This window comes from Bombina bombina, chromosome 6 (genome assembly GCF_027579735.1).
Source record: "Bombina bombina isolate aBomBom1 chromosome 6, aBomBom1.pri, whole genome shotgun sequence".
NCBI classification, from domain to species: domain Eukaryota; kingdom Metazoa; phylum Chordata; class Amphibia; order Anura; family Bombinatoridae; genus Bombina; species Bombina bombina.
The window spans coordinates 846,333,003-846,477,181 of NC_069504.1; the positions used below are offsets into that span (position 1 = coordinate 846,333,003).

The window sequence follows — 144,179 nt, forward strand, 5'->3', positions numbered from 1 at the left end:
AGTGTCGATATCTGCAGTTAAGTCGAGGTAGTCTGCTACCTGTCGGTCGAGTCGTTCTCTGAGGGTGGACCCCGAAGGGCTGTGGCGATGCGTAGGACATAAAAGGCTCTGCATATCCTCCATCAATAACACGTCTGTAAAGCGTCCTGTCCTTGCTGGCGTGGTTGTGGGAGGAGGAGGAATACTTTCACCTCTTCCCCTGTTAGATTCCCGTTGTGCTGTGACATCACCCTTATACGCTGTATAAAGCATACTTTTTAATTTATTTTGGAACTGCTGCATCCATTCCAACTTGCGGTAATTCAGTAACATTTCAGGCACTTTATGCTTATACCGGGGGTCTAGTAGCGTGGACACCCAGTACAGGTCGTTCTCCTTCAGCCTTTTTATACAAGGGTCCCTCAACAGGCACGACAGCATGAAAGACCCCATTTGCACAAGGTTGGATGCCGAGCTACTCATGTCCCGTTCCTCATCCTCAGTGATCTCACTGAAGGTATGTTCTTCCCCTTCAGCCACGTACAACACCACGGGTACCAGATAGGTGACAACGAGCACCCTGGGATGCCTGTTGTGGTTGGTCTTCCTTCTCCTCCTCAAAGCCACATTCCTCCTCTGACTCCTCCTCCTCACAATCCTCTTCCAGCGTTGCCGCAGGTCCAGCAAGCGATGCTGATAAGGCTGTTTCTGGTGGTGATGGTGACCACAATTCTTCCTCTTCATGCTCATCTACAGGGCACGCTCCAGGAAGAAAAGAAATGGTATGATGTTGCTGATGGTGCCTTCGGTGCGACTGACTAGGTTTGTCACCTCCTCAAAAGGACGCATGAGCCTACAGGCATTGCGCATGAGGGTCCAGTAACGTGGCAAAAAAATTCCCAGCTCCGCAGAAGCTGTCCTATCACCCCGGTCATACAAATAGTCGTTAATGGCTTTTTATTGTTGGAGCAGGCGGTCGAACATTAGGAGTGTGGAATTCCAACGTGTCGGGCTGTCGCAAATCAAGCGCCTCACTAGCATGTTGTTTCGCCGCTGGATATCTGAAAAGTGCGCCATGGCCGTGTAGGAACGCCTGAAATGGCCACACACCTTCCTGGCCTGCTTCAGGACATCCTGTAAGCCTGGGTACTTATGCACAAAGCGTTGTACGATCAGATTACACACATGTGCCATGCACGGCACGTGTCAACTTGCCCAAATTCAATGCCGCCACCAAATTACTTCTGTTGTCAGAAACCACTTTGCCGATCTCCAGTTGGTGTGGAGTCAGCCACTGATCCACCTGTGCATTCAGGGCAGACAGGAGTGCTGGTCCGATGTGACTCTCTGCTTTCAGGCAAGTCAACCCCAAGATGGCGTGACTTCCGTATCCAGGATGTGGAATAGTACCTGAGGAGCTGGGGGGGTGCCGTTGATGTGGAGCAAGACGCAGCAGCAGAAGAGGACTCAGCCGAGGAGGTTATGGAAGAGGATGGAGTAGGAGGAGTAGAGGAGGTAGCAGCAGGCCTGCCTGCAAGTCTAGGCGGTGTCACAAACTCCTCTGCAGAGCCACGGATTCCATGCTTGGCAGCCGTCAGCAGGTTTACCCAATGCGCAGTGTAGGTGATATACCTGCCCTGACCATGCTTTGCAGACCAGGTATCAGTGGTCAGATGGACCCTTGCCCCAACACTGTGTGCCAGACATGCCATTACTTCCTTTTGCACAATTGAGTACAGGTTGGGGATTGCCTTTTGTGCAAAGAAATTTCGTCCGGGTACCTTCCACTGCGGTGTCCCAATAGCTACAAATATTTTGAACGCCTCGGACTCCACCAGCTTGTATGGTAAAAGCTGGCGGGCTAAGAGTTCAGACAAGCCAGCTGTCAGATGCCGGGCAAGGGGGTGACTTTGTGACATTGGCTTCTTACGCTCAAACATGTCCTTGACAGACACCTGACTGTGGGCAGATGAGCAAGAACTGCTCAAGGCGAGAGACGGAGTGGCGGATGGTTGAGAGGGGGCAAGGAGGACAGTAGTGGTTGACGTGGCTGAAGATGCTGGACCAGGAGGAGGATGGCGGCTTTGAGTTTGTGTGCTGCTTGTACTTATGTGTTGATCCCATAAGCGTTTGTGATGTGCGATCATGTGCCTTCGCAAAGCAGTTGTACCTAGGTGGGTGTTGGACTTCCCACGACTCAGTTTCTTTTGGCACAGGTTGCAAATGGCATCGCTGTTGTCAGAGGCAGACACACAAAAAATGCCACACTGCTGAGCTCTGCAATGATGGCATTCTGGTGGTGGCAACAGCATGCGTTGATTGGCGTGCTGTCTGGCTGACCCCGGGTGCCGATGCATGCTGTCTGACTGTGCCACTAGCTCCTTGCGACGACCTCCCCATCTGAACTTTCCCCCTGTTCTTCTTCTCTTCTAGCGGGCACCCACGTGACATCCCCGGACTCATCGTCATCATCAACCACTTCACTTGTATCTGACAACTCAGCAAAGGAAGCAGCAGCGGGTACAACATCATCATCATCACACCGTACGTCCATGTCTGTAATGCTGCCTGACTGAGACATATCCCTGTTATCTACATCCTCTGGCAATAATGGTTGCGCATCACTATCACTCATTTCTTCCAACTGATGTGTAAATAACTCCTCTGACAGATCAAGTGAAGCGGCTGTGGTGCTAGTGTTAGTAGTGGCGGCAGGCGGGCGAGTGGTAACTTGAGAGGTGCCCGAAGCTAAGCTGGAGGAGGATGGTGCGTCAAGGTTCCGAGCGGAAGCTGTAGAAGATTGGGTGTCCTGTGTTAGCCAGTCAACTATGTCCTCAGAACTTTTCGAGTTCGGGGTTTGTGACCTCTGAACACTGGGCATTATTCTAGGGCCAAAGGGAATCACAGCACCATGACCACGATGGCCCCTGCGGGGTGGCCTGCCTCTGCCTGTCATTTTTTTTTCGATTAGTGGTACTATGCATGCAAGCTACTTTGACAACAGATATGAGTGGGACTGTGCACTGGCAGAAGTTGGCAGAGTAGACGCTGTAGGCCTGACACACACGCTTGCAGACAACTAACTGCTATTCAATCTATTACAGTCAAAATTGTATTTTTTTTTTAAAATGTACACTACTGTTACACCAGATATGAGTTGCACTGAGGTGACACTGTGCCCTGGCAGGCACTGAAACGCACACGTGTGAAGGAAACTGACTGCTATTATTTCACAGTCAAAAAAGTGTTTTTTTTTTTTAAATGTACACTACTGTTACACCAGATATGAGTTGCACTGGGGTGACACTGTGCCCTGGCAGGCACTGAAACGCACACGTGTGAAGGAAACTGACTGCTATTATTTCACAGTCAAAAAAGTGTTATTTTTTTGTTTGTTTTTTTTTATATATTTTATTGAAAAGTTAAACAAGTACAATAATGTAGAGAAAAGAACATAAATATCAGTCTGCTCGATGTTACATATTTCATGATTCATCAAGTAAAAACCATAATGTCCAGTTACAACTTTACATTGTTGTTATCGCCAGAAACTGTAATAAAAGGACTGAGTCTATGTTGTTCCTCTGGCTTAATGCTATATATGAATCATTTTCTGTATCTCTACTTTAAACATCAATAGTACTAAGGACAAGGTTAATATACTTAACTGTAAATAAAATAAACATAGTCAATAAACATAAAGGTATAAAAATATACGAGAAAAAAAAATTAAAAGAAAGAGTTAGAGTAAAGAAATTAAGTTAGTGAGTGTTCCATACTGTTAGTGGTCGTTGTACTTTATGTCAATTAGTCATATGAGTCAGAATAATAAAATAAGCGTGTCTCTTAACTACGTATACTATACTATTGTCTTGCTGCCTATATTTCTATTCCTAACATTTCTGCTATACTGTAATATTGATCCAGTTGGTCTCTTATCTGGTAATGCATTTTTTCTAGTGAAAATGTGGATCTGATTTGTCTGTTCCACTGAACTATTGAAGGGATTTCTTTAGATTTCCAATGTCTGGGAATGATCTGTTTAGCACTGTTTAGCAGTATTAGTAGTGTCTCCTGTTGTGTTTTAGTGAGCTTGCGAACGGGTTTATGTAGCAGTATCACAGCTGGGTCGTGTGGTATTTCTATGGCCAGTAGCCTGTTAATTTGTTTTGTCACCTGCGTCCAAAATGTAGTTAGTAGCGGGCATGCCCACCATATGTGTATTAAGCTACCTCTCTCCCCACAACCCCTCCAGCATCTGTCTGAAGTCTTGGGATATATGGACCCCAGTCTTTGCGGGGTTAAATACCATCTCATAAGTAGCTTGTAATTTGTTTCTAAGATGTTAGATGAGATAGAAGCCTTAGCTGTTTTCTGGAATATTGTTTCCCAATCTTTGATAGAAGGGGGATTAAGAGGTCTTTTCCCCAACTTTCAGCATAGTGGGGTAGTTGGTTGGGTGCGTGTGTGTTTAATATTTTATAAATCAGGGAGAGGGACCCCTTGGTATGGGATAGGTCCGTGCATAGTGTTTCAAAAGCCGTACGTTGTCTAGTTAAATTTTTCTTTTGAGGATGTGTGGAGAGGACGTGGTGTAGCTGTGAGTAATTGAACCATTTTGAGAATATTCCTTGACCATATTCAAGTATATCAGTTCTATCTTTTAAGGAGTTGTCATTTGTAATCCGGAAGTATGGTACTGTGTCCCTGAGATTCGTTATTGCCAAGTTTTTAATTCCGTCTCTAAAGGGCAATGTTGTGTCTAGTATGGCTGAGGTGAGTGGGGAGGGTAATGTAGTGATTTCTTCCTTAAGCTTGATCGTTTCTAACCATGTCTGGAATACCAAGTCTATTATAGGGTATGAGTTTTTCGTTTGGGCCAGAGATTTCTGGGTAACCAACACAGTGCTCCCAGTTGGGGTTTATTTAAAAGCTCATGTTCCAGCTGAACCCATTCACTCATACAGCTCCAATATTTGATTCTGTGTAGAATCACTGCCTTTCTATATTTAGCCAGGCATGGTACTCCCAGACCTCCTTTATCTTTTGAGCGGTACATCATTGATTTTGCCACTCTTGGATGTTTCCCAGCCCATATATAGTTATTTAGTGCTTTTTGTAGGTTTTTGATATAGATTGGAGATAGGGGAATCGGTAACGTATTAAGGATATATAATATCCTAGGGAGAACGGTCATTTTTATTGCTGAAATCCTTCCTAACCATGAAAGTGACTTGTGTTTCCACCTAGTTAATTCATTGTTTGTCTCTGATAGTAGTCTATCATAGTTATGCTTCAAAAGGGTATTACGGTCGAAAGATAAATAAGTACCCAAATTTTTGATGGACTTTGTTTGAATAGCTAAAGTGTATTTATTATGTAGATCTGTTAAGGTCTGTTGATCTATTCCTGACCCCAGAATTTCAGATTTAGACTGATTAACGGAAAAATGGGAGTATAGGCCATATTTCCCCAATGCCTGCATAATGATAGGGATTGATTTAGCGGGGGAGGTGATAGTAAACAGTACGTCGTCTGCATATAACGATATTTTATATTATTTTTTATTAACATGTATGCCTTCTATCAGAGGGTTTAGTCGAATGTGGGCAGCCAGTACTTCTATTGCCAAGACAAATAACAAGGGTGATAGGGGACAACCTTGTCTTGTGCCATTATTAATAAAAAATTGGGGGGAAATCGTGGCGTTAAATTTGATGGTTGCTGAGGGGCAGGAATAAAGTGCAAATATATGTTGGATATAAAGCTGACTAAAGCCGAACGCATGTAGTGTGTCTTTCAAAAAGTGCCAGTCTAGCCTATCAAAGGCCTTTTCTGCGTTCATGGCCATAATAATGGCCTTAATGTTGGTGTGTTTCGTATATTCCATCAGTTGTATGACTTTGTTGGTATTATCCCGTGTCTCCCTCCCTGGTATGAATCCCGTTTGATTTAAGTGTATTAATTGTGGTAAATATCTATTCAATCTTGTGGCTAAAATTTTTGCATAAAGCTTGATGTCCAAATTTAAGAGAGATATTGGGCGATAGCTTGCAGGGTCTTCTGGGTTTTTGCCTTGTTTAGGGAGAACTGTAATTCGTGCCTCTAACATGGTGGAGGGGAATGTGTGGCCTCCATCTATGTGTGCAAAAAGTGTCAGGAGTTGGGGGGTTAATATATCCTCGAATATTCTATAGTATTTTGCAGTGAAACCATCTGGGCCCGGGCTTTTCCCATTTTTTAATTGTTTAATAGCTTCTGCTAACTCCTCTCTGGTCACTGGTAAGTCTAATTAGTTGGAAGTTTTGCTTCCCGAATATAGTTTTTACGCAGTTCCCTGAAATCACTATCGGAGGAGTTACTAGGCAAATTGTACAGTTTTGTGTAATAAGTGGTCAGGGTATTTGCAATACTGTCAGTAGAACAAGCCACCTCCCCATTGGGGAGTTTCAGTTTTTGTATATATGCAGCAAGCGTTTTTTTTTTAAGAGCCCTGGCTAGCAATTTACCTGGTTTATTACTCTCTAGGAAGAACTTTCTATTTAAATTTAAATTTATGTGTTGTGCTTTTTGATTCAGGAGGTCCTGCAGGGACGTCCTAGCGTCTAAAAGTTGTGCTCGGAGTTTGTCATCTTTAGGATGTAGTTTGTGTAGATGTTCCAACCTAGAGAGGGCATCAGTTAATAATTTATATTTTTCTTTCCTTTGTTTGATCAATTGGGATTTCCACTTAATTAGGTGGCCTCTAGCAAAACATTTATGTGCTTCCCAAATGGAAGCCTGGCTAACGTCTGTCGTCTTATTGATAATAAAGAATTCGGTCAGCAATTTAGTCAGTGACTGTACCACTATAGGGTCAGTTAACAAAGTCTCATCCAACCTCCAGAGAAAAGGTGAGTTTGGTTTGGTTGGCCAGTTCAGGGTCAAGGTCACTGCAGAGTGGTCTGACCATGCTGTATGGGATATTGAGGATTTAGTAATGTATTGTAGCCCTGATTGGTCTGTGAGGAGATCGTCAAGTCGAGAGTATGACCTATTAGGGTTTGAGAAAAAAGAATAGTCCCTTTTATTGGGGTGTAGATGTCGCCATGTATCGTATAGGTGTAGGTCTGCTAGGTTTTTCCATATGAGTTTGAGGGTTTTGTGTGATATGTGGGATGAGGAGGAGGACGTGTCTACTACTGGGTTAAGAGGTAAATTAAAGTCACCCCCCAGAATGATCATACCTTTGGCAAAATCCAGTATCCTCTTATGGAGGTTCTTGAAAAAAGTGCCTGTGGGGGAGAAGGAGCGTATATGTTTATTATGGTAACCAAACTCCCGTATAACAAGCCTTGGACTGCCAGATATCTACCCTCTCTGTCTCTATCTATTCCTGTTTCATGAAATGGGATTCCTTTCTTAAATAAAATGCTCACCCCATTCCTTCTAGAATTAAGGGAGCTGTGAAAGTGCGTTGGGTATGTTGGTGAAAAATATCTGGGTTCTTTCTGTGACCTAAAATGGGTCTCTTGTAATAGCAGAATATCTGCTTTCTTAGCTGTCAGGTCTAGGAGGGCTGCCCTTCTTTTTTGAGGGGAGTTGAATCCCTTAACATTTTGGGTAACTACATTGATTGATTGTTCTTTGGGACTATGCATCATGTGTACAAGAAAGTGATATGTAACAAATTTGAATCTTAAGAACACTCACTGAAAGAATAAATATAGAAAAACAATAACTTCAAGGTAACCAAATTTCCGTTGATAATGTAACTTTCAAACAATTGTAGGTTAAAATTCTATTAATACAGAAATTATTCCTATCCTAGGAATTTTATCGCTCTCACAACAATAATGTATTGAAATAGCAATCCTATAGCAAATATAATACCATCAACAACAGGGGGAGAAAACATATTTAAACTTTTAAACTAATAAATGGCCTTCCTAGCCAGTTTGCTGAAGCATACTTTAGTCTATATGAGATTAGAACCTTACATCTCAGTTATCTAGTTTCTAAGTAGCTTCAGTTAAACCCCTATAGGGAAGAAGATAAATATATTAATCATATATTCTAAAACATACAAAATATGCAAAATACATATTCCGCTATTCCCATATAGGAGAGATAATAAACATCTTAACTATACAAACCAAAACCTAACTTCTCAATTATTAAGTTTCTAAGTGATCTCCGTTAAACCATTGTAGGAGAGATAATAAACATATTAGCCACATAAATCAGAGCCCTACTTCTCAGCAATCTGGTGTCTAAACATTTCCCACTAATCCCATATAGGAGAGAAAATAAACAAATTAACCATATAATCTAGTATAAGCAAAATATACATTTCAAGATGTCATATATATTTCACAGTCATCTGTAATACATCACCCATGAGTTCACTTTAATGTCCAAAGGTGATGGAATAATTTATGTTATTTGCTTCTGTGGTGTAGCAGTTTTACTCTGTATATTGTGGTCCGTTTTATCGGTTGTAGAAGATGTTTTCCCTTTTTTCCTTGGTGGGATTGATTCCCAGGTTTTTTTCGGCTTGTCTGTTTCTTTCCTGGATGTTATCTGTGTTTGTTCTGAAATTATTGGCAAGTCCGGTGTTTCTAATCCTAGGGCATCACACATGGAACTTATGTCCGTTGTATTTTCACATATATGGCATCTATCTTCATGGATGACTGCTAAGTGGAATGGGAAGCCCCATCTGTAAGGGATTTTTTTATTTCTCAATAATGTGGTCAGAGGTGACAGTTCCTTCCTTCTCTGCAAGGTGCGTACCGAGAGGTCAGCATAAAATTGTAAAATTGTGCCCCTGAATCTGACAGGTTGATTTTTTCTTGCAGCCGCCATAATTTCTTCTTTTTCAAGAAAATTTTTAAATTTGATTATTATGTCTCTCGGTGGGGCGCTTTCTGGGGGTTGTGGTCTTAATGCTCGGTGTGCTCGGTCCCACTTTATATTTTCAGCATTGGTGGAACCTGTCAGATGGACAAACAATGCAGGTAGGTATACAGGATATTCTTTAGGCAGTACCGTTTCAGGGACCCCACGGATCCTGACATTTCTTCTCTGGCTTCTGTTCTCCATATCCTCCATCTTGTCCTGAAGGGAGGATATGAGAACGTTTTGTTGATCTATGAGGTTATGCATAGTAGAAATGTCTTCAGTGATCAGGTCACCCTGATCCTCTAATGATTCTACCCTAAAACCTAGGGTATGTACATCTTGTTTAAGCTCAGCAAGCTCTTCTCTTAGGCATGTTCTGATAGTGTCTGTTATATCCTTAGTTGGGGCCAGTGCCGATAGTTTGTGAGAAGGTATCTGCATCACATCTGCAGGTTCATTTACTTTCTGTATTTGGGTATTTTTCCCCACTCCATTGGGGCTAGTAGAATTCCTTACTTGTGGTTCTGTGTTGTTAAAGTTTGAGCTCTCAGCCTTATTCAGTCTAATGTTCCTTTTGGACGCCATGTCGGCCGTCATTAGGATTTCCAAATGATGCTCTGTTTGAATGATGTTGTTTTACAATAAATGCAGTCTGTAATTATATTCCCAAAGTGTTTGCTTGCTTTATCTCATGGTCCCCTGTGTCATGGGATTAGCAAAAGAGTTGCGTGGCACGGTAAAGGCCTGTAGCGGCTTTATAATACGTTCTAGTATCTGAGCTGCACTCCTCACACTTACCCCTGTAGACTCGATCACGGTCCGCATGCTCCCTGTGTCTTCTGTGCGGTTACCGAGTGATCCGATCTGTTCTGTGTCTCCCAGGGCTGTTTGGGGAGTAATTAGCTAACAGCAGACTTGGTGATGAAAATGTGCTGCGTAGCGCGGTGTATCGCCTCAGGTGAGATGTAGGCCCGGATGTAGTATAGGGTAGTGTCGCGGTGTCCTCAATCTTCGTCACCGGTTCATCGGAGGCTGTAGATGTTGTAGAGTGATTCTGGTCTGTTTTTAGATAGCAAACTAGTGGCCAAAGTTGTAGATTTTACACATGTGTTGTTCCTCTACACGGAGCTCCGGGCTTAAGCTTCCATCTTGGTTGTTGTTTTTTTTTAAATGTACACTACTGTTACACCAGATATGAGTGGTGGCACTGGGCAAGTGGGCACAGTATACGCTGTGAGCCTGACACACACGCTGGCAGGCAGGCAACTGCAATTAGATTACACAGGAAAAAAAAAAAAGCATGAGTCTTCAGGACTGTAGTGGACACTGAATACACTAGCCTAGCTATCGATTTCCCTATTAAATCAGCAGCAGCTACACTGTCCCTCCTCTCACTAAGAATGCAGCTTCCGTATGAATCTAAAATGGATGCTGTCCAGGAGGTGGGAGGGTCTGGGAGGGAGGGTCTGCTGCTAATTGGCTGGAATGTGTCTGCTGACTGTGAGTTACAGGGTCAAAGTTTACTCAATGATGACGAATAGGGGGCGGACCGAACATCGCATATGTTCACCCGCTGCGGCGAACGCGAACATGCTATGTTCGCTGGGAACTATTCGCAGGAGAACTATTTGCGACATCACTACTGCTGAGAGCTAAAGCAGAGATGTACGCTGTAGCCAGCCCATGTAAGTGATGATTCCCTCAGGCCTGCAGCAGATAGAGCTGATACTCCCGCTACCTGAAGCGCTGGTTCTCCTGCTTGTCCTTTCTTGCTCGTTTTATTTCCCTCCCCTCTCCCCAGGAGCATCATGTGTGCGTTGCGAGCTGCTGAGTCTGTGTGTACCTCGCACTGCTTTTAACATTGACAGCAATTTAACAACTGCTGTGTGTCTTTCAGTGGGAGCAGCATTACCGTGTGCTGAGGCACCACTAGTAGGGATGGGCGAATGTGTTTATATCCGAATTTGAATGTTAGAACGAATGTTATTGTAGAAATTCGATTTACATAATAGAATGTTGATAAGAACGAATATTCTTAAAAGTTCGATTTTCGAATGTTATTTACAGTTTTCGAATGTCACATTCGAATTCGAATGTCACATTCAAATTCGAATGTTACATTCGAATATCACATTCAAATTTGAATATTACATTTATTAAACACAATTGTAGACTAGAAATACTATTTAGAATTTGAATGTCACATTCGATTCGAATATCACATTCAAATCGAATATCATATTTAAAACACAGTATTAGACTAGAAATACTATTTCAAATTTGAATGTGTCATTCGAATTCGAATGTAGCATTCAAATTCAAATATTACATTTATTAAACACAGTTGTAAACTAGAAATACTATTTCAAATTTGAATGTCACATTCAAATTCGAATGTCACATTCAAATTCGAATATTACATTTCGAAATTGAATGAATACATAGCTAAACATTCTATTATTCGAAAGAATATTTTCGAATTTTATTGAAAAATTCGAAAACAAAAATTCGAAAATAGAATTTTAGAATGTTATATAAACATTCGAAATTTGATTGGAACGAACGAAAGTATCAACATTCGTTTTAAATTTCAAGTTTTTAGAAACATTCGCCCATCCCTAACCACTAGTAACCACTTGTGGCATGAGCTCTTAGTCATATATATACACCTGAGTGTACACACATATTGCATGCAACTCAGGTACCTGTTAGTGTGTGTGTAATATATATATATAAATATATATATATGCACAAAACACGAAAGAGGACTGCACTCTCATACCAGACTGGGTACACATCCCATGACCCTGCAACATGCTCAGCCCTGGGTGCTCACCCACAGCTGTGCTGTCCCCAGAGTCACAGGCAGTTAACCCCAGACAGGTCTGGGTGCAAGAACCATAGGGAAAATTACAAAACAATGGCCTAGATTATGAGTTTTGCGTTAGAGGCTATGCGGTGCTAACTAGCAGTTTTCTCTCACCGCTCACTCACCTACAGCGCTGGTATTACGAGTTTTCAGAAACCCGTCGTTAAAAGACAAGAAGTGAGCGTTGAGCAAAATTTTGTTCATTACCGCACTCCAATACCAGCGCTGCTTAAGTCAGCGGTGAGCTGGACGTACGTGCTCGTGCACGATTTCCCCATAGGAATCAACGGGGAGAGCCGGCTGAGAAAAAGTCTAACACCTGCAAAAAAGCAGCGTAAAACTCAGTAACACAGCCCCATTGATTCCTATGGGGAAACACATTTTATGTTTACATCTAACACCCTAACATGAACCCGAGTCTAAACACCCCTAATCTTACACTTATTAACCCCTAATCTGCTGCCCCCAACATCGCCGACACCTACATACTATTTATTAACCCCTAATCTGCCCCCAATGTCGCCGCAACCTACCTACATTTATTAACCAGTAATCTGTCGCCCCCAACGTCGCCGCCACTTTATTAAAGTTATTAACCCTTAAATCTAAGTCTAACCCTAACCCTAACACCCCCTAACTTAAATATAATTACAATAAATCTAAATAAATATTACTATCATTAACTAAATTGTTCCTATTTAAAGCTAAATACTTACCTATAAAATAAACCCTAAGCTAGCTACAATATAACTAATAGTTACATTGTAGCTAGCTTAGGGTATATTTTTATTTTACAGGCACGTTTGTATTTATTTTAACTAGGTAGTAACTAACTAGTAGTTATTAACTATATACTAGAAGTACCTGTAAAATAAAACAGAACCTAAGTTACAATAACACCTAACACTACACTATAATTAAATAAATTAACTAAATTAAATATAATTACCAAAATTAAATTAAATTAGCTAAAGTACAAAAAAAACAAACACTAAATTACAGAAAATAATAAACAAATTACAGATATTTAAACTAATTACACCTAATCTAATAGCTCTATCAAAATAAAAAAGCCCCCCCAAAATTAAAAAACCCCTAGCCTAAACTAAACTACCAATAGCCCTTAAAAGGGCCTTTTGCGGGGCATTGCCCCAAAGTAATCAGCTCTTTTACCTGAAAAAAAAAATACAAACAACCACCCCAACAGTAAAACCCACCACCCACACAACCAACCCCCCAAATAAAATACTATCTAAATAAACCTAAGCTCCCCATTTCCCTGAAAGGGGCATTTGGTGGGCATTGCCCTTGAAAGGGCAGTTAGCTCTTTTGCAGGCCCAAAGTCCCTAACCTAAAAATAAAACCCACCCAATACACTTTTAAAAAACCAAACACTAGCCCCCTGAAGATCGACTTACCGGGAGAAGTCTTCATCCAAGCCGGGCAGAAGTCCTTAATGAAGCCGAGAGAAGTCTTCATCGAAGCCGGGCGAAGTGGTCCTCCAGACTGGCAGAAGTCTTCATCCAGACGGCATCTTCTATCTTCATCCATCCGGCACGGAGCGGGTCCATCTTCAAGACATCCGACGCGGATCATCCTCTTAATCCGACGACTAAAGCTTAATGAAGGTACCTTTAAGTAACGTCATCCAAGATGGCATCCCTTTGATTCCGATTGGCTGATAGAATTCTATCAGCCAATCGGAATTAAGGTAGAAAAAATCCTATTGGCTGATGCAATCAGCCAATAGGATTGAAGTTCAATCCTATTGGCTGATCCAAACAGCCAATAGGATTGAGCTCACATTCTATTGGCTGATTGGAACAGCCAATAGAATGTGAGCTCAGTCCTATTGGCTGATTGCATCAGCCAATAGGATTTTTTCTACCTTAATTCCGATTAACTGATAGAATTCTATCAGCCAATCGGAATCTAAGGGACGCCATCTTGGATGACGTCACTTAAAGGTACCTTCATTCAGCTTTAGTCGTCGGATGAAGAGGATGCTCTGCGTCAGATGTCTTGAAGATAGACCCGCTCCGCGCCGGATGGATGAAGATAGAAGATGCCGTCTGGATGAAGACTTCTGCCCGTCTGGAGGACCACTTCGCACGGCTTGGATGAAGACTTCTCCCGGCTTCGTTGAGGACTTCAGCCGGCTTGGATGAAGACTTCTCCCGGTAAATCGATCTTCAGGGGGTTAGTGTTAGTTTTTTTTTTTAAGGGTGTATTGGGTGGGTTTTATTTTTAGGTTAGGGCCTTTGGGCTGCAATAGAGCTAACTGCTCTCTTAAGGGCAATGCCTATCCAAATGACCATTTCAGGGCAATGGGGAGCTTAGGTTTTTTTAGATAGTATTTTATTTGGGGGGTTGGTTGTGTGGGTGGTGGGATTTACTGTTGGGGGGTTGTTTGTATTTTTTTTTACAGGTAAAAGAGCTGATTACTTAGGGGCAATGCCCCGCAAAAGGCCCTTTTAAGGGCTATTGGTAGTTTAGTTTAGGCTAGGTTTTTTTTTTATTTTTGGGGGGCTTTTTTATATTAATAGGTCTATTAGATTAGGTGTAATTAGTTTAAATATCTTGTAATTTGTTTATTATTTTCTGTAATTTAGTGTTTGCTTTTTGTACTTTAGCTAATTTAGTTTAATTTAGGTAATTGTATTTAATTTAGTTAATTTATTTAATTATAGTGTAGTGTTAGGTGTTAGTGTAACTTAGGTTCGGTTTTATTTTACAGCTACTTTTGTATTTATTTTAGCTAGGTAGTTATTAAATAGTTAATAACTAATTAATAACTATTCTACCTAGTTAAAATAAATACAAACTTGCCTGTAAAATAAAAATAAACCCTAAGATAGCTACTAATGTAACTATTAGTTATATTGTAGCTATCTTTATTTTACAGGTAAGTATTTAGTTTTAAATAGGAATAATTTAGTTATTTATAGGAATATTTATTTAGATTTATTGTAATTATATTTAAGTTAGAGGGTGTTAGGGTTAGGTTTAGACTTAGGTTTAGGGGTTAATAACTTTAATATAGTGGCGGCGACGTTGGGGGCGGTAGATTAGGGGTTAATAAATAGTATGTAGGTGTCGGCGGTGTCCGGAGCGGCAGATTAGGGGTTAATAATTATAATATAGGTGTTGGCGATGTCGGGGGTGGCATATTAGGGGTTAATAATTATAATGTAGGTCTCGGCGATGTCGGGGGTGGCAGATTAGGGGTTAATAAATATAATGTAGGTGGCGGCAGTGTCCGGAGAGGCAGTTTAGGGGTTAAAAAGTTTATTATAGTGTTTGCGATGCGGGAGGGCCTCAGTTTAGGGGTTAATCGGTAGTTTACGGGTGTTAGTGTACTTTTTAGCACTTTAGTTATGAGTTTTATGTTACGGTGTTGTACTTTAAAACTCATAACTACTGACTTTTAAATGCGTTAGGACTCTTGACAGGGTAGGGTGTACCACTCAATTTTTGGCCTCCCAGGACAGACTCGTAATATCAGCGCTATGGAAGTCCCATAGAAAAAAGTCTTTACGTAGTTTATGTAACACGTTTTGCCGTAAGGCCAAAGAAGTGTGCGGTGCCCCTAAACGTAAAAAAGCAGCGTTAGAACCTCTTAACGCTGCTTTTTTACCCTAACGCACAACTCATAATCTAGCCGAAAATTAATACAACACACTGAGAAAGTCCAGCACTCACTTGCAAGCTCTCAGCTAAGATTTAAAAGCAAAAATGGAAAGGTTAGTTACCGCATCTGGCCAAATGGGACAAGTCCAGGTACCACGTCAAGGTCTTTTCCAATACCTGGGACTCTAAAACAGCCACACAATACAAGCTCTCAAATCCAAACAAACTGGGAACAAGGGAAGGGTGCACAGGCTTATGTAATCACCCTAGACATATACAAAACACGGAAGGGGACTGCACACTCATACCTGACCGGGTACACATCCTATGACCCTGCAACATGCTCAGCCCTGGGTGCTCACGGGCACTCACAGGAAGCTGTGCTGTCCCCAGAGTCACAGGCAGTTAACCCCAGACAGGTCTGGGTGCAAGAACCATAGGGAAAATTACAAAACAAAATGAATACAACACACAGAGAAAGTCCAGTACTCGCTTACAAGCGCTCAGCTAAGATTTAAATGCAAAAATGGAAATGTTATTTACCGCATCTGGCCAAATGGGACAATCCCAGGTACCACGTTAAAGTCCTTTCCAATACCTGGGACCCTAAAACAGCCACACAATGCAAGCTCTCAAATCCAAACAAACTGGGAGCAAGGGAAGGGTCCACAGGCTTGCAAGGTCATGGGATGTGTACCCGGTCCAGTATGAGAGTGCAGTCCCCTTCCGTGTTTTGTATATGTCTAGGGTGATTACATAAGCCCCAGAGCTGAGCATGTTGCAGGGTCATGGGATGTGTACCCGGTCTGGTATGAGAGTGCAGTCCCCTTAGGTGTTTTGTATATGTCTAGGGTGATTACATAAGCCCCAGGACTGAGCATGTTGCAGGGTCATCGGATGTGTACCCGGTCCGGTATGAGAATGCAGTCCCCTTCCGTGTTTTGTAAATGTCTAGGGTGATTACATAAGCCTGTGCACCCTTCCCTTGTTCCCAGTTTGTTTGGATTTGAGAGCTTGCATTGTGTGGCTGTTTTAGGGTCCCAGGTATTTGAAAGGACCTTGATGTGGTACCTGAGCTTGTCCAATTTGGCCAGATGCGGTAACTATCCTTTCCATTTTTGCTTTTAAATCTCAAAAGAGAGCTTGTAAGTGAGTGCTGGACTTTCTCTGTGTGTTGTATATGTATATCTATCTATCTATCTATCTATCTATCTATCTATATATATATATATATATATGTATATATATATAAAGATATATATATAAAGATATATATATAAAGATATATATATATATATATATATATATATATATATATATATATATATATATATATATATATATATATATATATATATATATATATATATATATATATATATATATAAAAGTCCCATCAAAAAGGCACTCACTGGTCTTCGTAAAAAATATAACTTTTATTTCAGGTCATCAGTAAAACGACATAACTTTTCAGTGTAGTCCAACACCTTTGTCAAATGTCATGCAAAAAAACAAGCCTCCAAAAACCGGAATCCCAATCAAACACATATACCCCACCATATCATTGCCTGTCTTATCTACACACACAATTAGTGCTATTAGCGCCAGCCTGTTGTAGCGTCATGACGTCATCATGCTGTGTGTCGTCGTGACGCGTCATAGTCAATCACCTTGTCACCATGGTAACGTTTACACGGAAGTGTGTTACCATGTATGCATCATCCTGAGAGATGTAACGCTGTATATTTAATAGCATCAAAGCGCATCGTAATTGGCTATTATAAAATGGCAGCGAGGGAGCATATTGCATTAACCTGCACCACTTACTTAATGAGTCATTATATAAACCCATCGCTGTCATACCATATAATGCGCTAGCCATGATAAACTAACAGGATGATGCCAATCAATGTGTATTCCATATCAATTTTATCTTAAAAAATCTATATCACTCTAAAAACAATCCCAAATATATACAACACAATTATTTGTATCTGTACAGGACAATCACAGAAAAAAAGAAAGGAAAAAGAGAAAAGAAAACAGTGAACAATAACCTAGGTAGATGCCCCATATGTTACCATTCCCTTCATGCCACTTGGAGTGTAGGTATAAACCCGTGGGTACCCACTAGAACGAACATTCATCTGGATCCACTCGGGGAAATATCCTTCAGAAATATGGTATATCAGTCCAGGTCTCAGTCATTTAGTGTAAAATGGTCCGAAATCAAGGAAGGTGTTCAGTCCTCTTGGTATTAAGGTATCCAATGTATGGATCCATTTTGTTTCCATCTGTAACAACTTCTTGGCTCTATTGCCACACCTAGCTAGAGGAGGAACATAGTCAATCAGCATTGATCTTAAGGGTTAACAAAGGGCAGCCAGTGGCACGCCATTTCGCCAAATGCAATCATGGCGTATCAAGTATTTATTAAAATACAAACCGAAAATACAGGAAATATGTACATAAAAAAAAAAAATTCTTCAGGCAAAAGTCAGTATTTAGTTTGACCTCCCATGGCACTAAGCACATCTTGAACTCTTTTGGGGAGACTGTTCTGAAGTTTGCTGAAGTAATCTTCTGGTATATTATACCAAGCTTCTTTCAGCACTTCCCAGAGTTCTTCTTTAGATTTAGGTTGTCTTTTATTTCTTTTAATGTCAAGGTGATCCATACTGCCTCTGTAATATTCAGGTCTGGACTGTCAGTGTTTTATCAGCTGTTTTTCTATCCAAATATGATTTCACTGCATTGGCAGTGTGCTTAGGATCATTATGATGCTGAAAAGTAAAACCATTCCTAATCAGGTGCTTTCCAGAAGGAATGGTATGATAAATTAAAACCTGTCTGAACTTTTCAGCATTCATGATCCCATTAATTCGGACAATATCACTAGCCCCAAACCAGGACAAACCACCATGTTTCACTGAAGGCATCAAACACTCATTATTCCATCTCTCTCCAACTCTTCTTTTCACATTTTGTCGACGATTGGACCCAAAAATATCAAACTTGGATTTTTCACTCCGTAATACTCTTTTAAACTGATCTTCATTCCAATCTTTGTGAGTTTTAGCATATCTCCCTGTTCCCCTTTCTGAAAAGTGTTTTTTTGGCTGCTATCATTCAACAAAGACCATTCCTGATTAAGCTAAGCTTCTTTGGACTGTAGAAGGGTCAACTTGGCATCCTGATGAAGCTGCCAGATGCTGAGCCAGGTCCTTGCTGAACTTCTTACTTCTTACTTTGTCTCAAAGAAGAAACTCTGAGAACTTTTCATCAGATTTTGAAAGTTTTCTTGGCCTTCCAGTACTATTTTTGCCCTTGACCTCTCTTGATTCTTCAAAATCTCAACAGCTTGAATGCCCCATCTTGATTATCCAGTTTGTTTGCTGATTTCCCTTTGAGAGTGGCCTTGCTGATTTTATATGATTTTATATCTGTCTAATTCTGTGATCTTTGGCATTTTGAATGGAATGAAGTGATTTAAAGTTTTATTAATTAGCTTCCAATGAGTTAAACTCATACCACATATGTATGTAATGCTCAAGCATGTCTTGCACAAACCTGGTATAATAGACCTTTTTCATAGCAGTCATTTTTTTTTTTTAAAGTTTTTTATTGAGAGATAATAATTACAGAGAAATAGTCATGGCAGTTTTCTTGACATGTACATGTATATGTAAACTTACATATTAATAGTGCAAATGAAGGGGGGATAACCAGGGAAAAGTGCCCATTCATTTGTGATTATTAAACACAGTTAAATTAAATCATTTGCAGCTCCAGATCGCTTGTTGGGAGTAATAAGGTAGGTTTGTTATGTTCAACTGTTTAGGTTTATGGAACTTTTTGTGATTATCAGGGTGTTTCATGTGGGGATGTCAAACGTATTTGTTTATCATATAAGGTGGCAATTTGATGTTATATATTCCTCCCAAAGAAAGGAGATAGATAAGTAGTTGTCTAACCTTTTGGAGATGACATAATGGTATTTCTCTAGTAATATCGTGGTAGATGCTAAATCTCTCAATGCTCTGAGTGTGAGTAGGGTTAGTCTGTTTCCAATTTTGGGGGATTAATCTTTTTGCATTATTAATCATTATGTGCAACAATTGAAGTCGCTGTTTGCAACAAACCCTTGGGAATTTGTTGAACAGGATAGTAACCGGGTCTTGTGATAGTGTTATCTCAATAGCTTTCTTTATTTCCCCAATTATGGTGGACCAGAAGGGAGTTATAAGGGGGCATTGCCACCATATTTGTAGCAAGCCCTCCAGCAATCTGAAGGTGTGTTTTTAAAGATAGTGGCTAATCTAGATGGTGTAAGATACTATCTGCATAGGAGTTTAACGTTCATCTCTAAAACTTGTATAGAGGGCATATACTTTGAAATATCTGGGTCCACTCCTTTTGTGTAAGTGGGTTCTGTTATTCCGTATCCCACTTACTTGTGTAAGATGGCAGCTTCCGAGAGTGGTGTGTTAAGAGTAGCTTGTAAGTCAGAGATAGAGTGCCCCTCATAGGGGCATAGGGTTTCAAAGGCTGTAAGGGGCCTAAATATATTTTTTCTCTCTACATGATTGCAAATATACAGTGGGGCAAAAATGATTTAGTCAGCCACCAATTGTGCAAGTTCTCCCACTTAAGAAGATGAGAGAGGCCTGTAATTTTCATCATAGGTATACCTCAACTATGAGAGACAAAATGTGGAAACAAATCCAGACAATCACATTGTCTGATTTGGAAATAATTTATTTGCAAATTATGGTGGAAAATAATGATTTGGTCAATATCAAAAGTTCATCTCAATACTATATATATATATCCTTTGTTGGCAATGACAGAGGTCAAATGTTTTCTGTAAGTCTTCACAAGGTTGTCACACACTGTTGCTCGTATGTTGGCCCATTCCTGCATGCAGATCTCCTCTAGAGCAGTGATGTTTTGGGGCTGTTGCTGGGCAACATGGACTTTCAACTCCCTCCAAAGGTTTTCTATGGGGTTGAGATCTGGAGACTGGCTAAGCCACTCCAGGACCTTGAAATGCTTCTTACGAAGCCACTTCTTCGTTGCCTGGGCGGTGTGTTTGGGATCATTGTCATGCTGAAAGACCCAGCCTTGTTTCATCTTCAATGCCCTTGCTGATGGAAGGAGGTTTGCACTCAAAATCTCACGATACATGGCCTTATTTATTCTTTCATGTACACAGATCAGTCGTCCTGTTCCCTTTGCAGAGAAACAGCCCCAAAGCATGATGTTGCCACCCCCATGCTTCACAGTAGGTATGGTGTTCTTTGGTTGTAACTCAGCATTCTCTATCCTCCAAATACGAGAGTTGTGTTTCTACCAAACAGTTCTACTTTGGTTTCATCTGACCATATGACATTCTCCCAATCCGCTTCTGGATCATCCAAATGCTCTCTAGCATACTTCAGACGGGCCCGGACATGTACTGGATTAAGCAGGGGGACACGTCTGGCACTGCAGGATCTGAGTCCCTGGCAGCGTAGTGTGTTACTGATGGTAGCCTTTGTTACGTTGGTCCCAGCTCTCTGCAGATCATTCACTAGGCCCCCCCCCCGTGTGGTTCTGGGATGTTTGCTCACCGTCTTGTGATCATTTTGACCCCACGGGGTGAGATCTTGCGTGGAGCCCCAGATCGAGGGAGATTAACAGTGGTCTTGTATGTATTCCATTTTCTAATTATTGCTCCCACAGTCGATTTCTTCACACCAAGCTGCTTGCATATTGCAGATTCAGTCTTCCCAGCCTGCGCAGGTCTACAATTTTGTTTCTGGTGTCCTTCAACAGCTCTTTGGTCTTCACCATAGTGGAGTTTGGAGTGTGACTGTTTGAGGTTGTGGACAGGTGTCTTTTATACTGATAACAAGTTCAAACAGGTGCCATTAATACAGGTAATGAGTGGAGGACAGAGGAGCCTCTTAAAGAAGAAGCTACAGGTCTGTGAGAGACAGAAATCTTGCTTGTTTGTAGGTGACCAAATACTTATTTTCCACCATAATATGCAAGTAAATTCTTTCCAAATCAGACAATGTGATTGTCTGGATTTGTTTCCACATTTTGTCTCTCATAGTTGAGGTATACCTATGATGAAAATTACAGGCCTCTCTCATCTTTTTAAGTGGGAGAACTTGCACAATTGGTGGCTGACTAAATACTTTATTGCCCCACTGTAATGCGTGAGTTGTTGGTAACAAAACCAGTGATAAAATACCCCTGCATGATAATCTTGGAGATCTGCCCTTGGTTTTATTTATTTTTTAATTTTGCAAGATATCATAGCAGGAAGCTGTAGCAGAGAGGGTATTAATGAATGTCAGGGTGGGGATGGGTGGTATCGGTAAGCTTGGGTTGTTGAAAAATGGGGTCAGTGGGGAAGTGTTCATGGAAATGGTGGGTATTTTTGATATGTATTTATCCCATATTTTATTTGTCTCTGCAGTCAATTTGAAGATGCTATTTCCGAATTGTCGTTGAGAGGGGTGAAGCCAACAGTAGCTTCCTAGTTGTGGTGCCTCTGCAAGAGTGTGTTCTAAAGTAACCCACTCCTTGTGTGAGGAATTCTTGCACCAGTCAACAATCCATGTAAGAAAGCCTGCCCGTCTATAATATTGTAAATGTGGAACGCCCAAGCCCCCCCTTCTCTTTTGTACGGTACATAGTATATTTTGCTATTCTTTGCCTTTTATTTTGCCATATGTTTGTATCAATTAACATTTGTATTATAAGTAATTGAGAGTCGGGGATAGTTATCGGGATTGTTTGGAAAATGTATAAGATCTTTGGTAGGATAGACATCTTAACGGCATTTATCCTGCCTACCCATGATAGAGATTTATTTTGCCAGGAGTGTAACTCATGTTGTATATTTTTGATAAGTGTGGAATAATTAAGTGAAAGTAGAAGTTGTGAGTTTGTGGATAGGTGTACTCCTAGATATTTTATGAAGCACTTTTGGTATTTAAATTCATAATCCTTCTCTATTTTTTGGATTTCTGCTTGGGGGAGAGCTATGCTCAGAAATTCAGATTTACTTGCGTTGATTTTGAAATTGGAGTGTTTGCCATATGTTGCTATATCATTCATAAGAAAGGAGATGGAACAGGATATCATTCACATAGAGAGTGGCTTTGTATTACAGATTTGAATGCCACTTATGTTATTGTTTTGCCTAATTCTAGTGGCCAGGACTTCCATGGCTAGAAGAGATAGCAATGGTGAGAGCGGGCATCCCTGTTGCGTGCCATTTAGTATAGGGAAAGAGGGTGAGAAGGCATTATTTAATTAGATTTTGGCACTGGGTTAGCTGTAGAGGACGAATATTTTTTCGATAAAGATGTTTAGGAGTCCAAATTTCAATAGTGTCTGTCTTAGGAAGTTCCAATGTAGCCTATCGAAGGCTTTTTCCGCATCCATTGATGCGAATATGGAGGGAATTTGATGTGAGGAGGTATATTTGAGTAGGGTAAGCATGTTAGTGGTATTATCACAGGCTTCTCGACCTGGGGTGAATCCTGCTTGATTTATATTAATTCAGGATGGGAGAATTTTCTTTAGACGGGATGCCAATATTTTAGGGTTGTAAGGAATTCATTTACTTTACACTGTCTCTTTAAGGATCCTCCTCCTCCTCCTCCTCCCTATAAAATTCACAGCCTGCCTATACCTGTTGCTGGATTATTGAAGTTGTTCCTTACAGCAACACTCGACTAGCCTTTGTTCAAGAAGTACCTTTTGTGTCTACAGTCTAACCTGAACTTGTTCCATTCTCAGTTCCAGTTTCAATTCAGCTCTGATCCGTTGATCTCCGTTCTCGGCAATTCCTCACAGCTAACAGGAGCTGTGGTGACGTCATCAGCTACCGCCGACTCCAGTCTCCAGCGTGTCTGTGAAGCTGATATCGGGTGTTTGCGGACAAGCTCCGTTGAGAAAGATTTCCCTCAGCACTAACTCCGGTAACTTCTATCATTCCTTGAGCGGACAAGGTATGAACTTTTACTGTTATTTTGCCTACGAATATCTAACTGTACTCTGCCATAAATCTGAATACAGCCGATAGTAGTGAGGCCATATTAAGTCACAGAGACAACCAGGGAAATAACCTATTTGCAAGGTTGTTCCTGTGACACAAAACAACTATTTGTATTAATTCAAGTTATCCTAAAGCCTTATTCTGATTATTGCCATAAGACACATCACAGACTGTTACTTATGATATATAAGTATATTACATAATAATCCAGCCATAAAAAGGATCTGCACAGAACCAATATTTGATTAACATTCACAGTTTTTCAGTCTTGATACTTCCACATTTACTTAAATATGGAAACTAACACTATGGCAGATCATTTAAAAAGCCTGTCTGACAGGGTAGATCTCTTAGCCAATTCATTTCGTGAATTACAAGTTGAGAATCAGGCTCTAAAAGCCTGTCTCAGAGAAACTTTAGCAGCCAAACCTAATACTACAGAGCACACACCTGAACCTGCTGTATCAACTCCTGAAAGGTTCTCTGGTAATAGAGCACAGTTCAGGGAATTCAGGAATTCCTGCTTGCTAATGTTCCAACTAAAACCTAAAACCTATGCTACAGAGAGAACCAGAGTGCTAACGGTAATCTCTTACCTTAGAGGTGAGCCCAGGGCATGGGCGGATGCTTTCTTTGAGAAAGAGGACCCTATTTTGGGATCATTGGAAGCTTTTTTCTCTGAGATGTCAACTCTATATGATGATCCCTACAAACAGATATCATCAGAAAATAACTTGTGTGCTTTGAAACAAAATAAAAACCCAGTTGAAACATACATCACTCAATTCAAAATTTTTGCAAGAGATGCTATGTGGAACGAAATATCACTTAAAAATCAATTTCATTTAGGTTTAAGTGAGGAGCTCAAGGATGAGATATCACGTATAGGGGTACCTGAGACCCTGGATGAATTCTACACAGTCTCTATCTCTATAGATAGGCGTCTCAGAGAGAGACGTTGTGAGAGATTGGGTGTTACAGAGCGACTACCTATGTCACCTACTACTGCTACAAAGGACCTGCCACAGCCCATGGAGATTGGGTTCATTAAGGGACCTCTATCTATGCAGGAAAAGACCAGAAGGAAGAATCTAAACCTCTGTTTATATTGTGCATCTCCTAAACATGAGGTGAAAGATTGCCCCCAACTGGCAAAACAAAAGATCGGTAAGAAACCACAACTTCAACTCAGTTTTTTCTCTAAGTTAGTTTCTACCTCTTATCTCACAATTCCTGTCTTATTACAGTGGGAATCCTGCAAGATCCAGACGATGGCTCTAATTGACACCGGATCCTGCGGAAACTTCATTGACATGAAATTTGTGAAACTTAATAAAATACCTGTGATTGCAAAGCAAACTCCTGTCTCAGTAAAAGTCATTGATGGTAGTATTTTATCTAGTGGTCCTCTCACACACCAAACTATACCCCTACACCTTCATACAGCCAATCACAACTCTGAACTTATTTCTTTGGATGTTATCTCTTCTCCTATGTTCAGTGTAATTCTTGGTATAAAATGGTTAAGTTCACACAGACCTCTTATTGATTGGGCACACTTAACTATTTCATTTCCTGACCACCCAGAGGTAAAACATTTATCCAATGATTCTATTCTTCTCTCTGTAACTAACATTGATAACAACATACCCTTAGAATACCATGAATTTAGAGATGTGTTCGATAAGACTGAAGCAGAATCTCTTCCACCTCACAGGGCCTATGATTGCCCCATAGATCTGCTACCAGGGGTATCGATACCTTTTGGCCATCTCTACCCACTCTCTAAACCTGAATTAGAACATTTAAAGGTCTATATTGATGAGAACCTCAAAAAAGGTTTCATAAGACCTAGTACATCCCCTGCGGGTACTGGTATGTTTTTTGTTACCAATAAGGATGGTACTCTTAGACCTATAATAGATTACAGAGAGTTGAACAAACGTACTAGGAAAAACAGATACCCCCTCCCATTGATCCCAGAATTAATAGAAAGATTACGAGGATCCTCGTTTTTCACTAAGTTGGATCTCAGAGGAGCCAACAATTTAATCAGAATAAGAGCTGGGGACGAGTGGCTTACAGCATTTAGGACTAGATATGGTCTTTATGAATATACTGTAATGCCATTCGGTTTGTGTAATGCCCCAGCTACATTTCAATGTTTCATTAATGACATTTTCAGGGACATACTGGATGTTTACGTCATAGTCTATCTTGATGACATTCTGATCTACTCCTCTGATCTGTTCCAACATAGACTTCATGTCAAGGAAGTTTTACTCAGGTTAAGGCAGAACAAATTGTATGCAAAACCTGAAAAGTGTACATTTGAAACAAAAAATATCACCTTTTTAGTATACCACATCACTGAACAAGGTATATCAATGGATACTAAAAAGGTTCAAGCAATACTTAAGTGGCCTATGCCCACCTCTAAGAAGGATGTACAGCGCTTCCTGGGGTTCTCTAACTTTTATAGGAAGTTTGTCCCAGGATTCGCTAACATCAGCAAACCTCTCACAGATCTAACTAAATTGCATAATAAATTTTACTGGACACCACAAGCTCAAGATGCATTTAATTTCCTTAAACAGAAGTTCTCTTCTGAACCCATACTCAGATTTCCAGATCTGCACCATTAGTTTGTCCTGGAAGTCGACGCTTCGGATTATGCCATAGGAGCTATCCTCTCCCAAAGACCTTCTTGTAAAGAACCTCTTCATCCGGTGGCCTACTTCTCCAGGGTTCTACAACCGGCAGAGATGAACTACCCTGTGGGGGAAAAGGAGCTGCTGGCGATTAAAAGTTCATTTGACCACTGGAGACATCTCCCTGAGGGAGCTGTACATCCCATAATTATATTCACTGACCACAAGAATTTGCAGTACCTTCAATCAAACAGGACTCTCTCTTCCAGGCAACTACGTTGGAGTCTGTACTTCTCAAGATTTCGCTACAACATCTCTTATAGGCCTGGAGAAAAGAATGGTAAAGCGGATGCTTTGTCCCAAATGCCTATCAGAGACACTCCAGAAAATCCTCCATCCACGGTCATCCCTCAAGACCGTTTCATCGGGTTACTCACAACTCAAATCAAAGCAGACCAACTCGCTAATACTGAGATTCCATTAGAAGATCTTACCTTACAACCAGATGGATTATACTATAAAGATGACAAACTATATATTCCCCCTGAACATCGCCAAGTTGTTTTACAACAGGTCCATGATTCAGCACTGGCAGGACATATGGGCACAGAAAAGACTACTGAACTTCTCCTTCGTTCCTACTGGTGGCCTGGTCTCAGAAAATCTGTACAAACATACGTGTCTGACTGTGTTACGTGTGCTACTTCCAAACACGCTAAACAACGACCGTTCGGATTCTTACAACCCATTTCAGTGCCTAACAGACCATGGGAGAAAATCTCCATGGATTTTATTGTTGACCTTCCTAGATCTAACAGATTCAATACTATTTTTGTTGTAACAGACCTGTTTTCCAAAATGGCTCATTTTATTCCCACTACTGCCTTACCCACCTCTAAACATACTTCTGACTTGTTCCTCAGAGAAATAATACGGTTACATGGAATACCCAAGTCTGTTATAAGTGATCGTGGGACACAGTTCACTTCCAGGTTTTGGAGAAATCTCTGTAAATCCCTTCACATTGAACAGTGCCTCAAGACTTCTTTCCACCCACAGTCCAACGGACAAACGGAGAGGGTGAATCAAAGCATTGAGCAGTATTTACGCTGTTATTGCTCTCAGGAGCAACACACCTGGGCGACATATCTTCATCTAGCGGAGTTCGCTCACAATAACCATGTAAATTCCTCCACATGTTATACTCCTTTCTTTGTTAACTACGGATTGCATCCGCGATCGGATCTCCTACCTAAAATGGAAACACTGTGTCCCCTGGTGAATGATACCATGAATGACATCTCTCAGATGTTTTCATCTGTAAAAACTCATATCTTGGATGCTCAAGCTACTCAAAGCAAGTACTACAACTTGAGACATAGAACGGGACCTCGTTATTCAGTTGGTCAGCGGGTTTGGTTGTCCACTAAGAACTTGAAATTGCATTACCCTTGTAGGAAATTGGGTCGTACTTATATTGGACCATTTATCATCTCCAGCATCTCTAACCCACTCACTGTCACTTTGAATCTGCCACCTTCCCTGAAGGTACACCCTACATTCCATATATCTCTAGTGAAGCCATGTCTTTCGGATGTACCTCCACTTACTCATCTTCCACACTCATCTGCTTTGAATGACCAAGAGGAATTCCATGTACACAGTATCATAGACTCCCGACTTGTCCGGGGACAATTGTTCTACTTGGTCTGTTGGTTGGGTTATGGTCCAGAGGAGGATTCGTGGGAACCTGTCTCTAATCTCTCTGCTCCCAGATTGGTTTCCCAGTTCCATCGGAGACACCCGGACAGGCCACGTCCTTGAAACCTCATTGTGGTTTCCTTGGGGGGGGGGGGCGGCTCTGTAAGGAATTCATTTACTTTACACTGTCTCTTTAAGGATCCTCCTCCTCCTCCCTATAAAATTCACAGCCTGCCTATACCTGTTGCTGGATTATTGAAGTTGTTCCTTACAGCAACACTCGACTAGCCTTTGTTCAAGAAGTACCTTTTGTGTCTACAGTCTAACCTGAACTTGTTCCATTCTCAGTTCCAGTTTCAATTCAGCTCTGATCCGTTGATCTCCGTTCTCGGCAATTCCTCACAGCTAACAGGAGCTGCGGTGACGTCATCAGCTACAGCCGACTTCAGTCTCCAGCGTGTCTGTGAAGCTGATACCGGGTGTTTGCGTACAAGCTTCGTTGAGAAAGATTTCCCTCAGCACTAACTCCGGTAACTTCTATCATTCCTTGAGCGGACAAGGTATGAACTTTTACTGTTATTTTGCCTACGAATATCTAACTGTACTCTGCCATAAATCTTAATACAGCCGATAGTAGTGAGGCCATATTAAGTCACAGAGACAACCAGGGAAATAACCTATTTGCAAGGTTGTTCCTGTGACACAAAACAACTATTTGTATTAATTCAAGTTATCCTAAAGCCTTATTCTGATTATTGCCATAAGACACATCACAGACTGTTACTTATGATATATAAGTATATTACAAGGGTAGACCTTAATGTTTAAATTCAACAATGAGAAGGGCCTAAAATTGGAGGGGCAATCTGGGGATTTTCCTGGTTTGGGTAGGACAGATACGTGGGCTTCCAGCATGGAGGCTGGGAAGGTAGTGTTGGAGGAAGTGTGGTTAAACATATGTAGCATATGGGGAAGTAAGAGTAGCAGGAAAGTTTGGTGGTATCTGACCGAGAGGCCGTCAGGACCTGGGCACTTCCCTGCGTTGAGTTGTTTTATGGCAGAGGCTATTTCTGATGGGGATATTGGGGAACTTAGATGTTTTCTTTGTGTGTCTAAGATTTGTGGTAGTTTACAAGAATGTAAATAATCAAGGAGGTTAAAGTCTTCTGTCCCTATGTGGTTCTGGGGGGCAATATTATATATAGAGTAATACTCGTGAAATTGCTTTAAAATCTCAGGAGTGGTCCTAACATTTGAGTTGTCGGGTAATTTGAGGTCATGTATGTATGATTTAAGTTTCTTCTGTTTGAGCGCACAAGCCAGAAGTTTACCTGCCTTGTTCACTTCGTAAAAGTTGTCTAGTTCTCGTATGAGATTTTTTATATTTTTACGAAGGTGCATTATTTCTGCTAAAATCTGAGTGTTGGAGGGGTCTTGTTTATGGCTATATTCAGCCTGGGTAAGTTTAGATGTTAATGTTTTGTATGTTTGTTTAGCTATATTTTGTATGGGGTTTTAAGTTTAATGAGTTCCCCACTGATGGTGCATTTATGGGCTTCCCAAAGTATATAGGGATCAGAGACCAAATTTGTATTAAATGCAAAGTATTCATTTAGGGTTTTGTTTATTTTCTCTAAGTTTATAGTATTGCTTAAAAGGAAATCGTCAAGTCTCCAGTTAAGGGGGCTATGATTGGTATCTCGATAGCAAAACTTCACCTCCACAGCCGAGTGGTCTGATCATGTTGTCGGTCATATAGCAGAGGTAGTGATCAGGGAGAGACCTTTTTAGTTTGTTAGGATATGGTCAATTCTGCTATAAGAATGGTTAGGGTGCAAAAAAAAGTATAGTCCCTCTTATCGGGGTGAATAAACCACTATATTTCATACAGATTATTGTCCTTGAGGGCCTTCCAAAGGAAGTCAGTGGGGGTTTTTTAGACAAACTACCACCAAATGATACAGCGCAATACTATCCCAGCAAAAATTAAAGATAAATAGTTATAAAATATATATGCAAAATTTGAATAAATATGCTATTTCAAGATAAACAGTATTATGCCTAAAGAAATAAAAAATAAATATATATATATATGAAAATAAGTATATTAATTAAGAAATAATAAAAAGAATAAAAAAAAAAACCCAAACTAGAATAAAGTCTTATAAATGAGAACCAATAGTTGAGTATAAATCCAAATGTGGACTCAGTCTTACTGTTGATTGTAGTTGTTCCAAGGAATTCCTTTCAGACCCAGCTGCAGCTATTTCAAACACACTGTTTGTCTTGCAGCTTAATCACCAAACACTTCTCTCCCAGAAAAACAGCGCAGACTGTGAAAAAAAAAGAAGGACTCCAATAGTGCAATATTGTATGAAATAAGCACTCTTTATTTACAACAGACAAGCCAAATACTCACAATATCTGGCGTGGTTAAAATCACATAAAGGTATCTTTTAAAATAACAGCTGATCTTGAGCAATCCTGTGGTCTGTACACGCTTAGGAAGTGAACAGCGATGTACCCGGTCGGCGTGTGACGTCACCACCCGACAACAGCTGATTCTGTTTAGCACTCCGTCTGCATCCACTGACTCACAGTGCTTTCTGAATCTCTGAATCTCGGCCTCAACGCGTTTCTCGCCCCCTGCTGGGCGCTTTTTCAAGAGGAATCAGAATCAGCTGTTGTCGGGTGGTGACGTCACACGCCGACCGGGTACATCGCTGTTCACTTCCTAAGCGTGTACAGACCACAGGATTGCTCAAGATCAGCTGTTATTTTAAAAGATACCTTTATGTGATTTTAACCACGCCAGATATTGTGAGTATTTGGCTTGTCTGTTGTAAATAAAGAGTGCTTATTTCATACAATATTGCACTATTGGAGTCCTTCTTTTTTTTTTTTTTTTCACAGTCTGCGCTGTTTTTCTGGGAGAGAAGGGGGTTTTTTAGAAATCATAGACTTGCGATTTTAAACATCAATTTGTGGTTCTAATGAAAATTTAAAATCCCATCCAATGAACACTATCTCCTTCGATAAATCCAGGTGTTTGCAGAATATTAACTTAAAAAAGGGTATGTGGTATGTGTTTGGGGCGTAGGCATTCAGCAGTGTTACCGGTTTACCAAATAGCAGTCCTGATAATGCCAGATATCTGCCATCTGTGTCCCTGTCTAGATGACATGTAGATGTCAAGTGTAAATGGGATTGTTTTACGGATGACGATACTCACCCGTCTTTTCTTGACCCCTACTGAACTGTAAAAATGTTGGGTGTATTAGGTACCGAAATATGTGGGTTCCGTGTGTGTTTTAAAGTGCATCTCCTGTAAAAAGAGAATATCAGCACCGTGTTTAGCTAAGTCAGATAATGCCTTATGTCGTTTGCTAGGGGAGTTAAATCCATTGAGGTTCCATATTGAATGTCTGAAAAAGGGTATATCTGTAACATCTGTGCGTGTGGAGCAAAGAAAAACAATGAATGCAATAAACTATAATAATAAACAATATTCATGAAACAATCGAACATTTCAGAACCAGGCAAATAGAGTCTGTAATGACGTTACGCATGGACACAACCCCAAAAGGTCGCCTTCATCCACCCCGGCACTATCCTGAAGTAAATTGGGGGAGAATTAATGGTGGCTTATATTGTCTCAGTTAAATGTTACTAGGGACGATCTTTAAACTTAGTCTTAGTTATTTAAGGCAAGGAGTAGCAAGTTATACAGTTGATACTAACATTATTATATAATAATCTGGCTCTTGAGGCTTGGAAGTTGAGTTAGGGGGGTAAATTCCTTTCTTTGTTGGAGAGTCCTTTGTGAGAGCTCAGCAAAAAAACTGTAGAACTGTACCTCTAAATCTTCTTGGTTGATTCTTTCGGGATAGGCCCAGTATTTCTTCCTTGTCGCGAAAGTTCTTAAATTTAATTACAATGTTCCTTGGGGGAGCTGAATCTGGCGGTTTTGGGTACAATACCCTGTGAGCTCTGTTCTAGATTATGTATTTATTTAATTTATTTGCTTGTGTGCAGGTTCTGTTTTCATTATCTCCCTTAAAGGAAGGAGAGTGCCCCTTAGAGACCTATTGATCCTGGTCCCTATCTTCCCCAGCAACTCATATCTTTCTACCACTTTTTAGGTAGTGGTGTTATTCGCAAGGCTCCCTTCTATCCCCTATATTGTGTTAAAATGTCGGTATGTAGGCTGCAATCCAGCCGGGTACTGTAGCATTAGGGGGCCCTCAACAGGGAAGTTATGGGGATTCCTTTAGCGCCACTCACCGCTGTTAGTCTGGATCTGTGGTATGCCTTTATCCTCTAGCGCGCATACAGCTCTTTAGCCGTCAGTGATGTTGCGCTCCAAAATTGGTCTTGCGGCTAGTTGCGTGGTCTGCTAGGCCTCATAGAGTTACTGAGGCGGCCGCGACCGAATGTGTCACCAATTTTACTCCTCCGGGTCTCCTGTATGCTGGTTGCTCATTGCCTGTGAGGGCTTTTCAGCGTAGTCCCTCTTTTAAGTTGTTTTTTAAAGCCCCATCGATGGAGCTCCGGAGTTGTGCCACCATCTTGGTTGCGGCCGGCTCCGCCCCCCCCACAGCAGTGATTTTGACATGAAATAGAAGAACAGATAGAGGTGTTAGCAATGACATTAATTAGGGTTCCATTCCATTTAGGTTTATGTTTTTTAATACTGCATACAAATATCCTGTATTTTCTGGTTGTATTCTAATAAAGAGACTGAGAAATAATTATATATGTTCATTATACCATTGCTAAAACAACAAATCTAATAGTGGCCTAAGACTTTTTTCACAGTACTGTATATACATATATATTTATATATTTAGTCGCACATCAATAAAAAACGTATTACTTACACATCAGGTATCTGTTTGCCCTTATATTTCATTTAAACTAGTTTTGTTGTTTGTATTTTAATGCTGTCAGTCTGTATTGGACAATGAGAAATATGTACTTTAAGATTCTATACAGTTCAATGCATTTTTTATTGAGAAATGTATGTTTAACATTTATTTAAAAAAAATTGTGATTAAAATCGCGATCACAATATTTTATGGCCAAAATTACAATATTATTTTTTACCCATAATATTTAGACATGTATATATATATCTCAATGTTAAAGCCATTTTTTTTCTAACACCTGAGACCTCCTATCTTTGAGCCTTTATAACTTTGTGTGCAATATAGTTATTGAATAATTTTATAAGATGGTGTTATTATGAGTGTAACTGTACTTTATAAAGTATTTTGTGCAACTTTTATGTTTCGCAAAAAAGTTAACCAGAGCTTTGAAGTCACGGTAGTCATTCTAGGATAAATCACAAGTGCACTCACACGATCACGTTTACTTTCAACTCGTAATACGAGTGGTAAGTCTGATGAGCGAAAACCCTCGCGATAAACCCCTTATCGTTCAGGCGCAATCATTTGCGCTCCATTCGTAATGTAGCCTTACATGTATTAGTCTCAGTGATGTAGTATCTTAGATTTTGTAAATATGTCCCGTGTGCTTGCCTGCAATCGCTGCACCTTCTCAGAGACATATTTTGTATTCATACCCAGTTTGCACCATCGCTGACAAATACATTCCATCGCTGGCTCTCTGAGAAGGTACAATGTTTAAATGCAGGTCAACAAGGCATACACACATATGCTATGTGCACAGTAAAAGCTATCAATGATGAAACTTCAATGATAAAGTGATAACTTTTACTAAAATCTATTGCAAATACATTCATGCATATTTAAAATTTTGAATATTATGTCCCCTTTAAGTTTGACATTAATTTGCTTTTAACTTGTTACCCTGATATCTTTTAGCTATCCTTTTCTGGAAATATGTCTTTTTTAAAGGGACAGTATACTCTCATTTTCTTATAACTGCATGTAATAGACACTACTATAAATCTCCAGTATAAAACTGTTTATACTCCAGTATAAAACTGTTTAAAAACGTACTAAGAAGCTCTCAGTTTAGCTCTGTTGAAAAGGTAGTTGGAAAGCCCACTGCAAGTGGGAAATGAGACACTCCCCCCTCCCCCTTCTTTTGCATATGAAAAGACCCTTTACACAAACAGGAGCAAGCTGGAGTAGGTATACGTCAGTATTCTCATAAAACTTTGGGGCTTGGTTAGGAGTCTGAAAATCAGAGCAATGCTCTTTAAAAATAAGCAAAACTATACATTTAAAAAAAAAAAACTATGGACTATATAAATAGATCATCTACAAAACATGTATGCAAAGAAAAATGAGTGTATAATGTCCCTTTAAATATTGCTTCAAAAATCATCTACAGTAGCTGCATGAGTGAAAATTTCCCTCCTTCTGGCCTTGGATGTTTTATTAGCAACAAACTACAGAGCACTCATATACTGTAAATCTATATACACTATATGTAAAGGGACAATCTGTCTGTAGATCTGCACATCAGATGGATTAATAAGTTTCTACTGATGTGACGCTGTCTTGTGTAAAACTGGTGGTGACAAAACCAAGCTTATAAATTGAAGTATTTTGCAGTTTTCATTTAATTGTGAGACTGAAAGAAACATTGATACATTCTTCTCCTGACCTGCAGTACCTTTATATGTATTTTACTTGTGAATTGTCTTTAACATGAAGCCTGGGATCACTATATTGTTGGCTTGCCTTGTACTTCTGCCAGAGGGTAAGTCATTCATTGTATTTGATGCTTCAGTGAAAAATGTCATTTCAGTTACATCCTCACACTTTTTGTGAGGGGAGGTGATTTGTTAACATCTTCTGTATTTATTTTTAATGATAAGATGTTATTTAAATAAACTAAATACTGCTGGTAACCTTTATAAGTTAAATTCTATATTTTAATATGTAGTCAGTTTACAGTATTAAACCAGATAGATAGATAGATATATGATAGATAGATAGATAGATAGATAATAGATAGATAGAAAAAAAATTCTAGCAATCAGTAGTGCTTTAGTCCTCCCGAGACTACCTAGGTATGCTTTTCAACAAAGGATACCAAAGGAACAAAGTAAACCTAATAAAAGAAATAGACTGCATATTCTCTTACAATTGCATGTTCTGTCTGAACCATTTAAGGTCTCTTTAAAGGAGCGGTAAAACGTTCCTGATTCAGATAGAGCATGCAGTTTAAAACAACTTTCCAATTTGCTTCCATGATCAAATTTACTTTGTTCTCTTACTATCCTTTGTTGAATCTAGGTAAGCTGATAGGAACTTTGGAGCGTGAATGTGTCTTTATTATTCAATGACAGCAGTGTTTGTTACTATTTATTTTATTGCTACAAACAATGTTACAAACAATGGTGCAAACACTGCTGTGAGGTTGCAAAATACACATACAGTACATGCTCCTGAGGCTGAACTCACCTAAGATTATTCTTTAACAAAGAATACCAAGAGAAATGAGAAAATTTGATCATAAAAGCCATGTTCTATCCAAACTATTTATGTTTCATTCTGCCTTTATTGTCCCTTTAATGATCCTTAAAATTTCAGCAGAGGCCATTCCCAGGCCCAGCATCCACTCTACCTTTTCAAATAAAAACTTGTCGTAATTCACATCATTAAATTCTATATATTAATTTGAGATTATTTCAATAAATATTTTTCTGTTCAGCATCGTATTGCAACTTTTGAGAGACTACCAGTATATACAATCATTGTTACAATATTTATATACAGTACAGATGGCACTTATTTTACAACGGTTCAATTTACACCATTTCAGAATAACAACCTTTTTTTCCAGTCATGTGACTGCTATTGAAAAGCATTGAGAAGCAGTGTATTTATTAAAATAGCCAGTAGGTGGAGCTGTCCGCTTGTGTTGCAGCAAAGCCAAGCAAGCTGAAATGTATCAGTTTAACCAGACCTGAGCTATCAAGCAGATTTCAAAGGAACAAGATCTTCCTGTCTATAAATCAGTCCAGATTGGAATGCATAGAAAAGAACTGTTTGCAGAAAAATGCAAGTGAAGTCTGTGTTGTGTGATTATTTTAATTACGTTTAGAATCCTGTTTAGCAAATGTTTTTGTTCATTTGACTTAGTTTAATTAAATATTCTGTGTTGTGTGGTTATTTTATTAGGTTTATAATGCTTGTTTAGCATTTAAAGTCTTAATTTCAAAGCTTTAAAAATAATGTATTAGGTGTTACTTATGACAATTTTGAGAGGGGCCTGGAACCTAACTCCTTCACTTCCCATTGACTTACATTATAAACTGGGTTTCAATTTACAACGATTTTGATTTACAACCATTCCTTCTGGAACCTAACCCTGTCGTAAACTGAGAGCTACCTGTATATGGTAATTGTGTGGAATCTAAAATATTCTCATTTGTAGAACAAAAGTAGTACTTTGTTATAAATGTCTTCTGACCAGGGCATGTGAATGTATTTATCAATATTTCCTTTTTTATATCACTTCATGTAAAAAACATTTTGAAATATATAGATATTGATTAGCACTTCCTCATTCACTAAACATGATATGGCTGACGAATGATTAATCAGGGAGTAAAGTATGGTTTGCTGTGAAAATGTTTCTAGTGATAAAGATCATGGTGATAAAATGAGTTATCCTATATAGTTTGTCCTTTATGAATCCTATGCAGCAAGTGGAAAATTGTTCTGCTAGAGAGCTGCCAAACTATTTGGATACCACAAGTGAATTAAATTAAATATGAAATCTGAGGTAAAAGTGGTGCTTATATGTCTTGTGCTTCTGCCAGTAGGTGAGTGTCTACCTGGAAATTATCATATATATATATATTTTTTTTTAATTTTGCTTTTATTTGAATGATAAATATTTTATTGGGGGTTTTGTCCATTTCCCGTCTCATATAGTGCATTTTTGTTACAGATCTCTCTAGAGTTGCCATTTTGGACTTTCTTTACTGGACACTTATGAGTTACACATGCTGCAGGGTGTGCAAAGGGCAACCTGGACAGCAGCACTATTCATGTTCCTCCCTGCAGCATGTGTAACTGATAAGTGTCCAGGAAAATATGGCCGAGGTGTAAACCCTTGGTAGGGATTGGTAGGGATTGGCATTAATTAGCAAATGAAGGCCATATATGGCCTCCGAAAGAGACAAACGCAAATCCCTAGCAATTGGTTAGTTCCGAGGGCAAGCTCCTTTATATTTGTCTCTAATTGGCCACAGCAAAGGAGACTGGGAACATGAATTCCACCAGGTTTTAAAAAAAAATATAGTGGCTTTTTTTTTTTGTAAATCTTATAAATTGTACTAACAAAAGGACAGAGCTACATTACTTTAGATACTTATTTTTCAGTGCAGTGATGAATTACTGATATATGCTATTAATTTAAAGGCCATTTCATGTATACTGAGAATCATTCAAATGAAGAGACAATGTAAGTTGGTTAAATAAAGCTTAAAAATTAATCTTCCATATATTAAACTTTTTTTTTTGTTTTAAACAACTGCTTGAAGAAAATGCATTAATAAAACTATATGTATATACAAAAGAAGGAAACATAGGTCTTTTAGCAAATGCTTACAACTTCCTGCGCAGGTAAATGCTAATTACAGTAACACCTGTGGATTAAACTATGTTGGATGCTTTAGAGCTCAGCCATCTTTTTCTGGACACTTATGAGTTACACATGCAGCAGGGTGTGCAGGGAGGAACATGTATTGTGTTTCTAGACAGCATTATTTATATGCACTATTAATGCAGACCCCATAGCATGTGTGACTTATAAGTGTTCAGGAAAACATAGCTGAGGTGACAACTCTATTTAGACGATAACTGATAAAATCCTGCACTCAGTCTTGTTACAGCATAAATTATGGTACAATGAGACTTGAACATTTCAGGTAGAGCTTGCATTAAAAAAAGGTCTTTCCAAGTTACTTCTGTAGTAACATCTGCCTCTATTTCTTTTATATAATTTGTTAAAACGTTGCTCTCTTCCATGACAGAACGACAGAATACCTAGGTAAGCTTATTAGTGTGCACGTCTTGTGCGCTATGTGTATAAAATTGCTGCAAACATTGTTTTAAACACTTATAGTACTCAAGACAGGGTTATTTTATGGAAGCAACAACATTTGATAAAAAAACGTCATATGGAACCTTTTGTTTTTTAATTGGACGTTCTACTAATCCATAACATGTTCATTTTGACTTCTATAGCTCTTCAAGAGAATCTCATTTAGCTCATAATAGTGTAATACACAGTAACTTAGTTGAAATAATTAAAAAAAACAAAGTTATGAAGAAAGAAATAAAAAATAATTATAAAATTTAAAGGGACATAAAATCCTATATTTTTCTTTCATGCTTCAGATAGAGAATGCAATTTTAAACACTATTCCGTTATACTTCTTTTATTTAATTTGCTTTGTTCTTTGGTATCCTTATTTGAAAAGCATTCCTAGGTAGGCTCAGGAGCAGCAATGCACGACTGGGAGCTAGCTGGCTGGTGATTGGTGGGTGCACATGTAAATTTCATTGCTAATGACTCAACCCAATTTGTGCTGCTAGTTCCCAGTCGTGCATTGCTGCTCCTTCAACAAAGGATACCAAGAGAATGAAGCAAAGTAAATAGGAAAGTTGTTTATAATTGTATGCACTATCCAAATGATAAAACATTTTGGATTTTACTTTCTTTAATTAAGTCAAGTAAGTAAAACTAATTAATTGGGGGGGGGGGAGCATTATATGCATAATATGTCCAGATGTATTTTCTATACAGCAAAGACTTTTAAAATGAGATACCTCCTTTTGTTTATACTGCTACTTTATAATTATCACTTCTTTTTATTTTTGTAATGATATTCATTCATTTCATTCAAAGTAAAATGTATTAAGATAATTCATTCTACTTAAGACAAAATGGGCTAGATTATATTTAAAGGGCCATTATAGACAAAAATAACATGCTATTATCCGTTAGAACATATCATTTAAAACTATTGACCCTAGACTATTGTGGGTTAGATTATGTGTTTATGTATTTAGATGTGCATATATGTATTTACAGACACATATAAACATATAAACACATAAATACACATATATATATATATATATATATATATATATATATATATATATATATATATATATATATATATATATATATATATATATATATATATATAAATAGAACATATTCTTTTATGTGCAGAACATTGGCATGTGAAATAATCATATTTTCATGTTGGGTTAGCGCACATGAGAATATGCCATCGGGTTTGCGCGCGGGTAGGATGTTAGTTTTTTTTCTCTTTTTTCCCCATTGACTTCTATAGGAGAATAGGTTAGTGCGCACAATATTGTAAGTTTGGCTTTTTGTGCACATCGGTTAGTATGAGAGCCATAACTTTTTACTTTCAACTCATAATACCAGCGCAACCCAACGCACACAAAAAGTATACTTCTAGCTCAATTAGCTCTCTAGCAAAAAGAGTTAAATAGCGCTCTGGCCCTTAGTGTTTAATGTCTCTTTAAAGGGACATTAAACCCAATTTTCTAATTTACTTCTATTATCTAATTTGCTTCATTCTCTTGATATTCTTTCCTGAAATGCATATCTAGATAGGCTCAGTAGCTTCTGATTGGTGGCTGCACATAGATGCCTCATGTGATTGGCTCACTCATGTGCATTGTTATTTCTTTAACAAAAGATATCTAAAGAATGAAGCAAATTAGATAATAGAAGTAAATAGGAATGTTGCTTAAAATTGTATTCTCTATCTGAATCATGAAATAATTTTTTTGGGTTGTTAATGTCCCTTTAACAATAATCCCTTTGCTGACAGTTGGTTGCAAACAACAGTTCAATAATAAAATGCTCTATCATAAGAACACTCTTTGTGCACTTAGTATTTGACTTGAGCTTACAGAAAAACAATAACAGTGAAAATCTCTGTAAAAGACTGATATGCTTTCAAGATATCTCTAAGGATTTATTGGTTAATTAAACCCACAGGATAACAAACAGAAGTGCAGCCTAAGGCAAAATCTGTATTCCTGAGGGAGAGATTTTAGTCTGTTTTTAGAAAGGTCACTTTACAAAATACATCAACAAGCACGTTTTATTGGTCAGGGCAGGACTAGCCGCCAGGGGAAAGGCTGCGGTGGCTTAGTTGTGAGAAAAAAGGTTTTTGGTGCGCAAATCTTACCCCTGCATAAACACTACTCTGTTCCCAAAAAGTACAGTGTAGAAAGGATATAATGATAGAAAAATGTGTAAATGCGCATAAACAGCACGGGGGTGATTACAAATATATTGACATACTATGTATGGATATAGGTTAAAATCTTCCTATATAGCTATGAATGGTATCTCTAAAACAATATAATGGTATCTATACAAAATATAAAATAAAATTGAGTTAAAAAAGCAAAATGTTCTTATCAGGCCTTAAATGAGTGGTTTGAATTGCAAGGTCCTGCGTATCTATGACTGGGTTCAGGCTAGATCCTAAATATAAAATATCATAACTATATATTGTTAACTGGGTTAATATGAAAACAAGGTATAGCTATACCAATCAATATAAGCTTATCATACTCTGTATGAAATAGACTGTTGCGCTGTTCTAATTAAAGTGCATACTTTACAATGTATATTATGAATATTGTTAAAATGGTAGAAAAATAAACAACAATAACAAAAAGCTAAATTAATACAATTTATTGCACATATACTCTAATGATATAAAATAAAACTCTATGGTGACCGGTCACTTGATAAAATAAGTGTGGTTATAATCTTTGAAATATGGGAAAAAAATACTTTTGAAACCTATAAAACTGATTCCTGTAAATGTTCAGATAAGAGAAGTACTTGGGTTTTGCAGGAAATAAACTTTCGTTCCTGTTTGATAAAGTTATCGTAAAGCTTTGGTGAGACTTTTTTCTTTATATGTACCCAGTCCTTTGAGTATCGTGATAAGCGTTAGATTTCTTGAATTAAATAAAATAAAAAGTCTGATTTTCAGACCGTGTTAGTCTAACCACACTGCCGGGCTGTTACACTCTGGAGTGCTTACCTGTTCCTGGATGGTAACTTACTGTGGTAGCACTAGTGTATCTACAGCTTGCGGCTAGTTGGTGACGTCACACGCTACGTCTGAGGATAGATGAAGTAGATCCGTCCGATATCCTTGCTTCTTGCTTCTTAACTCTGCGCAGAGTGCTCATCTTGTGGAAATAGTCCCACTTGTATCCTTCGCAATCCTCCGTACCCGTTGGTATTGAAAACTGGGAATATCTGTTATTCTTTCTTAGGTATCACCATCAACGCGTTTCGCCACTCTTGGTGGCTTTATCAAGATGGTTTAATTATGATGAATTACTTCTTTATAAATGCATTGGTAGATTTTCATTGGTTAATGAAAAAAGCCTCATTTTCAACTTCTCTTTATTTAAGGTGGAATTTATAGGTGACTCTTAAGGTGGAATTATCATTGCCATACATTTTCCCGATAGTCCACATCTTCAAGGATAACATGAAAATTAATGCATCTCAATTATGACTATAAAATTAAAAATTGGAAATTGAAAATTAAAAATTAAAAGTTAAAAATTGAAAATTAAAAATAAACATAAAGTGTAAAATATAAAACCTTGGTGTGTCTAATGTGCAACAGTCTATATTTGACATATTTAACTTTTTATATATCCCCAACAATTACCTAAAGCAATCTCAGATTATCATATTTAATGGTAAAGATAAATTCAAAAGCCAACGATATAGAAACTCTATGTGATGATACTCCATATACCTATGTTCTATACATCTTTTGAAAACCCATAATGATACATAATCGTTGTGTGTAATAGTGGCAAAAAATAACAGTTTTATTATTAGTGTATTGCTATCTTGGATGTAAGATTTAGTTAACATATTTAAAGGATCAAAAATTATACAACTATTTTATATCATTAGAGTATATGTGCAATAAATTGTATTAATTTAGCTTTTTGTTATTGTTGTTTATTTTTCTACCGTTTTAACAATATTCATAATATACATTGTAAAGTATGCACTTTAATTAGAACAGCGCAACAGTCTATTTCATACAGAGTATGATAAGCTTATATTGATTGGTATAGCTATACCTTGTTTTCATATTAACCCAGTTAACAATATATAGTTATGATATTTTATATTTAGGATCTAGCCTGAACCCAGTCATAGATACGCAGGACCTTGCAATTCAAACCACTCATTTAAGGCCTGATAAGAACATTTTGCACGCTTTTTTAACTCAATTTTATTTTATATTTTGTATAGATACCATTATATTGTTTTAGAGATACCATTCATAGCTATATAGAAAGATTTAAACCTATATCCATACATAGTATGTCAATATATTTGTAATCACCCCCGTGCTGTTTATGCGCATTTACACATGAAAGGCTGCGGTGGAAAGATAGGAAATTGAGGAGCTGCTTCTTTGTTAAGGCCCAGTTTTCTAAAACTCTCTGGTCTGGCGAGAATCTATAAGGTGCCTCATTAGTATTATGAGACTCCTTAAGGTCAATTTTTACCTTGGGAACTGTGTGCTTTATGTAAAGGAGAGCCAATTACTTTACAATATAATGCTCAGGAAAATAAGCTGATGATTTTTCTCCATTCTGGCGAGTTTTTGAGAATCGTGCCCTTAGTCTGAGTCATGCTTCCCCCTTGGTTAGTCCATGCCAGAGAAATTGCACAGCCTTTCTGTACAAATACGGTGGCAGGTTTTTCTGTACACCAACACTGCGGAGGCCAACTTGAAAAGCTTTCCACCTTAAACAAACCCATACACTTTCAGTACGCTATGAGCCTTATTTTACAAGTGGTGCACACATAATACTGTTGAAGCCAATGCCCTTTACGCATTGCTTGACCAGATGGGTTCCCTAGAGGTGCAGACCCTGTCTCAGTTGAAACCCCTGTAGTTACGCCCTTGAGCATGGTTGAGTTTACATTGGTGGTGTTAATCATTTTCTGCTGCCAGATAGCCACTAAAATGGCTGATGAAACAGTAACACCATCTGTTAATGGCAGAGCTGTCAGGTTTTAACTTTGCTATAGTCAAATTACAGCAGCATCTACAAACTGCTTTTATTCCATTAAAGTGGCATGAAACTCCAATATTTCTTTCATTATTCAGATAAAGCACACAATTTTAAATTACGTTCCAATTTATGTTTATTATTAAAATTGCTTCATTCTCTTGTATCCTTTGTTAAAGAAGCTACAATGCTCTACTGAGAGCTAGCTAAACACATACCATTAGCCAATGACAACAGGTCAATTTTAGCAGCTAGTTCCTAGTAGTACACTGCTGCTCCTAATCCTACCTGGGTATGCTTTTCCACAAAGGATACCAAGAGAACAAAACAAATTAGATAAAATAAGTAAAGTAGTTTAAAGGGTTTTTTTTTTTTAAAAATGACATGCTCTAGCTGCAACTCACAAGTTTAATTTTGACTTTCTACTCCTTTAATGACTTCCAGTGTGCTGTATACTGTGGATAAGTGACTACATTTTTTGTCTTCTCCTCCTTTACAACCAGCATTACCAAATGTGAAGCATTTGTGAAATATGTAAAGCACATACTCACACACACACACACACACACACACACACACACACACACACACACACACACACACACACACACACACACACACACACAAACATATATATATAATATATATATATTAAAGAAAGTCTGACATTGATGTGAATTATATAGTTGTTTTAATATTTTTGTTAAAATATTTGTATTTCCGATTGTTTATCGCAGATATTAGCACCTGCAAAACAAGTCTTTCCTACAATCTTAGAGTTGCTAAGCACCATACTCTGAGATGATAATGCTCTTCTACAGACAGCTAAGTGGCTTAATGTTAAATAAAAATGTGGTATAGGGTTACATTTTACAGTCTATGGTTATATGTCACTAGAGGAAACGAAATGCATAAGACAATTCTATCTTCATGCATATTTTTAAATATTTGTGCCAAGAAAGGATTTTTTTTTATTTTTAATATTCATATATCACTTAAAGGGACAGTCTACAATAGAATATTTATTGTTTGAAAACATACATAATCCCTTTATTACCCATTCCCCAGTTTTGCATAAAGAACACAGTTATATTAATACACTTTTTACCTCTGTGATTACCTTGTATCTAAGCATCTTCTGACAGCCCCCTGATCACATGACTTTTTATTTATTATCTTTTGATTTGCATTTAGTACTGTGTTGTGCCAACTCGGGCGTGAAAACAATGTTATCTATATAGCCTACATGAACTAGCAGTTTCCTGTTGTGAAAAGCAAATAAAAAATCATGTGATAAGAGGCTGTCTGTAGTGGCTTAGAAACAGGCAGAAATGTAGAGGTTTAAATGTTATAAAGTATATTAGTATAACAATGTTGATAGTGCAAAACTGGGGAATGGGTAGTAAAGGCGTTATCTATCTTTTTAAACAATAACAATTTTAGCGTAGACTGTCCCTTTAAGGGTGTATCTGCTTGTTTCTGTAGGGTTGCATTTTCACTTGACAAAAAAATTCCAAATTGTGAAACAGAATGAGGAAGTATATAAACCTAGTGAAAAGGAAAGATAATAGCAATTTACATCAGTTGAACTGATAATGTTTTGTGACTTATTTTTTACAACTGCAAGCGTAAAACGCATGCTCAAGTTTTTAAGAGGTTTGCGCGCCTAAAGTTCAATTTCTTTTTCTTTTTTTTTTCTGTTCTCTAATTGCTAACAAATGACCATCTTAGATGCTTTAGAAAAACATATATTTTGTATGCAGAGCTGTTTCATTGTTTTTTAATTGCTAATATTGGAATAGATTACGAGTGGAGCGCAAAATTGCTCCTTCATGAGAGCAATATTTGCGCTCCACTCAGAAATAGCAGCACACGCAAATGTGCCCTGGTATTACAAGTTAAGCGATGATCAAAAACATATATATATATATGTGTTTATATATATATAGACATATATTAACAAATATATATGTATATAAGCCTATACATATATATTTATAGTTAAAACATAGTCCCCATAGACCGTACTGTAAAGGCACTTTTCAGTGCCATATTTTTTCTAACAAAAAAAATGCTAATATTTATTATTTAAAGAAAGGAACTGTCCACTTTATTTTGGGGGCATTTAGGGCACATTTTTAATTAATCAGAGGTCTGACCTCTGGTTAATTGCCCTAAGCGTAAAGTGCTCCAGCGAGATCGCCGGAGCATTACCAGCTACTTTTAATGGCTGGTTATTTAACATGCGTCCTTAAACGGGCAAATTTGCCCCTTTATGGGTGAATGTTAAAATATACATAGTTACACAAACATATATACACACACATATATTCACACACACACACATATATACACATATATACATAAACACACATATATACACACATATACATATATATATATATATACACATATATATATATACACACACACACATACTGTATATATATATATATATATACACACACACATATATACTGTATATACATGGATATACACATGACAGATGGTTGCTTATAATAGGCCTCTGTATGTCTAGGTAGATATTCCATTAAAAAGCAGCCGTTTCCAGCTACAGTCACCATTTACAACATTAACAATGTCTACACTGAGTTTCTGATCAATTTGATGTTGTTTTAATGGGAAAAGTGACCCCCAACTTTTGAACACCAGTATATATATATATATATATATATATATATATATATATATATATATATATATATATATATATATATATATAAAACAGAAGGAAGTCCGGACCAGCTTCTCAAAACAAGGTTCTTTATTTGCAAGCAAATAGCGTAAAAAGAAACAGCAGCTCTGCAAAATATGTGTTAGAAAACTAATTGCAGGCAAAACAGTAATATGGCCAAATAGTAAGGGCTGTTAGGAGCACAAAAGATGGGCTTGTCTGACGCGTTTCAGCTCCTATGGAGCCTTACTCATAGACTGCATATGGGAAAAGTGACCCCCAACTTTTGAACACCAGTATATATAGATAGATAGATAGATAGATAGATAGATAGATAGATAGATGAAAGAAGGCACTCTCTGGTCTTTTAAGTGAATAGTTTTAATAAATCAAGTGTGACGTTTCAGGGACACACTCCCCTTCCTCAGACAAACTTTGTCTGAGGAAGGGGAGTGTGTCCTCGAAACGTCTCATTTGATTTATTAAAACTATTCACTTAAAAGACCAGAGAGTGCCTTCTTTTATCTATATACTTACCTGCTGGCACCCTGGCATTTGCCTTTGGAAGTGAGAGTGCTCTCTTTGAACATTATATATATATTTATATATATATATATATATATATATATATATATATATATATATATATATATATATATATATATATATATATATATATATAACTTCAATCTTTCTTTACCAACTCCTCACAGTTACAGTCCTGGTTTTGATCCCCAGATGTAATGTTGAGGGTTTAGCAATCTAGGCATAATATATCATTTATTTTCAATGTGAAATAATAATATTCAGCACAATAAACAACTCCCTGACAGATATATTTTTTTTAAAAATTAACAAAATATTGGGGAAAACACCTAATTGTTTCTAGAAGGCAATTTCATGTAAATGGGCAAATTAGGTTAAACAGTACTACCATATATAAAATAAACAGCAATTAAATATGTTAAAGTATTTTTGCTATAAATGTCAGGCGTAGCTGCTGTGACAGTGTTGGTTAACAGGGACAAACCTCTAAATCTTTATACAAAAAGTAGGTTTCTACAACAGAAAAAAACAAATGTTTTCTTAAAAAAATACATCTTTAATACACTATTTTAGTTGTACAAAGAATAACATATAATGTCCCTTTAACACAAAGTAACAGAAGCTGTTTTAAGATAATTTACAATGAGTTTGGATGTCATTTGAGATATTTTACAGTTCTGATGCTTTTATAGTATTAAGCATGGTACAATGTCTTCTGTATATTATAATGGAAAACTCTTGTATATTTTATGTAGGGTATGTTACTCAGACAACAGATATCTCATCAATAACTGAAGCAACAACAGACTCATCCTTAGAAACTGGTACATCAGCAGAAGCCTCATCAGTAACTGAAGCAACAACAGACTCATCCTTAGAAACTGGTACAGCAGCAGAAGCCTCATCAGTAACTGAAGCATCAACAGACTCATCCTTAGAAACTGGTACAGCAGCAGAAGCCTCATCAGTAACTGAAGCAACAGACTCATCCTTAGAAACTGGTACAGCAGCAGAAGCCTCATCAGTAACTGAAGCAACAACAGACTCATCCTTAGAAACTGGTACATCAGCAGAAGCCTCATCAGTAACTGAAGCAACAACAGACTCATCCTTAGAAACTGGTACAGCAGCAGAAGCCTCATCAGTAACTGAAGCAACAACAGACTCATCCTTAGAAACTGGTACAGCAGCAGAAGCCTCATCAGTAACTGAAGCAACAACAGACTCATCCTTAGAAACTGGTACAGCAGCAGAAGCCTCATCAGTAACTGAAGCAACAACAGACTCATCCTTAGAAACTGGTACAGCAGCAGAAGCCTCATCAGTAACTGAAGCAACAACAGACTCATCCTTAGAAACTGGAACAGCAGCAGAAGCCTCATCAGTAACTGAAGCAACAACAGACTCATCCTTAGAAACTGGTACAGCAGCAGAAGCCTCATCAGTAACTGAAGCAACAACAGACTCATCCTTAGAAACTGGAACAGCAGCAGAAGCCTCATCAGTAACTGAAGCAACAACAGACTCATCCTTAGAAACTGGTACAGCAGCAGAAGCCTCATCAGTAACTGAAGCAACAACAGACTCATCCTTAGAAACTGGTACAGCAGCAGAAGCCTCATCAGTAACTGAAGCAACAACAGACTCATCCTTAGAAACTGGTACATCAGCAGAAACCTCATCAGTAACTGAAGCAACAACAGACTCATCCTTAGAAACTGGTACAGCAGCAGAAGCCTCATCAGTAACTGAAGCAACAACAGACTCATCCTTAGAAACTGGTACAGCAGCAGAAACCTCAACAATAACTGAAGCAACAACAGACTCATCCTTAGAAACTGGTACAGCAGCAGAAGTCTCATCAGTAACTGAAGCAACAACAGAAACATCTTCAGTTACTGATGGAACCACTGGGCCAACTTTAGAAACAGGGACAACAGTAGAAACATCTCCAGAAAGTGTCACAACAGCTGAATCCTCCACAGGAAGTGGCACAACGGCTGAATTATCTACAGAAATTGTCTCAACAGTAGAAGCAATAAGTGGTACAACAATATCAGAAACATTTGCAACAGATGCAAGTGCATCTACAATAACTGATATAGTGATAGAAACATCTTCAGCATCTGTGACATCTACAAGTGAAACAACCCTAATAACTGTGATGTCTACAATAGAAATATCCCCAGAAACTGGCCCATTAGAAGAGACATCAACAGCAGAAACATCTTCACTAACTGGCCTAACAACAGAAACATCTTCTGTAAGTGTTGCATCTACGGTAGAAACATCCCCAGTAACTGGTCTAGTAGAAGACACATCAACAGAAACTGTGCCATCAACTGTAGCAACATCTTCACTAACTGGCCTTACAACAGAAACATCTTCTGTAAGTATTGTATCTACAGTAGAAGCATCCCCAGTAACTGGCACACCAGCAGATACATCTATAGTAACCATGGCCCCTACAGCAGAAACATCTCCAGTAACTGGCACAGTAGTTGAGACATCTCCAGTAACTGTAGCATCTACAGCAGATGCCTCCCCAATAACTGGCACACCAGCAGAAACATCCATAGTTAGTGTGGCATCTACAGCAGAAACATCCCCAGTAACTAGCACAGTAGCTGAGACATCTATAGTAACCATGGCCCCTACATCAGAAACATCTCCAGTAACTGGCACAATAGCTGAGACATCTTCAGTAACTGTAGCATCTACAGCAGATGCATCCCCAATAACCGGCACACCAGCAGAAACAACCATAGTTAGTGTGGCATCTACAGCAAAAACATCTCCAATAACTGGCACAGTAGCTGAGACATCTCCAGTAACTTTAGCATCTACAATAGAATCAATAACTAGCACACAGGCTGAAACATCTGTAGCAACATCCCCAGTAACTGGACCAGTAACAGAAACATCCCCAATAGCTGGCACAGCAACAAAAACATCCATAAGTGTGGCATCTACAGCAGAAATATCCCAAGTAACTGGCACAGCAGCAGCATCATCTCCCACGACTCTGTCATCTACAGTAGAAACAATAACTGGCACACAAACATCTGTAGCAAATGTTGCATCTACAACAGAAATATCTACAGTTACTCTTGTATCAACTACAGAAACATCTCAAAACCCTACTACAATAGTGAAAACATCTATTGGATCTGGAACATCCCAAGTACCTATGGCATCAACAACAGTAGCACCTCCTGTATCTGGAGATGCAAGAACATCTCACGTAACTGCTACAATAGCAGAAACTTCCCCAGTACCTGCAGAAACTATTACCATTTCATCTGCTATCATTCCTACAAGCCTGCAAACCACTCAACTACCAACTACTAAACCCACTACAAAGAAACCAAATGGACAAACAGCACGTAAGTACTATAAAAACATTTTTTTAATTATTTGTGTTAAATTTTCTATTGTACTTGAGTTGCTATTTTGGTTCATTTGTCTTCAAGGTCTAGTTCTGTATTTTCCTGTTGAGTGTATACATTTCTTTTCTCAACCTGTATATTTCTTTTGAAGACTTCTTTTCTTACTGTGGCCTTTTAATTAGCGGTTAGATACTGATGAGCTGTGAAGCCTTTTTTGTATTTAGTATAGTTCACTCTAAATGTTGTTTCATGACTATTTTTAAACCACACACAACAAAGAAAAAAGAACAGAGCTTACTCACAAGTGTATAGTAAAACAATTAAAGGGATACTAAACCCAATTTTTTTCTTTCATGATTCAGATAGAGCATGCAAATTTAAGCAATTTTCTAATTTACTTATAGTATACATTTTTCTTCATTCTCTTGTTATCTTTATTTGAAAAGCAGGAATCTAAGCTTAGGAGCCGCCCTATTTTTGGCTCAGCACCTGGATAGCCCTTGCTGATTGGTGGTGAAATGTAGCCACCAATCAGCAAGCATTATCCAGGGTGCTGAACCAAAAATGGCTGGCTGCTAAGCTTAGAATCCTTCTTTTTTAAATAAAGATAGCAAAAGAATGAAGAAAAATTGATAATAGGAGTAAATTAGAAAGTTGCTTAAAATCGCATGCTCTATCTGAATCAAGAAATACAAAAAATTGGGTTCAGTATCCCTTTAAGCTTTATATTGAAAAAATACATAACGTATTTGCAAAAATTACAAAAGACACTTGCACAGAAATAGGAGCAACATAGTAACGTAATTAGTGGCAGATAGACTTCAGTGAACAAGCCTCTTCCTCAGGTGTAATTTTTAAATTAACTGCTTTTAATGGGCTTTTATCCAGTTGATATATATATAAATATAAATATAATAAATCCATTGATCTATTCCTTTCTCTTTCTCAGCTAACTGTCAAAATGGTGCTACCCTAATAGGGGGTAAATGCCACTGTCGGCCTGAATTCTCTGGGAACCTCTGTCAGTTCATTGTTGACGCAGTTCAAGTTGGTAAGACTTTAAAGTAGAATTTCCAAATGTCTGTTAAATAATATTTGATTTATGTGAATCCATACAGCAGAATTTAACATAAAATAGCTGCAGACTACCTAGAGGCAGTAAATTAGGATGTATCAGAATAAAAATAATTGCCCAAAATTTAAAAAACATTCCAATTCATCAATATTTAATTCTAAATTTAATTATATATTTACCAGACTGCTAGACTTTTATAACTTTATGCCTCTTTGACATATATCAACAATTTATTTGGAACATCTGGATTTAAAAAAAAGGTTGCTGCCATATAAGAGGACCAATAATACTGTTTTAAGGATTTTTGCATAACAAGTTAACTCCTTGAGCAACTACATAGAGGAAACCCATAAACTAACCATCTCCCACTCAGAGAATTCATAAACCTAATATTTCCAACCTAAATTTGCCTTTTAACTGTAGTTTCCTTTGGCTAAATTGTACTCTTCATAATGTTTCTTCAATAAGGTCATCCATTAAGTTGAGTACCTTTCAACCACGTTATCCCAACCATCATTGTTCAAGACATAAGACATAAGTTTTTACTCAAATGCCACACAGATAAAAACACACACCTTGTACCATCCATAAATATTCACATGACTTAAAGCTAACAAAAACATCACCTTACTGCCAAAAGTAGGTGGTGCTCAATTTGCAAACCCCTGTATGAATCAATCTGCAGCCACCTAAGGCATCAAGGTTAAACCAGTATCTCAATAAGTGTATATAGACACTTCCATACCTGAATTTTGTTTTTTATTGGAGAACATTTTTAAAAACAAATGCTGGACACTTACTGAAACATAAAGAATCTTTTTGATGTATTTCACCTCCCCCACAATGGTGCATTCTTAAAGGGATGCCAAACCCATTTTTTTTCTTTCATGATTCAGATAGAGCATGCGATTTTAAGCAACTTTCTAATTTAGTCCTATTATCAATTTTTCTTTTTTCTAATGCTATCTTGATTTGAAAAAGCAGGAATGAACGCTTTAGAGCCAGCCCATTTTTTTTTCAGCACCTGGGTAGCACTTGCTGATTTGTGGCTAAATGTAGCAAACCAATCAGCAAGCGCTACCCAGGTGCTGAATTAAAAATGGGCCGGCTCCTAACCTTTCATTGCTGCTTTTTCAAATCAAGATAACATGAGAACAAAGAAAAAATGATAATAGGAATAAATTAGAAAGTTGCTTAAAATTGCATACTCTGAATCATGAAAGAAAAAAAATTTGGGGTTAGTATCCCTTTAAAAAATGCCTATATGTGTCTATATACAAATGAGATCCTGGTTCTATAGTAGGGATGGGTGAATGTGTTTATATCCGAATTCGAATGTTAGAACGAATGTTATTGTAGAAATTCGATTTACATAATAGAATGTTGATAAGAACGAATATTCTTAAAAATTCGATTTTCGAATGTTATTTACAGTTTTCGAATGTCACATTCAAATTCGAAAGTCACATTCGAATTCGAATGTCACATTTGAATTCGAATATTACATTTATAAAACACAATTGTAGACTAGAAACACTATTTCAAATATCACATTCGAATCGAATATCACATTCGAATCGAATGTCACATTCGAAGTTGAATATTACATTTATAAAACACAGTATTAGACTAGAAATACTATTTCGAATTCGAATGTCACATTCTAATCGAATATCACATTTAAAACAGTATTAGACTAGAAATACTATTTCAAATTCGAATGTGACATTCGAATTCGAATGTAGCATTCGAATTTGAATATTACATTTATTAAACACAGTTGTAGACTAGAAATACTATTTCAAATTTAAATGTCACATTCGAATTAGAATGTCACATTCGAATTCGAATATTACATTTCGAAATTGAATGAATACATAGCTAAACATTCTATTATTCGAACAAATATTTTAGAATTTTATTGAAAAATTTGAAAACAAAAATTCGAAAATAGAATGTTAGAATTTTATATAAATATTCGAAATTCAATTTGAACGAACGAATGTATCAAAAAAAAAATTAAATTTGAATTTTTAGAAAAATTCGCCCATCCCTATTCTATAGATGTTAAGCTCTTTAAATTCGAAAATTGTGGAATTAAACAAAATTTGTAACTACCCATCTTCACAGCCATGAGTTACGAGATCAACTACATTATAGTGAATGAAACTTCATCTTTATTGCAATATTTAAAGAGGCATGAAACGCAGCAGTTTTATTTCATGATTAAGATAGAGCAATTGTGTGTAGCCATTGCTGCTGAGGATATGTACATATGATATCAAGAGAACAAAACAAATTAAATAATAGAAGTGAATTGGAACATTGTATAAAATGTCATGCTTTCATTTTGACTTTACTGTCCCACATAGCGTGAGGTCCACTGTCAAAGATACCAGAATTACAAAAACCCTTTCAAAACCTTACTGAATAAACAATAAAAAAACTCATTACACATGTACACATTTTTTTAATTAAAACAATTAAAAGAAAAAGAAAAACCAAACTTGTCAGCTTTAAAATAGTGAGACTGGACTGGGAGACTAGATACGTCACAATGGCAATAGATTCCTTGTGAATTTTCATGCTTTTACAAGGTTTAGGTAAAAAAGCAAAACAAAGACCCGTTTAGAACCCCCATGGCCAGTCCCTCATTTACCTCTGAGACATCTTGGTTAGGCCAGTGAGACAGCTTTACCCTAATAAAACAGACATGTGAATATCTTACAATTGCAACAGTTATATAAACTATTTTGTGAGTTTCTCAAATGTTGTAGATAGACTTTGTAATTTACTTCCTATATAAAATTGTGCACAGCTTTTTCATAAGTACACTTTCTGAGGCACCTACTCCTACTGAGCATGTGCCAAAGTTTACAGTGTATATGCATATGAGTCTGTGATTGGATGATGGCTGTTACATGATACAGGGGATTGCCAAACTGAAGTAAATTTTGAAATGTGTCAGAAAAAAATCTACTGCTTGTTTAAAATTCAGAGTAAGTGCTATTGTCCCTTTAATACATATATGCATGTTAATGGCAAGAATGCCCACTAATAAAACCCTGAAAAAATAGGTAAATTAACTTACTTTTACAATGAAGCCCCCTGGCAGCCTCACATTTTCTAGGAATCTAGCTCATTATGTAACTCAACTCATGTTCCCTAACCACCATCTTAGGTACTGGCAGACAGTCTGCCAACCACCATCTTAGGTACTGGCAGATAGTCTGTCAGTAAGACGTTAAGGGCTTTTTTTTCTTTTTTAATAATGTTTTTTCAAAAAAAAATTCTGCATTATAGGGATCCCACCTCAACCCTCCCATCTCCCCGATCCCTCCCAAACAAGTTTCTAACCCTCCCCCTTCTGGCAGCCAGTTCAGACACTGGCAGCTTTCTGTCACTACCCAGTTTATTATATTTTCTTTGGTTTATGTCAATACTTTTTCTTTAGTTTACGGGTCCCCCTTAACCTCCCCCACCTCCCCCGCACTGTGATCGTTTTGTAGGGTGCCCCCTTCTGATTTACCGTTTTTCTGTAGTGTAGCGTTCCATCCCTCCCTCTCCCGTCCAATACCTCCCTCCACCTTTGCTGCCCACCCGCCTCCTACACCTCCCACCGGCTCAAACGGATGATCATGGACAGTGACACAGACAGTGTCAGTGTCTGTAACGATCTGGCAATCTGGCTTCATACGGTAACGGAGCACTGATCATGCTCAGTTACCATATAAAGACAGATGCCTACAGCCCACCAATAGCAAGTCTCGGTTTTCAAGTGACTGCATAGGCTGCTTGAAGGTTAGGTGAACATCTGCATTATGCAGTATGATAGGCTATGTAACGCATGACGTAGATCTATGTTGTATTGTCTTAAGTTGTTAATTTTGAACAATCTTCAATTACTGTTTGCTTCAACATAATTTTAATCATTTTGAAATGTAAACAACCCTTCTTTTTATTTAAAATGTTTTACTGTCCCATGCGCCCTAGAAGAACCAAAAAGTAAATTCTGCTGCAAATTGCCTACACCAGCTATTTGATTTACAGGGTTTTGCAGAAAACATAGGCTACCGATTTTGTTTTTTGGCCTCACTTACGGCTAGATTTAGAGTTTGGCGTTAGCCGTGAAAACCAGCGTTAGAGGCTCCTAACGCTGGTTTTAGGCTACCGCCGGTATTTGGAGTCAGTGATTAAAGGGTCTAACGCTCACTTTTCAGCCGCGACTTTTCCATACCGCAGATCCCCTTACGTCAATTGCGTATCCTATCTTTTCAATGGGATCTTTCTAACGCCGGTATTTAGAGTCGTTTCTGAAGTGAGCGTTAGAGCTCTAACGACAAAACTCCAGCCGCCTGAAAAAAGCAGGAGTTAAGAGCTTTCTGGGCTAACGCCGGTTCATAAAGCTCTTAACTACTGTACCCTAAAGTACACTAACACCCATAAACTACCTATGTACCCCTAAACCGAGGTCCCCCCACATCGCCGCCACTCGATTAAAATTTTTTAACCCCTAATCTGCCGACCGCCACCTACGTTATACTTATGTACCCCTAATCTGCTGCCCCTAACCCCGCCGACCCCTGTATTACATTTATTAACCCCTAACCTGCCCCCCACAACGTCGCCGCCAGCTACTTACAATAATTAACCCCTAATCTGCCGACCGCAAAGCGCCGCCACCTACGTTATCCTTATGTACCCTTAATCTGCTGCCCCTAACACCGCCGACCCCTATATTATATTTATTAACCTCTAATCTGCCCCCCTCAACGTCGCCGACACCTGCCTACACTTATTAACCCCTAATCTGCCGACCGGACCGCACCGCTACTATAATAAAGTTATTAACCCCTAACCCGCCTCACTAACCCTATCATAAATAGTATTAACCCCTAATCTGCCCTCCCTAACATCGCCGACACCTAACTTCAATTATTAACCCCTAATCTGACGACCGGAGCTCATCGCTACTATAATAAATGGATTAACCCCTAAAGCTAAGTCTAACCCTAACACTAACACCCCCCTAACTTAAATATAATTTAAATCTAACGAAATAAATTAACTCTTATTAAATAACTTATTCCTATTTAAAGCTAAATACTTACCTGTAAAATAAATCCTAATATAGCTACAATATAAATTATAATTACATTGTAGCTATTTTAGGATTAATATTTATTTTACAGGCAACTTTGTAATTATTTTAACCAGGTACAATAGCTATTAAATAGTTAAGAACTATTTAATAGTTACCTAGTTAAAATAATTACAAATTTACCTGTAAAATAAATCCTAACCTAAGTTATAATTAAACCTAACACTACCCTATCAATAAATTAATTAAATAAACTACCTACAATTACCTACAATTAACCTAACACTACACTATCAATAAATAAATTAAATACAATTGCTACAAATAACTACAATTACATAAACTAACTAAAGTACAAAAAATAAAAAAGAACTAAGTTACAAAAAATAAAAAAATATTTACAAACATAAGAAAAATATTACAACAATTTTAAACTAATTACACCTACTCTAAGCCCCCTAATAAAATAACAAAGACCCCCAAAATAACAAAATGCCCTACCCTATTCTAAATTAATAAATTTAAAAGCTCTTTTACCTTACCAGCCCTGAACAGGGCCCTTTGCGGGCATGCCCCAAGAAAATCAGCTCTTTTGCCTGTAAAAAAAAACATACAATACCCCCCCCCCCAACATTACAACCCACCACCCACATACCCCTAATCTAACCCAAACCCCCTTTAAATAAACCTAACACTAAGCCCCTGAAGATCTTCCTACCTTGTCTTTACCATCCAGGTATCACCGATCCGTCCTGGCATCCGGTGCTGAAGAGGTCCAGAAGAGGCTCCAAAGTCTTCCTCCTATCCGGCAAGAAGAGGACATCCGGACCGGCAAACATCTTCTCCAAGCGGCATCTTCGATCTTCTTGCATCCGGTGCGGAGCGGGTCCATCTTGAAGCAGCCGGTGCGGAGCGGGTCCATCTAGAATGCGAGCTCAATCTGATTGGCTGATTGGATCAGCCAATCGGATTGAACTTGATTCTGATTGGCTGATTCCATCAGCCAATCAGAATATTCCTACCTTAATTCCGATTGGCTGATAGAATCCTATCAGCCAATCGGAATTCAAGGGACACCATCTTGGATGACGTCCCTTAAAGGAACCGTCATTCGTCGGGAGACAACGGAAGAAGAGGATGGATCCGCGTCGGCTGCTTCAAGATGGACCCGCTCCGCACCGGATGGAAGAAGATCGAAGATGCCGCTTGGAGAAGATGTTTGCCGGTCCGGATGTCCTCTTCTTGCCGGATAGGAGGAAGACTTTGGAGCCTCTTCTGGACCTCTTCAGCACCGGATGCCAGGACGGATCGGTGATACCTGGATGGTGAAGACAAGGTAGGAAGATCTTCAGGGGCTTAGTGTTAGGTTTATTTAAGGGGGGTTTGGGTTAGATTAGGGGTATGTGGGTGGTGGGTTGTAATGTTGGGGGGGGTATTGTATGTTTTTTTTTACAGGCAAAAGAGCTGATTTTCTTGGGGCATGCCCCGCAAAGGGCCCTGTTCAGGGCTGGTAAGGTAAAAGAGCTTTTAAATTTATTAATTTAGAATAGGGTAGGGCATTTTGTTATTTTGGGGGTCTTTGTTATTTTATTAGGGGGCTTAGAGTAGGTGTAATTAGTTTAAAATTGTTGTAATATTTTTCTTATGTTTGTAAATATTTTTTTATTTTTTGTAACTTAGTTCTTTTTTATTTTTTGTACTTTAGTTAGTTTATGTAATTGTAGTTATTTGTAGCAATTGTATTTAATTTATTTATTGATAGTGTAGTGTTAGGTTAATTGTAGGTAATTGTAGGTAGTTTATTTAATTAATTTATTGATAGGGTAGTGTTAGGTTTAATTATAACTTAGGTTAGGATTTATTTTACAGGTAATTTTGTAATTATTTTAACTAGGTAACTATTAAATAGTTCTTAACTATTTAATAGCTATTGTACCTGGTTAAAATAATTACAAAGTTGCCTGTAAAATTAATATAAATCCAAAAATATCTATAATATAATTATAATTTATATTGTAGCTATATTAGGGTTTATTTTACAGGTAAGTATTTAGCTTTAAATAGGAATAATTTATTTAATAAGAGTTAATTAATTGCGTTAGATTTAAATTATATTTAAGTTAGGGGGGTGTTAGTGTTAGTGTTAGACTTAGCTTTAGGGGTTAATACATTTATTAGAATAGCGGTGAGGTCCGGTCGGCAGATTAGGGGTTAATAATTGAAGTTAGGTGTCGGCGATGTTAGGGAGGGCAGATTAGGGGTTAATACTATTTATGATAGGGTTAGTGAGGCGGATTAGGGGTTAATTACTTTATTATAGTAGCGCTCAGGTCCGCTCGGCAGATTAGGGGTTAATAAGTGTAGGTAGGTGTCGGCGACGTTGTAGGGGGCAGGTTAGGGGTTAATAAATATAGGGGTCGGCGGTGTTAGGGGCAGCAGATTAGGGGTACATAGGGATAACGTAGGTTGCGGCGGTGTATGGAGCGGCAGATTAGGGGTTAATAATAATATGCAGGGGTCAGCGATAGCGGGGGCGGCAGATTAGGGGTTAATAAGTGTAAGGTTAGGGGTGTTTAGACTCGGGGTTCATGTTAGAGTGTTAGGTGCAGACGTAGGAAGTGTTTCCCCATAGGAAACAATGGGGCTGCGTTAGGAGCTGAACGCTGCTTTTTTGCAGGTGTTAGGTTTTTTTTCAGCTCAAACAGCCCCATTGTTTCCTATGGGAGAATCGTGCACGAGCACGTTTTTGAGGCTGGCCGCGTCCGTAAGCAACTCTGGTATCGAGAGTTGCATTTGCGGTAAAAATGCTCTACGCTCCTTTTTTGGAGCCTAACGCAGCATTTTTTTGAACTCTCGATACCAGAGTTAATTTTATGGTGCGGCCAGAAAAAAGCCCGCGGAGCGTTAACAACCCTTCTACCGCCAAACTCCAAATCTAGGCCTTAGGGAGCATGGGACAGACATTATGTTTACAAAATTTCAAAAGGTGGTTAACGTTGTAAAAATATAGTTACGCTAAAAATGGTCCAAAAATACTCGAACATGACAGTATTGTGGTTAAGAAAAGATAGCCATAGGAAGTAAATAACAAGGCATATGTGTCAATCAATAAGAATTAACTGCCATTTATATATCTATATATGATCTTACATCTTTCTTTTTATAGGTCCGACAGTCAACACAACTGTGAAAGTAGCAGTGGAAGTATTTCAAGAGTACAAAGAAAGCTATAAAAATGAATCTTCAGATGACTTTAAGAAATTTGTAGAAGACTTTAAAAATAAGGTATATAATAATATAAACATTTATACACACATATATAGGGGTGGGAAAATATCAGTAGGATTTAGTATTCAACAGGAAAATGTTACTTTTAAGGATCAGTGCCGTCCTCATCGTTTTCCCACCACCCCTCATCTCCACTCATTCCTGGCAATTATACACCTCAACCCCACCCATTAAAGGGCCATAATACCCAAATGTTTAAACACTTGAAAGTGATGCAGCATAGCTGTAAAAAGCTGACTAGAAAATATCTCCTGAACATCTCAATGTAAAAAAGAAAGATATTTTACCTCAAAAGTTCCTCAGTAGCCACCTCCCATTGTAAAGTATTTCTAAGCAGCATTTTAGTGTGTCTGTCCTAGGACAGCTTAGGGGATGAGCCTCGTGAACTCTCATATTATTTCACCATCAGGTAAAGGAAGCTTACTATGAAATCTCATGAGAGTTAAGTCAAATCTCATGAGATCATAGTAAGAGTTCATGACCTCAGCACTGTTGATGCTGATTGGCTGCTGTTCATTTCTTCATTTTTTTTTATTTTTACCTGCAGCTGGGAGCAGGTGAAGTATAACTTTTTACACAGAACTTACTCTGCTGAGCTGAGGAGATTGTGAGGTAAAATATCTTCCTTTTTTACATAGAGATGCTCAGGTGATATTTTCCTGTCAGCTTTTTACAGTTATACTGCATCAGTTTCAAGTGATTTAGCATATGAGTATTATGTCCCTTTAAATACTGATCATCTGCACGACCAGCCCCTCCGGTTACATCCCCATCTCTCCTGTCAAAGCCCTACTTACAAAACACCTGAAGGATCTAGGAAGTGCCCCCTAAATATTATTTCTAGAGATGCCACTGGTAAAGAGAGGTTAATAGGAGCCGATAAACCAAATTTACACTGTACATAGTATTGTTTATTCCCTTCCAAACGTTGTCCAAAAATCACATTTCAAAAAGATCCATCACAAAAGTGTTAAAATATTGTAGAAAAAAAAAATATTACAAGCAATATTCCCTTTATACATTGCCTAAGAAAAATAATAATTTACATATGTAAAATTAAGCTTTTGTAATGCAAACCCATCCTGGTAAGTGTTAAACATTCTGAATGTCATTTGTCTATAGTCATGATGGGTATACTGGGCATGTTCGCTCAGTGATTATATTGGTTAACTTTTAACATTTAAAAAAATGATTTTTTTAAGTGTTTTCAATTAAAGTATTGAAAAAACACAGTTTTGTGATTTGACAAGATTTTAATCTAAAAATGGAACAGCGCAGGAAATTATTTTCTAGTCTTATTTGATATAACTTGATTTTAATTATTGTCATACTGTAAATCACAAAGCTACTAATATATCTAGAGTTTCTAGATATTATAAATCGCTAGATGCAGTGGTTGTGATTTTTGTTTTCTTAATTTCCTAAATATCTTGTTAGCTTTACAGGATAGGAAGAATATGTGTATTAAATACACACATATATATATATATATATATATATGTAAATATCAGTCCTTGCATGTGGGTGTGTGCGTGCACATGAGCATGTGTGTGTGTGCATATGCATGCCAGTGTGTGTGGGTGAATGTTTGTGCATGTGAGTGTGTGGGTGAGTATGTGTGCGCGTGTGTGCTTGCATGTAAGTGTGTACACGTGAGTGTTTGTGTGTACATGAGAATGTGTGTGTGCATGTGAGTGTGTGTGTGTGGGTGAGTGTGTGCGTGTGCATGTGAGTGTGTGTGTAGGTGACAGTGTGTGTGTGCATGTGAGTGTTTATGAGTGAGTGTGTGTGCATGTGAGTGTGCATGTGAGTCTGTATGTGAGTGTGTGTGGGTGAGTGTATTTTTATGCATATACTTGGAATAACTTCCTACTCTGCATTGAACTTTTTATTTCTCTGTTTGTACAGATGAAGCCAGTTTATGTATCGGTACCTGGTTACAAAGATATTAAGGTTAACAAACTCAGGTAGGTGAGATTTGCTTTGTCAGTAATCTTTCTCTTTATATAATGCCTGACAACATAAGCGCAGGGTTGTGAGACCACATTACTAAAAGGAATATTCTGATAGAAAGATTACGTGCTCTATTTCATTACCCCATGTCATTTAAGCATTACTAATCCTAGATACTGACCCTCATTTAGGTAAAACACATAGGTAAAGTCCAGTTTAGAAGCCTCAAGCATTTCAGTTACCAGTAAACAACACCCACCAACAAATCAGGAGCAGCAGTTATATAACCTGCAGGGGCGTATTTTGGCCTAGGCAAACAAGGCACTTGCCTAGGGCAGCAGATTGGAGGGAGGGGCAACACATTTGTGTGGCTATATTTGTAAGAAGCTTACAGTTATTTCTGAAATATTATACAGGTAAATAATGAGAGATTTTGCCCAAGGAGCTTACATTTTATGGGGTATAATAAGGGACTGCCCATGGAGCTTACTGTTTTTATTTTAATTGGCTAGCTATTTCCTTTAGGTCTGTTGGCTTTCAACACTTGGTATTGTATTTAAGGAAATATTTTATCAAGAAATCTGTGTTTGGGGTTCTTATATACAGTATATTGCAGCAATAGATAGATGTGTGTATATGTATATGTGTGTGAATGCAAGTGTTTTGCAAGTCCTTGATAACATTTACTTCAGAAATGCCATAAAGAAAAACAAACAAACATGTTACTCCCTGATCAAAAAATATTATGGCAAAAAAGGCCTAAAACCTAGGGGGCGGGGAAGGGGCAGCAGAATTTTGAGTGCCTAGGGCAGCACCTATCCTATATACACCGCTGATAACCTGCCTATCACTTACTGTGTTCTGCTCTGCAGCTGAAATTGCTTCCAAATAGGACTTTATGTGTTTAACCCTTTAAGGACACAGCTTTCAGTTTGCTCAATTGTTTTATGACGGAAAAATTCCGTCATATGTCCTTAAGAGGTTAAAGGGACACTGAACCCAATTTTTTTCTTTTGTGATTCAGATAGAGCATGCGATTTTAAGCAACTTTCTAATTTACTCCTATTATCACATTTTCTTCATTCTCTTGGTATATTTATTTGAAAAGCAAGAATGTAAGTTTAGATGCCGGCCCATTGTTGTGCTGTCCAGGGTTCTGAGCCAAAAATCTGCTGCCCCTAAAATCGCCGACACCTACATTATATTTATTAACCCCTAATCTGCCCCCCCCAACGTCGCCGCTACCTACCTACACTCATTAACCCCTAATCTGCCGACCGAATATCGCCGCTACTCTAATAAAGTTATTAACCCCTAAACCGCCGCACTCCCGCCTCGCAAACCCTATAATAAATAATATTAACCCCTAATCTGCCCTCCCTAACATCGCCGCCCCCTAACTTCAAGTATTAACCCCTAATCTGCAGACCGGACCTCGCCGCTACTCTAATAAATGTATTAACCCCTAAAGCTAAGTGTAACCCTAACACCCCCCTAAATTAAATATAATTTTAATCTAACAAAATAAATTAAATCTTATTAACTAAAGTATTCCTATTTAAAACTAAATACCTGTAAAATAAACCCTAATATAGCTACAATATAACGAATAATTATATTGTAGCTATTTTAGTATTTATATTTATTTTACAGGCAACTTTGTATTTATTTTAACTAGGTACAATAGCTATTAAATAGTTATTTAAATCCTAACCTAAGTTACAATTAAACCTAACACTACACTATAATTAAATTAATTACCTACAATTACCTACAATTAAATAAACTAAACTAAATTACAAAAACAAACAAACACTAAATTACAAAAAATAAAAAAAGATTACAAGAATTTTAAGCTAATTACACCTACTCTCTGCCCCCTAATAAAATAACAAAGCCCCCCAAAATAAAAAAAATTCCCTACCCTAATTTAAATTACAAAAGTTAACAGCTCTATTACCAGCCCTTAAAAGGGCTTTTTGCGGGGCATGCCCTTAAAGTAATCAGCTCTTTTGCCTGTAAAAAAAACACAATACCACCCCCCAACATTACAACCCACCACCCACATACCCCTACTCTAACCCACCCAAACCCCCCTTAAATAAACCTAACACTACCCCCTGAATATGTCCCTACCTTGAGTCGTCTTCACCCAACCGGGCCGAAGTCTTCATCCGATAGGGCAGAAGAGGACATCCAGACCGGCAGAAGTCTTCATCCTATCCGGGCAGAAGAGGACATCTGGACCGGCAGACATCTTCATCCAAGCGGCATCTTCTATCTTCATCCATCCAACGAGGAGCGGCTCCATCTTCAAGACCTCCGGCGCGGAACATCCTCCTTCCCTGACGACTACCCGACGAATGAAGGTTCCTTTAAGTGACGTCATCCAAGATGGTGTCCCTCAAATTCCGATTGGCTAATAGGATTCTATCAGCCAATCGGAATTAAGGTAGGAAAAATCTGATTGGCTGATTCAATCAGCCAATCAGATTCAAGTTCAATCCGATTGGCTGATCCAATCAGCCAATCAGATTGAGCTTGCATTCTATTGGCTGATCGGAACAGACAATAGAATGCAAGCTCAATCTGTTTGGCTGATTGGATCAGCCAATCGGATTGAACTTGAATCTGATTGGCTGATTGAATCAGCCAATCAGATTTTTCCTACCTTAATTTCGATTGGCTGATAGAATCCTATCAGCCAATCGGAATTCGAGGGATGCCATCTTGGATGACGTCACTTAAAGGAACCTTCATTTGTTGGGTAGTCGTCGGGGAAGGAGGATGTTCCACGCCGGAGGTCTTGAAGATGGAGCCGCTCCTCGTCGGATGGATGAAGATAGAAGATGCCGCTTGGATGAAGATGTCTGCCGGTCCGGATGTCCTCTTCTGACCGGATAGGATGAAGACTTCTGCCGCTCCGGATGTTCTCTTTTGGTCTATCGGTGCCCGGCTGGGTGAACACGGCTCAAGGTAGGGAGATCTTCAGGGGGGTAGTGTTAGGTTTATTTAAGGGGGGTTTGGGTTAGAGTAGGGGTATGTGGGTGGTGGGTTGTAATGTTGGGGGGTGGTATTGTGTTTTTTTTACAGGCAAAAGAGCTGATTACTTTGGGGCATGCCCCGCAGAAAGCCCTTTTAAGGGCTGGTAATAGAGCTGTTAACTTTTGTAATTTAGATTAGGGTAGGGAAATTTTTTTATTTTAAGGGCTTTGTTATTTTATTAGGGGGCTTAGAGTAGGTGTAATTAGCTTAAAATTCTTGTAATCTTTTTTTATTTTTTTGTAATTTAGTGTTTGTTTTTTTGTAATTTAGTTTAGTTTATTTAATTGTAGGTAATTGTAGGTAATTAATTTAATCATAGTGTAGTGTTAGGTTTAATTGTAACTTAGGTTATTATTTATTTTACAGGTAATTTTGTAAATATTTTAACTAGGTAGCTATTAAATAGTAAATATTTAATAGCTATTGTACCTAGTTAAAATAAATACAAAGTTGCCTGTAAAATAAATATAAATCCTACAATAGCTACAATATAATTATTCGTTATATTGTAGCTATATTAGGGTTTATTTTACAGGTAGGTATTTAGTTTTAAATAGGAATACTTTAGTTAATAAGATTTAATTTATTTCGTTAGATTAAAATTATATTTAATTTAGGGGGGTGTTAGGGTTACACTTAGCTTTAGGGGTTAATACATTTATTAGAGTAGCGGCGAGGTCCGGTAGGCAGATTAGGGGTTAATACTTGAAGTTAGGTGGCGGCGATGTTAGGGAGGGCAGATTAGGGGTTAATACTATTTATTATGGGGTTTGCGAGGCGGGAGTGCGGCGGTTTAGGGGTTAATAACTTTATTAGAGTAGCGGCGATGTCCGGTCGGCAGATTAGGGGTTAATGAGTGTAGGTAGGTGGCGGCGACGTTGGGGGGGGGGCAGATTAGGGGTTAATAAATATAATATAGGTGTCGGCGATGTTAGGGGCAGCAGATTAGGGGTACATAGCTATAATGTAGGTTGCGGCGGTGTCAGGAGCAGCAGATTAGGGGTTAATTGTGTAATGCAGGTGTCAGCGATAGCGGGGGCGGCAGATTAGGGGTTAATAAGTGTAAGGTTAGGGGTGTTGAGACTCGGGGTGCATGTTAGAGTGTTAGGTGTAGACATAAATGTATTTCCCCATAGGAAACAATGGGGCTGCGTTAGGAGCTGAACGCTGCTTTTTTGCAGGTGTTAGGTTTTTTTCAGCCCAAACTGCCCCATTGTTTCCTATGGGGGAATCGTGCACGAGAACGTTTTTCCAGCTAGCCGCTACCGTAAGCAACGCTGGTATTGAGGGTTGAAGTGGAGGTGAATATGCCTTTACGCTCCCTTTTTGGAGCCTAACGCAGCCCTTCAGAGAACTCTAAATACCAGTGTTGTTTAGAAGCAGCGCTAGAAAAAAAAGACACGTAGCTAACGCACCCCTTTGGCCGCAAAACTCTAAATCTAGGTGTATATTTTATATTTGCCTTAGGTTATACATGTTAATGTGACTACATTTGTTTTATAACTGTTTTAAATATTTTCAGTGAGAAGCTTATGCAGCGTATGGTTTTACCCTCAGTAAGAAAGTACAAGAGAGATGAAGCCGCTGTACAGAAAATACAGATATCATCCAGAATTAGGTATGTTCTTGTTAGATATAGTGACCAGTGCATCCTGATGGTCAACAGGGTGGGTGAAGGGTGGGAATACGTCACCTAACAATGTATCATTATTTTAATTTACTGTGTCCAGGAGAATATGTAAAAAAACTGGACGCAACTAATCAGGTCGGATCTGAGGTTTAATATGGGCATGTACCTGAAAGGGGCTTTGGGGCTCTTCGACAGATTTGATCAATGATGGTGACAAATATCTGGCAGAGTCTACAAAGCCATGAGTGTAACGGGACATTCAACTCAAAAAAGGCTTAATTATGCATAATTTAAAAACTTTGCAATGGATTTTCAGTATTTATTTTGCCTGCTTTATCGTAATTTAAAGGGACGTGATACTCATATGCTAAATTACTTAAAAGTGATGCAGCATAACTGTGAAAAACTGACCTGAAAATATCACCTGGACATCTCTATGTAAAAAGGGAAGATATTTTACCTTAAAATTTCTTCAGCTCACCAGAGTAAGTGCTCTGTTAACAATTATAGTCCAGTTGCTGTCCAGCTGCAAGTTGAAAAAAGAACAAAAAACAATAAACAATCAGCATCAGCAGTGCTGAGGTCATACTTTGTTTTGCTCTGATCTCGTGAGATTTCAAGGAAATCTAGTGAAATTTAATAGTGAACTTCCTTAAACTGAATAGAAAAACAACATGATGGTGCATGCACATGCCATATGCACACTCCCTTGCAAGTTCTGGGACTTGCATCCTTATTGGCTGCTTAAAGTCTCTTTACAGTGCGGTGTAAATACTTTGGAAATTTTGAGGTAAAGTATCTTCCTTTTTTACATAGAGATGTTAAGTTGATATTTTGGGGCCGATTTATTAATGTCCGCCTCATATACGCTGTTGGCATTTATCACTGCACAAGCATTTCATGTGAAATGCTTGTGCAATAATGTCCCCTGCAGATTCGCCGCCAATCAGCCGCTAGCAAGGGGTGTCAATCAATTTAATCGTATCCAATCGGGCTGGTTGCTGTCCGCCACCTCAGAGGTGGAGGACAAGTTAAGGAGCAGCGACCTTGACTGCTGCTCCTTAACTGCTGTTTCCGGCGAGCCTAAAGGCTTGCGTGGAAACAGATACATTCTGATCAATATGGGGCATGATGAGTCGACCCCTTTAAAGTTGATTTTTACAGCTATGCTGCATCACTTTCAAGTGCTTCAACATTTGGATATCATTTCACATTGACTTTGAAAATTTGTAGTGTTTTCATTCCAAAAAGAGAGGCTGGAGTGAATTCCATGGAATGCAAAACATTGACACAATTATATACTACACAGTGATTGGTTGATATGTGCAGAAGCTTGTTTATATCTGTTTCACAGCAAAGGAAACAAGAAAACAACATTCAATAGTTTTTTCCAGGAGTGTGCCTCGAACCTTCAAATAAATGCATATTTTTCTAATAAAATTACAGCTTTAAATAATTTTAAAACATTTATTTTGCATTTATATATATTATAATGTAGTGAAAAATGTCTAATGAATAAATAAAAAAAGTACTTTAATTTCCCTTTAATCTGAGGTAATGTATGGATACATAATTAACAAGAGATTCCGACAGTAGTATTTGATTAGCTCAGATATGTGTGTTTACTTATTATTATTATCATTTATTTGTATAGCGCCGCCAAATTCCGTAGCGCTGGGTACAATGATAGGGGTATGCAATGACAAAGATTTGTGATAAAATACAAAACATAACAAAACTAAACAAATCTAGCACAGGAGGAAGAGGGCCCTGCTCCGGAGAGCTCACAGTCTATAGGTTTAGGGTGCAGAGACATAAGGTTGGGGTAGCTTGTTACATCGGTTGTATTTACAGCAGTGAGTCAGGCAGTTCATGTACATGTATTAGTTTGGTTCGGATGCGGGATGGAGGAGAGATGGTAAGCCTCTCTGAATAGGTGGGTTTTCAAGGATCGTCTGAAGCTATACAAGGTTGGAGACAGTCTAATGGAGCAGGGTAGAGAGTTCCAGAGGACAGGAGCAGCACGTTTAAAGTCTTCTTGGAGGCGGGAGTGGGATGTAGAGATAACAGGAGTGTAGAGACGTAGGTCAGAGGTTGATTGAAGAGTATGGGATGGGGAATATTTCACGATGAGAGAGGAAATATAGTTGTGAGTTAGACTGTTGAGTGCTTTGTAGGTTAGGGCTAATACTGTGTATACTGAGTGTATGGGGAGCCAGTGTAGAGACTGGCAGAGCGGCGTAGCGGATGTAGATCGTCGACTTAGGTGGATGAGTCTAGCAGAAGCATTCATAATAGATTGGAGGGAGGAGAGGCGGTGTTTTGGAAGGCCATTTAGGAGTAGATTGCAATAATCAATGCGTGACAGGATGAGGGAATGAATAAGTATTTTTGTAGTTTTTTGAGTAAGGAAGGGACGAATTCTGGAAATGTTGCGTAGGTGTGAACGGCAGGATTTGGTAAGCGTTTGTATATGTGGGTTGAATGTGAGTTCTGAGTCTAGTGTGACCCCAAGGCAGCGGACCTGGGGTGAGGTGTTGAGAATAGAGTCTCCAAACATCAGAGAAATGTCAGTTGTTGGATGTCTTGAAGAGGGGGGGATAAGAAGCAGCTCAGTTTTGGACAGATTGAGTTGGATGTAGTGTGAAGACATCCAAGAGAAAATTGCAGAGGGGCAGTCAGAAATCTGGTTGAGCAAAGAGGGAGAGATATCAGGAGAGGAAAGATAGATTTGGGTATCATCAGCATATAGGTGGTACTGGAATCCAAAGGAGGCTATAAGTTTTCCAAGGCAGGATGTATAAAGAGAGAAAAGCAAGGGGCCCAAGATAGAGCCTTGTGGTACTCCAACTGAGAGAGGCATAGGATCACAAGATATGTTGTTAAAGGAAACTGAAAACGAGCGGTTTGAAAGATATGATGCAAACCAGGAGAGGGCTGTGTCTCAGATGCCAAATGAATGTAGTATTTTTAGGAGGAGAGGCCGAGAGGATGGTCAACTGTGTCAAAAGCTGCTTTACTTTACTTTAGCAAGAGTGGTTTTTGTTGAGTGTTTAGGGCGGAAACCAGATTGTAGTGGATCAAGTAAGGAGTTAGTTGTGAGAAATTGAGTTAGCCGATTATAGAATAGTCGTTCCAATAATTTTAAAGCAAAGGGAAGTAAGGAGACCGGTCAAAAGTTAGAAGGCGTGGAGGGGTCAAGCGAGGGCTTTTTTAGGATTGGTATGATTGACGCATGCTTGAATGTGTCAGGAAATGTGCCAGCAGTGAGAGATTGGTTAAAGAGATGAGTTAGGGTCGGGGTTAGTGAAGCACAGAGGGAATAAGTCGTGAAGGGGTCAAGTGGGCAGGATGTGAGATGAGCCAAGGATAGGAGTGCAGAGACTTCTTCCTCTGTAACAGGAGGGAAGTAGCATAGATTTTTGTTAATAGAAGGGGTGGGTAGGATCGCTGGGTTTGCGGGGTGCGAGGTGCAGATCTCTTTTCTAATGGTGTCAATTTTATTTTTGAAGTGATCAGCAATAATTTGAGCAGTGAGGTTGGTAGTGGGCAGGCGGACGTAGAGATGACACAAGGGAGGAGAAATAGACTTGTTTGGCCAAGCTGAGCGCAGAGTTGTAGGACTTAAGGGTGAGTTTATAATGTTGGAAATCAGCAAAGGTGCGTGATTTCCTCCACTGCCGTTCAGCAGCCCGTGAGCATCGCTGAAGATATCTGGTCTGTTTAGTGTGCCACGGTTGCCGTTGAGTGATTGATGTACGTTGAAGAGCAGAGGACTCAGTTGAGTGGAAAAGTCTGTGAGATCAAAGTCATTTAAATTCCTGTGAGGTAGCAGTTTTTTGTGGGCTTGCAAAGATGTAGCAGGTAGAGTAAGAGAGAAAATTAATAGATGGTGGTCAGAGAGAGGAAAGGGGAAGTTAAGGGAGTTGGAAACAGCACAGAGATTTGTGAAGACCAGGTCTATGGAGTTGCCTTCACAGTGTGTTGGAGATGTTGTCCACTGGGACAGGCCTAAAGAGGTGGTAAGGGATAGAAGTTTAGAGGCAGCAGGCATGTTAGGCTTATCAAGGGGTATGTTGAAGTCCCCTAAGATGAGAGAAGGGACATTAGAAGAGAGAAAATGTGGAAGCCAGGCTTCGAAGTGGTCCAGAATTTGTGATGCTGGGCCAGGGGGCCGATAGATAACTGCAACATGAAGAGCTATAGGGGAGAAGAGGCGGAACTTCAAAAGATGAGAAGGAAAGAGAGGGGGGTGAAGGAATGCAGTGAAAGGTACTGTGTGGAGACAGAAGAATTCCTACTCCTCCTCCTTGTTCGTCTCCAGGCCTGGGAGTGTGACTGAAGTGCAGGCCGCCATAGGCCAGAGAGGCTACAGCAGTTGTGTTAGAGGAGGAAAGCCAAGTTTCAGTGAGGGCTAACAGGTTAAGTGAATGTGAAATATGTTGTGAATAGATGTAAGCTTATTGCATACCGAGCGCGCATTCCAAAGGGCACATGAGAATTGGGGTGTACTAATAGATGTGCAGTTAATGAGGTTTAGAGGGTTACGTGTGCAAGGTGTATGAGGTGTCATTTGGGGTAGTGATCTGAGGGAAGCAGAGGGTGGACCTGGGTTAGGCGAGACATCCCCAGCTGCAAGACGAGGAAAGATGGTGAGTGAAAGGAGATGAGAATGTGTCTTATGTGAGTGTTTAAATTTAGGATAAGTGAAGCATGGCCGGCTGAGGGATGTGAGATAGGAATAAAGTTCATGTGTATTGTAGAGGGGGGAAGGTAGAAGAGAAGGAGAAATATGAATTTTCTGAGTGCTGTTTGTGAAAGGAAGAGCTGTGACTTTAAGGAGAAGGGAGGAAAAGGTTAATGCAGACATTAGAAAGTGTATTATGTTTGCATTTATTTTTTGGAATTTGAAAAGTACTTATCTCTGTTGTCCAACTCTGTTGTTATAACTCTCTCTACACTTATGAACTAGCACACTTAGGGAACTGCACACATGCAATGCTGCACTGATCTAACAAGCTAAGCTTGATTAAACAAGCTGGGGATATTCAATTTAAAGGTAATAACAGTCACATGATGCTAATTAGCAAAGGTCATAAATTAGAGCAGGATCAAACAGGGCCTAAGCAAACATTGCAGATGGCACCTTTCTTCAAAATGGAAGACACAGAAAAGAAAACTTTTTTTTTTTAAGGTAATACAGACATACCAGAGATAGATAAAGTTTTGTAGGGGGAATAAGCAGTTATAATATGTGTTGCAGGGTTAAAATGGAGTCCTTATGCACATACCAGAGATAGATAAAGTTTTGTAGGGGGAATAAGCAGTTATAATATGTGTTGCAGGGTTAAAATGGAGTCCTTATGCACATACCTGGTGAGAGAGGAGAGACAGTAGTGTAAGCAGGATTAAAAGTTCCAGTACTTATAAGAGTTGCAGGGATATAAAATCTGATATGATATCTAACCAGGACCTCACATTTTTCTCCGATCACCACAGGTGGTCTAGTGATTTAGAACCAGGAAAAGCTTCTCTGTCATATATGAACACACTTAGGGGTCGATTTATCAATCTGCAGCGGACACGGGCGCATATACCCACCCCTGTCCGCAGCTCTCCTCAGGCGGGCTATATTCCACTGACGGAATTCAGCATTGCACACAAGCACTATTTTGTGCTCACGTGCAATCCTGCGCCTGCCCGCACACAGCCAATCATGGGCGGGCAAGAGCTGTCACTCTCCCCGGTCGGACGACCGCTGCTTGTTAAATACGGACTGCAGTTTTTCTTGTGAGATCCTGCAGTCGTAGGAGGGCGAAAGGCTTGTGAAGCCTTTGATAAATCAACCTCTTAATCAATACATGACAACAAAGCTATTACTCAATGTTCTATATCCAAAATATTAATAGCTATTACATAACCAAACAAAGTTATTCAACTTGCTAGACATTTTAAAGTTTTTTTTTTTTTTTTTTTCAAATGATGGGTAAATGATTTGTTATCTATTAGATAGCCAAAGTTATCTGACTTGCTAGATAACAGACATATATATGTGCCAAAGTAACAGAGCACTGCAATATGTAATTAACACATTTAAAGGGACAGTAAAGTCAAAACTAAACTTTCATAATTCAGATAGGGTATGCAATTTTAAACAACTTTTTAATTGACTTTTATCATCAAATTTGCTTTGTTCCCTTGGTGGTATTTTTGAAAAGCTAAACCTAGCTAGGCTCAAACTGATTTCTAAACCGTTGAAAACCGCCTCTTAGCTCAGAGCATTTTGAAAGTTTTTCACAGTTAGACTGTGCTAGTTCACATGTGTCATATAGATAACATTGTGCTCACTCCCTGAAAGTTATTTAGGAGTCTTCACTGATTCACTACACTGCATGTCTGTCAAAGGCACTTAGATAAGGAGGCTGTCTGCAAAGGCTTAGATACAAGGTAATCACAGAGGTAAAAAGTATATTAATATAAATGTGTTGGTTATGCAAAAACGGGGAATGGGTAATAAAGGGATTATCTATCTTTTTAAATAAGAAAAATTTTGGTGTAGACTGTCCCTTTAATTGAACTTTAGTATAATATATTTAATATGATCGGAAAAAAAAAGAAATAAGTATACAGGGTGTTTATACATTTATATTATTTATTTATTTTTCAATTATAGTCTTCACAACAGAAAACAATATTAATTGAGCTTGTAACTCAAAGCAATCACTCTGCTATCCTTAGTGCATCAACAAGTAAATATATATATATATATATATATATATATATATATATATATAAGATAAGTAAGACTACCAAAGTTTATATTCAACTTTGCAATATCTGCATATATTTATTAATCATTTAATTTTGTGGTACATATGAGCATGACCAATGTTTCGGCCCCAACATGGGCCTTTATCAAGGTGCACAATACCTGAACAGAACTGCTTTAATACCTTGAGGTTCCTTTATATATCAACAGTATACTCCTATCTAGCACTCTACTCATATAATGCAAAACTTTTTCAGCCTTAGTTTTTCCATTTCCAGCTATAAACCACCGATACCAAAACCATCCCTTCATGTACCCCTTACAGATTACTAAATAAAGATAGACACGATTATTGGCGGTTTGAAAAGGTCACAGGTTTTTTTCAAGTTAATCCAAAGTCATTGCCTTTATGACAGAATTATGAGCGATCATTGTCAAATCATAAAAAAAGTAATAACCAAAATCATAGATTAAATTAAGACCACATCAAAATGACAATGCACTAGCATTATCAAGAAATAAAGCGGCCTCACGTGACCAAGTGGCATGACCACATGCTACTCAGGAGAGTTAAATGGCAAATTACCGGAGGCTCAGTCTGCAAACTCAGAGGATGTAGGAGTTTGACCGACAGACCACCACTCAATGTACCTGTACTCCACACACCCCCCATCAACACCTTACCCACGTGCCATACACACGATTGACAATTAATCATGAAAATTATTACCGCAATTCATTGGCTCTGACCGACAGACCACCAGCCAGTTGCATGCTTCGTGGCATGTAAATCCATATTGGGAAAAACTTGGGCGGTTTTATTTCTGTATGGCCAACTATCCACATCTCTTGCCCCTAACCGTGCTGCTCTGTCACTTAATCTCGATGGGACCTCTTCGTTGTGGCTAAACCTCATTGAACCCAGGGCGGGAGGGAGGGAAAAGAAGAAAGGTTAGTTTTTCTGCCCACTTCCTGTGTGCCCCTTGCTTTATACCTTCCCACTCCCAACCCCCTTTCAATACAACACCACCTTATCTTAGCTATACCTATTCCACAGGTACAGTGCCTCCAGCACATATACAGCCCCCCTACTCAAAATTCAGCACCATTCACTTCAAGGCTTCACATTATAACAAGGTTCAATACTTAAGTCGTTCCCTTCCCAATTAGTCAGTACTTTACTAATACTCATATAGCTGCAAACCCCCCACACAGACATTTCTGATCAGTACACTCATAAATTATGCTGTTCCCTTCCCACAATATTGCTAAACTGAACTTCTTTCAATTATATTGCACAAACTGGACTCAGAGCTTAACGATCCTGGCCCGTGTCATCTACTGTAAGAGTCCTTATAATCAGTAGTATCGATGTCATGTGATAGGGAGTACAGACTGTTCCTAATCTATATTCTTCCTTCATAAATGTAACTTTGTTCTCAGGGCACTCTTGTCATATGACTCCCCATATGCTTTAAATGTCCTGCTGCTAAGAAGTGTAAATTGTCCTTGAGGGTGGTTTATACACAAACTCTGAATTTTGCATGCAACAAAAATGCTTACTTGATTCTGGAATAATATATAGATATAGACTCTAAGAAGTACAAATTGTCCTTTGCTTTGATAATGAAGGGGTCAGCTGCACACCCCTCCATTCAAAAGCATCCAGCAACATATGTTTCACCCAGGTGAATGAAGCGGGCCAGCTGCACACCCATCTGTTCAAAAACATCCAGCTACATGCATGTCACCCATAACTGGGTGAAACCCGTGTAGCTGGACATTTTTTTAATGGAGGGGTGTGCAGCTGTCCCCCTTCGTTATCCAAGCAAAGGACAATTTGCACTTCTTAGAATCTATATCTATATATTATTCCAGAATCAAGTAACCATTTTTGTTGCATGCAAAATACAGATTTTGGGGCCGATTCATCAAGCTCAGAATGTCCCCCTTCGTTATCCAAGCAAAGGACAATTTGCACTTCTTAGAATCTATATCTATATATTATTCCAGAATCAAGTAACCATTTTTGTTGCATGCAAAATACAGAGTTTGGGGCCGATTCATCAAGCTCAGAATGTCCCCCTTCGTTATCCAAGCAAAGGACAATTTGCACTTCTTAGAATCTATATCTATATATTATTCCAGAATCAAGTAACCATTTTTGTTGCATGCAAAATACAGAGTTTGGGGCCGATTCATCAAGCTCAGAATGGAGCTTGATGCAGCTGTTTCCGTGTGAGCCTACCTGCTCTGAGGCAGTGGACAGCAATCCGCCCGATCGCATGCAATCGGGTTGATTTACACCCCCTGCTAGCGGCCGCGAATCTGCAGGGGTGGCATTGCACAAGCAGTTCACTGATAAATGCCGGCAGCGTATTTCAGTAACTCTCATCCTATTGGCTGTTTAGAACAGCCAATAGAATTTCAGAAACTCTCATCCTATTGGCTGATTTGAATTTGAAGAATCAAATCAGCCATTAGGAATGTAAGGTACGCCATTTTGAAATGGCAACCTTGCATTGAAGCTTCAGTGTATGGCGGTGACCGATTAAAGAGGACGCTCCACGCAGGATGGTATAGGCTTCCAGGATAGCTCCGCTCCGAGCCGCCGGGATGAAGAAAGAAGTCGCCCCGGGATGGCTGAAGATATAGCCGCCTGGATGAAAACTTCACGCCGCCTTAATGGAGTTTGATGTCCGGACTTCAGGAACCGTGAGTAGATATTCTGGGGTTAGTTAATATCAGGGGGGTTTTTTTGAGTGTTGTTTTTTTTTTAGATTAGGGCTTTGGGCTTTTGGAAAAGAGCTGAATGCCGTTTTAAGGATAGTGAAAAAGAGCCGGATGCCCTTTTAAGGGCAATGCCTATACAAATGTCCCTTTAGGGGCAATGGGTAGCTTAGGTTTTTTTATTATTTAGAGTTTGTTTTATTATTTTGGGGGGTTGGTTGGGTGGTGGGTTTTACTGTTGGGGGAGTTGTTTTTTTTTTACAGGTTAAAGTGCTGTTTAACTTAGGGCAATGCCCTACAAAAGGCCCTTTTTAAGGGCTATTGGTAGTTTATTGTAGGCTAGGGGGTGTTTTTATTTTGGGGGGCTTTGTATTATTATTGGGCTATTAGATTAGGTGTAATTGTTTTTATTTTTGATAATTTCGTTTATTATTTTTTGTAAGCTTAGTGTTTTTTATTTTTCGTAATTTAGTGTTTATTATCTTTTGTAATTTTAGATTTTTAAAAAAAATTTGTAGTGTTAGATTTTTTTAAATTTGTAATTTAGATTTTTTTATTGGTAGTATTTTTTTATTTTATTAGAATAGTAATGTTAGGTTAATTTATAGTTTAATGTTAGCTTTTTTTATTACACTGGTAAGTTTGCATTTATTTTTAGATAGTTATATTGTAATTTTAATGTAAGTTAGGGGGTCTTAGGTTTAGGGGTTAATAGTTTAATTTACTGTTTTGCAATGTGGGGGGCAGGTGGTTTAGTGGTTAATAGATTTATTATAGTGTTGGCAATTTTGGGGAGCGGCGGATTAGGGGTAAATAGCTTTATGATAGTGTTGGCGATGTCGGGGAGCAGCGGAATAGGGGTTAATAACTTTTATTAGTGTCGGCGATGTCGGGAGCGGCAGATTAGGGGTTAATGACTTTATTTAGGTGTCAGCGATGTCGGGGGTGGTGGATTAGGGGTGTTTAGACTTGGGGTTTATGCTAGGGTTAAACGTAATTTTTCATTCTGCACTTCAAGTGTTAGGTTTTTTCTCCCCATTGATGTCTATGGGAGAAAGCGTGCACGAGCACGTCAAAGCAGCCCTTGGCTTTTGTGCGGTATGGAGCTTAACGCCACCATATCGCACGCACAAGGAGGCTTTTCAGTAACTCATAATGGCAGGGCTATGGAGAGTGAAATAACGCAATTTTTTTAGGGTTAGTTTTGCACCCTGTTTAGCGCAAAACTCGTACTCTAGGTGATAGAGTACTAAAGACATGTGAACACTCCTGAGCACTTATTAGCCTACCTAGTTTTACTCTTCAATAAAAGATACCAAGAACCAAAACAAATTTGATAACAGAAGTAAATTGGAAAGTTGTTTAAAATGACATGCTCTATAAGAATCATGAAGCTTTTTTTCATAAGTACATATATCATACTTACATTGACTATCTAAAATCAATATTCTAAATAGCTTTTAAATCAACTGTGTGTTTCTTTGGCAGAGAGACCAATATAATTGTGGATCACGAGGTTATTGTGGAAATACAATTCGAGAAGGATACAAGTTTATCGGTCCAGTATAATAGCAAATTTGAACAATTGAACATATTTCTGGCTAACCGCACAGCCATAGATGCGGCGTCATGCAACCCAGACAGTAGGTGTCACTTGAGTTAATTACAGCACTGCCTATTGAATATCACTGCCTGTCTGAGTGTGTTTGTATATGATAGTGTGTGTGTGTTATGTGAATGGTATTGTTTGTTTGCCTTTGTTTTCCTGATCACTTTTCTCTCATTTGTTATTTTTCTGATATTACTTATTACTCCAATAGATATGGAGATCTACAAAAGTCTGACAACACTTACCTGTATCTTGTTTCCTTGTACTCTTTCAGCCACTGAAATGTGTCTTGGAGGTGCCATCTCTTCTAAGGTAGAGCCCAAAAGTGAAAAAGGTTTGTGACTTAGCTTATCCCTAGGCAAAAAAGTGTTGTAAGATTACTTGATTTACCTACTGTTTTATTAAATCTGTTCAGCTTCTCACTGACACAACTAATCAAGACATGTTACTATAACATGCAGATGTTCAGTTCCATAACTCCTAAAATGTCCTGGCTAATATCTGGCACCAGGAGGTTGTAGACAAATCAGGGCAACCCATGGGCGGAGTCACTGCAGCGCAGAACCTAGTCATATGAGCCATGGACAATTGTTCATTAATGGGACCTGGCTGGTCTGGTCTTCTTGTTCATTTACCTAATATGGCAAATTTTCTAAGTGAGTGAAAAATCTAGTTTTAAATAAATTAATATTCAGAATCAGTCTTGAGAGCTTAAAGGGACACTAAACACATTTTTTTTCTTTCATAATTCAGATAGAGCATGCAGTTTTAAGCAACTTTGTAATTTACTCCTATTATCAATTTGTCTTCATTCTCTTGCTAATTTTATTTTAAAAATCAGGAATGTAAAGCTTAGGAGCCAGACCATTTTAGGTTCAGAACCCTGGACAGCACTTGCTTATTGGTGGCTACATTTTAGCCACCAATAAGCAAGCATAACCCAGGTTCTGAACCAAATATGGCCGTCTCCTAAGCTTTACATTCCTGATTTTTAAATAAAGATAGAAAGAGAACAAAGAAAAATTAAAAATAGGAGTAAATTACAAAGTTGCTTAAAATTGCATTTTTAGTATCCATTTAAGTCTCTGCACACTTATTTATAATGTAATCTGCCCTTCCTTCCCATGCATTCCATGGCACACCACCACAGACTAGCCTACCACACCTTAGAAATTATAACCACACCCACTGGCAGCCCAGCCAATCTTGGCTCCACCTGAACCATGCCTTCAGACTTCCTTCTGAGATATGCCTCTGTATCTGAATCTTATTTTTGATCAAGTTATGATTTTTTCCCCCAGAAATTTGCAATGAGCAAACTCCATCTGACGTCAATGAATTTTTCTACCCAAAAGTTACTGAGGATGGTTTAGAATGTATCTCTGACTGTAGTACGAATTCAGAAACCTATAGAAACTGTACCGACGGCTATTGTCAGGTTATAAACATTGCTGGCCCCCAGTGCTTGTGAGTACACACTTTTTTTCATCTACACTATTAAACTGGTGCTGTTTTTATTTTTTTAAAACCTCATCTGTTTTGGCTGCTTCTTTTGTTTTTGTCCTTAGTTAGAACATATTTAAAAATAATCTTTTAAATAACTTGTGGTGCTTGTTTTATGAAAAAAAAAAAAAAAAAAAAGATTTTCCTTGTGCCTATTAAAATTAAACCAATTATATCAGCCAGTGAGCAACACATAACATAGTGTAAGTTTTTTTTTTTAAAGTATGCACTTTCTTTTTGCCTCACTTTAAGTTTAAACAACTTTTGTTAAACCTTTTTTTTTTTCCATGCAAAACATTTTATTAACGTTTAAATACAGCACAAAAAATGTTCCATCTTGCATCTGAAAGAGGGTATTTAACATGTGCTATAGTTTGCTTTTGTTTTTTTAAGGGACATAAAACCCAAAAATGTTTTTTTTAATGATTCAGATACAACTCTCCAATTTTATCACATTTGCTTTGTTCTCTTGGTATCCTTTGTTGAAAAGCACACAAGTAGGCTCAGCTTTGAGAAATGCTATACATTTGCAAGAAGACTAGATGGCAGCAGTGTTTGCTGCCATGTAGAGCTCCAGACACATGCATTCCACATACATAGGTATGCCCTTCAACAAAGAATACCATTAGAACAAAGCAAATTTGATTACAGAAGTCAATTGGAAACTTTTTTTTTTTTTAAATGTATTCTCTGCCTGAATCACAAATTATTTTTTTAGGTTGCATGTCCCTATAATTGATGTTCTTGCGCTGCATAATCTATTTTTTATTTTCTTGTTTTGAGTTGTGTCCATTTCCCTAAGAACTGACAATTTATACTATGCCCCATCCAAATAGATATGAAAATCTTTATTATTTTTTTTATACACTTTAATACCTCAAAATTATTAAATAGGTTTATTTAATGTTCTGACTTTTTGTAAAGATTGTCAATCCCTGATAATATATTGTATTTTACCCATATTTGTGTATGGAAATTATAACCACTGAGTAGTTCAATGTATGTTTCCTAACTTTCCTTGTTCTCTTGTGCAGCACACCAATTGCCGATCCACAACTACTGCAGATGACAAATAACGGGTCTTGGGGTTATTATTTAGATGTACAATTACAGAACAGAGGCTACAGGGCACAGGCATATGTTACAAGGGTTAATATTTCAGCATACAGTTTAATAATAGGTTAGAAGTGACCTGTATCTGGTCCGATGGCTATTTGAGCATAACATTTCATAACATCAACTGCAGATAACAGGTATCTAGTCTAAAGGCTTACAATTAGGCATAAAGCTACATAACATCAGCTGCAGGGGACACGTACCTAGTCTGGAAGCTTATAATTAGGCATACAGCTTCATAACATCAGCTGCAGGGGAGAGGTACCTAGTCTGGGAGCTTATAATTAGACAAACATATATATTTTCAACAGCAGATAACAGGTACCTAGTCTAAAGGCTAACAATTAGGCATAAAGCTACATAACATCAGCTGCAGGGGACACATACCTAGTCTGGAAGCTTATAATTAGGCATACAGCTTCATAACATCAGCTGCAGAGGAGAGATACCAAGTCTGGGAGTTTATAATTACAATAGACATAAACATATATATTTTCAGCAGCAGATAACAGGTACCTAGTTTGAGGGTTTATAGTTATAGTTAGGCATAAAGCTACATCAGCTGCAGGGGACAGATACATAGTCTGGGGGGGGGGGGGTTATAATTAGGCATACAGCTACCTACTATCAGCTGCAGGGGACAGGTACCTAGTCTGGGAGCTTATAAATAGACTGGTGCGCAGTGAAAAAATTTGTTTTGGTTTGTTTCGGACTGATTCAGATTTTTTCGAATTTCGTTTTCTGATCGATTCGAATTTGGATACATTTGAATGTATTCGTTTTGGATTCATTCCGATTCGAATAAATTCGGATGTATTCGGTTCGCATTCAATTCGTAAATTCAGAAGTTCGGTATGTGTTAGGTGGGATGTGTATTAAACTAGTATTATGTACTGTATATTAGGTGTAACCCATCTGAATCAACATAAGCAACAACCTCACAGGTACCAGCTACACAATATGCACAGAGCTAACAGTATATAACCTAATATACAGTACATAATACTAGTGTAATACACAGCACATGCCACCCAGGACCGTCTTTAACACAGGGCAAAAGGGGCAGCTGCCCAGGGCCCAGTTTCTGTTGAGGGGCCCAAGAGTCCTTTTTTTTTATGGTCATACCAGACTGCTGATGTGACATGGGGAACACACACATTCAGTCATAATACTGTCACAGTCAAAAGTACTCTGCTTATATTTATTTAAAAAAAAAAACTGTGCCGGACCGAGCCGGTGTCATGTGACATGCCAAGCTATTGCCATGTGCTGTTTAAGATGTGCACTGTGCAACACTGAATGCAAAGTCCTAACTCGACATCCAGCCATTCCCACTGCATCTTAAAAGGTCCTACTGGGGTTACCAATGTTACCAGGTAACTGCTCTGGTGGTAGGGATTGTTTCTGGGTAGGGCTGACTCTAGGCGCCTACAACAGAAAGCTGGAGCGGCAAGCACGTGAGGATTTGAGCATCTGTGCAGCTGCATACACTGCTCTCTTCAGTCTTGAGGCTGTGTGACTCATCTCACACTGTATCCATGCAGCCTTGGACAGACAGCATCCAGTCTGCTGGTCCCCTTAGCCCTGCTCTTTCTGCTGTGGCCCTAAGATCAACTAACTGAAGTTTGTTAGGTGAACAGTGCTTTGTAGAAAGGTGTCAGTGGGAAGAATAAGTGAGTGCACACACACCCCTCCCCATGCAGCATTGTCTAGTGCAGGGTGAGAGGGAACTTGTTTCTAGCAAAGAAGTGACATGTGCTGCTGTGGCTGATGTATAGTGTCATGCTGATACTTCACACATTAATGTAAGGTTTATTTTTATAGTTTATGTTTTTTCTCTGTCTCAGATTTAACAGCTTCCCATAGTAGTTCTGCTGTTCCAGTCAGTAAACTTATACTGCACCTCCATGCTTCCTCCTCAGTCTTTACCTTGCTTTGCTCCTGCTGCTGCCCTAAATCTCTTTAACCAGCTAACCTCACACCAGAATCACATTCAAAAGAATATTAAATGAATCCACAGTGGAGGAATTTATATATTTATTTACTTATTAGTACTGCTTAGGTCCAGTTTCACATATTGCAATTTATTTCATTTTTTAAATGATTAGCTCAGCAGTGGATAATCCACTGCTGGGCTAATAATTTTAAAAAAAAATATTTAGTTGTTTTTAGGAATGTTGGGGTGGAGAGCGAAATTGCATTGGGGGGGGGCCCAAGAAAATTTTTGCCCAGGGCCCAGTCAATATTAAAGACAGCCCTGATGCCACCTAAGTACCAACCTCAGTCACAGGTACCAGCTACATAATATGCTCTGCACAGAGCTAGCAGAGTAATATAACCTAATATACAGTACTGTACAATATGAGTGTAATTGTGATTAGTCCGTGGCTATTCAAATGTAACGAATAAATACAAACTAATTTGGATTTATTCGTTACAAATGCATTCAGATTAGTTTAGTTTTGTTGCTAGTGTAATTCGGAAATTCGAATCGATCCGAAGCTCCGAATTTGACAAATTTGTCTGAATTCGAATTCGGAACGAAACGAAACGCACTTATCTACTTATAAAAATAGGCATACAGCTACATAACATCAGCTTCAGCGGAAAGGTACCTAGTCTGTGGGGTTATAATAAGACATAAAGCTACATAATATCAGCTGCAGGGGACAGGTACCTAGTCTGAGAGCTTATAAATAGGAATACAGCTACATAACTAGTGCTGCAGGGGATAGCTACGTAGTCTGGGGGGCTTATAATTAGGCATACGGCTACATAACGTCAGCTAGTTGCCGACATTTAAAAAAAAGTTCCAGGGACACTTTGCAGCAAAACAAGGAAGCAGGTTACCAGAGTATGACGACCTACTGTTTAAATGCTCCGCCCACTCAGTTCTGCGATCAAAACCCACCCAATTGATAGTAATCGTATAATTTAGACTTATCTATAGCTCATTATTCAGATTACAGCACCAAGTTTTTACATCTACTCCACAGTATTAACAATACCAGTCTCTGGAACACATTCTGGGCATATGGTTATTGTTACAACACAGCATCAGATGCTACATGATGTAAAGCATTATCAAAAACAGACTTTTTAAAAATGTTAAATAATAAAAATAATTCCTAGTCAAAATGTATTAAAGTGTCTAATTTAAACAAATAACACATGGGCACATATATTTAAAAAACTTTTACTATTAGCAGTCATTAATTCTTCCAAAGGGCCATAAAACCAGAAGACTTCTTGCACTATTGCAGTAAAGTTATAATGAAACATAAACCATCTCTAATCAATTCGTTTTAACTGTCCAACTCATATTTTATCACTTTCCTATATTTTACACTATTGCAGGGCTTAGCTGGGAGCTTAAAGACACGTAGAACAGAAGTGACATAAAACTACCTTAGATCTGCTGTCCTATTAGCCAGCAGCAATGCTTTCTAATTTATCCTGGGCTCCTAATGGCACTCTGAGGGCAGAGGTGCTGGGGAGGGGCTAGTCTGTAGTGTTTCAAATTACTATAAACATGAAGAGTGACACAGCAAACACTTAGTGCAGCTGATCTTACTGTGTGATTATGCACAGCACCGGACTGGGTGAGCTGCTGGGGAAAAAGGATTTTTTTTATTATTTAGCCTGACAGCAATTTTCTTATTTTTACACTGTGTGTAGGAAGTGGGGTTTTGTTTAAAGTTCATGCTAAAATTGGTAAGATGCAGAGTGCTAAAATGTGAAGATTATTGTCAGACTAAATAATGCAAAGATGAAAACAATTAATTATCTACAAGAGTAGCCAAGTAATAAACCATATTCTACAACAAATCAACACAGCTCCTTACCTAGTGTGAATGAGCTGTTTGTAAGTGTTTTTCTTCTGATTTGTGGCAATTTAAATATCGATCACTCAGAGAAGTAGCAGCAAAGAATCCCTGCCTAGACCTACTCTGAGTGAAGCAGAGTACTCGCTGCACGCACAGTATCACCAACAGCTCCTCCCCATTAACTTGTGTCACACATGCCCCAGCTAAGCTGCAGCCCTCTAAATCTCCTAGAGGGGACATTTCCATGGACAAAACCCCCCCAGGGACATATAGTAAAATTCAATTATGGCGACTATGAGATACCTAGTCTGGGTGCTTTTAATTGGGCATACAGCTACGTAACATCAGCTGCAGGGGACAGGCACCTAGTTTGGTGATGCAGGGGATAGGTGCCTATTCTGAGGACTAATATTTGGGCATACAGCTAGCTACATAATAAGGGGTGCAGGTGAATCTACTGATACTATTTGGGCATACTGTTGTTATAATATAAGGTATAGGTTAAATATACTTTATCAGAGAATTAATATTTTGGTACTCAGATGCATAACAGGGGCTACAGGTGACATCTACTTAGTCTTGGAGATGTTTGTGCATATAACTGATATAACAGGCTGCCGGGATTATGCTTCTTATCTGAGATCTAATCTTTGCACATCCAGTGGAATATCAGGAGCTACAGTGGTCATTAACCTTGAATGTGAGCTAATGTTTTGGCATATAGTTGTAAAAAAAAAATCATATTATACTTTAATTATTTATTTTGCCTCCTTTTATTGAAATAGAACTCCGAAAATTATGAGAATTCCAATTTCGGTGAAAGGTTGAAGTGCCTAATCTAATCTACATTCTATATAGTTATGGCTTGTGTATTTATGTTTGGCTCATTTATATTTGGTATATCTGGTCTAATTGGTCACAGCAAAAGAGATGATAAATAATGATAAATAATACTGACTTTTCAACAAGTATATCCCTGGACTGCAAAAATTGTTTTGTATATAGATCATTTGCAATAATAGTGCATAAAGGTTGCCATATATTATGCATATAATAAAATAATAAAATAATGAACTTGTCTCATGTCTCTGCATGCTGGCACTGTAAAATGATATTAGTTATTAATTTTGCTGGGTTTGTAACAGGTTTTTCTTTGCGTTTCTGCAGTTGCCCAAGGACAGACTTATACCTGTATACATCAGATCGATGTCAAGGGAAAATATCTAAGTCAGCTTTATACGGTGGAGTGGGAGCAGCCATTGCCATCCTCTTCATTGTTATTGTCACCGTGGGATTTCTTTTATACAGAGCAAAGCACAGGAAGTTAAAGTAAGGGCCTTTCTCAAACAATTGAACATGTATGCTATGAAGGTAACTGAACAATTTCACTCACAATAATATAAATAAGGAACAGTAGAAAAAATGACTGATCCCCAAGAAAGTGATTAAAAACAAACACGATTTCAGAACATATATGAATACTATTGTATATGTTATATATAATTATATATGTGTGTGTGAAAAAAATAGCAAAAGTCATAGTAAACTCTCTAATACAAAACATCTAACCTATAAAATAAAAGAAAGTCTCTTTTCAAAAACGCTAATACTAAGTCATAGGGGCCGATTTATTATTTGTTGGACGGATATGATACACTGTAGCGGATCATGTCCGCCCGACATTGCTGGTGAACTGCTTGTACAATGCCGTCCCCTGCAGATTCGCGGCCAATGGGGTGTCAGTCAACCCAATCGTATGCGATCGGGCGGATTGCTGTCCGCCGCCTCAGAGCAGGTGGACGAGTTAAGGAACAGCGGTCTTAAGACTGCTGCTTCTTAACTCCTGTTTCCGGCGATCCTTCAGGCTTGCGTGGAAACAGGTACATTCAGGGCCATTCGGCCCTTAATAAATCGTCCCCCATGTGTTAGTTTATAATCAACGCTTGCTGTTGTATACAAGAACTTGAAGTGTACAGGTCTGCCCTTATCTTCTGGAACTAACACACTGTGTTGCAGTAGTACTTACTTTGAATAAGGTTCTGTAATGCACTTAAAGCAATTTAAAATAGTGCTCCTTTAGTTAAAAAAATATGTTAAAGTAAACATAAAAAGATATAGATTGTGTTAAAAAAAAACAGCAAACAACTTGTTTTCTTGCTAAATAAGCACTTAAAGGGACACTGAACCCAATTTTTTTCTTTCGTAATTCAGATAGAGCATGCAATTTTAAGCAACTTTCTAATTTACTCCTATTATCAATTTTTCTTCGTTCTCTTGCTATCTTTATTTGAAAAAGAAGGCATCTAAGTTTTTTGGTTCAGATCTCTGGACAGCACTTTTTTTATTGGTGGATGAATTTATCCACCAATCAGCAAAGACAACCCAGGTTGTTCACCAAAAATGGGCCGGCATCTAAACTTACATTCTTGCATTTCAAATAAAGATACCAAGAGAATAAAGAACATTTTATAATAGGAGTAAATTAGAAAGTTGCTTAAAATCTCATGCTCTATCTGAATCATGAAAGAAAGAAATTGGGTTCAGTGTCCCTTTATCAAAAGATCAGTGTAGCCACTGCTTTATGTTCTACTGTCACATGATTTTTCCAGCAAAAGACCTCTACTGAGCATGGGCAATAAACTGACTCCAGCTAATATAGGTGTCTACTAGCAACACTTCAAAGATAAATATACTCCTTTGGATTCCTCTAGAGACCAAAAGGCAGGAAGTATTTGACCCTTTACAAAAAAAAATAAAGGGCAAAATCCTGTTAAAATGACAAATAATAGAAATTGCAATGATTTCTATTAAGTATAACCCACTGCTTAGAGCTTTTTTAACAAGAAAGGAACAGACTGTTTATATCCCTTTAAGGTATTTTGTGAGTAGTTGCTTTAGTATTCATGGCTGTGTAGTTTGACATACTACCCTACGAAAGCTTGTTTGTTTCATTAACATAGAAAAATAGACCAATCGAGAACTGTATGGTTGCAGTGTTTGCAACTATGTATAACATTGCTACAAAGATTGTTGCAAACACTGCTGCCATAAAGTATTAGAGATATGTGCACACTCTTGAGGTCCCATGAGCTTACCCAGGATTGCTTTTCAACAAAGGACACAAAGAGAATAAATCAAATTAGATAATAGACGTAAATTGAAAAATTGCTTAAAATTGCATGTGAATCATAAAAGTTTAATTTTTACTTTACTGTCCATTTAAATATGTCAGCTATTTCATCTATTTCCATTTTCTCCTCTAAGCTACACATATGTAGGTCATTAAGCTTTTCTTTGTAAGATTTGTGTAATTATTTTTAGACCATATACCGTTTAAAAAAACACCATTCTAGTCTATGGGGATTTTTGTGATCAACCCCAATGTGGCTTTAGTGTGAGACTTGTTTAGTCATGTGGTTAATGTGAGACTGCATGTGGTCATGTGATTGCTGTGTCAGGCTATATGTGTTTGTGTTGTCGTGCGATTGCAGTGTTAGCGTATATGTGTTTATGTGGTTACAGTGTGAAACTGCATTTAGTTATATAGTTACATTGTAAGACTCTATATGGTCATGTGATTACAGTGAGAGACTGCATGTGGTCATGTGATTACAGTGAGAGACGTCATGTGGTTACGGTGTGAGGCTGCATTTAATTATGTGGTTATGGTGTGAGGCTGCATTTGCACGTGGTTATAGTGAGGGCTGCAATTGCACATGTGATAACGGTGTGAGGTTGCATTTGGTTATGTGGTTAAAGTATGAGGCTGCACGTGGTCATTTGGTTACGATGTGAGGCTGCATTTGGTTGTGTGGTTATGGTGTGAGGCTGCATTTGGTCATGTGGTTATGGTGTGAGGCTGCATTTGGTTGTGTGGTTATGGTGTGAGGCTGCATTTGGTCATGTGGTTATGGTGTGAGGCTGCATTTGGTCATGTGGTTATGGTGTGAGGCTGCATTTGGTCATGTGGTTATGGTGTGAGGCTGCATTTGGTTGTGTGGTTATGGTGTGAGGCTGCATTTGGTCATGTGGTTATGGTGTGAGGCTGCATTTGGTCATGTGGTTATGGTGTGAGGCTGCATTTGGTTGTGTGGTTATGGTGTGAGGCTGCATTTGGTTGTGTGGTTATGGTGTGAGGCTGCATTTGGTCATGTGGTTATGGTGTGAGGCTGCATTTGGTTGTGTGGTTATGGTGTGAGGCTGCATTTGGTTGTGTGGTTATGGTGTGAGGCTGCATTTGGTCATGTGGTTATGGTGTGAGGCTGCATTTGGTTGTGTGGTTATGGTGTGAGGCTGCATTTGGTTGTGTGGTTATGGTGTGAGGCTGCATTTGGTCATGTGGTTATGGTGTGAGGCTGCATTTGCACGTGGTTATAGTGAGGGCTGCAATTGCACATGTTGTTACAGTGTGAGGCTGCATTTGGTTAGGTGGCTACGGTGTGAGGATGCATGTGGTTATTTGGGTATGGTGTGAGGCTGTATTTGGTTAGGTGGCTACGGTGTGAGGATGCATGTGGTTATGTGGTTACGGTGTGAGGCTGCATTTGATTATATTGCTATGGTGTAAGGCAGCATGTCATCATTTGGTTACTGTGTGAAGCTGCATTTGTACGTCTGGTCATTTGCTTACATTATGGCGCTGCATTTGGCAATGTGGCTGCACTGTCATCTTGTGTATTTCTGTCATTGTGTAAATATTTACTTGTGTGGTCACCTGTTGTGACAGTCTTGATGTTTGTTGCAGGGATGCATTCTCCAAAGATGAAGATGACAAGTGGTACGAGGAAGCCAATGATGAGTGGAATATTAACCGTGGCTTTAATGATAAAATGAAAGGAGACCCGAGAGAAGGTACTTGTGGAAACATTCTCTAACATTTGGGGTTCAGGCAGGGAAGTGTATATATGTATATAACAGAAATGTGAGATGGAACCGATTACTCCGTGACTACGTCATCTAGTTTGTTAGGAGAAAAACCACAGTCAAATTCCTTCTGTATCTCTCAGTATATTAGCTGATCTAAGGTACAAAATTGTAACAACAAAAATACAAAGAAGAAAACAACTGATAAAAAAAATATTCTAGTTAACACCAAATTGTTGTTGTTGTTTTTTTAATTTTACATTGTGATAAGAGCCACTGCATTTGTTAGTTCTTTACATATAAATCAGTGTTAGACAACTTCCTAATATATGGAGGCCACAGATCAATATTTTAGAAGCCTTAAAATAAAAGCCACCTTTACATGTATGGCTATGAAACACACATATATAACATATTTCATAAAAATGTCCAGTGTCACAGGACCAGATTTAGGTAAAATTGCAGGGTACCCTCTGTCTGCTGATCTCCTTTCCAGAGAAAAGTTTGGGGTAACTTAGACATTTCTTTATTTTCCATGAAAACATACATGAAATTAGTTTGAATCGGAAATATAGTCATTGACAAGGTTAGAAATAATTAGTTTTTAGTGAAATAATAATTGTGTCCTTCAAACTTTGCTTTTTGTCAAATAATTCCCCATCTGCAGCAATTACAGCCTTGCAGACCTTTCACATTTATGTTGTCAATTTGTTGAGGTAATCTGTAGAGATTTCACCTCATGCGTTTTGAAGTACCTCCCACAAGTTGGACTGGCTTGATGGGCATTTCTTACGTACCATACGGGCAAGCTGCTCCCACAACAGCTCAATAGAGTTAAGATTTGGGGACTGTGCTGGCCACTCCATTAAAGACAGAATACCAGATGACTACTCCTTCTCTAAATAGTTCTTGCATAGTTTGGGGCTGTGCTTTGGGTCATTGTCCTGTTGTAGGAAGAAATTGGCTCCAATCAAGTGCCATCTACAGGGTATGGCATGGCGTTGCATAATGGAGTGATAGCCTTCCTTCCTCAATGTCCCTTTTACCTTGTATAAATCCCTTGACTTTACCACTACCAAAGCATCCCCAGAGAATCACATTGCCTCCACCATGCTTGACAGATGACGTCAAGCCCTCTTCCAGCATCTTTTAATTTGGTCTGCTTCTTGCAAATGTTCTTCTTTGTGATTTGAACACCTTAAACTTAGATTGTTCTGTCCATAACACTTTTATCCAATTTTCCTATGTCCAGTGTCTGTGTTATTTTACCGATCTTAATCTTTTCTTTTTATTGGCCAGTCTGAGATATGGCTTTTTCTTTGCAACTCTGTGTAGAAGGCCAGCATCTTGGAGTCGCTTCTTCACTGTTCACATTGAGACTGGTGTTTTTATAGGTACTATTTCATGAAGCTGCAAATTGAGGACCAGTGAGGCTTCTGTTTCTCAAACTAGACACTTGAATGTATTTGTAATCTTGCTCAGTTGTTCACCAGGCCTCACACTCATCTTTCTATTCTATTAAGCCAGTTTTTTCTGTTCTGTGAAGGAAGTAGTGCACAGCATGTTACAAAACCTTCAGTTTCTTGACCAGTTTCTCTCATAGGATAGCCTTAATTTCTCAGAACAAGAATTGACTGATGAGTTTCAGAAGAAAGTTCTTTGTTTCTGGCCATCTTGAGCCTGCAATCGAACCCACAATTGCTGATGCTCCAGATACTCAACTAGTCTAGTGAAGCTAGTGAAGGCCAGTTTTATTGCTTCTTTAAACAGCACAGCAGTTTTAAGCTGTGCTAACATAATTACAAAATGGTTTTCTAATGATCAATTAGCCTTTTATAAATGATAAACTTGGATTAGTAAACACAACGTGCCATTGGAACACAAGACAGATGGCTGCTGAAAATTAACCTTTTTTCGCCTATGTAGATATTACATTAAAAATCAGCCGTTTCCAGCTACAATAGTCATTTACAACATTAACTATATTTACACTGTATTTCTGATCAATTTGATGTTATCTCAAACAGAAGGAAATTTCTAAGTGAGCCCAAACTTTTAAACATTAGTGTGTGTATATATATATATATATATATATATATATCAGAAGAGATAGAACAAAAGCTAGAATTACTTCCATGCCTGTTCATTTCCATTGCAACTCAGTGTGAACAAAAGCTAGAATAACTTCAATGCCTGTTCATTTCCATTGCAACTCAGGGTGAACACTCTTTTAGCACAATATCCTGTAGCATATCAGTCTGAACCTGCCCAATAACAGTCCAGCACCGAAATACCAGGCAATTCTTTCCTGAACAAGAGAAACAACAACCCCAGATGATCGTTTCGGCCTTCTGTAGGTCTCTTCAGTGAGGTGCAGTTGTATCCCTCTAAGGGCATGTGTGCAAGGAGTCCACGTCTGGTTTCCCCCATTACTCTTAGGGAGACCCAAGAGTAATTTGCATAAATATCAGAAGAGAGAGAGAGCCACACTCCTGAGATAGACCAAAAGCTAGAATAACTTCCATGCCTGTGTATTTCCATTGCAACTCAGGGTGCACACTATGCTTTTTTACAGAGAAAAATATCCTGTAGCATATCAGTCTGACCCTGCCCAGTGACAGTTCAGCGCCGAAATACCAGGCAATTCTTCTCATGGAAGTTATTCTAGCTTTTGTTCTATCTCAGGAGTGCGTCTCTCTCTCTTCTGATATTTATGAAACTTACTAGGGATGGGCTAATGTTTCTAAAAATTCGAAATTTAAAGCGAATTTTGATACGTTTGTTCGAATCGAATTTCGAATGTTTATATAACATTCTAACATTCTATTTTCGAATTTTCGTTTTCAAATTTTTCAATAAAATTCGAAAATATTTGTTTGAATAATATAATGTTTAGCTATGTATTCATTCAATTTCGAAATGTAATATTCGAATTCGAATGTGACATTCGAATTCGAATGTGACATTCAAATTTGAAATAGTATTTCTAGTCTACAACTGTGTTTAATAAATGTAATATTCGAATTTGAATGCTACATTTGAATTCGAATGTCACATTCGAATTTGAAATAGTATTTCTAGTCTAATACTGTGTTTTAAATGTGATATTCGATTCGAATGTGATATTCGATTCGAATGTGACATTTGAATTCGAAATAGTATTTCTAATCTAATACTGTGTTTTATAAATGTAATATTCGAATTTGAATGTGACATTCGATTCGAATGTGACATTCGAAATAGTGTTTCTAGTCTACAATTGTGTTTTATAAATGTAATATTCGAATTCGAATGTGATATTCGAATGTAACAACAACATTGTATTATGTTAATCGAATTTCTACAATAACATTCTTTCTAATATTCGAATTCGGATATAAACACATTCGCCCATCCCTAAAACTTACTCTTGGGTCTCCCTAAGAGTAATGGGGGAAACCAGACGTGGACTCCTTGCACACATGCCCTTAGAGAGATACAGCTGCACCTCACTGACGAGGCCCACAGAAGGCTGAAACAATTGTCTGGGGTTGTTGTTTCTCTGGTTCAGAAAAGAATTGCCCGGTATTTCGGCACTGGACTGTCATTGGGCAAGGTCGGAATGATATGCTACAGAATATTTTTTTTCTGTGAAAATGCACAGTGTGCTAAAAGAGTGTGCACCCTGAGTTGCAATGGAAATGAACAGGCATGGAAGCTATTCTAGCTTTTTTTCTATCTCAGGAGTGCGGCTCTCTCTCTTCTGATATATATATATATATATATATATATATATATCATGTCTAACTATGTTTATGGGTGTATATATATATATATATATATATGTGTGTGTGTAGATATGTTTATACATGTGTATTTATGCATTTATATATGTATAATGTGTTTTACTATTTATTTACTGTAAATATTTTACATTACAATGATCTTCACTTAGAGGAAAATGTTCTTTGTATTTTTAAATTTATATTTCTAGATATATATATACTTGTATATATTCACACTTTTCTTCTATGTGAAGAACATTGGATGCAAAATATTCATAACTACCTTTGGGTTTAGCGCTGTAGGTCACACGTGGTGCTAGGTTAGCGTGCAATCTATAAGTGTTAGATTTTTTTTAAACTGTGCAATTCATTGAAGTCTATGGGGAGAATATAAACACAGTTGCAATATATCCAAAGTTCTGAAGTTTGCGCATAATCTATTTACTTTCATTTACTTTAAGAAATCAGCTCTTTTTAAAAAAAAAATACTAAGTCCCCCTAACAGCATAACACTATATAGTAGGGCTTTTTTTTTAATTTTCATGGGCACTAAAAGAGCTGATTGCCCTTTTAAGGGCAATGCACCTACAAATGCCCCTTTAGGGGCAATGGGTAGATTCATTTTTTTTTAAGTTAGGTCTTTTTATTTTGGGGGGTTGGGTGTGTGGGGGTTGTACTGTTAGGGGGGGACTTAGTATTTTTTTAAAAAAAGAGCTGATTTCTTTAGGGCAATGCCATACAAAGGCCCTTTTAAGGGCTAATGATAGTTTATTGTTAGATTAGGGAGTGTTTTTATTTTGGGGTGGCTTTTTTGTTTTTAAGGGGGGATTAGATTAGAAATAACTTTTTTTTTTGAAAAATGTATTTTTTTCCCTGTAATCTTAGATTTTTTTTAATTTTAATTTAATCTTATTTTTGTTATTTTGAGTAAGGGTAGTTTTTTTTATTTTCAGTAACGTTAGGGTTTTTAAAGTTTTTTATTTTTGAAAATGTTTATTATTTTTAAATGTAGTTACTATTTATTTATTTTATGTTAGCGTATTGTAATTGGGGTTAACTTAGGGGGTGTTAGGTTAGAGGGCTTAGTTATTATTTTAATACTTTGCATTGTGGGGGATTGGTGGTTAAGGGATTAATATGTTAATTAGGTAGTTTACGTTGTGGGGGTTCGCGGTTTAGGGCTTAATAGGTTAATTAGGTTGTTTGCGTTGTGGGGGGGTTGGCGGTTTAAGGGTTAATAATTTTATTAGGTACTTTGCAATGTTGGGGTTGGAGGATTAGGGGTTAATAGTGTATTGAGTTATATTGCGATGTTGGGTGTTGGCGGTTTAGGGGTTAAAACTTTTATTAGTAGTTGCGATGTGGGGGGATGGCGGATATAGTGGTTTTTACATGTCGTTTTTTTTTTTAGATGGATTAAATTTTACGGGTAATTTTTTTTAAAACTTAGGCGCAGGCATGTTCATAAACTGCCGTAAGTCACTGGCGACTCCAGAAATGTGTATTTACGAACATTTCTGAACCTCACCAGTTTATTCGACTTATGGCAGTATATGATCTGCCAGCGTGGTTTATATGATTCACTCGATGTGCGAGGTGAACTTACGGGGGACGCAGGTTTTAGCAGTTTTACGCCGCATATGTAATCTTGCCCCTGGTGAGCCAATGCCAAGAGGCATATGTGTCTAGCCAGCAATCGCCAGCTAGCTCCTGAGCCTGATCTAGATATGCTTTTCGACAAAGGATACTAAAAGAGCAATGTAAATTTGATAATACAAAGTCAATTAAAAAGTCTCTTAAAATCACGTTTTTTCTAAATAATGAACATTTAATTTGACTTTCATGTTATTTTCTAAGTTTGCAACTTACTGCCAATCCAAGATTCAGTCCCCTTTTCTTCTTGAATGACAGAATATCAGTTAATTGTCTGCTCAGCAAGCACTGCTGTATATAATCTAGTGATAGCTGCAGGTTTTATTACTTCTGCTCCAAAGTCTGCTGGTTTTTTATGGTCCTTTATGAGGCTTGCTAGAATATTTAGCTAAAAGCCTTTTAGATCTCTAATGGGCATTCAACACATTACTTGTTGGTAGGGAAAGGTAAATGCAGCATGATTTATTACTCATAGAATGTGTTTTATTCATTTTCTTTACTTATAAATATATGATTTACAGTAATATTTAAAAGCAAAACTGGGGGAAGTCAGTTACATTTGGCGCCAAAGGATCAAGCCCAGGACCACGACAAGATCTCCCCCTTCCTGGGATTCTTAACCAGTACCCAGATAATGCATACTTCCAAACAAACCAACTGGGAACCTCCCAGGGTGACACAGGCTTTTGTAACCTCCCCTAGGTAAATACAAAATACAGGAATGGACCGCACTCACATACTAGACTGGGTACACATCTTAAGCCACAGCAAACTCCACAGCCCTAAAACTGACATACCGCTGCAATGTTCCCAGCAACCCAGGCAGTTAATCCCAGAGCAGCCTGGGTGACAGGCCCACAGGGAAGCATTACAAACATTATCAACACGACACACAGAAAACCTGGCACTCGCCAGCAGATTCACAGTAGTGTTTAAAAGCGCAACTGGGGGAAGTCGGTTACATTTGGCGCCAAAGGATCAAGCCCAGGATCAAGACCACGACAAGGTCTCCCCCTTCCTGGGACCCTATACCAGCACCCACACAATGCATACTTCCAAACATACACCCCTCACATTTTTGTAAATATTTTATCATATGTTTTCATGTGACAATACTGAAGAAATGACACTTTGCTACAATGTAAAGTAGTGAGTGTACAGCCTGTATAACAGTGTCAATTTGCTGTCCCCTCAAAATAACTCAACACACAGTCATTAATGTCTAAACCGTTGGCAACAAAAGTGAGTACACCCCTAAGTGGAAATGTCCAAATTGGGCCCAATTAGCCATTTTCCCATCCCGGTGTCATGTGACTCATTAGTGTTACAAGGTCTCATAAAGATGGCGAGGCTATAAGAAGATTACCAAGACCCTGAAACTGAACTGCAGCACGATGGGTAAGACCATACAGCGGTTTCACAGGACAGGTTCCACTCAGAAAAGGCCTCGCCATGGTCGACCAAAGAAGTTGAGGGCACATGCTCAGCATCATATCTAGAGGTTGTCTTTGGGAAATAGACGTATGAGTGCTGCCAGCATTGCTGCAGAGGTTTAAGGGGTGGGGGGTCAGCCTGACAGTGCTCAGACCCTGCATCATATTGGTCTGCATGGCTGTCATTCCAGAAGGAAGCCTCTTCTAAAGATGATGCACAAGAAAGCCCACAAACAGTTTGCTGAAGACAAGCAGACTAAGGACATGGATTACTGAAACCATGTCCTGTGGTCCGATGAGACCAAGATAAACTTATTTAGTTCAGATGGTGAGGAGTACAAAGACAAGTGTGTCTTGCCTACAGTCAAGCATGGTGGTGGGAGTGTCATAGTCTGGGCATGCATGAGTGCTGCCAGCACTGGGGAGATACAGTTCATTAAGGGAACCATGAATGCATGTACTGTGACATACTGAAGCAGAGCATGATCCCTTACCTTCAGAGACTGGGCCGCAGGGCAGTATTCCAACATAACGACCACAAACACACCTCTAAGATGACCACTGCCTTGCTAAAGAAGCTGAGGGTAAAGGTGATGGACTGGCCAAGCATGTCTCCAGACCTAAACCCTATTGAGCATTCTTAAATGGAAGGTGGGGGAGCGCAAGGTCTCTAACATCCACAAGCTCCGTGATGTCATCATGGAGGAGTGGAAGAGGGCTCCAGTGGCAACCTGTGAAGCTCTGGTGAACTCCATGCCCAAGAGGGTTAAGGCAGTGCTGGAAAATAATGGTGGCCACACAAAATATTGACACTTTGGACCCAATTTGGACATTTCCACTTAGGGGTGTACTCACTTTGTTGCCAACGGTTTAGATATTAATGGCTGTGTGTTGAGTTATTTTGAGGGGACAGCACATTTACACTGGTATACAGGCTATACACTCACTACTTTACATTGCAGCAAAATGTAATTTCTTCAGTGTTGTCACATGAAAAGATATAATAAAATATTTACAAAAATGTGAGGGGTGTACTCAATTTTGTGAGATACTGTATACTAGGCGATAAGCCTGCCCAGAGGGCCGTCTATGTTTAAAAAATACAACCCACAAGCTACAGTTACAAAAAATAAAAAAGTAAAAATACAGAAAAAAATAAACAAAGCTATTCAAAATAATAAAATGAAACCTAAACTAATACCCCTATAAAAATAAAAACACCCCTTAATCTAATACTAAACTACCAATAGCTATTAAAAGGGCCTTTTGTAGGGCATTGCCCTAAGTTAAACAGCTCTTTTACCACTAAAAAAATACTATGTCCCCCTAACAGTAAAAACCCCCCACCCACCAAAATACGAATACGATCAGGTTGATTGACATCCCCTGCTAGCGGCCGATTGGCAGCAAATCTGCAGGGGGCGGCATTGCACCAGATGTTCACCAGAACTGCTGGTGCAATGATAAATGCCGACAGCGTATGCCTGATGTATTGTTTTTTTATAAAAATGGGCCTGATTATCAAAAATTTGCCGTCATGGGGAGAAATTACACAAAATCTTTAGGGGCTATTTTCGCACATTATATTGCAACATTTCTGTTTCTCATTCCTATCCAGAATTCTGCATTGCTAGATAAACACTTTTTTTTTTAATTTAAATTTTTTATTGAGGTCCAAAAGCATACAAAGCATTAACAAGCTTACAGGACAGATATACAAATAGACATACGTCTGCATAGTGATAACAATATCAATTAAAGGCTGTGATTCACATCTATCATATAAAAGAAATAAACCATGTTAAAGATAAACATATGTGAATAGAAACAAATATCCTGTATATTTAATCCCTGACCTCTTTTATAACTATGACGATTGATTTCCCAGATCAAAAAAATATTCTCTTTGGTACCAAAAATTTCTGAAATATAAGTAATATGGGACTAGTACAATCCTAATAATTTTTGTCATAGGGGGTAATAAAGGGTAAAAATATCAAAGGCCGCTCTCTTATGTCTAATGTATAATAAACAATAGGGGAAAATTACGATGGAATCTACGTTCCTTTGCTTACTCTGTAAACCAGAATTGGGGGGGGGGAGGGCGGAGCCAAAACTCCAACAGCCGTGAACTTACAGGAGGCGAAAGTATAAAGATTGGCGTTTATCTGCCTCTCCATATATATATACTAAAAAACAAAAAGCAGAATAGTGACCTAGCAAGTAGAGCAATTATTGATCAGCGTGCTTGTACCAGTTCACACAGATTATATATATATGTCCAACCCCTAGACCATCTAGCTGACTAACATAACAATTGTTCACAGTTCACCTACATATTAACTAACATCATGTATATAAACACTTTAGACTCTATTTTCTCTTATGTCTAGTAGATGAGGTGAGGACCTTAGCAGAGGCTGGTATACTAACAAAAAAAAGTCACGTATCTACAGAATACCTAAATTATACAGCATAGCCAGCCAAGCAAATGACCTATATACTATACAATGTAAGTAAAGTCAACCTCAAAAGGTATCTTGACCAATGGATCCATAAAATCTGTGTGTAAAGGTAGTACAACAATATGGATGATGTGTATTGAAATGTCATTAGACTATCAGCAATCAATGGCTGAAAACATTGAATATAGTGCTGTTTCCTATAGAGGATTGCTATAAAAGTATGTAATAAACTAGGTTTGAACCTCAATCATATTTAGAGACCTTAAAAACATCACATAGATCAGTCCAGAGACAGTACCTAGTTATATTGGGGTGTAAATAGCTATATAAACTATACAAAAACAGGGGTATGCCAATTGGATTAATCCAGGTTACTGGGTATTATGTTTTTATAGGTGGGACTTTTGGTTGGAAGTGACAGTGGAGTATGTTTAACTGAAAACCAGGGGGCTATACCCCTAACAGAACCATTACATATATACATGTTTGGTACATCTCATAGGCTTCTGGAATACATTAAACTATGCTGTAACAGATACATTGCAAGGTATAGACATATACATAGCAGACATCCTAAACCAGGACTAGCAACTTGGACAAGGCAACTCATCTAAACATAGCACATATTAAGAAGATTCCTCAAAACTATCCAGACATAAGGCTCCACCGACTTGGCCGCTGACGGCAGAACCAACATGTTATAGAGCAGAGATGAGAATCTTATCTCGAAGAATTATAGAGTTTCAACTAGCCCCTTTTAATACCATTATTAGAATTGCATTGAATTATATAATGAACCAAACAAATTTCCTATAGAAATATCTAATATGGAGATAAACTATACAGTCCCATTAAATTGTGCTATGTAGCTCTAGATGATTAAATCTTCTAACTATTATCATTTCACTCATAACATTTTAAAACTAAAGTTTATATCATATATATTTAACCAGGTCAGGCCAATAACATATAGTTAAACCAAAAAAGTAAGAGAAATGGCATTTTAGTAACAGATATAACACATAAGTGGCAAAGAACTATCCATAGCTAACAGTGAACCCCACAAGGTATCGTGAAACTATAATAGGCTCGGCCAAATCCAGGGCCTAAATTTCAATCTGTCAGCAGTCAAAAGTATATGCATTACCTGATTCCAGATGTCCCCCCATCAAAGGAGACGTGTAGAAAGTTCAGTCTCAGATGCACAAAAGTCCGGTGTAATGGCCGGTGACTCTCAATTATGGGGATTAGCCACGGTCGCAAATACAGGCAAGTAATCAAGATGCATTCCATACTGTGCAGGGAAACATCTGCGACTGGGGCAGACACCATGTATATCACTGGTAGTGCTGAAAAAGGCCGGAGTGCGTCAGATGTTTCCTGTATAATCAGGCCAGACACAGCAGCAGGGTTGCCTTTCCCGTTTCTATCTTCAGCCATTCTAGAGGCGGGTGTCTCCCAGGTAATCTGGGCATCCCCAAGCTCCAAGGGCACATTAGGCAGACAAGGCTGTTCATACCAGTTAGGTACATTTCCATATCCGGCCTGTCTTGTCGGCACGGTCCTGTGCGGCTCTGCCTCCTTCACCGTCTATCCGCGTGGCTGGGTCATCAAATGATAGTTTATATTCTGGACAAGCAACACACCCGGTACTTGTAACGTCAACCTCCATAGCGGTTAGGGGTCCATTATTTTCAGCTACCTCAAGCCTCCTGGGAAAATCTTGATTCAGCTGACGCATCTGAGCCCCACTTCTCCCAGCTGCCAGCGTATGACTATCAGCCCATGTATTAAGAGCTAAGGTTACCTCGTGCTCAACCTCCAGTAACTTGTTACTTAACAAATCCAGTAGACTGTACTCAATATTTAGTAGCTCCGACATTCTGTCTCCACATGGGCTGGAGTATGGCTGCTCCTCGGCATCCTTAGTGCAAAGCTCCGTAAAACGGGTTTTCTTCACTCGCTCAGGTCACTCAATCCCTGGACTAATTATTACAATTTCATGGGTCATTAGGCATATTGTTTGCCCAAATTAAGATAAGTTGAACAGTCCTGTATATATTTAATTGTAAAATATTGCCGGAGCTACAGTAGCGTGCGACCATTCAGTATGAGAGCTGGCCCCGCCCCCCAGATAAACACTTTTAATGTTAAAATTTGCTGTACTAAAATGATTTTAGGAAACTCGCAGTACTGACGAGACTGTTTAGAAAATCTCACCAAAGCGGAGAGCTTTAGACCATTGAGCCGAATATATTTTTCTAAGTCCCATTACTTTGAATGTGAAGCAACTTACATCTTACTGAAATCTTGAAGCTCATTAAAGACACAGTAAAGTCAAAATTAAACTTTCATAATTCAGATAGAACATGCATACCTAGAAAGACTCAGGAGCAGCCATGCACTACTGGAAGCTAGCTGCTGATTGTTGGTTAAACAGGTCTCTTGTCAATGGCTCACCAGATGAGCTCAGCTAGCTCCCAGTAGTACATTGATGAAGGATAACAAGAGAATGAGGGAAAATTTGATAATAAAAGTAAATTGGAAAGTTGTTAAAAATTGCATGCTGTATCTGAATAATGAAAGAACAAATTTGGGTTTCACAACCCTTTAATGGGTTGGGAGCTGCCTTTGCTGTCCCAAACAGTTTTATGAAATTGATTACACTGTGTCACTCTGCAGGGAAGGGAGGGGCAGGTTCTTGACTCCAAAGTATTTGTGTTCCTGTAACTCATTTTCTTATTTTCTCTATTTAGATTCATCTAAAAACAGCTTTTCACAAGCTTCCAACCAACACTGTCCAATATTGATACATCTATTCAGGTATGAAAATTCTAGTTTTGTTGAGCATTTGCTTATGACCTTATTTTTCAGATCTTGTGTTTCATGATTCACATTTACGTTCATTAAAAAAAAAAAATATTTTTCTTTTTCTCTTTTACTTATGCACTGTCACTTTTAAAAGCTTTAATTATCTATAATGCAAGATGTTAAATACATCTTGTGATGTACATTACATTTCCTGATTTGCAACTGCAGAGCTCCCACTGTCCTTCCCTTTCTTCACAAAGGGAAACTAGGGACCAAATAAATCCTGCCCATAAGCACGTGATCACAGCCTGGAAACACCCAATCAAACTCTGAAACAAATCGACAATGCCTATATAATACACCCTGACACACCCATTGTCCATCCTAACTCTGCCCCTTTATTGCTCAGACATGCCCAGACTACCACATCTCAACTTCCAGCCTGCTGGTCCCAGATTCCATTTGAATTGCTACAAACACTAATATATATGTGTGGCATTTATAAAATATATATATATATATATATATATATATATATATATACTGTGTGTGTATATATATATATATATATATATATATATATATATATATATATATATATATTATTTACATATAGACAGTGTAATGAAGAGAATCCGCACTCACTGGACTTTCGAATCAAACAGCAATTTATAGCTATATAGATATATATACACAATGTGTGTGTGTTTTTTTTATTTCCCTTTTCCACCTTATATCATTTTAATTTCTTTTTTCTTCTATTTAGGTACGGATACAGCGTCCAACTTTCACTAAATGATTATTTTCCATGAACACCCCACTCAAAATTTTATAAGAAAGATGGCAGCACAGCAATTGGACGACAAAGAAAGACAATGTTCTCTTGGGGTCAAACCAAAAAGCTATGGACAAGTAATATAGACTTACATTACCATAAAAGAAGAATCAGAGTGTAAAACGTGACATATTAAAGAAAGGAGAGTCAATTGTGAAACAGCAACAAAAAAAGGACTGGACACACCTATGTTATTCAATGTTTTATTAATATATTGCTGCAGTACTGTCCCCTTTTTATTGGATTATGGTGTCAGGTGCAGGGTGCACAAGCTATGTGGGGTCTTAATCTGTAAAACATATTCTTCCATTAATGATTAGCAAATACCAATGATTACAAAAGAGCAGAGATTGTGGAATGATCTGCACTGTGAGAAAAAAGGAGGGGAGGACTGCAGTGAGAAGGAAACAGCAAGAAAAGGATTGTGGGAAATTTACAGAGCAAGATAGTGTTTCATGACTTATGTACATACATAAAGTTCCTTCCTTGAGCCTCACGCAGCACCTCAATAAACCAGCACTCTTAAAAATGTTTATATATTCCTAATATATTTAAATTAACCAAAGGCCAAGGATGTAGGGATGATTAATGTACCCACAGTAGACAACTAGGATTTTGTAATACAACTAATAAATTAGGAACAATGGCTTAATGCCACAGAACTACTCTTCAATAATTTGCAGGCCTAGTAGGCCTAGGACAAAGTACAGCCCTGCTCTTTAGTTTCAAGCTTTACATTTTTGTACCACAGTTTCGTTGTTACTCCTTTCCTATGCTATTGTTTACTTGACCCACTAATGTATAGTAAATTGCCTGCAAATCTTCTATGGTAGCACTTTATAAAAACCAGAACTGTTCTTTTTCTGTTACACTAGCCCTATAATTGCTCCTCATTTGGAATGAATGACAATATTGAAGTGCAAAACTATCAGTGTCTCCAACTCTAGCAAGATACAAAGCTGAATTTCTCACATGACAAAGTAGTTAACCAACACCTTGATCACAGGGGAGCTTTACTGACCTGGTAAAGTGATTAAAGCCCTGTCTACCATCTTATATTATTATACTGTATCGGGTTGCCCTGTACTGGAAAACATAAAGGGGGCCGATTTATCACAGCCGGAATGGGGCGTAATGCCCTTGTTTCCGCGGCGAGCATTTAGGCACTCCGGGAAAACTGGAGTTAAGAAGCAGAAGTCTTAAGACCGCTGCTCCTTAACTGGTTCTGTGCCTCTGAGGACTGTGGACATCAATCACCCGATCGAATACGATCAGGTTTATTAACACCCCCTGCTAGCGGCCAATCTGCAGGGGGCGAAATTGCACAAGCAGTCCGCAGACACTTGATAAATCGAACCCATAGGAATTTTCTTAACGAGAGAGTAATTGTTTTTTCATCTGAAAAAGAGGCATTTTAAAATGGATTACAGGAAGTCCATGTTCTACTAAAACTATATTTTTTGTTTTAAGTTTGTGGGTACATCCCTCTTTCCTCTCTCTTGCTTACCCGCCCATAAGCTTCAGTCCCATAGACCAGTATTGGTAACATGCACTTTCTGTAATTTTCAATATCAGAATAAACATCTTTAATGTAAGGAAACACTAAGTAAAAAAAAACTAATTATACATAGGAGATATTGAACTTGCAAAATATCTGCATGCAAAAAAAATGTTTTAAATGCATTTGACAACTTAATTTTGCTTAAAAAGCTATCAACTAATCAGTGTGGCAGAATACAGGAGTGGCAGGGTTTGGCATTTAATGGAATGCACCTCCAGTCTTACGCAAAAATATGTTCTATCATGCTTCTTTAGTGTCCCTTTAAAGGGACAGTCTACACCAGAATTTTTATTGTTTTAAAAGATAGATAATCCCTTTATTACCTATTCCCCCAGTTTTGCATAACCAACACTGTTATATTAATACACTTTATACCTCTGTGATTACCTTGTATCTAGCCTCTTCTGACAGCCCCCTGATCACATGACATTTTATTTATTATCTATTGTCTTGCATTTTAGCCATATTAGTGCTGTGTTGTGCTGACTCTTAAATAACCTCCCACAGGTCGTGGGCACAATGTTATCTATGTGGCCCCCGATGAACTAGCAGTCTCCTATTGTCTGAAACGGCCAATAAACACAGCATGTGATAAACAGGATGATCTCTAGTGGCTTAGAAACAGGTCGAAATATAGAGGTTTAACTGTTATTAAAGTCTACTAATATATCACTGTTGGTTGTGCAACGCTGAGGGAATGGGTAGTAAAGCCATTATCTATATTTGAAAACAATACAATTTTCGTGTAGACTGTCCCTTCAAAGCAGGACCAATTTGTAGGTAATGCCTACCTGCATATATGTCATTGTTGTCTGTTTGACTGTCAAACATTTTTCCCTATATATATATATATAATATATACAGTATATACTCACAATTGCTCGTCTTAGTCCAACAACCCATCTTATGCTGCAATTATTTTTATATACCTATATATTTATGTTTTCTGATTTTCATGATCTAATTTAATATGATTTAATACAATGTTTATTACTTAAACAAAAAGAAACAGACAAGTGTTGCTGGAGGTGATATGTACACTGCATGTGATTTTACGTACTGTGCTACAACTAGAATCAGTACAACTTAATGATTTATTGAAAGTATCTCTAATCAAGAAAAAAGGTATTAAGTGCATGGGAAAAAAAAGATTTTATTGAGCTCTGATACAGAAAAAGCCATCAAGTCGTCAAAGTTGATTTGAAGCCTAACACTAATCTTTTTTAAACCATATTATGTGAAATAATAGGTTACAAAGTGTGATTCAATAATAAATAGGGTCAACTAGAATCAGGAAAATAAACTCCATTGCCTTGACTTATAGTGTGTGTTGTGGTGTTAGACAGAGGAAGGACAGATTTCCTATAACAAGGTTATACTCCTATAATGATGCTGCTGAGCCTCCCAAATATTCTTCATTGCATGGGCCTGTAATGATTTGGGAAGTTCTGCCCTGTTGCCCCTCCTACATTTGTCACTGGTTTCACAAAGTGATCCAAGCGCTGCATGAATCCCGACCAAAATTCTTCCCCACATCCTGGAGTACACTACCCTATGCCCAACCCCCCCCCCCCACACCGTGCAGCAGCCATGTTCCAAGACCTCTCCCACACTCAACACTGTATCCCCCAGCCACAGACTACCCCCCTTAGCCTGTCTGTCGCTGTCTGCCTTCTGGTCCTTGATCTTTAACAAAAAAAAATTTGGAAGTGTGATTGTCCTTATTTAAACTCTCAATCAACAGTCTCAGGCCTAGATTTGGAGTTCGGCGGTAAAAGGGCTGTTAACGCTCCGCGGGCTTTTTTCTGGCCGCACCCATAAATTTAACTCTACGTATCGAGAGTTAAAACAAATGCTGCGTTAGGCTCCAAAAAAGGAGCGTAAGAGCATTTTTTACCCGCAAATGCAACTTCGATACCAGAGCTTGCTTACGGAGCGGCCGGCCTCACAAAAACGTGCTCGTGCACGATTCTCCATAGGAACAATGGACTGTTTGAGCTGAAAAAAAACCCCCTAACACCCTGCAAAAAAGCAGCGTTCAGCTCCTACGCAGCCCCATTGATTCCTATGGGGAAACACTTCCTACGTCTGCCACTACACACCCTAACTGTACCCCAAGTCCTAAACAACCCCTAACCTTACATTATTAACCCCTAATCTGCCGCCCCGCTATCGCTGACCCCTGCATATCTTTTTTTTAACCCTAATCTGCCGCTCGTAAACCGCCGCAACCTACGTTATCCCTATGTACCTAATCTGCTGCCCTAACATCGCCGACCCCTATGTTATATTTATTAACCCTAATCTGCCCCCCCACAACGTCGCCGACACTACCTACACTTCTTACCCCCTAATCTGCCCGAGCGGACCTGAGCGCTACTATAATAAAGTCTATTAACCCTAATCCGCCTCACTAACCCTATCATAAAATAGTATTAACCCTAATCTGCCCCTCCCTAACCATCGCCGCCACCTAACTTCAATTATTAACCCCTAAACTTCCGATCGGAGCTCACCCGCTATTCTAATAAATGGATTAACCCTAAAGCTAAGTCTAACCCCTAACACTAACACCCCCTAAGTTAACTATATTTCTATCTAACGAAATAAATTAACTCTTATTAATAACTATTCCTATCTTAAAGCTAAATACTTACCTGTAAACTAAATCCTAATATAGCTACAATATAAAAATTATAATTATATTATAGCTATTTTAGGATTAATATTTATTTTACAGGCAACTTTGTATTTATTTTAAACCAGGTACAATAGCTATTAAATAGTTAAGAAACTATCTTAATAGTTACCTAGTTAAAATTATACAAAATTTACCTGTAAAATAAATCCTACCCTAAGATATAATTCAAACTAAACACTACCTATCAATAAATAATTAAATAAACTAACCTACAATACCTACAATTAAACCTAACACTACACTATCAATAAATTAATTAAACACAATTCCTACAAATAAATACAATTAAATAAACTAGCTAAAGTACAAAAAATAAAAAAGAACTAAGTTACAGAAAATAAAAAATATTTACATACATAAGAAAAATATTACAACAATTTTAAACTAATTACACCTACTCTAAGCCCCCTAATAAAATAACAAAGCCCCCCAAAATAAAAAATTCCCTACCCTATTCTAATTAAAAAAGTTACAAGCTCTGTTACCTTACCAGCCCTGAACAGGGCCCTTTGCGGGGCATGCCCCAAGAATTTCAGCTCTTTTGCCTGTAAAAAAAAACATACAATACCCCCCCCAACATTACAACCCACCACCCACATACCCCCTAATCTACCCAAACCCCCCTTAAATAAACCTAACACTAATCCCCTGAAGATCTTCCTACCTTGTCTTCACCATCCAGGTATCACCGATCCGTCCTGGCTCCAAGATCTTCATCCAACCCAAGCGGGGGTAGGCGATCCATCATCGGTGCTCCAAAGTCTCCTCATATCCGGCAAGAAGAGGACATCCGGACCGGCAAAACATCTTCTCCAAGCGGCTTCTTCGATCTTCTTCATCGGTGCGGAGCGGGTCCATCTTGAAGCAGGCGACGCGGATCCATCCTCTTCTTCCGATGTCTCCCGACTAATGATGTTCCTTTAAGGGACGCCATCCAAGATGGCGTCCCTCGAATTCCGATTGGCTGATAGGATTCTATCAGCCAATCGGAATTAAGGTAAGAATTTTCTGATTGCTGATGGAATCAGCCAATCAGCATCTAGTTCAATCCGATTGGCGATCCCAATCAGCCATCAGATGAGCTCGCATTCTATTGGCTGATCGGAACAGCCAAATAGAATGCGAGCTCAACTGATTGGCTGATTGGATCAAGCCAATCGGATTGAACTTGACTTCTGATTGGCTGATTCCCTCAGCCAATCAGAAACTCCTACCCTTAATTCGATTGGCTGATAGAACTCCTATCAGCACATCGGAATTCGAGGGACGCCCATCTTGGATGATGTCCCTTAAAGGACCAGTCATTAGTCGGGAGACATCGGAAGAAGAGGATGGATCCGCGTCGCCTGCATCAAGATGCGACCCGCTCCGCACGGATGGAAGAAGATCGAAGATGCGCTTGGAGAAGATGTATTGACGGTCCGGATGTCCTCTTCTTGCCGGATAGGAGGAAGACTTTGGAGCACCGGACTTATGGATCGCCAACCCCCGCTTGGGTTGGATGAAGATCTTGGAGCCAGGACCGGATCGGTGACTACCTGGATGGTGAAGACAAGGTAGGAAGATCTTCAGGGGATTAGTGTTAGGTTTACTTTAAGGGGGGTTTGGGTTAGATTAGGGGATATGTGGGTGGTGGGTTGTAATGTTGGGGGGGGGTATTGTATGGTTTTTTATTACAGGCAAAGAGCTGAACATTCTTGGGGCATGCCCCGCAAAGGGCCCTGTTCAGGGCTGGTAAGGTAAAGAGCTTGTAAACTTATTTAATTAGAATAGGGTAGGGAATTTTTTATTTTGGGGGGCTTTTGTTATTTTATTAGGGGGCTTAGAGTAGGTGTTAATCTAGTTTAATCATTGTTGTAATATTTTTATTATGTTTGTAAATATTTTTTTATTTTCCCTGTAATTAGTTCTTTTTATTTTTTGTACTTTAGTAGTTTATTTAATAGTATTTATTTGTAGCAATTGTGTTTAATTAATTTATTGATAGTGTAGTGTTAGGTTTAAATTGTAGGTAATTGTAGGTAGTTTATCTTAATTATTATATTGATAGGGTAGTGTTAGGTTTAATTATATCTTAGGGTAGGATTTATTTCTACAGGTAAATTCTGTTATTATTTTAACTAGGTAACTATTTAAATAGTTCTTAACTATTTAATAGCTATTGTACTGGTTAAAAATAATTACAAAGTTGCCTGTAAAATAAATATTAATCCTAAAATAGCTATAATATAATTATAACTTATATTGTAGCTATTTTAGGACTTTTTTTACAGGTAAGTATTTGCTTCTAAAATAGGAATAAGTTCTTTAATAAGACGTTCATTTACTTTCGTTAGATAAAAATTATATTTACACTTAGGGGGGTGTGTTAGTGTTAGGTCTAGACTTAGCTTTAGGGGTTAATCCATTTATTAGAATAGCGGTGAGCTGCCGATCGGAAGTTTAGGGGTTAATAATTGAAGTTATGGTGTCGGCGATGTTAGGGAGGGCAGATTAGGGGTCTAATACTATTTATGTAGGGTTAGTGAGGCGGAGCTTAGGGGTTAATAACTTTATTATAGTAGCGCTCAGGTCCCGCTCGGCAGATTAGGGGTTAATAAGTGTAGGCAGGTGTCGGGCGACGTTGAGGGGGGCAGATTAGGGGTTAATAAATATAATATAGGGGTCGGCGGAGTTAGGGGTCAGCAGATTAGGGGTACATAGGGATAACGTAGGTGGCGGCGATTTGCGGTCGGTGGATTAGGGGTTAATTATTTCTAGTCAGCTTGCGGCGACGCTTCGTGGGGGCGAGCAGGTTAGGGGGTTAATACAATCTAATACCGGGGTCGGCGGGGTTAGGGGCAGCAGATTAGGGAGTACATAAGTATAACGTAGGTGGCGGTCGGCAGAATTAGCGGTTAAAATTTTAATCGAGTGGCGGCGATGTGGGGGGAGCTCGGTTTAGGGGTACATAGGTAGTTTATGGCGTGTTAGTGCTACTTTAGGGTACAGTAGTTAAGAGCTTTATGAAACCGGCGTAGCCAGAAAGCTCTTAACTCCTGCTATTTTCAGGCGGCTGGAATCTTGTCGTTAGAGCTCTAACGCTCACTGCAGAAACGACTCCTAAAATACGGCGTTAGAAAGATCCCATTGAACAAGATAGGCTCACGCAAATGGCGTAGGGGGATCTGCGGTATGGAAAAGTCGCGGCTGACAAAGTGAGCGTAGACCCTTTAATCACTGACTCCAAATACCAGCGGGCGGCCAAACCAGCGTTAGGAGCCTCTAACGCTTGTTTTGACGGCTACACCGCGAACTATCTAACAACTAGGCCTTAGTGTTGCTTTGCTATATTCAAGCAAGATTGTTTATAATCTAAAACTGACAGGCAATTTTTTGCAGTGTGTTTACTGGAAATACATATTTTTATAGTACATGGTTTGTGTGACAATATTGGTGATGCGTCTTTGCTGTGAATCTTTATTTTTTCCACCTATTGTATCGTGACCATCGCATGTGCTTTACCTTGAAGTGACTTCCCTGATAGTTCTATATATGAGGTATCGTAAGACAGGACTGCCCAACTCTGATGGTTATTCCTATTGGACATTGCACTAAAGAAAACAAAATGGCTGCACACTGACACATGAAAAATCTAAAAAAAACAAAATAGTGAACCTAAAAATATAAACAGAAAAAAAGTGAACATGAAAAAAAGGACAAACAGACTTTCTGATGGTTTTATATATAATGTGATAAGAGATATCCTTGGTGGGGGATTTATCAAAGCTTTCAACTGATAATACGATGGGATCCACTTGAATCTCATGTCATATTCAACGCAAATTGAATCCACCGTAATTAACAAAGCAATCTCAATCTGATGCAGATCGATGCTTGCGTCATTCCAGATGTTTTGTATTCACATTTGACTCTATTTGACTCTCTTCCCAATTTATCAAACATTCAACAGGTACGCTCGCGTCTTTTCTGCGTACCTATCGTTCAAATGTAGTTTTTTTTATTTTTTGTATTTTAGTTAGTTTATTTAATTGATTTAATTGTAGGTAAATTGTAGTTAATTAATTTAATTTATTTAATGATAGTGTAGTGTTGGTTTAATTGTACTTAGGTTAGGATTTATTTCACAGCTAATTTTGTATTTCTTTTAGCCTAGGTCGTTATTAAATAGTTAATAACTATTTACATAGCTATTGTACCTAGCTTTAAAATAAATACAAAGTTAACCGTAAAATAATTAAATCCTAAAATAGCTACAATGTAATTATTAATTATATTGTAAGCTATCTTAGGGTTTATTTTAAATGTAAGCTATTTAGTTTTAAATAGAATAATTAATTTAATAAGAGTAATTATTTATTCAGATTTATTAATTAATATTTAAGTTAGGGGGTGTTAGGGTTCAGTGTTAGACTTAGGTTTAGGGGTTAATAATTTTTATTATAGGTTGCGGCGGTGTAGGGGGGCAGGATAGGGGTTAATAAATTTATTATAGGTGGCGACGGTGTAGGGGGGCAGATTAGGGGTTAATAAGTTTAATATAGGTGGCGGCGGGGTCCGGGAGCGGCGGTTTAGGGGTTAAACAATTTATTTAGTTGCGGTGGGGTCCGGGATCCGCAGGATAGGGCTTAATAACTTTATTATAGGTGGCGGTGGTATAGGGGTGGGCAGGATAGGGGTTAATAGGTATTATGTAGGTGGTGGCGGGGTCCGGGAGTGGCGGTTTAGGGGTTAATCAGTTTATTATAGTTGCGGCGGGGTCCGGGAGCGGCGGTTTAGGGGGTAATACATTTATTTAGTTGCGGCGGTGTAGGGGGATTAGCGGTGTTTAGATTTGGGGTACATGTTAGGGTGTTAGGTGCAGACATCTCCCATAGGAATCAATGGGATGTCGGGCAGCAGCGAACATGAACTTTCGCTATGGTCAGACTCCCATTGATTCCTATGGGATCCGCCGCCTCCAGGGCGGAGGATTGAAAACCAGGTACGCTGGGCTGGAAAAGTGCCGAGTGTACCTGCTAGTTTTTTGATAACTAGCAAAAGTAGTCAGATTGTGCCGAACTTGTGTTCGGAACATCTGGAGTGATGTAAGAATCGATCTGTGTCAGACTGAGTCCGGCGGATTGAAGCTTACGTCACTATATTCTACTTTTGCCGGTGTGTAGGGCTTGATAACTAAGGCGAATCAGCCTCGCCACAAATACGCTGCGGAATTCCAGCGTATTTGAGGTTGATGGCTTGATAACTAGAGGCCATTATCTATATTTTGAAACAATACAATTTTAGTTTAGACTGTCCCTTCAAGCAGACATTTGTTTGGCAATGCATTACTGAATATATGTCATTGTTGTCTGTTGACTGTCAACATTTTTCCCTATATATATATATAAATATAAATATATATATATATATATATATATATATATATATCCTTGAGGATGGATGTCCGGTCTTCAGAACAGTAAGTCGATCTTCAGGGGGTTAGTGTTAGGTTTTTTTAAGGGTGTATTGGGTGGGTTTTATTTTTAGGTTAGGGTTTGGACCTGCAATGGAGCTAACTGCCCTTTCAAGGGCAATGGCCATCCAAGTACCCCTTTCAGGGCAATGGGGAGATTAGGTTTTTTTAGTTAGCATTTTATTTGGGGGGTTGGTTGTGTGGGTGGTGGGTTTTACTGTTGGGGGGGTTGTTTGTATTTTTTTTTACAGGTAAAAGAGCTGTTTACTTTGGGGCAATGCCCCGCAAAAGGCCCTTTTAAGGGCTATTGATAGTTTAGTTTAGGCTAGAGTTTTTTATTTTGGGGGGTATTTTTTTATTTTGATAGGGCTATTAGATTAGGTGTAATTAGTTTAAATATCTTGTAATTTGTTTTTTATTTTCTGTAATTTAGTGGTTTTTTTGTACTTTAGCTAGTTTAATTTAATTTATTTAATTGTTTTTAATTTAGTAAATTTATTTAATTATAGTGTAGTGTTAGGTGTTATTTTAACTTAGGTTAGGTTTTATTTTACAGGTACTTTTGTATTTATTTTAGCTAGGTAGTTATTAAATAGTTAATAACTATTTAATAACTATTATACCTAGTTAAAATAAATACAAACTTGCCTGTAAAATAAAAATAAACCCTAAGATAGCTACAATGTAACTATTAGTTATAGTGTAGCTAGCTTAGGTAAGTATTTAGTTTTAAATAGGAATTATTTAGGTAATAATATTAATTTGTATTTAGATTTATTGTAATTATATTTACGTTTGGGGGTGTTAGGTTTAGGTTTAAACTTAGGTTTAGGGGTTAATACATTTAGTATAGTGGCGGCGACGTTGGGGGCGGCAGATTAGGGGTTAATAAATATAATGTAGGTGTCTGCGATGTTGGGGGCAGCAGATTAGGGGTTAATACATATAATGTAGGTGGCGGCGGTGTCCAGAGCGGCAGGTTATTAGGGGTTAATATTATAATGTAGGTGTCAGCGATGTCGGGGGCGGCAGATAAGGGGTTAATAAGTGTAAGATATGGGGTGTTTAGACTCGGGGTTCATGTTAGGGTGTTAGGTGTAAAAATTAATTTTATTTCCCCATAAGAATCAATGGGGCTGCGTTACTGACGTTTTGCGCTGCTTTTTGGCAGGTGTTAGACTTTTTCTCAGCCGGTTCTACCGTTGATTCCTATGGTGAAATCGTGCACGAGAACACGTACGACCAGTCTCACCCCTCACATAAGCAGCGATGGTATTGGAGTGCAGTAAGGAGCACAATTTGCTCAACCGCTTAGTTTTTGCCTTTTTAATGCCGGGTTTGTAAAAACCCATAATACCAGCACTGCATGTAAGTAGAGCGTGATGAGAGAAAACTGCTCGTTAGCACCGCATAGCCTCTAACGCAAAACTCGTAATCTGGGCCGCAAGTATTTAGACAAATACTGTGTAAGCCAACAGGGTTTTTCACCTTTTCATGCACTTTTATTGATGATAATTAAACAAATGCAATACCAAATTGTAAAGATATGGTTAGAAGTTAAAAGAAAAAGTTGGATGAAATAGTCTGGAAAAATGGTTACAAAGATGAAGAAAGTGGGGAACAATGTTTTTTTTTTTTAAAAACATTAATATGAAAATGTTGTCCTGGTAAATGTGACAAATTGTAAATGTATAACAACAATAATATGATATATTTATATATGTTTATATATATATATATATATACAGTTACATTGTTCTACTATAGCACCCCCTGGTGTCTGTCTTTATATTTAAATCCTTGAGTACCAAAGAAGGCATTGATATGTATCAGCTCATAGCCTTTTCTGTCTTTTCAAGGGGTTTCTCTAAACATAAACCTAGCCCTAATCATAGTTTTAATAACAATAACCCCACACATCCATTTCTCACATTCCCTTCTCTCATCTCCTATGATGTTCTTCTATGAACTGCTAAGTCTTCTTAGAAACATTTCCCCATCTAATTCTCTTGTCTCCAAACATACCCGCTGTTAGAAGTCTAATTTTTACTCCTACTACTTCCTGCTGCTGGTGACATATCTCTCAACCCTAGCCCTATAAAAATGACCAAACATCCACACTCTTGCTCAATCTCCCACATTAAAAACTGTAGGTCACGCAATTCTAACAATCTCATCTCCATTAGCCCACAGTGCTTTTCCCCTTTCTTTTCTTGTGCTCTCTTGAACGCTCACTTTATCTGCAATAAACTTACAATTGTTTACAACTTGCTTGTTTCTAAAGCTTTTAACCTTTTAGCAATTACCGAAACCTGGCTATCTTCTTCTGACACTGCTTCCTTTAATGCTCTAACACATGGTGGTCTCCACTTTAGCAAGACCCATAGGCCAGCTGAGAGACACCTGCCTCCTCTACCATCTCTCTCCTTCACCCTCTCTCTCTCAGATAACCAATCTGCCCCTGCTGCCTCTAAATTTATTTCACTCACCTCCTCCTTCAGTCTCTCACAATCCACACTATTCCCTACTCACCGCATCAGACACTCTATTGACCTGGTATTTTCCTACCTCTGCTCTGTATCTGAGCATTAATGGCCAAGTTATTAACACATGAGGCATCATATTAATATTTTAGAAGCCTGAAAGTGACGTCTCACTTTTGTGTAAAAATTGTGCTTTGTCCCACACTTCTTAGAGAAGCTAAAAGGGAAATCTGTAACCTAGGTTTTCAAAATAATGCATATTCCCTAAGCCAGCTATTTAATTTGTAGAATTTGGAAGTTACGGAATTTCTTCTTGCCCTTTATAGGGAGTGTGAGAAAAAGCACAATTTTTGCACAAATGCAAGGGATGTTTAATGTCCTTTTAAGAACCACATATACATGTATGGCTATTAAACACATACATACTAACATATTTCTTAAAAATTCAGTGGTAAAGGACCAGATTTATATAACATTTCAGGGTACCCTCTATTTGCTCTTTTCCCCTCCAGAGGGCACCGTTGAGTAGTGGCTACCTTGATTGCCCATTCAATAGAAGTCCCCAATACACACATTTTTAGTTTTAGCTTTTTCTAGGATCAAAATAACTCTGGCATTCGGTTCTTGGTTCTCATATTTCATGGGGCCAAAATAAATGGCCTCAGTTGGGCATCTTGCATTAGATAAACAAATAAATAAACTGTGCAATAAAAAGTATTTTACTACACAAACATGAATCATTTAAGAAACAAAATAATAATTGTGGAAATAAAACATGAGTACTTAACAGCTCCATATTGCTGTAGGAAACCTTCCAAATGTTTTCCAATGAAGGGATCCCAGATTCAAGGCATGATTGAAGCAGTAATGTCCACTGGTCTTTACCGTGATTCCAATTGACCTATATATATATGTGATATTCTGGAATACATAAAAGTACTATAGTGATTCCCAGATTGACACACTCACATGAAACTGCTTTAGCTCAAAGAATCACTCTCGAAATAATTTCTCCAAATATAAACTGCGCATACAGCAAGGGTAATTATACAAAATTAAAAAGTCATTAAGGGGCCTTGTACATCAAAACACAACAAAACACAACTTAACTGCACAGTGTAAACAATATCAAATAAATGTACCTTGATACATTGTCTGATGTAATGGTGGTCAGCTCACGTGATTGCCCTTCCCTGTTATTATCCAACGATACATTATCTATGATTCAGATTATCCATTAAGCTGTTTAAATAGACCTAAAATATGTTTTATGGTTAATTCAAATCATCCATCCTTTAACTCTTTAAAGCTAAAGCTAAATAATATATAGAAACAATAATAAAACAATATGAAATAAAAGGAGAGATTATTCTTGAAAGAAAACAAACAGGTTGTTAGTGATATGCTGCGGACATTCTCTTATTATCTAGTTAAACAAAAATCTTTCTAGATGTAAGAGCCAGAGAATCCCAATATATACAGATGCACAAAAATATAAATTCATCAAGAGTCATTTCAAATATATTAGTAATATCTATTGTTTAGTCAACGGGTATATTGTTATAAAACTATATTATATATCTACAGAAAAGGGAATAAAACTTTAACAATTTCAGTGGGAACCGAACTCATGTTTCAGATTCAAGGGGCAGTCTTATTTTAATTATGCTCTATTGTCTCCTTGCAGACCTCATGGGGAAATATTTTTATATTATATTAAAAAATAGAAAACTATGTTTAAAAAAATCTGTCATATTAGGAATTGAGTCTGGGACATCAAATCCTTAGCTTGTAACTTACGGAGAGCAAAATTTAGCTCCACATCTCACCTCAATACCAGCGCTGCTTAAGTCAGCGGTGAGCTGGCTAAACGTGCTCGTGCACGATTTCCCCATAGGAAACAATGGGGCTGAGCCGGCTGAAAAAACCCTAACACCTGCAAAAAAGCAGCGTTCAGCTCCTAACGCAGCCCCATTGTTTTCCTATGGGAAAAATACATTTGTCTAAACACCCCTAATCTTACACTTATTAACCCCTAATCTGCCTCCCCCCAACATCGTTGCCACCTGCATTATATTATTAACCCCTTATCTGCCGCTCCGGACACTGCCGCCACCTACATTATACCTATGAACCCCTAATCTACTGCCCTAAACATCGCCGCACCTACATTATATTTTATTAACCCCCTAATCTGCCGCCCCCAATGTCGCCGCTACCTAACTACAATTATTAACCCTTAATCTGCCGCCCCTCAACGTCGCCGCCCAATATAAAGTTATTACACCCCTAAACCTAAGTCTAACCCTAACCCCCCTAATTTAATATAATTTAATAGAACTCCTAAATAAAATTACTACATTAAATAAATTAATCCTATTAAAACTAAAATACTACCTGTATAAATAAACCCCTAAGATAGCTACAATATATCTAATAGGGTTTACATTGTAGCTATCTTAGGGTTCTAATTTTTATTTTACAGGCAACTTTGTATTTATTTTAAACTAGGTAGCAATAGGTATTAAACATAGTTATTAACTATTTAATAGCTACCTAGCTAAAATAAGTACAAATTTACCTGTAAAACTAAAACCTAAGCCTAAGTTACAATTTCACCTAACACTACACTATAAAGAATTAATTATCTAAATTAAATTAAGTTAATTACAAATAAATATAAATAACTGTACAAAAAAACCAAAAAACACTAAAATTACATAAAATAATAAAATATATATAAATGTCATTCATCCGATCCGGGCAGAAGAGGACCCCCCCTCCAGACGGCCAGAAGTCTTAATCCAGACGGCATCTTCTATCTTCATCCATCTGGAGCGGAGTGGGTCATCTTCAATCCTAGCCGACGTGGAGCATCCTCTTCAAATGAAGTCCAACTGAAGAATGAAGGTTCCTTTAAATCGCAGTCCATCCCAAGATGGGCGTCCCCTTCAATTCCGATTGGGCTGATTGAATTCTATCAGCCAATCGGAATTAAGGTAGGAATATCCCTATTGGTGATGCAATCAGCCAATAGAATTGAAGTTCAATCTATTGGCTGTTGCAATCAGCCAATAGGATTGAGCTTGCATTCTATCTGGCTGTTCCAATCAGCCAATAGAATGCCAGCTCAATTCTATTGGCTGATTGCATCAGCCAATTGGATTTGTCCTACCTTAATTCCGATTGACTGATAGAATTCTATCAGTCAATCGGAATTGCAGGGACACTATCTTGGATGACATCATTTAAAGGAACCTTCATTCTTCAGTTGGACTTGGTTTGAAGAGGATGCTCTGCGTCGGCTGGATTGAAGTTGGACCCACTCCGCTCAGGATGGATGAAGATAGAAGATGCCATCTGGATGAAGACTTCTGGCCGTCTGGAGGTCCTCTTCTGCCCGGATTGGATGAAGACTTCTGGCCGTCTGGAGGATCACTTGTGCCCGGTTGGGTGAAGACGTCTCAAGGTAGGGTGATCTTCAAGGGGGTAGTGTTAGGTTTTATTAAGGGGGATTGGGTGGGTTTCAGAGTAGGGTTGGGTGTGTGGGTGGTGGGTTTTAATGTTGGGGGGGTATTGTATTTTTTTTTTACAGGTTAAAGAGCTGATTACTTTGGGGCAATGCCCCGCAAAAGGCCCTTTTAAGGGCTATTTGTAATTTAGTATAGGGTAGGGTAGAGTGTAATTAGTTTAAAATTCTTGTAATTATTTTATTATTTTCTGTAATTTAGTGTTTTGTTTTTTCGTACTTTATTTTATTTTATTTAATTGTAATTATAGTAGTTAGTTTAGTAATTAATTTTATTATAGTGTAGTGGTTAGGTGTAATTGTACTTAGGTTAGGGTTTATTTTACAGGTAAATTTGTCTTTATTTTAGCTAGGTAGATATTAAAATAGTTAATAAACTATTTAATAACTATTGTACCTAGGTTAAAATAAATACAAACTTGCCTGTAAAATAAAAATAATACTAAGCTACACTACAATGTAACTATTAGTTTATATCTGTAGCTATCTTAGGGTTTATTTACAGGTAAGTATTTAGTTTTTAAATAGGAATAATATATTTAATTGTAGTAATTTTATTTTGTTTTACTTAAAATTATATTTCAGTTGGGGGGTTAGATTTAGGGTTAGACTTAGGTTTAGGGGTTAATACATTTAATATAGTGGCGGCGACGTTGGGGGCGGCAGATTAGGGGTTAATAAATGTAGGTAGGTGTCGGTGATGTTAGGGACGGCAGATTAGGGGTTAATAAAATTTAACTAGTGTTTGCGAGGCGGGAGTGCGGCAGTGTAGGGGTTAATATATTTTTTAAAGTGGCGGCGATGTCCGGTCGGCAGATTAGGGGTTAAAACTTTATTTAAGTGTTTGCGATGTGCGGGGGGCCTTGGTTTAGGAGTTAATAGGTAGTTTATGGGTGTTAGTGTACTTTTTAGCACTTTAGTTCAGAGTTTTATGATACGGCGTTAGCCCATAAAACTCTTAACTACTGACTATTAAATGCGTTAGGAGTCTTGACAGGAGAGGGTGTACCGCTCACTTTTTCCAAGACTTGTAATACCGGCGTTAGGCAAATCCCATTGAAAAGATAGGATACGCAATTGACGTAAGTGGATTTGTGGTATGCTGGAGTAGCTGAAAAAAAGTGAGCGGTACAACTGTACCTGCCAGACTCGTAATACCAGCGGGCGTTAAAAAGCAGCGTTGGGACCCCTCAACGCTGCTTTTTAAGGCTAACGCAAGACTCATAATCTAGGCGTATGTTTGAAAAAATCTATCATATTAGGAATCAAAAACGGTACATCGGGTCCTTAGCTCATAACTTATCTCCACTTGATATATATATATATATATATATATATATATATATATATATATATATATATATATTTAAAATTAATTATAAAATAGGAAAGAAAATCTATATAAAAAATGTGTGGGTAATTTTCATACATAAAAAACGTTTTAAATACCTATACACACATATCCATATTCAAAAATGCCTAGTAACATTACTATTGACAATGATGGCTATCTAAGAATATTTATAGCTGGAAATGAGTTACTAATAAAAAGGTTATAAGAAGGACTGTCCACATGAGTTTTAATGTGGAAGTTGCTTCAACATTTAATACTCGAGTCAGCTTTTCAATCCCACGTTTGTTTACACCATAAATATAATTTTGGCACATTGTATCGGTGCACTAAAATTCGTAATGAGAATGTACAGTATATACATATACATGAATGTGATCTGAAAAAAAAAGGGAAAAAATAAGTATTTTAAAAAATACAAAACCCCTTAAAACAGCTTAGCACCCAGTTGGAAAAGTGCTTAGCAATCAAAGGGTTAAAGGGACACTAAACCCAACTTTTTTCTTTTGTGATTCAGATACAGCATGCAATTTTTTTTTTTTTTAAACTTTATCTTTATTATTCAGCAGAGTAAATTAACAACATTTTGTTTGCACCATACAAGGTCCATATCCAACATCAACATAAAATTAAACCAGAACATAACTGTATTAACAATACCGCTTAACTTAACCATAGTAAAATTAACAGTTATTCGCACAATAATTATATCAACAAAAATCTGACCCCAGACTCTGGAATCAATACTTGTCGTCTATGGACTAAAATTAACTAATTTACACTGCTGAATTATACATATACTACCCTCAATTTCTGATCGCTTCACCTCTCTGGACCAATTTTGGAACAGGTCCTTTTTGTCACTTGGTCCTTAATATCCCTCCATCCTTCCCCGCCCGAGAAAAAAAAAAGAGAGGAGGAGAAAAAAACAAACAAAAAAACCCCTCGACTGTTGGCTAACCATACCCCCAATAGAAACAAGATCCGAATTTCATGAATGGGAAGATCAAATAGTCTATTTCCACTACCGAGAAAATCTTAATAAACAAGGACTTTCTTGTAAACAAACTTCTAATTTCCCCTTCATCATTCATATTAGTGTCCTAGCTGTTTCTAATTACACTGTTTTTTTTAGACAGTTTTTAATCTCCGTAACCGTTGGGATTGCAGTCTATTTCCATTTTTTAAGAATCAAGTATCTGGCTGCAGCCCACTGTCATATTTATTTAATTTATGTTGGGATGTAGTTTCTTCCGTGTCTTTTCTCAGAAAGACACTGTAACTCAAAGGTTATTTCAAACGGGAGGGATCTTACTGTGTGTTTTAACCATTACTTTTTTCCAGAATTGACCCACTCTGGGGCAGCTCCATATCATATGAACCAAGTCCGCCGTGGGTTTGGAGCATTTTGACAGTTCTTAATTCATTGTTCCCGCACCTAAGACCTTTCTCCGGGGTGAAGTACGCCCTATATAACAGTTTGACTTGCTGATTCCCCCAAGTGGATGAGAGTGTTGTCTGAGCTATTCTTGTAGATAGAGATAGACCGCGAGTTTCTCAAGGTTTGATGTTCCTTTAAGGGAAACAAGCATATGGTAAACATGGCGAGATGGAAAACTGACCATTTTCACCATATCTGCCACCCCTCCAGTCTCCCCCATGACCATTCTCCATTCACTCCCTCCTGAGTTCTGTTAGAAAGTGTTCTAGCCTACAAATAGGCAAAGAATTCTCTATTTATGAATATCGAATTTCCTGCCTAAGTGATTCGTAAGTTTTGACCGCATGATTCTCCCTGTCCATAAACTGAATAGCCCTGTCCAAACCTACTGTGTGCCATCTTTGAAATATTGCTGAATCCAAACCAGCCGGGAATTTCGGGTTACCCCGCAATATAACAAAATTAGATGCATTACAATCTAAAGATAAAAGCTTGCCCATTTTCCACCAACTTTGTAACGGGTTATAGATTGTTTTAAATGATTTCAGCTCCTGGGGTATTAGTTTGGATTTGCAATGTATCAAGGCTACTGGTAGGAATGGGTAGCAAATATTGTTCTCTAACTCATTGTTTGTCACATAATCTTTGGAAAAAATCCAATCTGCCACAATGCGTGCTAAATAAGCCAAATTGTATAAACGCACATCCGGCAGTGCCAAACCCCCTTGATTCCTTGGTAGTTGTTATTTGGAAAAAGCAATTCTTGTTTTTTTATTCTGCCATATGTATCTTCTCAAAACCGCATTCAGCTGCCGAATATCTTTCCCTTTAAGAATTATTGGAACATGTTAGGAGAATATATAATAGTTTCGGGAGTAATACCATCTTGAACAGGGCTATCCTACCAGATATGGACAAGGGAAGACTTTGCCAGTTTGTTAAACTCTGTTTAATATCCTGGAGTATTGGGGGGATATTTAATTCATACAGTTTATCTATGTTGGATGGAATTAGGACACCTAGATATTTAAATGCGTGCAACACTATTTTAAAGGGTATGTTTGATGGTGATTCTTTGTTTTTTCTTAACCATAGCATTTCTGATTTAGAGGTATTGACTTTATACCCTGAGAAGGATCCAAATTGCTTAATTGTCAAAATTAGCTTTGGCAGGTTGTCTTTGATGTTTGATATATAAAGAAGGATATCGTCTGCATATAGTGCAATTTTGAGCTCCTTATTTCGAATTATTATACCTTCTAATTGGTGTCTTACCATCATAGCTAAGGGCTCTATTGAAATATGGAAAAGCAGAGGGGAGAGAGGACATCCCTGTCGGGTTCCCCTTTCAGGATAATCTCTGGAGTGAGGGTGCCATTGGCAAGCAGTCTCGTAGATGGTTTGTTATATAGATTTTTAATCAATTGACAGAATTTACCTTCAAACCCAAATTTGATCTAAGGTCTCAGTTATATGATCATAATGTAACATAGTAACATAGTAACATAGCAGATAAGGTTGGAAAAAAAAGACTGAAGTCCATTGAGTTCAACCTATACAAATCTAAAATACTTTAAAAAAGCTGCCAGTTAAGCTTAAATAACCCCATTGAAATGTGACCCATTTAATACTAGCAATCATATCCATGAATTTTGTTTATATACAGAAATTTATCCAGACTATTTTTAAATGTATCTATGGTATTGGCATTCACTACCTCCTTTGGTATTGAGTTCCACAATTTTATTGCTCTTACAGTGAAAAAACGTTTCAGTTGCATGGTGATTAAATATCCTTTCCTCCAACCTTAAATTATGACCTCTTGTCAGAAAACAATTTTTCTTGGAATAAACAGAGCTTCTGCCATCTCTGTATATGGGCCTTGAATATATTTATATAAAGTAATCATGTCACCTCTCAAGCGCCTTTTTTCTAAAGAAAACAGACCCAGTTTGGCTAGCCTCTCCTCATAGGTTAATTTCTCCAATTCCCTTATTAGCTTTGTGGCCCTTCTCTGAACTTTTTCTAGTTCTGCAATATCTTTTTTAGCAATCGGTCCCCAGAACTGCACTCCAAACTCAAGGTGAGGTCTTACCAGGGCTTTATATAATGACAGAATTATGCTTTCCTCCCTTGAATCAATGCCTCTTTTAATACATGCTAGTATCTTATTAGCCTTTGAAGCCGCTGCCCTGCATTGTGCACCCATCTTTAGCTTGTTATCTATTACTACTCCCAAATCCCTTTCCTCCTGTGTTTGGCTAAGTCTTGTCCCATGTAAAAAATACGTAGCCTGCTTATTTTTACTTCCAAAATGTAGAACCTTGCATTTTTCCGTATTAAATCTCATTTTCCATTCACTTGCCCATAGTTCTAATTTTAGCAAATCCCTTTGTAAAGAGAGTTTGTCCTGCTCTGACCTAATGACTTTACTTAACTTAGTATCATCTGCAAAAATAGAGATGTCGCTATTTAATCCTTGCTCCAAGTCATTTATAAAAATATTAAAAAGAACAGGGCCCAGTACTGATCCCTGGGGGACGCCACTGATTACCTTTGTCCAATCTGAGTATGATCTATTTACTACTACTGGTTGCTCCCTATCTAAAGCTTTTTCCGCATCTATTGCAATGATTGCCTGGTCAGGGATGTCCTCCCCCCCTTCACTGCCTTCCCCTGCATCAAAATAGTCTACCGTCAGCAGAACTTCTCTTATTTTAGCTGATGAGTTGCATTTGCAGAGAAAGCCTGCTTGATCTCTATGTATAATAGTAGGTAAGATAGATTGTAGTCTGTTTGCTAAAATAGAGGTTAAGATTTTATAATCTATGTTCAGTAGAGCTAAGGTTATATGACTCTTTCAAGGTAAGATCTTTTCCCTTGTTTTAGGTATTAATATTGTGTTTGATGCAGAGAAGAGGGGGGGAACTTGCAAGCCCCATCTATGTATATTGCATTATAAAAATTACAAAGATTTGGCACTACAGGGAGTGCAGAATTATTAGGCAAGTTGTATTTTGAGGATTAATTTTATTATTGAAACAACAACCATGTTCTAATGAACCCAAAAAACTCATCTAATATCAAAGCGAGAATAGTTTTGGAAGTTGTTTTTAGTTTGTTTTTAGTTATAGCTATCTTTAGGGGGATATCTGATGTGTGCAGGTGATATTACTGTGCATAATTATTAGGCAACTTATCAAAAAACAAAGTATATACCATTTCAATTATTTATTTTTACCAGTGAAACCCATATAACATCTCAACATTCACAAATATAAATTTCTGGACATTCAAAAACAAAACAAAAACTCAATCAGTGACCAACTATAGCCACCTTTCTTTGCAAGGACACTCAAAAGCCTGCCATCCATGGATTCTGTCAGTGTTTTGATCTGTTCACCATCAACATTGCGTGCAGCAGCAACCACAGCCTCCCAGACACTGTTTAGAGAGGTGTACTGTTTTACCTCCTTGTAAATCTCACATTTGATGATGGACCACATGTTCTCAATGGGGTTCAGATCAGGTGAACAAGGAGGCCATGTCATTAGATTTTCTTCTTTTATACCCTTTCTTGCCAGCCACGCTGTAGAGTACTTGGACGCGTGTGATGGAGCATTGTCCTGCATGAAAATCATGTTTTTCTTGAAGGATGCAGACTTCTTCCTGTACCACTGCTTGAAGAAGGTGTCTTCCAGAAACTGGCAGTAGGACTGGGAGTTGAGCTTGACTCCATCCTCAACCCGAAAAGGCCCCACAAGCTCATCTTTGATGATACCAGCCCAAACCAGTACTCCACCTCCACCTTGCTGGCGTCTGAGTCGGACTGGAGCTCTCTGCCCTTTACCAATCCAGCCACGGGCCCATCCATCTGGCCCATCAAGACTCACTCTCATTTCATCAGTCCATAAAACCTTAGAAAAATCAGTCTTGAGATATTTCTTGGCCCAGTCTTGACGTTTCAGATTGTGTGTCTTGTTCAGTGGTGGTTGTCTTTCAGCCTTTCTTACCTTGGCCATGTCTCTGAGTATTGCACACCTTGTGCTTTTGGGCACTCCAGTGATGTTGCAGCTCTGAAATATGGCCAAACTGGTGGCAAGTGGCATCTTGGCAGCTGCACGCTTGACTTTTCTCAGTTCATAGGCAGTTATTTTGCGCCTTGGTTTTTCTACACGCTTGTTGTGACCCTGTTGACTATTTTGAATGAAACGCTTGATTGTTCGATGATCACGCTTCAGAAGCTTTGCAATTTTAAGAGTGCTGCATCCCTCTGCAAGATATCTCACTATTTTTGACTTTTCTGAGCCTGTCAAGTCCTTCTTTTGACCCATTTTGCCAAAGGAAAGGAAGTTGCCTAATAATTTTGCACCACCTGATATAGGGTGTTGATGTCATTAGACCCACACCCCTTCTCTTTACAGAGACTGCACATCACCTAATATGCTTAATTGGTAGTAGGGCTTTCGAGGCCTATACAGCTTGGAGTAAGACAACATGCCATTAAGAGGATGATGTGGTCAAAATACTCATTTGCCTAATAATTCTGCACTCCCTGTATTAGTGGCGAAAGAATTTTATAAAATTCATTAGGCTAATGAGTCCTGGACAGGTGCCTTATCAATGTAAGTTTTATTATAAACTTTCTCTATTTCCAGACTCACTGACTAGGACGCCATTTAAGATCTCCCAGCTCTTCCGTCTCAAGAGATGGAGGGTGTCAACTGTCTCCAAAATGAGCAGATGAGTCTTATCTGATTTTTTGGAAGGGTATATCCCCTGCTAATGATTGTTATAACAGGGAGATCCGGCTATCTCTTCGTCCTTGTGGATTGTTTTACCTTCACTGTTGGATGTGAATCAATCACGACTGAACCTTTTGTTCCTTTTACTAAATTGGCCAGGAGCTTACCCGTTTTTGTTTCCAAATCTATAAGTTTGGCTTGAAGTTTTAGTTCTTTTGCGAGGCCTGATAAGTCAAATACGTTGTCTCTCTAATTTTTAGCCTTATAATATTTTAGCAATTAACCCTTGATCTTGTCTAGGAGATATTGATTATAAGCCTTAATTAGTGGAGCTAATCACTTCTTTCTCTCTAGTTTTAATTTTTTCATGGATAGTTATGCTATAAAATATTTATTATTTTCAACCCCCTTACAAACAGCCTTTTCCGCGCTCCCAGAATATCAGTAGGGCCTGCAGTAATCAGCATTATCCTCCGTATATTCTTTAAATTTCAAATTGAGCCAGTTTTTGAATTTTAGATCTTTTGATAAATAAACTATATCAGGAAAAAAAAAACGCTGTTGTTTAACTCTCCATACCGGGTTCCTGGAAGCTGAAGAACAATGGGGGCATGTCCGAAATGGAGATAGGTAGAATCTCTGTCCTTACTTTCCGCTCGAGGAGCTTAATGTCCAATAAAAAGAGGTCAATTCTGGAAAATGATTTATGGGCCCTAGATAGGCATGTGAAATTCCTTGCCTCTGGAATTTGCAATCTCCATATATCCTTTACTGCCAGGTTCTGTGTAATTTTTTTAAAAATCTTGGTTTCCAAGTTATCTCTTATGTTTTTGGCTTGTTTAGCAACTGATCTTAATCTATCTAGCGGAAATTGTGGGGCCATGTTAAAGTCACCTCCACAAATCAAAAAACCTTCCTGGAATAACATAATTTTGGTTAATAGGGAATCCCAGAAAATTGGGTCTATCACATTAGGTGCATATAAATTACAAAGTGTGTATATGGTTTTTGCCACCTTCATTTTTAACAAAATAAATCTACCTTCTGGGTCTACACCTGTACTGAGAATCTCTAAACCGTTGACCATAATCTTTTTCCCTAAGAGTATGGCCACCCCTCTTTTCCTATTTAAACTTGGAGTGGCCACTACCTCCTTTACCCAGGATTTCTTTAGTTTCTTGGTTTCTTCAATTTTCAAATGCGTTTCCTGGAGGAGTACTATGTCAGACTTTATCTTCCTTAAATAATTTAAGATTGTTTTCCTTTTTATGGGGGATGTAAGACCCCCAATATTCCATGAAACCAATGTAATACTTTCTAACCTTGCCATATTCTTAGGTTAAGAGAGAAGAAAAAAAAAAAAGGGGGGAGGGGAGAAGAACGGTGAAGGGGGGGGTGGAGAATGAAGAAACAAAACCATAATCTTGAACCATTTCTTAAAGTGTCGCCTGTCGACATTGAATCTATTAATTATTCAGAGATATTTAGTTTAGCTAAGAGTTCACTTGCCTCTTTGGCCGTATCAGCATAGTGAATTTCATCCTTAACCCAAACCTTAAGCCTTGCTGGATAGATCAGGGTGGCCCATATGCCCAAATTAATGAGTTTGGTACATGTTGGGGATAACTCCCTTCTCTATGGTTGCCGTTTCAATCCGAGAAGTCCTGAAACAAAAAAATACTGGTTTCCCCAGGGAAATGGGCTGGTTTTTACGGGTAATATTGGAAGAGAGTTATTTTGTCCTGGAAATTACATAGTTTTAATTATGATTGGTCTTGGCCTAGCTTTCCCTGTATTATCTGAGGCAAGGTCTCCCTACGTCTGTGGGCTCGTTCAATAATGATTTTAGGATATGTATTTGGATTTTGAGGAGTTGAACTAATGTTTCAGCAATAAAGTTATTTAAATTATTCGTATTGCTTCTCTCTTATGGCACTCCTAAGATTCTGAGGTTATTCAGTCTTGAACGGTTTTCTAAATCCTCAGGTTTTAAGTTGTAGTTTTTTCAATTGTTTGCTTCATTAGTTTTAGACCTTTGGGGTATATGTGACCGTTAGATCGTCAAGGTCTGAGACCCTTTGTTCAAGCTCTTGTACTCTATAGAGAACTGCCTAAGCTCTTGTGTAAATAACATCATATCTTGCTTGATCTCTAATCTCAGAGTGTCAAACTTAGGGGCAAGTGCTACTAAGATACTATCCACCAAGGCTTGGGTGTTTGAGGGTTCGCTGGAATATGGAAGATTGCTAGGAACTAGATTAGTATCTACAGAGGTATTTATTGAGCTTTTTGTTTTCCTATCTCTATTTTTGTTCGCCATGGTTGGAGAGGGTGTTTTACCATGAATATTTAGAAATGTATCCATGTGCGGTAGACCATCCTGTGATTGGGGACTGTGCTCTTAATTTTAGACTTACCAAAGTGATAATATGGGGGAGGGGGAAGAAAAAAAAAAAAAGGGGGGGGCGAAGGGGAGTGGTGGAAAGATGTGAGGGAATTAGTGCAATAGTGATGGACAATTTGAGGAAAATAGGAAAAAAAATTGAAAAATTAATGTGTTATTAGTAGTGGACTGAATCCACTCAGGACTCTGAGTTTAGTTTGGTGATTAGTTGTGAGACCACAAAAAAAAGAAGTGACTTCAATAAGAAGAAAAGTGAATCTAGGTTTAACCCCTTCTCTCCTCCTGGATGTCTATGTTCAGATTTTGCTCTAAAGGCTTCTTCTACTTATGATACACCTATCCCCTGCTTAACTGATTTAGTAGTTGGCCTATCTACAGTCAACTAGCTTTCTACCATAGTCTAACTCTAATATTATTTTATATGGGTGCCAGCCTTATCAGTATTAAGTGTCTAGGTCGCCACCTCCAAGTATGTGTTTCAACTTTCTGCGGGCTACCTACTAGTAAAACAGTGCAGCCTGAATACCCTATCCCTCAATGACAGTGACCCTTTATACCAGTGTTTTAATTAGGTTAAATGTGGATCACAGATTAAACAATATACAAAGTTTACAGCGTTTTTCCTCTTGCCTCCTCTTTCCTTCTCTCCTCCTAGGTTATTTCAGAGTTGCTTGCTTTTACAACCAGCTTACTGAGTTGCAGTAGGAGCTTGTTTGATACTTTTTTGATCCAGGGCAGCTGGTTTTACTTGCACTATCTAAATCTACTCTCTGTATATAACTGCCAAGATACCTAGGGAACCTTAGAGCTGGGCGTATTACTCCACCCGTATCTAACAAAAAAACAATTTTGCTTAAATCGTATTTCATTTCAGAATAGTATCACATTTGTACAATAACCAACGTTATTTATATACCACAGTTATCACATATAGAGGCATATAACCATTTCAGTTCACATTTTTCACATTGTTATCGTTATAAAATACCAATCAATTATATCATTATGCCTCTTAAACAATGTATCCTCTTTTAGATAGATGACTTTAGGCGTTCGTAATATTGACACATAGTAAAGTTTAACAGTTGTTTAACATATGATAACATTAACTTTGCTTATACGTAATAAATCAGGGTTGTTATATTTTCCCAATCTCCTAGACACGAAGGACAAAGTTAAATACAGTTGACATAATAACAATCCCCAGTTCCAAGATTAACCAGGGAATTTCTCCTTTCTTAGCTCCCCTCTCTCTCCCCCCTATCTAGTGCGCTGAATACTCTTCATACAGGGCCAGCTTGACCCATAATGTCCGGTAAATAGTTTGGGGTAATCCCCTTATCCAGACCAGCGAAGGGAAGAAAGCAAAGCAAAATGTTAAAAAGTACCTGACCCAGTCATATGAGCATGGTAGACCTATCGATGTACTTCACCCTTAGAGACCGGCAGCAACTTCCTCGTGCAACTTCGGTGAGGAACTAGAACCGGATCTGCCACTTCCGTAGGCTAAGAGGGGAAACCTGCCTTGGAGAATGTGAGCGTAGTTCAGCCACTCACAACTGATTTGCAGCCAAGCCCTCCTTTTCACAGAAGAGCTACCAGAAAGAAAACAAGGCTCCTTCCAAAGCTGGTCACAGCCAACCACCGTCCAGTACTGTTAGGTGCGGAATAACCAGGACCCGGTTACCTCGGCTGCCACAGGATGCGTGATGCGCTGGAGCTCCCTTCTAGGTTTCCGTCTCTCACTCGATCCCCGCCAACTGCGCCTCGCTCACCTGACAACAGCGCCACTCAGCCAGGCCCCCTCACGCAGCACCGGTGGGAGGGGGAAGGCAATGCTGTAAGGTCTTGGTCGAGGCTGGGCTTCTCAGCAGGATGCCGCAATAGCAGGACAGGTATGAGAAGGATCACCTCAGATACTTGACACTGGGTTTCCCAACCAGATTGTGTACTGTCACCAGGTAACTGTAGTTTGTTCTATCAGATCGATTCTTGTCATATCATGTTGATATCTTTCAGGCGTCCCCTTCTCCCCTGCACCGGTCATCTGCTAGGGGGAGAAAGGAACGCTCCTGTTCTGATAGTCTTGTTAATAATTAGTTTGCCAGTTCTTTACAATTGCTGGACAAAACAGAGGGGGCCCATTCCAGAGAAAATGAAAAGTGTGGCAATCAGTTCTTTTCAACCCCTATACCCTTCAGTTTAGTGCGATGGGTTAGAACTACTGAGGCTCCGGTAGTGTTGATTTGCTGACCTAAGCAAGCGCCGCCCAAGGTCTGGGGTTTTTCAGGCTCAAAAATTCCATTGCCCAATAACTCACTGCAATCACAGAGCAGGTGTTCTACCTGCACTTCCACATCCTGCTCCTCCCACCGGAACCTCCAAGAGCCTACAGCATACAATTTTATGCAATCTCTTCTAATTTTCCTCCTATTATCACATTTTCTTCATTCTATTGGTATCTTTATTTGAAATGCAAGAAATGTAAGTTTAGATGCCGCCTCCAGTTTTTTGGTGAACAACCTAGGTTGTTCTTGCTGTCTGGTTATAAATTCACCCACCAATAAAACAGTGCTGTCCAGGGTACCTGAACCAAAAAAAGCTTAGATGTCTTCTTTTTCAAATAAAGATAGCAAGAAAACAAAGAAAAATTGATAATAGGAGTAAATTAGAAAGTTTCTTAAAATTGCGACTGCTCTACTCTGAATTACAAAAGAAAATAAAATTGGGTTCACTGTCACCTTTAAATGTTGGATTTGGTGAAAGTGTTGACATATGTTTGTTTTTTTCCCCATTTTCCGCCAACCAAGGAGCACCACTTTCAATATGGGTGTTACAATGTTCCATCTGTCACAGTGTACTTATGGAATTTGAAAATGCTTTACTCTATATGGTCTTGGTGGAACCATAAGCTTGTGGCCCTCAGTCTCCAATTAGATCTGGTTAAATGCAGGATTTAGGCTTGTTTGTATGTATTTCAAAATATAAGGTCATGTTGTTACTGAGAAACTGAACAGTGTTAAGATTAACCTGTCCTCATTTAAACAATGAAGAAATCATAGTCTGAGAGTAATAACATTTTCTGCAGATGTAAAAATCTTAGATAAAACTGCCTCCTAGCATCCTGGAAAGCCCTTGCATAAAGGGGCAATAAAACGGAATGTAATTAAAAATATATACATTAATACAAAAAAACTCATATCTGCCAAAAGGGCAACCTACCATTTGTGTATTAGAGGAGGAAACAATTTCTGCATGGCTTTAAATATATAATCTTAAATAGCATTGTCAAATAATCATAAATACACTGCTGCATATTGCTAAAAAAATGTGTTTTTATGGACCCCTGGCTCTACCATACAACTACTACCACACTGAAGTTACAATCCGAAATTGCACAAAGAAATAAAAAACATTTACTAAGTAAGTCCTACCCCCTCTGCTAATGAAAGTTATCTGCCTTTTGACTCAGGCACACACTATACAAACTTAAGGGCCAAGTCTGTCTCACCCTGTGCATAGTGGTTTAGTGCACACTCAGAAATCCTCTAAAATGCTAATACTTTACTCCTTGTAATAACATTTCCCATGCTCAATTAGTACTCTGCTGTAGTACCCTCTGGTGGCTGCAAAAATTAAAAAAATTAGGCCTAGATTTAGAGTTTGGCGTTAGCCGTGAAAACCAGCGTTAGAGGCTCCTAACGCTGGTTTTTGGCTACCTCCGGTATTTGGAGTCACTCAAAAAAGGGTCTAACGCTCACTTTTCAGCCGCGACTTTTCCATACCGCAGATCCCCTTACGTAAATTGCGTATCCTATCTTTTCAATGGGATTTTTCTAACTCCGGTATTTAGAGTCGTGGCTGAAGTGAGCGTTAGAAATCTAACGACAAAACTCCAGCCGCAGGAAAAAAGTCAGTAGTTAAGAGCTTTCTGGGCTAACGCCGGTTTATAAAGCTCTTAACTACTGTACTCTAAAGTACACTAACACCCATAAACTACCTATGTACCCCTAAACCGAGGTCCCCCCACATCGCCGCAACTCGATTACATTTTTTAACCCCTAATCTGCCGACCGCCAACTACGTTATCCTTATGTACCCCTAATCTGCTGCCCCTAACAACGCCGACCCCTATATTATATTTATTAACCCCTAATCTGCCCCCTCAACGTCGCCTCCACCTGCCTACACTTATTAACCCCTAATCTGCCGAGCGGACCGCACCGCTATTATTATAAAGTTATTAACCCCTAATCCGCCTCACTAACCCTATAATAAATAGTATTAACCCCTAATCTGCCCTCCCTAACATCGCCGACACCTAACTTCAAACATTAACCCCTAATCTGCCGACTGGAGCTCACCGCTATTCTAATAAATGTATTAACCCCTAAAGCTAAGTCTAACCCTAACACTAACACCCCCTAAATTAAATATAATTTTAATCTAACGAAATTAATTAACTCTTATTAAATAAATTATTCCTATTTAAAGCTAAATACTTACCTGTAAAATAAATCCTAATATAGCTACAATATAAATTATAATTATATTATAGCTATTTTAGGATTAATATTTATTTTAACCAGGTACAATAGCTATTAAATAGTTAAGAACTATTTAATAGCTAAAATAGTTAAAATAATTACAAATTTACCTGTAAAATAAATCCTAACCTAAGTTACAATTAAACATAACACTACACTATCAATAAATTAATTAAATAAAATACCTACAATTACCTACAATTAAACCTAACACTACACTATCAATAAATAAATTAAATACAATACTACAAAATAACTACAATGCAATAAACTAACTAAAGTACAAAAAATAAAAAAGAACTAAGTTACAAAAAATAAAAAAATATTTACAAACATAAGAAAAATATTACAACAATTTTAAACTAATTACCCTACTCTAAGCCCCCTAATAAATAACAAAGCCCCCCAAAATAAAAAAATGCCCTACCCTATCTAAATTACTAAAGTCTAAAGCTCTTTTACCTTACCCAGCCCTGAGACAGGGCCCTTTGCGGGGCATGCCCCAAGAAGTTCAGCTCTTTTGCCTGTAAAAAAAAACATACAATACCCCCCCAACATTACAACCCACCACCCAATACCCCTCAATCTACCCAAAGCCCCCTAAATAAACCTAACACTAAGCCCCTGAAGATCATCCTACCTTGTTACTCACCTCAACCCGGGTATCACACCGATCCATCCTGGCTCCGATATCTTCATCCAACCAAGCCGGTGCTAGACATACACTGAGATGTCCAGAAGAGGGTCCAAAGTCTTCATCCTATCCGGGAAGAAGAGTAGATCCGGACCAGCAACCATCATCTTCCAAGCGGCATCTTCTATCTTCATCCGATGAGGACCGGCTCCATCCTGAAGACCTCCACCGCGGACCCATCTTGATCCGGCGACGTCCAACTGAAGAATGACGGCTCCTTTAAGGGACGTCATCCAAGATGGCGTCCCTCGAATTCTGATTGGCTGATAGGATTCTATCAGCCAATCGGAATTAAGGTAGGAATATTCTGATTGGCTGATGGAATCAGCCAATCAGAATCAAGATCAATCCGATTGGCTGATCCAATCAGCCAATCAGATTGAGCTCGCATTCTATTGGCTGATCGGAACAGCCAATAGAATGCGAGCTCAATCTGATTGGCTGATTGGATCAGCCAATCGGATTGAACTTGATTCTGATTGGCTGATTCCATCAGCCAATCAGAATATTCCTACCTTAATTCCGATTGGCTGATAGAATCCTATCAGCCAATCGGAATTCGAGGGATGCCATCTTGGATGACGTCCCTTAAAGGAACCGTCATTCTTCAGTTGGACGTCGCCGGATGAAGATGGGTCCGCGGTGGAGGTCTTCAGGATGGAGCCGGTCCTCATCGGATGAAGATAGAAGATGCCGCTTGGAAGATGATGGTTGCCGGTCCTGATCTACTCTTCTTCCCGGATAGGATGAAGACTTTGGACCCTCTTCTGGACTTCTTCAGTGGATGTCTAGCCCCTGCTTGGGTTGGATGAAGATATCGGAGCCACGACGGATCGGTGTGATACCCTGTGAGGTGAAGACAAGGTAGGATGATCTACAGGGGCTTAGTGTTAGGTTTATTTAAGGGGGGTTTGGGTTAGATTAGGGGTATGTGGGTGGTGGGTTGTAATGTTGGGGGGGGGTATTGTATGTTTTTTTTTACAGGCAAAAGAGCTGAACTTCTTGGGGCATGCCCCGCAAAGGGCCCTGTTCAGGGCTGGTAAGGTAAAAGAGCTTTGAACTTTAGTAATTTAGAATAGGGTAAGGGCATTTTTTTATATTTGGGGGGCTTTGTTATTTTATTAGGGGGCTTAGAGGTAGTGTAATTAGTTTAAAATTGTTGTAATACTTTTTCTTAGTTTGTAAATATTTTTTTATTCTTTTGTAACCTATAGTTCTTTCTTATTTTTTGTACTTTAGTTAGTTTATTTCAGTTGGAGTTATTTGTAGATATTGTATTTTAATTAATGTATTGATAGGTGTAGTGTTAGGTTTAATTGTAGGTAATTTGTAGATATTTTATTTAATTAATTTAATGATAGTGTAGTGTTAGGTTTAATTGTAACTTAGGTTAGGATTTATTTTACAGGTAATTTTGTTATTATTTTAACTAGGTAACTATTAAATAGTTCTTAACTATTTAATAGCTATTGTACCTGGTTAAAATAATTACAAAGTTACCTGTAAAATAAATATTAATCCTAAAATAGCTATAATATAATTATAATTTAAGTGTAGCTATATTAGGATTTATTTTACAGGTAAGTATTTAGCTTTAAATAGGAATAATTTATTTAATAAAAGATAATTAATTTCGTTAGATGTAAATTATATTTAATTTAGGGGGGTGTTAGTGTTAGGGTTAGACTTAGCTTTAGGGGTTAATACATTTATTAGAATAGCGGTGAGCTCCAGTCGGCAGATTAGGGGTTAATAATTGAAGGTAGGTGTCGGCGATGTTAGGGAGGGCAGATTAGGGGTTAATACTATTTATTATAGGGTTAGTGAGGCGGATTAGGGGTTAATAACTTTATTATAGTAGCGCTCAGGTCCGCTCGGCAGATTAGGGGTTAATAAGTGTAGGCAGGTGGAGGCGACGTTGTGGGGGGCAGATTAGGGGTTAATAAATATAATATAGGGGTCGGCGATGTTAGGGCAGCAGATTAGGGGTACATAGGGATAATGTAAGTAGCGGCGGTTTACGGAGCGGCAGATTAGGGGTTAATAATAATATGCAGGGGTCAGCGATAGCGGGGGCGGCAGATTAGGGGTTAATAAGTGTAAGGTTAGGGGTGTTTAGACTCGGGGTACATGTTAGGGTGTTAGGTGCAGACGTAGGAAGTGTTTCCGCATAGCAAACAATGGGGCTGCGTTAGGAGCTGAACGCTGCTTTTTTGCAGGTGTTAGGTTTTTTTTCAGCTCAAACAGCCCCATTGTTTTCTATGGGGGAATCGTGCACGAGCACGTTTTTTGAGGCTGGCCGCTTGCGTAAGCAACTCTGGTATCGAGAGTTGAAGCTGCGTTAAATATGCTCTACGCTCCTTTTTTGGAGCCTAACGCAGCCTTTATGTGGACTCTCAATACCAGAGTTATTTTTATGGTGCGGCCAGAAAAAAGCCGGCGTTAGCTTTTCGGGTCGTTACCGACAAAACTCTAAATCTAGCCGTTAGTTTTTTAAATAATAGTTGTTCTTGCCTCATGGGGCCCCCTGGCTCATTGGGCCCTGACAGGAGTCACCCCTGTCACCCCCTGATGGCGGCCCTGCGTGCGTTCTACTAGCGATACTCAGTGAGACACGTTTTTTATTCACAGCTGGTTTGTATTATTTATTTTCACTATGTACACTATTTAAGAGTAATATATCACATTATTTGGAATTCTGATGAAGGGGATGGATTGATCCCCGAAACGTCAATAAAGTGTTTTTGACTTATTATAAAGAAGCCCTGATTGTGCATTTGTTTGCAGCATATTTCCCACATCTTTGCACCTAGGCAGTCAGCCCACGAGGGTGGATTCACTTTGAGGATACATATATATATATATATAAATATATATATATATATATATATATATATATATATATATATATTTAAAATTAATTATAAAATAGGAAAGAAAATCTATATAAAAAAATGTGTGGGTAATTTGCATATATAAAAAACGTTTTAAATACCTATACACATACTGTATATCCACATATATAAGGCAATTATTCTATACATTAAAACCTATAAGTTATAAAAAAAAAAATTCAAAGTCTTTACGAAGACCATTGGGTATCAGGGTTTTAAGTTAAGATATTGATTTAATTTCAGTTTTTCCTAAGAATGTGCTCAAATCTCCTCCTCTCCAGTGTTTATTTACCGGTCTGATACCACAAAAAATAATAATATCTTTGGGGCTTTGTTTATGGACCTTTTTGAAATGTTCAGATTGTGAATATTGTACTCATGTTCCCCAAACTTTTATTAAAACTTCTAGTAGTATAACCTATGTCATTCAGATGACTTGAAGATTCTAATAGATAAATTAAATTTCTTGAACTACAAGAAATACATTGGCCAATACTATATACTTTATTGGAATTATTAGATCTAAATTCCATTACTCTTTTATTGTCTTTCTTTAAAGATCTACATCCTGTACACACACACACCATGTCGATTTTAATTTAGTACTTTTTTGAATACTGAAGTCCATCTATTATATTATTTAAACTATTATCCCTTTTCAAGATACCCCAATGTTTTCTGATTATTGATGTTATTTCTTTATTGTACAAGCCCATGATTCAATAATCCAACATTGGAAGTGGTTTGATAGGTATTAAACCCTGGTGTTGCAGTCTGAGGGGTAGATTTATCATTTGTTGGGTGGACATGATCCGCTGTCTGGTGAAATGCTTGTGTAATCCTGCTCCCTGCACATTTGCGGCCAATTGGCCGCTAGCAGGAGGTGTCAATCATCCCGATCGTATCCTATCAGGATGATTGCTGTCTGCCACCTCAGAGTTGGCGAATGAGTTAGCGACTGTTGCTTCTTAACTTTTGTTTCTGACGAGCCTGAAGTCTTGTGCAGAAATATCTGCATCCGTAGCATGATAAATATACCCCTGAATATCAGCTTCATAACTGAAATTTCATGAGCTTGAGTATAAAAAGTCCTTGTTCAACAATATCACTGTGTCTTTTGCGTATTAGTCGTTTGGTCTTACTGAAAAAAAAGTAACTATTTATTTCAGTTAATATAGATGACAAATTATGTTTGTTTGTTTTTCCTCTCTGAATAATGTAATGATAGTTACTATTAAATATATCAGGGCCTAACCCTGTTTAGTAATTTGTTTTTGGCACAAATAATTTTGGTTAAAATGCTCAGAACCAGTGGCAGTTTAGAAATCTTAGTATGGGTGTGTGGGGGGGGGGGGACACAAAACACACAAACACTCCTGGGTTTAGTCATGGGTGTTCCACAGGTGGGGTAAGGGTGGGTGGGTAGAGGCATAGTTACGGGTGTTCCATGGGCAGTGGGAGGTGGAGTTGCAGGTGTTCTGAGGGCAGAGTCACGTGGTTTGGGGGTGTGGTTAAGTAATTGTGGAACGTGGCCTGTCTAAAAGGAAAGGGGCAGGGAGTAACATTTATAATAAAAATAAGGTAATTTGTTTCATTTTTCATAAATAAATATCTGAACAAATGCACTTAGTTTTTTAGTATATATTTGTCTCCTTTAAACCAGTTTTTAAATGCTATAGTTACCTAAAACTCTCTAGGGAGCTGCACTTATCCCAACACTTCTTCCCAGACCGAAGATGCTTCTGCACTCACTCCAGCCTCCACTTTAAACTTCACAAACAAGCAGATTTAAAATCAAATCCTTTTTTTTAAACATTAAAATCATGTCATAATTAATCCCAGTAACTGTAACTGTACAATCCACCAGTGCACAGATAATCCCAGCATACGCGTTTCGTTTTGGACTTTCAAGTAGAGGCTGGTATGAGTACCATCTTTGTTTTTTCCTGGTATGTTTGGGCGGATCACTTCTCTTCTGCCACCGATCTATGCTCAGTCTCACTCCTGTTAATACACGCGTCTTTGCTGAAGAGATGTTGTGGAAATATCTCCCTTCAGTAGTGGTAAGGGCACTGGTTATCTGTTTGTCCTTGCAAATAGGAGGCTTAGTGCCGCATATCCCAGAGCCTGTGCTAAAAAAGAAAGTCCTTTAGCAAAAGCTCTTCAACGCACTGCACTACGCCTACTATTAGTGCAACCCTGGAATCTGTGATGAAGGGGATGAGATTAGTGTGGCTACTCCAGTGTGCTATAGGTAAGTATAAGCCTACCTGCAGCAAATAAACATTTACATAAAAAAAAAAGCGAAAGTAAATACTACTGAATATTCAGCATTTGTTACGTTTTAAATAAAAAAGGACAACATAAAAGTGCAACAAACAAATATTCTGAAAACAAATTTTTCAGAATATTCGTTATGAATAATAAATAAAAAAATAAAAAGTAATTATTTACTGATATACATGTCTACTTTTTACCCTCCTACTCAGCCCAATAGTGGTGCAAAATAGAAGATTTGGGGTGCTTTTTCCCACTTGCTCCCCCTCAAGAACTGCCACTGCTCTGGACAGCATCACCTGACCTAATATTTTCTTAGAGAAAGAGGCAAATAGAAGTAAAGCGGAAAACTGTTCAATATTATACCCTCAATATGAATTATGAAAGTTTAATTTTGATTTCCATGTCTCTTTTATGTTTTCCTTAATGCTACCTTAAAAGGTCATTAGACATCTCGTGCTTTTGTGTAACATATTCCCTAGAGAGGTCAAAAGGTTAATTCTAAAATCTACAAATAGCGCAAATCAAATTACAGGTTTTGATTTTCGACCTCTGTTATTTATGGGTACTTGCATGGGACAGCTTCCAAAATAAACATTGTTTTTCTTGGCCACCATAATTAATTTACTTAATTTGACTGCTATACATCGTATTGATTAATGATTCAGAACTCAAACAGAACAAAAGTCATAGTATGAATTCTAAAGTTAGATAGAGGAGCTAATGGAATTACAACTTCTGACAAATGAAACTGGCTTGCCTCGTCATTTTCAGCCTATGAAAGTTATTTCTTAGTTTGAGTCCTATTAGGACTAACATACATGACTGAGTATATTTACCCATTAGTGTATAACTTAATTTATATGAATGTTTTTATTTTGTGTTGTTTGCACTTTGCAGGTGCTTCAGGATTGTCAAAGGTTAGGAGGTCTGCTCGCTTTCCCACCCTCAGCTTCCCCAACCAGGGCACATGTCCACAGGTGTTCCCAGGACTCACCCTGGCTTCACCAGGCTGTCCATGGCAAGCCCCAGACCAGCTCACCACAAGCCCATCGCCTCATCCCTTCCTTTTTGGCTCCACCCAGAAAACACTGATTGGCCCCGCCTACAAGTCCCCTCGTCTTCCTGTTTCAGTAGACGCCTGGGAAAAGTTAGAAGGCCTGTGTTATACTTTGCATAGGAGCCACACTACTAGGAGCTAGCTAGTTACTGGTGACTACGCACATATGTCTTTTGTCATTTACTCGCCAAATGCATTGCTGGTCTGTAGCTGACTTTAACTGTTTTTTTTGCAAGGATTATACAGATAGTTATATGCAGGCAATAGTGCAGTAATAAAATGCTTGTATGTGTCTCTTTAGCATTCCTAGGAGACAAATATAGAAAGAGTAGACTCTTCAAGGTCAATTTATCAAAGCGTCAACTGATAATACACTTGAATTCTGCGTCGTATTTGTCACAAGATTGATCCGCCGTAGTTATCAAAGCGTCAAGATCGGCAAATGTTAAAATTTTGTGACGTAAAATACGATCCCGTAATCTCAATCCAACGCAGATTGATGCATGCGTCATTACAGATGTTTTTCGAATTCATATTCGACTCTATTTGACACTTTTCCCAATTTATCAAACATTTAACAGGTATCTACAAAGATAAGAGAAGACAGATGCGCCACATGGCCCAATATTGTTTGGTCCAAAAATATATTAAGATGTGCATAGGTTGAACATTTGTTAGAGCACCTCAATTAGTGCTATAGAAGCAGTCTGGGATCTCTAACAGTCACCCAGGGGACCAAGCTCCGGTAGTGGTGTGTTGTCTGTATCAAAATGACATAAAGAGACACAGGTGCCTATATGGCCTAGTATTGTCTTAGCAGAGATAGCAGGATAATGAGATAGGATGGTACTCACAATAGTTGTAGCATCTCCTTTGATGCTATAGAGGCAGGATGGGAATAATATGGTCACCCACCAGACTTAAACACAGGCTCACTGGAAACGGATGGAGGTAGGACCACCAGTCGTCAGGAATACCAGGAAAAAAGGTGTGCCCTCTCAAACAGAGGGATAGCAGGCCATCAAACAAAAAGGTAGCATATGTTCAGGATATGTAAAAAAGTTTTATTAAAATCGTAAAAAAAGGGCAACGTGTTTCTCAGCTCTAGGGTGTTTCATCAGGCTTCATGTATTCCGACGTAGCGTACCTAGTTTTCAATCCACAACCCTTGAGGTCGCGGATGCCATAGAACTCAATGGAAGTCTGGAAACACAGAAAGCTTATGTTCGATGCTGCAAGATAATGAAGTATATTACATAATAAAAGTAAATTAGAAACTTTATTAAAATTGCATACCCTTTCTAAATCAAACAATATTATTGCTCCACATTTGGTGCACTAATAGATATAGGGAAACAAATGAAAGACAATAATACTTATGGATTATGCTACATATTTGTCTCTCATTACAAAGCAAGGGGACAATATTTCTACAAATTTGTTGAAAAGTTTTGCCCCAAAATGATCTCACTAATAGGTATAGAGATAAAAATGAAATAAATGCACAACATAATATAGCTAACTTCCTTTTTATTTTTTTGTGAAAAATCTATGTGCACCATGTTTAAGCCATGTAATACAAGTCCCACTCTCCACTTCGCCCCAAATTTTACGCAACACTTTTCGCATCAATTATGACACAAACTCCTAAACAACCCACACACTTGTGAATTTTTCAACCACTTTTGATTGGAATATGCATAATCACATGATTTATGAAATCAACCAATCTGATTCAAATAGACATTTGAAACTATCACTAACGAATCAAAATGCTCGATACTTGTATCATTGATCACTCATCAGAACTTGTAAGTGCCATTTGTTACATTGTGTATTATACTTTGAAAGTATGTATATGTGAAATTAGAATTAAAGATAAAAATTGATGCTGACTATAGGACACACAGTGTAATATTTTAGACAAGGATTTTAAAATTTGAATTGATGTATGATTCAATATAATCTTAAGCTGATAGCTCAAAGGGATAGCCCATCTAATTAAACATTAAACTGTCATGATTCAGATGCAGCAAACATTAAAATTACCTCTTTACTGTCATGCTATTTTCATTGTAGTTCTTCATTCTCTTAAATTTCTTTTTCAATAAGAAATGTCATCTTATATGCCAGCCCATTTTATAACACCTGTGAAGGGGTGGTTTTTAAAACTAGATTGCAATCAGGAGGGGTTACACAGGTACAGAGAGAAAACTGTCCCAGCTCTTAAAATATCCATTGAATGCAAATAAATACATATTTGTATTACATCTTATATTTGCAATTATTCCTGCTCAGAATAATAAATTTACACTATATACATATAGTGGTATAAATAAACACAGAAATATGAAAGACAACAAAAAAAGGAATTTAGGGACATGTAAATATGTTTGCAAAAGATTTCGGACATAACACACACACACACATATATATATATATGCGCAAGTATGTACAAAGATATATGTACAAATTCTAGCATTAATAATCATTTATAAAAAAAAAAACATGCAATAAAAGCATCTCATGACTTCTAGAAATACAAATACACAAGAATTTATGTGAAAGTATCATATAACAGACTTTTTTTATAACAAATAAATATAAAAATAACTTTCTATGAGACATTGTTTGTTGAGGTATAAATGTAGCTATTTCTTGGACATTAACAGTTGAAAAATAAAAGATTAGCTTTAGAGAAATGTGCTTGTTCATGGACAGTAATGAAATGGTTTAAATAAAGTTGGGAAAAGCCTGAATAACTGCGACATCGATGACTGTTAGTTAACAACAGTCCGATGCTCTTTACACCATACTTGACGCATGTGTTTTTAATGGCTTTTTTAATGGTATTGTATTCAGATCCGCGTCAGCGATGTCTGGTGAGCGTATTGATGCCGCGAATGCACTGAGATTGACGCTTTGATAATTTGACCCCTTCATGTCTCAGAATAAAATAACAATTACCTCAACATGCAATAAAATATAAAATACAATATTTATTTTTTATTCTAACATCAGAATATTGCTTACATATAATATATACATGATCTATAGAGAAAATCCTATGCATGTTAAGATGCTTTAAGGCAGGCATGATCAACCTTGGCCTGCCAGAGTTTAGAACTACATTTTCCATGATGTTCAGACACTTTAAGCTGGATGAGCATCATGGGAAATGTAGTTCGAAAACATCTGGAGGGCCAAGGTTGATCACCTGTAGGCTCGCCAGAAACAGCAGTTATGTAGCAGCGGTCTAAAGACCGTTGCTCCATAACCCCGTCCACCTGCTCTGAGCAGGTGGACAGGAATCACCACAATTCAACCCTAACGAGTATGATCGGGTTGATTGACACCTCCCTGCTGGTTGCCCATTGGCCGCAAGTCTGCAGGGGGCGGCGTTGCACCAGCAGCTCTTGTGAGATGCTGGTGCAATGCTGAATACGGACAGCGTATTGCTCTCTGCATCCAGCGAGGTCTTGCGGACCTGATCCGCACTGTCGGATCAGGTCCGCAAGACCTTTGATACATAGGCCCCATGGTGCCCTCATTTTAAACATCCTATTTATACCTTTATATTTCTTTAACCCTCTATTACTTCTCTCCTTGCTCTTTAAAATGTGAATAGCATACTACATTAAGAATTTAGGGCAGATGACACTTTTGTGGTCTACAGTAATAAATTGTGGTGCAACGTTACTCCCAGCACCCCTTAGAACTGACTCTGGCTGTGATACTTCTCTTGATATTACATTGAACACTAAAAGGTTACAATATACTTCAAAGCATAAATTCATAAGGGTATTATCAAGAAACCAACATTAAATTCCAAGGCAGTTTAAGGGATTAAAGGACTACCATGTCGTTACCAGCAGAAGAGATAATCCAATCAGACCCAAAACCCACCTTAAATAACCACATAACTTTTTGGCAAAATAACTAGACCGTCACTGGTCACCTTTATTAATGTATAAAGCTGATGTATAAAACTGAGCTCCTCATTTTCCCCCCTTCTTCCAAAATCTCCACCCCCAATATCTCTATAACATCATTACCCCTACCCCGCATGCCCGATGTCTCGGGGTCACATTTGACTCAGATCTTTCCTTCAGTCCTCACATTCAGTCCTTGGCTAAAGCCTGCCGCTTCCACCTTAAAAACATCTCCAAAATTAGACACTTCCTTACACAAGACACAACTAAGATTTTAATCCACTCTCTCATTCTTTCCCGCCTTGATTACTGCAACTCTGTCCTCTCTGGTCTCCCCACCTGCCACCTAGCTCCCTTACAATCCATAATGAATGCCTCTGCCAGACTCATCTTCCTTACACGTCGCTCTTCATCTGCTGCTCCTCTCTGCCAATCCCTTCACTGGCTTCCTCTTGCCTCTAGGATCAAACACAACATTCTCACGCTGACATACAAAGCCCTCAACTGCACTGCTCCCCCCTATATCTCAGACCTTGTCTCCAGATACTCTCCCTCCCTTCCCCTTTGCTCTGCTCATGACCTCCTACTCTCCTCCTCTCTGGTTACCTCATCGCACTCCCGTTTACAGGACTTCTCCAGACTGGCTCCCATCTTGTGGAACTCTCTGCCTCGCCCCACAAGACTCTCCCCTAGTTTTGAAAGCTTCAAGCGCTCCCTAAAGACTCTACTGTTTAAGGATGCATACAACCTATGCTAACCTTACTTTATACCAGTTCCACTCCTCCATTGCTATCCCCTGAACCCCCTTAGCATGTAAGCCTAAGAGTCCAGCTGTTTGTAGATCACCTTCTTAAGAGTGGATTACCACAGTGCAACTCTTGGCAGGGCCCTCTACCCATCTTACCCCTTTAATTGCTTTGTTGTACTCCCCTTTGTTTATAGTGCTGTGTAATCTGTTGGCACTCTACAAATAACCGATAATAATAATAATATAATAAAATAACTCTAAACTGACAAAATTCCTAATTAGAATGGCAGGAATTGAGATGCTAATCTCCCCAAAACCCCAGAGGTCAGTGGCCCTATCCAAACTGCTGCAGAGTTACCAATAAACAAGGAGATGATACTAAGGGGTTTACAAGCTATTTTGGCATTCCTACATGAGGGAGGGGCACTTCAGGTGCCACCTGAAGCAATCCGCCCCTCCCAATCAGCCTGGCCATAACTCCTCTTGTTCTCCCGCACCATGCGCCCAAGGCCGAAACCTCCCGCATTGAGGGTGTAAAAAAATGACCCTAAAGGCTCCGAGACCACCAGGCCTCTCAAACCAACTAGATCATAACTTAAAGCTATGGGCTTACAAAGACTAGATGGACTAACCCTATCTCCTCCATAGACACCTATTAGTAATTAAATCTCAAACTGCTTTTCAAAACAGGGAGGGTGGGCTGGCGAATTTGGAAGCTTCACTTCCAGGAGGAGAAAAACAGAAACCGTTGCAAGCAGATTATAAAGGTAAAACACTCCCTTAAAAATGCAACAATGTTACAAATCTCCCTCCAGCTACTCCACTTCTCCTATCTTACTCCATTCTAGCCTTAAACCATAGGGTGCTGAAAGCCGGAATTCCACTAACCTTACAAAAAATGTGCCATCACTTCATTGACAGATGTTATCTGCATATTCTGTGCAGTATTTCCAGAGAAGATTGTTGTTGATAGATGAACATCTGTTTAAATTATTTTTGTAAATCCTGTAGAGATGGAAAATATTATGAGTAAACAACAATTATTGTAATCATATATTTCTTATAATTAATATATTATTTTCTTTTTGCATTTTATAAAATGTTTCTTATTCCTGCACACATTTTTATGTATTATATAATGTGTTTGTGTGCTTTTATACATTCTTGTGGTCAGAGTTTTCCCATGTGGAATCCATTAAGACTCTATTGCTCTTGTGAAGCGTATTGGGGCCGATTTAGAAAGCTCTGTATGGAGCTTGATGCCCCGTGTTTCTGGCGAGCCTTCAGACTCGCCAGAAACACAAGTCCATAACCTGTCCGCCTGCTCGGAGGCGGTGGATAGAGATCACCGGAAATCAACCCGATCCAATACGATCGGGTTGATTGACACCCCCTGCTAGCGGCC

General features: G+C 38.4%; 1 protein-coding gene across 1 annotated transcript; it reads left to right on the forward strand.

Moving 5' to 3' along the window:
• The first annotated feature begins 34,358 nt into the window (after positions 1-34,358).
• LOC128664660 (mucin-22-like) lies at positions 34,359-101,483 on the forward strand. Its single transcript, XM_053719471.1, has 13 exons — positions 34,359-34,465; positions 46,849-49,479; positions 50,432-50,533; positions 58,825-58,943; positions 60,855-60,913; positions 65,467-65,562; positions 76,562-76,716; positions 76,957-77,016; positions 77,984-78,149; positions 84,296-84,457; positions 87,873-87,979; positions 100,063-100,129; positions 100,884-101,483. The coding sequence occupies exons 1-13, from the start codon at positions 34,414-34,416 to the stop codon at positions 100,927-100,929; spliced, it is 3,822 nt and encodes a 1,273-aa protein (XP_053575446.1). The 5' UTR covers positions 34,359-34,413; the 3' UTR covers positions 100,930-101,483.
• The last annotated feature ends 42,696 nt before the right edge of the window (positions 101,484-144,179 follow it).

Coding starts and splice junctions, on each gene's coding strand:
- LOC128664660 (XM_053719471.1), top strand. CDS start 34,414: ATGAAGCCTGGGATCACTATATTGTTGGCTTGCCTTGTACTTCTGCCA. Junction 65,563..76,561: donor CAGATATCATCCAGAATTAG/GTATGTTCTTGT, acceptor TTTCTTTGGCAG/AGAGACCAATATAATTGTGG. Junction 100,130..100,883: donor ATATTGATACATCTATTCAG/GTATGAAAATTC, acceptor TCTTCTATTTAG/GTACGGATACAGCGTCCAAC.